General features: G+C 35.0%; 15 protein-coding genes across 21 annotated transcripts; 7 read left to right on the plus strand and 8 right to left on the minus strand.

The window, feature by feature from the left end:
- Positions 1–9,385: 9,385 nt before the first annotated feature.
- LOC115714239 (meiosis-specific protein ASY3) lies at positions 9,386–15,532 on the minus strand. Its single transcript, XM_030642903.2, has 11 exons — positions 15,371–15,532; positions 14,647–14,734; positions 12,770–14,497; positions 12,510–12,660; positions 11,904–12,047; positions 11,732–11,792; positions 11,472–11,621; positions 11,341–11,399; positions 10,431–10,565; positions 9,726–9,817; positions 9,386–9,618 (listed from the first exon to the last, which is right to left on the minus strand). Exons 2-11 carry the CDS (start codon positions 14,680–14,682, stop codon positions 9,550–9,552), a joined length of 2,625 nt encoding a protein of 874 aa, XP_030498763.2. The 5' UTR covers positions 14,683–14,734; positions 15,371–15,532; the 3' UTR covers positions 9,386–9,549.
- Positions 15,533–29,735: 14,203 nt separating this feature from the next.
- On the plus strand, positions 29,736–33,234 carry LOC133033287 (protoporphyrinogen oxidase 1, chloroplastic-like). The gene is made up of 9 exons (XM_061107993.1): positions 29,736–30,300; positions 30,389–30,574; positions 30,685–30,769; positions 31,020–31,167; positions 31,266–31,346; positions 31,512–31,683; positions 31,916–32,075; positions 32,158–32,261; positions 32,657–33,234. Exons 1-9 carry the CDS (start codon positions 29,911–29,913, stop codon positions 32,954–32,956), a joined length of 1,626 nt encoding a protein of 541 aa, XP_060963976.1. The 5' UTR covers positions 29,736–29,910; the 3' UTR covers positions 32,957–33,234.
- A 1,966-nt stretch (positions 33,235–35,200) lies between these two features.
- LOC133033289 (auxin-responsive protein IAA30-like) lies at positions 35,201–36,844 on the plus strand. Its single transcript, XM_061107995.1, has 4 exons — positions 35,201–35,813; positions 35,921–36,192; positions 36,296–36,401; positions 36,502–36,844. Exons 1-4 carry the CDS (start codon positions 35,617–35,619, stop codon positions 36,554–36,556), a joined length of 630 nt encoding a protein of 209 aa, XP_060963978.1. The 5' UTR covers positions 35,201–35,616; the 3' UTR covers positions 36,557–36,844.
- An 82-nt stretch (positions 36,845–36,926) lies between these two features.
- LOC133033288 (chitinase 10-like) lies at positions 36,927–38,213 on the minus strand. The gene has a single exon (XM_061107994.1). The coding sequence runs from the start codon at positions 37,881–37,883 to the stop codon at positions 37,023–37,025; it is 861 nt and encodes a 286-aa protein (XP_060963977.1). The 5' UTR covers positions 37,884–38,213; the 3' UTR covers positions 36,927–37,022.
- A 3,427-nt stretch (positions 38,214–41,640) lies between these two features.
- Positions 41,641–45,212, minus strand: LOC115714002 (probable polygalacturonase). Its single transcript, XM_030642542.2, has 6 exons — positions 44,264–45,212; positions 43,580–43,939; positions 43,224–43,344; positions 42,974–43,148; positions 42,818–42,888; positions 41,641–42,717 (listed from the first exon to the last, which is right to left on the minus strand). The coding sequence occupies exons 1-6, from the start codon at positions 44,279–44,281 to the stop codon at positions 41,966–41,968; spliced, it is 1,497 nt and encodes a 498-aa protein (XP_030498402.2). The 5' UTR covers positions 44,282–45,212; the 3' UTR covers positions 41,641–41,965.
- Positions 45,213–59,248: 14,036 nt separating this feature from the next.
- On the plus strand, positions 59,249–65,559 carry LOC133028960 (uncharacterized). 5 transcript variants are annotated; one of them, XM_061107997.1, is made up of 9 exons: positions 59,249–59,466; positions 60,227–60,282; positions 60,382–60,442; positions 60,680–60,808; positions 60,922–60,990; positions 61,070–61,124; positions 61,213–61,302; positions 61,385–61,552; positions 61,670–61,916. In XM_061107997.1, exons 1-9 carry the CDS (start codon positions 59,321–59,323, stop codon positions 61,760–61,762), a joined length of 867 nt encoding a protein of 288 aa, XP_060963980.1. In that variant the 5' UTR covers positions 59,249–59,320; the 3' UTR covers positions 61,763–61,916. The 5 variants fall into 5 exon arrangements, with proteins under 5 accessions (XP_060963980.1, XP_060963983.1, XP_060963979.1 ...); XM_061108000.1 differs by lacking the exon at positions 61,670–61,916 and adding an exon at positions 65,253–65,559 and having other exon boundaries at positions 59,251–59,466; positions 60,919–60,990; XM_061107996.1 differs by having other exon boundaries at positions 59,253–59,466; positions 60,919–60,990.
- A 2,249-nt stretch (positions 65,560–67,808) lies between these two features.
- On the minus strand, positions 67,809–74,963 carry LOC115713739 (protein translocase subunit SECA1, chloroplastic). Its single transcript, XM_030642235.2, has 20 exons — positions 74,218–74,963; positions 74,061–74,133; positions 73,195–73,401; positions 72,612–72,715; positions 72,317–72,496; positions 71,917–72,135; positions 71,571–71,684; positions 71,375–71,488; positions 71,003–71,170; positions 70,653–70,828; positions 70,172–70,235; positions 69,913–70,059; positions 69,684–69,779; positions 69,543–69,611; positions 69,326–69,427; positions 69,006–69,257; positions 68,820–68,887; positions 68,546–68,663; positions 68,210–68,449; positions 67,809–68,127 (listed from the first exon to the last, which is right to left on the minus strand). Exons 1-20 carry the CDS (start codon positions 74,632–74,634, stop codon positions 67,975–67,977), a joined length of 3,081 nt encoding a protein of 1,026 aa, XP_030498095.2. The 5' UTR covers positions 74,635–74,963; the 3' UTR covers positions 67,809–67,974.
- A 212-nt stretch (positions 74,964–75,175) lies between these two features.
- On the minus strand, positions 75,176–85,515 carry LOC115713633 (protein transport protein SEC23 A). The gene is made up of 8 exons (XM_061108001.1): positions 85,482–85,515; positions 79,254–79,439; positions 79,096–79,172; positions 78,402–78,931; positions 76,460–78,280; positions 75,949–76,065; positions 75,783–75,854; positions 75,176–75,665 (listed from the first exon to the last, which is right to left on the minus strand). Exons 4-8 carry the CDS (start codon positions 78,864–78,866, stop codon positions 75,528–75,530), a joined length of 2,613 nt encoding a protein of 870 aa, XP_060963984.1. The 5' UTR covers positions 78,867–78,931; positions 79,096–79,172; positions 79,254–79,439; positions 85,482–85,515; the 3' UTR covers positions 75,176–75,527.
- Positions 79,427–82,893, plus strand: LOC133033263 (uncharacterized). The gene is made up of 6 exons (XM_061107957.1): positions 79,427–80,025; positions 80,133–80,201; positions 80,870–80,932; positions 81,039–81,270; positions 81,397–81,893; positions 82,001–82,893. The coding sequence occupies exons 1-6, from the start codon at positions 79,789–79,791 to the stop codon at positions 82,346–82,348; spliced, it is 1,446 nt and encodes a 481-aa protein (XP_060963940.1). The 5' UTR covers positions 79,427–79,788; the 3' UTR covers positions 82,349–82,893.
- A 652-nt stretch (positions 85,516–86,167) lies between the features above and the next one.
- On the plus strand, positions 86,168–88,564 carry LOC115713573 (L-cysteine desulfhydrase). Its single transcript, XM_030642084.2, has 2 exons — positions 86,168–87,569; positions 88,148–88,564. The coding sequence occupies exon 1, from the start codon at positions 86,250–86,252 to the stop codon at positions 87,543–87,545; it is 1,296 nt and encodes a 431-aa protein (XP_030497944.1). The 5' UTR covers positions 86,168–86,249; the 3' UTR covers positions 87,546–87,569; positions 88,148–88,564.
- Positions 88,565–94,401: 5,837 nt separating this feature from the next.
- Positions 94,402–96,738, plus strand: LOC115713524 (uncharacterized). The gene is made up of 7 exons (XM_030642021.2): positions 94,402–94,740; positions 94,829–94,903; positions 95,004–95,061; positions 95,165–95,220; positions 95,415–95,477; positions 96,102–96,170; positions 96,416–96,738. The coding sequence occupies exons 1-7, from the start codon at positions 94,684–94,686 to the stop codon at positions 96,671–96,673; spliced, it is 636 nt and encodes a 211-aa protein (XP_030497881.1). The 5' UTR covers positions 94,402–94,683; the 3' UTR covers positions 96,674–96,738.
- A 1,434-nt stretch (positions 96,739–98,172) lies between these two features.
- On the minus strand, positions 98,173–104,343 carry LOC133033148 (ABC transporter B family member 11-like). The gene is made up of 13 exons (XM_061107760.1): positions 104,173–104,343; positions 103,245–103,614; positions 103,102–103,156; positions 102,808–102,983; positions 102,491–102,712; positions 102,167–102,405; positions 101,554–102,079; positions 101,006–101,279; positions 100,051–100,922; positions 99,691–99,957; positions 99,308–99,571; positions 98,920–99,213; positions 98,173–98,820 (listed from the first exon to the last, which is right to left on the minus strand). Exons 2-13 carry the CDS (start codon positions 103,581–103,583, stop codon positions 98,464–98,466), a joined length of 3,885 nt encoding a protein of 1,294 aa, XP_060963743.1. The 5' UTR covers positions 103,584–103,614; positions 104,173–104,343; the 3' UTR covers positions 98,173–98,463.
- Positions 104,344–112,278: 7,935 nt separating this feature from the next.
- Positions 112,279–114,260, minus strand: LOC115703610 (acyl transferase 4). The gene is made up of 2 exons (XM_030630849.2): positions 113,663–114,260; positions 112,279–113,392 (listed from the first exon to the last, which is right to left on the minus strand). Exons 1-2 carry the CDS (start codon positions 114,107–114,109, stop codon positions 112,475–112,477), a joined length of 1,365 nt encoding a protein of 454 aa, XP_030486709.1. The 5' UTR covers positions 114,110–114,260; the 3' UTR covers positions 112,279–112,474.
- An 8,246-nt stretch (positions 114,261–122,506) lies between these two features.
- On the plus strand, positions 122,507–124,926 carry LOC115713415 (two-pore potassium channel 5). Its single transcript, XM_030641914.2, has 2 exons — positions 122,507–123,695; positions 124,249–124,926. Exons 1-2 carry the CDS (start codon positions 122,674–122,676, stop codon positions 124,394–124,396), a joined length of 1,170 nt encoding a protein of 389 aa, XP_030497774.1. The 5' UTR covers positions 122,507–122,673; the 3' UTR covers positions 124,397–124,926.
- Positions 124,927–129,510: 4,584 nt separating this feature from the next.
- On the minus strand, positions 129,511–133,919 carry LOC115713239 (protein S-acyltransferase 18). 3 transcript variants are annotated; one of them, XM_030641745.2, is made up of 11 exons: positions 133,652–133,919; positions 132,882–133,034; positions 131,994–132,199; positions 131,780–131,893; positions 131,345–131,683; positions 131,187–131,255; positions 131,010–131,081; positions 130,761–130,889; positions 130,592–130,672; positions 130,273–130,446; positions 129,511–130,191 (listed from the first exon to the last, which is right to left on the minus strand). In XM_030641745.2, exons 3-11 carry the CDS (start codon positions 132,042–132,044, stop codon positions 129,682–129,684), a joined length of 1,539 nt encoding a protein of 512 aa, XP_030497605.1. In that variant the 5' UTR covers positions 132,045–132,199; positions 132,882–133,034; positions 133,652–133,919; the 3' UTR covers positions 129,511–129,681. The 3 variants fall into 3 exon arrangements, with proteins under 3 accessions (XP_030497605.1, XP_030497641.1, XP_060963843.1); XM_030641781.2 differs by lacking the exon at positions 132,882–133,034; XM_061107860.1 differs by lacking the exon at positions 133,652–133,919 and having other exon boundaries at positions 132,882–133,592.
- Between the last annotated feature and the right edge of the window lie 7,268 nt (positions 133,920–141,187).

Raw genomic sequence — 141,187 nt, forward strand, 5'->3', positions numbered from 1 at the left:
TTAGGAACTAAATCATAAACAAATCTAACCTTAGCAGCCCCAAATTCACAAATTTGCATATTCAAACCAAAACCAAAGCTTCAATAACACAAGGATTAGAGTTCTAAGGTTACCTTTTGTTAGGCTATTTTTAGCCTACGTTTTGGGTCACTTTTTATAGTTGTTTTCCTTCCTTATTATTATATTTAGAATATAATTATGCTTGTTTTCTTTGGTTTCAGGTTTCACACTTGGAATATATCAATTGATCAAAATTCGAAAAACAACAATCTATAGAATAGAGGAAATTCTGCAAGAAAACAAAACTGAAACTTCAAGCCTTAATTTGACTATGTTCTGGTCATATTTTGGAAAAAATCAAAACATAAAAGTTTTAGATTTCTTTTTCTTCTTTCCAACGCATCTTGAATCAACTCATTTGGAGTTTGTATATGAAAGTTATGTACATTTTACTGAAAGATGCTAAAGCTGTCAAATTTTGCTTCAGTAGTCGCGACCACCACTTTCCATGGTCGCGACCCTTTTTCATAGTCGCGACTAGGAGGCCAGACAGCAAGGTTTTTTTTATATATATTTTTCCTATGGTCGCGACTAGGCTTTATGTGCTCGCGACTAGGGGTGAAACACGGGATTTTTGGTCAGTTTTTTACTTTTTCAGAGGTAGCAACTCTAATTTTCATTTAAGGGGCTCGTATTTTAGAAGGAAAGGAGGCAGAAATTGGACCCAAAAGTGAAAGAAGGAGGCAGAAGAAGCAATGGTGGCGATCCGAAATGCAATCACCAACTAGTTCTTTCTTAAACTCTTAATTTCTATGTTAATTTCTGTTTTAGTTTTGATTATGGATGTTATTATGGATTTTATGAACTAAACTCCTATTTAGGGAGATGATGAATTAGTTAATGATAATTGCTATTTCTCCTTTCTTGATTGTGAATTTATCCAAATTTGTGTTTAATTCCATGTTTAAGATTGATCACCTTGTACATGCTTTATGATCCCAATTCAAAATTTGAAAAGTGAGAATTGAAAATGCTAAAATTGGATAAACTAGGTTTTGATGTGAAACGAAAGTATTTGCATAGCCTTTGTGACATTTAGATTATTGCTTAATGTTGATTATATGTTAATCTATCTCAGAGATGATTAGATAACATGTGATTTATGACCTAAAAGATCTGAAAAGAGTTAGCTTTATTTTTATAATCTGTCATTCACATTGAGAAAAAGAATAGTAATTAGCATTAACAGCTGGGTAATTAAATCAACATGATTCTTTTCCCTAATTTCTCATCCTTGATTAAACACTTTTATTGCATTCTTTAATTTTCTTGTTTTTCTTTATTTCAAAATCTATCAAAATTATTTATCTACCAAATAGAATCATAAGTCTAATTTAGTGGTATTCAGTTCAATTACCTGTGGTTCGACCTCACTCGTGTGAGTTTACTACTTGATTACATGCACTTGTGTATTGTTTATAAATTTCGTAACAAGATTTTGGCGCTGTTGCCGAGGATCGAACCCGGGTCACCTGCGTGACAGGCAGGAATACTTACCACTTGAATTCAGCTAGCACTTCTTCAATTAACACCAGAAAAATCCCAAGTATTGGCTGGTTCTTGTGGTGATCGAGCAAGGAAGAAAGAGAAACAAAAATTCTTGATTTTTTTCTTTATGTTTTCTAAAACGAATAAAGTTTAACTCAATATTCATCAAAAGAATAACATGGGTAGCAGTCAAGCTCCAAAACAACAACCTATACCCATATTCCAAATAACCAAAATACCTTTGATGCTTAAACTTAAGCTAATACAAGCTTAGGGGTAAAATGGTCAAAAATCATAACACCGCTCAAACTCAGTATTCTACTCATCTCCAATGTTTATCCGACTAAGAAAAAGATTCTAGACTTACCCAAATGACTCAAATGGCCATCCATCGCATTTTCCGTCGTCGCCGAGCAAAAATCATAAAAAAATTACATAATTTACATACAACACAAATATTACCTTTAGAGTTTAATAAAATCTCCAAAATTGAGAAGTTATAACTCTAATGCCCACTTTTAATAATGGAACCCACAATTAAATAAATTCATGAATAACTATAAAAATATTAATGATTAACCCTAATTACATTTACTAAATCATATTCTAAAAATGCGGTCATTACATCATCAAACATACTTTTAATAATTCGAAAATCAAAAAAAAAAAGAATGCATTTCAATTTCTATGTACGATAATTTAAAATAAAAATTATATAAAACACAAACTAAAACTCTATATTTTATAATAGTGTACGATAGTCTTCCACGAGTTTCGGAGCTGCGAAACAGATTGGAAGTTCAGTCCTTTCATGGGAAAGGTCCAGTCGACGAACTCCGGCGACATTTTTCTTGATTTTGCTTCGAATTCTCTGGTTTTCTCTGGATTGGGTTGCGATTTCCTGGCTTGGTGGGGTGTTATCCTGCGATTTTCTGGGTTCTTCAACCAGGTTCTTTACAGTTTTTTCTGGGTTTTTACTGGGCAGTTCTTGCGGGTAAGGGTGCAGTCGATCGACATTGTTGTGTTCTCCCAGTTTTCTGGTGTTATCATCTTTTTTTCCCTGGGTATTGCTGCGATTTTCTGGCTGTTTTGCAGTGTGTTGATTTTGTTCTCATTGTGTTTTCTCTGTTTGTCGCAATGGATTTGGAATTGGTTAATAGGCTTGCTGAAGTCTTGGTATTAGATGAAGGTGATGGTCCTGTCCTTGCTTTGAATCAGGCCGGTGTGGAAGAGGGGAAAAAGAGAATGGATTTGTGTCTTGTTGGTAAAGTGATCGGGCCTAAACCTGTCAACAAGGAGGGTATTGAGAGAGCCATGAAGGGGATTTGGAGAATTAACAATCGGTTCCAGGTGGAAGAGCTGAGTTCGAAAAATGTTTTCCGTTTTTTCTTTGGGAGTCGTGAGGATAGGCAGCGGGTGTATGGAGGAGGGCCATGGACGATTGATAAACAGCTCATTTGTTTTGTGAAGCCGATGGGTTTAGGCGAAATATCGAAGATGAATTTTGATTTTACGTCATTTTAGATATCGATCAACAATGTCCCTCTAGCTTGTATGACTGAATTATTTGCAAGGGAATGGGGAGAGAGGATTGGGAAGCTTGAAGACATAAAGCTTGTCAATGGCACAATGAAGGTACGGGTGCGTATTAACATCACTGAGCCACTTAAACGGGGCTTAAGAGTGGCGGTGGATGATCAAGGTACTGAGGTTTCTCTAATCTTTCAATATGAACACTTACCTGATTTTTGTTTTGATTGTGGGATAATTGGGCATAAAGCCATGGATTGTCCTTTAAGAGATTTTGCGGGAGATAATCCACACTTTGACCGAGGGAGATTCGGTTCGTGGATGTGTGCTCCTAGTTCCCCACTTCGTGATCGATTTCGGGTTCAACGTAACCGTGAGAACTCTCCTTCGAATAGACCGATTATGACTATGGGTGAAGCTTCATGGATTGTTTCTACGGTTGAAAAGAATTGTGCTCGTTACTCAGGACCTACTCCGGAGGAGCTTGCACCTACCTCGGTCTTAGAGGCTCGGGAAAGAGAGGAGGAGTTGGCCTCCCATGACTCTGATGTTCTTAATATTGCCGTGGCACCTATGGGTAATGTGCCGAGTGGGGTTAATTTGGTGGGGTTACAACAGAATAATAGTTTGGGCCGAGAGAAGAGTCTGAATAGTACATCTTCGGATATGGATAGTGTGACTGAAATGGTGACACCCGTAGATTGTGGGAAGAAAGTGACTGTGGGTGAGGGTGATAATGGCAAAGTTAATGCTTCTACTAGTGCTACTGTGGACTTGGTTAATGCGGTGGAATTTGGTGAAGGAAGTAATCAAAAGTTGACTAAAGAACAAAAGGGTAAGGGTGTTTTGGCACATTCCTCTCATGATGAGATCTCTTTTAGCCACGCGCTACAACATACTTTTGAGCCACTTATCAAAGCACAAAAAGCCAAAACTTGGAAGAGAATCACTTCTTCTAGCCGTGGGTCTAAAGGTGTGTCCAAGCTCTCTTCTTTTCCCATTAGTCCTAAATTATCACATGTTATGGTTGCTAATGCTAAATACAAGTTGAGTCTGAAGGTCAATGGTGGTGGGAAGCGCAAAATGGATGTAGAGGGTGCTACCGAAAGTGTGAAAAAAGGAAGATTGGGTGAGCAAGTGGACATGGGTCCGGAAGATATGAATATGTTATTGGCGAAGCCTGCGGAGCAGGCTCGCCAAGAGCCATGAGTCTGCTATGTTGGAACGCCCGGGGATTGGGGAATCCCGGTGCGTTGACTGCCTTGCGAACGATTGTTCGTAAGTTTTCCCCAAGTTTAGTTTTTTTATCTGAAACTAAACTTTATGGTGGTTGGGCGGAAGGTATAAGGCGACATGTTAACTTTCAGAATAGTTTTCATGTTGATTGTGTGGGGAAGAGTGGTGGTTTGTTACTATTGTGGAATGAGGACTGGGAGGTGTCTGTAAAGTCGTTTTCGGTGGGCCATATTGATGCTTTGGTGCAATGTCCGGGTAGAAGGTTATGGAGGTTTACAGGGTTTTATGGGAATCCTAAAGCTAGTGACAGATCTGATTCGTGGAGATTGTTGGGGCGCCTTAAGGATCTTTTTGATCTTCCTTGGATTTGTGGGGGTGACTTTAATGAAATCCTCTCCATCAATGAGAAGAAGGGCGGTGCTGATCGTAGTTTTTCTGCTATGAATGATTTCCAACAGACTCTAGATAGTTGTTCATTGGTTGATATGGGGTTCGAGGGGCAATGTTTTACATGGCTTAATAAAAGGCAAGGTGTTGCGCATGTGCAGGAACGGCTTGATCGGTTTTGTTGTAACCAGGATTGGCATAATTTATTTCCATCGGTTCGAATTATTAATGGGGATTTCCTACATTCTGATCATAGACCGGTGGTGGCTACTTTGGAAAATGTGGTTCGAGTTCAGAAGAATGATAAAAAGAGGTGCTTCAGGTTTGAAACTCATTGGCTGAAAGATGATGAATGTCATGACATTGTTAATCAGACGTGGTTGGAGCCTGATGTTCCTCTGGATAGTCAAGACAGTATTATGGATATTTTTGGGAGATGTGTCGAGAGGTTGGGGGAGTGGAATAAGGATAAGTTTGGTTCGATTCCGAGGAGGGTGAGGGAAACTCAGAAACAGTTGGATGATCTCCTTAGTGTAGCCGCTCCGTTGGTTCGAATGGATGAGGTAAAAAGGCTTGAGACTACTCTTAATGATCTTTTGTCTCGGGAGGAGTGTTATTGGAAACTGCGGTCGAGGGCGGATTGGTTGGCTATGGGGGATAGGAATACTAAATATTTTCACAATAAGGCGACGGGTAGAAAGAAAAAGAATGCTATTGTGGAAATGATGACTGAGGATGGCCGAAAGTTAACTCTTGAGGGGGATATTGTCAGTGAGATTGAACGGTATTTTGGTACAATTTTCTCTTCGGCTTCTCCTTCTGTGCAACAAGTGGAGAATGGGAGCACTAGTATTGAAGCCAGAGTAACTTCAGAGGAATGCGACATGCTTCTAGCTCCTTTCACGAATGATGATGTGCTGGCTGTGGTTCGGGCTATAGGTGCTACAAAGGCCCCGGGGCCAGATGGGTTTCATGCTATATTCTTCCACAAATTCTGGAATATTATTGGTCCGAGGGTCTCAGCTGTTTGTCTTGCTATTTTGAATGGACACCAATCAGTTAGGAAGTTTAACAAATCGAATGTGGTGTTGATTCCGAAAGTCACAAAACCTTCTTTCGTTAAGGAGTATCGGCCTATTAGCCTCTGTGATGTCATGTATAAGATTGTTGCGAAGGTTGTGTCTTTGAGGCTGAAGGGTACGTTATCACCGTTAATCTCATCATTTCAAAGTGTGTTTGTTCCGGGTAGAGCTATTCATGATAATGTTATGGTGGGGTTTGAGCTACTACATTCTCTCTTTAAGAAGAATAATGGAGTCAGGGGTTTATGGCGTTGAAGTTGGACATGAGTAAGGCGTATGATAGAGTGGAGTGGTGCTTCTTACGCGCTATTATGATGAAGTTTGGGTTTCCTGGCCGTTGGGTGGAGCTTGTTATGGATTGTGTTACTACGCCGGAATATTGTTTTTTAGTGAATGGTAAGCCTAAGGGGTGTGTGGTGCCTTCTAGGGGGTTGCGGCAAGGGTGCCCACTTTCGCCTTATCTATTTCTTTTTTGTGCTGAAGCGTTGTCATCCATGATTCGGCAAGCTGAGGTTAGTGGTGAGTTGATGGGTTTTCGATGCTCCCGGTATGGGCCTCGTGTGTCTCATCTTTTCTTTGCGGATGATAGTTTAATTTTTGGGAGAGCCAATGGAAGAGAGGCGGAGTCTATCCGTCGGATTCTTCAGTGTTATGAGCATGCTTCTGGTCAACAAGTCAACTTTGATAAATCTGCTATCACATTCAGTCCAAATGTGTTACCTGCAGATCGCACGAGTGTATTGGATGTATTAGGCTTGGGTTCAGTGGCCACTCATGATAAATATTTGGGTTTGCCAACAGTTATTGGGAGGAATAAGAAGCGCACGTTTGCAAGCATTTGTGATAAGGTTCAGAAACGGGTTCGAGGGTGGAAACGGAGCTTCTTCTCTGCGGGGGGTCGAGAGATTCTAATTAAGGCTGTTCTACAGGCGGTTCCTAACTATTTGATGAGTATATTCCAGCTTACCGTGGCAACATGTGATCAACTTCGGTCAATTATTTTACAGTTTTGGTGGGGTACGAAGAATGATAAGCGGAAGATTGCTTGGGTGAAATGGGAGAATGTGTGCCAGCCTAAGTCGAAGGGGGGATTAGGCTTCAAGGATCTTAGGCTTTTTTAATCAAGCTATGATTGCTAAACAAGTTTGGCGTTTACTTCAATCTCCGAGTTCTTTGGCTGGCCGTGTGTTAAAGTATAAATACTTTCCCACCACCTCAATTTTGGACGCAAAGGATCGGCCAGGTTCGTCTCATTTGTGGTCCAGTTTGGTGTGGGGATTGGAATTATTGCAGTTCGGGATGAGGAAAGTTGTGGGGGACGGGCAAAGTGTTGATGCGTTTCGGGATCCTTGGCTTCCCCGGCCTAGGACGTTTCGCCCTATCTCGCCTGCTCCTAATGCCAGTGTGATGGTTAGTGAGTTGATGGGCGTGGACGGTTCTTGGGATGTTCGTTCTTTGTCTCAATATTTCCTGTAAATTGATCTTGATGTCATTCTTGGTATACCGTTGCGGAGTGGGCCTTCTGCGGATCGCTGGTGCTGGCATTATACTTCAAATGGTTGCTACACGGTGAAAAGTGGCTATGCAGTTGCTCTTGATATGGTCAGTGGATTGAATGGTAACTCGTCTATGGATCTAGCTCATTGGTGGAATGGGATGTGGAATTTGCGGGTGCCACAGAAGATCAAAATTTTTGTATGGCGTATGTATTTCCGGGCTCTCCCTACTAATTCACAGCTTATCAAACGTAAGATCCCTCTTCAGCCACTGTGTCACAGATGTGGTGATGAGACGGAGACTCCTGAGCATGCACTAATTTTCTGCTCTTCCTTACGTCCGTTGTGGTCGAAGCTTCAGCTTTGGAAGGTACTAGACCGTGGCAGAGCCGCCTCTTTGGCGGAGCTGCTTGTTTATCTCTTTGAGGTTCTTGACACGAATCAGTTTGCTCTGTTAGCTATGATATGGTGGTGGGTGTGGTATGATCGAAACTCGGTTCTGTTTGGGAAAAAACAATCTCGATTAGACGTGATTGATGTGTTGGCTAAGGAAGCTTTGATGGAGTTTCATGGTATTGGGGCTAGTTGTGGTGGTCGGGTGTTGGGCGCGGTGGTCCCTGGGGAGGTTGGGTTGGGTGTGGGGGGTGGTGGTGTTGGTCAGGGGCGGTTGGGGAGGGGAGGGGCAAGGACGGGTGGGGGGCGGTGGTGTTCACCTGGGGTGGGTGAATTTGTGTTGAATGTGGACGCGGCGGTCACTCCGGGTCGGGGCTTTGCGGGTTTTGGGGGTGTGATCCGTGGTGGTGATGGGGTGGTTTGGGCGTCTTGGGCGGTGGGCGCTGTGGGGGATTACCAAGTGGCGGTGGCCGAGCTCCTTGCTATCCGGGTGGGTCTGTCCTGGGCTAATAGACTGGGATTTTCTGTGGTGCGTGTGGAGTCGGATTCTTCTGTGGTTTGTTCTTGGGTTAATTCTCCAGATTCTATTCTTATGTTTAAACCAGTTGTTGAGGAGATTATTTCTCTGTTAGCTGCTGTTGGTGGTGGTTCTTGCTGTGCCATTTCGCGTGATGCGAATGGTGTGGCCCACGCACTAGCTAAGTCTGTTACTAGTTCTGTAGGGGTTAATGTTTGGACTGATGCTTGTCCTAGATTTCTTAGTCCCCGTAATACCGATTTGATTTGAATTGAATAACAGCCTTTCTTTCAAAAAAAAAAAAAAACTCTATATTTTATTTTCGGCATTGTATTGTTTAGAAGTTTTTAAAAAATTATAAATAGTATACATACAAAATTATGAAAAGAAATGAAGAAGATTAAGAATTAGATGCCAAGGAAATAAAAGGTATATAAAAATAACGATTTGGGGAGGTGTATTATAAATTTTTACGTAATTTAAAAGTGTTGCTCTACTCTTATATTTAGGTAGAAAAGTGTAGTATCTTTCTTAATTAAATAAAATTAATTTTGAATGCAAATTAGAAAATTGTGGGACATGTGGAGGCCCCACATATCAAATAGCAGTCCCAATCGTGGGAAGAGACCCAAAACCCAAGGACCAAGAAAAAATAGCTCTCCTTCACGTGTCTCTCCCGTGTCATTCAGGTGATCTTGCATTTTTCTGTCCCTTTAACCCTACTCTTCCTCTACTTCAGTTCAACTAACAGACAATAAGTTGACAACGACCCAAGCTTTTAGAAAGAAAAAAATTTACATTTATTCTATACTAACAACAGTAAATAAGTCATTATTATTATTATTATTATTATTAGCTGCTAGATATAGAGAATGTGTTCTTTCCTTTCAATTTCACAACCTAAGATTGGATAAGTAGGGGACCAATCAATGCCATCCATCCCTATGTTGACAGTCCAACACTACAACACTCGTGAGGTAATAGGTATGGACTAAACAATCAAAGAAAGGGTCTTTTTACTCTAACTAAGCTACTACGTATGCACTAAATATACCACTGTTTAATATGAGGTCGAGATGAACAAACAAGTCCTATAATGGAATGAAGCAATCTTATCCATCTGCCTGCCTGCCTGCCTGACCTGCAATTGTAACTCTCCTCGTTCCAGACAAATAAGTGCATATCAACACCATAAAGAACAATAAGATTCCAATTTTACTTTGTGGGCCATGTCCAGCAAACGATCAAGTTTTTTACATTCACTATAATCACAAACAAACAAGAGATGAAGAGAGTTTCGTTGTCCCATCTTCTTCGTTACCACTTATCTGTACAGATAGACGATATTTATGCCCACCTACTAAAGGATCCCCTCTTGCAAACACAAAGCTACAATCTGTTTCAACTGAAGCATCTTTTCCCGCCCAAACTGCATTTAATTGGAATTATAACATGTTATGAGATTGCAAATATCTAATTACTTGACTTCTTCACAGAGCAAGGTGTACTAAATTTAAAGGGAAAAAAAAAACTTGCCTCGTGGGTGGCCGTGATTTTCCTTTCAGCATCATTTAATAGGGTCTGGATTGCCTCTTCTACTTGCAACATAAGCTTTCGATGTGATATTTCTGTAAATAGAAAAACAGTACCAGAATTCAGTATAAAATTAGTTTACAATACGGTATTACAAGCAATGAAATGCAGACTATACTATAGTGTTCCAGTGACAGACTTAAATGAAAGTCAAAAACGTCATGGATGGGATGGCTTCAAAATTCTTTATAGGAAAAGGAAAGGCGAACATTTCCTCTGTGCTTAGATGGGAAAGATTTTATCTTAATCAGTAAAAGCTCACATTAACGTAGGTGAGTAGACATACTAAATTATAATTTGTCATCTTGGAGAGTACTATTTCCTAGAGGAAATTTAGGTACCCCTTACTGCATAAAGCACAAAGAAGTGATATCATGTCTACTTGCATATGAGCTTTTAGCAAATGTACCATTACCATTCTTATACGCCACCTCAAAATAGTACAACCCTATAAAAAATGGATGCTAAAGTATTCAACAAGACTAAATTTTGTACATCCATCTCAAACTATCATACATACACTACATAATTGATACCATGCTAGCTGCACTTCTAACCAGAAATTCATTGAATCATCCGCTCGAGCTTATAGACACAAATTTGGCTATGAGTAAATATGCAAGCATAAAGAAATGAAAGTTGACATACTTCGCTTCTCCATGGTTTCTTTCAACTGTAGATGATCTGTTTCCAGCCCATCAAATGAGCTTTTGCAGTCCTGCAGATGTTGATTGATCTGTTCCTTGAACCTTTCATAAATCAATTGCAATTTTTCTTGTTGCTCTGCAAAATAGAAGTTAAGAACCTTGTTATGTGTTTCAACAAGGGGGAAAATCTCATCTATTAAGTCACACAAAACTGATTCTCTAATTGCACTGACAAGTGACAACGAAATTTAAATAATTAATACAGCATATACAAGGGATTCTGAGATCACTTTTGTAAGGGGGCACCTTAAAACCGTGGTCCTCTACCAACTAAAGTGAAGGTATCTCAACTTTTTTCTTTCTTTTTTAAGGGGAAAAGAAATCTCCAGTTAATTTCCAAATTCACCTCACTAGCTCAAAAGGCATAAAGTTTTATTTTATTCATTTAATTTCTTTTAAGGGTGAAAAATAAAAAGCACAAAATTTTAACATTCTACTTTTATAGTGTATGAATCCGGCCTATAATACGAAATCTTTTTAGGTGTGGTGGGACGTGGGAAACAGTAAGAATGAACTATGATGCTACATGGATGGGTCATTTACATATTCAAATATTCTCTGAAGCCGACATGAATCCCCCAACTATACATGTTAATTTCTAAGTAACTTTTAATTAGTTGAAAAGGTCTGTAGGGAACATCACCACACCACTATACCAAGTGACATTTACCACTTTTCTTAAAATTGCAGTCAACCCTGCAGAACTTTGTCCTTCGCCTATATATCAGAAACATTATTTTCAACCCAAGAGAGAGCTTCTAAAACTGATACTGGATCATTAAATAGTGCGGCAACCAAATCAAAACCATACTTGCTAGAAGATGATGAAAGACTAGATCAAGTTAGTTTACCTTCAAATTTTGTATCCATCCGTTTTCTTTTTAACGTACTAACGCTTTTCAGCTTCCCCCTGAAAAATCATTAAGAGCATACTTAAGAAATCATCGTCTTTCGCTATGAAGATGCACTTGAAAGTACTTACATATCTGTTTGAATCTGAGACTCCACATTGTGCAAACGCAAATGGATATCTTCTACAACAGACATCAGAATTTCGGATGATTTCTTGCTAGTTACTGATTTGATTTTGCTTTTAAGTTTTTGTAACTCCAATGCAAACGATTCAAGAGCCCTGAAATATTGTAAAAAGAAACAACAAAAGCAAATATATATTTTTAATATATGTATATGTATAAATCTTATTAGATATCTCTTATCAAGTTGGCAGAAAGAAAATAAAACCTAGCTAGTCCGTCCTCTTGGTCGTGCTGTCGTTCCGGTGTCCAACTAGTTTCTCCCCTCCCTGTCAATTTGTGCCAACATGGGATGAATTGTTGCCATTTGTATGTGGTAACAGGTAACCAGCAAAAAATAAAAATGGGGAAACCGAATATACAAATACATAAAAATTGACCTTTAATAGAGGGTGATCTAGTAATGACATCATCTAATTGAACATTAGTTTCAACGCTACGAAGCTTTTCAGCTGAACGAAACAAGAACTTCATTCTTTTAGCAGTACTTTTTTCTGGAAGCAATGAGTTTCTTTCTCTGCAACCTGCACAAGATAATTACTAATGTATTAAGTACTCATTGGGCAGTTATACAAGGCTTGAGCTCAAATTGAACTGAACTCCGTTCAACTCTTTCATAAGTGAACCTGATCACACACAAACTTCAGAGTCGATCTTTGAAGACCCTTGAGTCTCAAGCTTCACATGTAAACAACAATGACGAGATGCAGATACTATAACAGAGGTTTACAAGATGAAAAGGCATTGCAAAAGACTGCAGTGTTTGGGATAACTCCTATGATAAACCCAACTTTTTTATGTTTTAACAAAACATCAAAGTTCTCATACGTTCTCTTCTTCGCATGTTAGCACCAGGGAGGTGAATTAAAGAACATGACAAGCTAATTTATTTTGATAAAATGTATAAGATTCAAAGTACACAAATACATATTTAATTGTAGCGTTCATTGTGATACAATTAAAACAAGCATCTGCAAGAAACATACGGTCAAATTTATCATTAATCGGTGAACCTTCTTCAGAGCTCGGCGGGCGTGTATCATCAGATGATTCAGAGAGAGGAGTTTCTACATACTTCTCTTTCGCTTTAGTTGATGCTCTTCTGGTGGGAAAACCCTTAAGCTTCTCTGCACTAACCTGAAGTTCAATAAGGAAATACAGAAAGCCAGAAAACGAAGCCTCAAACTAAAAACAGGAACCCTTAAGCATCATATCTTAGTAGGAACATTACATTAATCAAGGATACTGAAGGTTCTATCTGTGCATCGTCAGAACAGTTAAATAGTTTATTTTGCAAAACCCTGAAGCTACGAACTTCTCCCATTTTCTCTGAATTGGGCATTGAGCTGAGGGAAGAACTTGATAGAGGTGTATTAATTCCAAATGTTGGACTTCGAAACCCATCTTTTAGGTTGTTTACAACATTCCTTACAGCTGGGCTACCACTGTTTTCTTGGCGCTTCATGGAGGGCGTACCAATGTCTTTGTTTACAACATTCCTTACAGCTGGGCTACCACTGTTTTCTTGGCGCTTCATGGAGGGCGTACCAATTTCTTTGTGTTGATCTCTGTTATCTGGATTCTCGAAATTCCCATACTGATTGTCTCTGTTATCTCTTAGAGGAAAATTGTTTGAGATATTCTTCTTCACTCGAAGATAGTCTTCTTCTTTCTCAGGTTCAAAACCATTGTAATCTCTGAATTTACCAAGTGAAGATGTTTTTAAAGCAGGTGGTGATGTTTCACTCCTATGTGATACTTCTTGAATCTTATCTGCTATATTCTTTTCGTGAAATAAAGTACGTGGCTCAACTCTGAAACTCTTCTGATCACTTTTCTTTTGTGCAAACATGGAGGAACTACCTCCAGCATTACTTAATCTTCTGGGAATTTTATCTTCACAATAGGAAATGTTCTTTTCTTGTTGTTTCAGTTTGCAACCAGAAAGCTGACCACTCTTTTTAGTTCTAGTTTGCGCCTTGGCTGGAGCCCTCTTCCTTGTGGAAGAACGAGTCACAGGTCTCTTGACCCTATAATCAGAGTCAGAATCAGTTTCTATTGTATCCGAATTCTGTCTAGGCTTGGATAGTGCATCACCTATCTTATCATATGCATGTTCTTTGCTTTCACGACTCTTTCTCGGCTTGGATACGGTATCACATATCTTATCAGATGTCTGTGCTCTATTTTCACGATTCTGTCTAAACTTGGATGTATCACCCGCCTTATCAGATGTCTGTTCTCTGTTTTCACGACTCTGTCCAGGCTTGGACAGTGTACCACCTATCTTATCAAATGTCGGTTCTCTTTTCTCAGGACTCTGTACATGGTTATCAACTGGATCACCCATTTCATCTAATGCTTGCTCTTGATTTATACGATTGACACCTAAATCGGGAGTTGGAGACTTGGGAGACTGCTCATTAGGGGTTGAAACAGCTCCCAGTATCTCCTGGAGCTTCAGTCGTAGATTTTCAGTTTTTCCATTTGCATTCGCTTTGTTCTCGATCACCTCTTTATCTGATTTCGAAACATCTGCCATAGTTGCAAAGGTAAACTCCGGCTCTCTCTCTCTGGATCCGTCCCTCCTTCCCTTCCTTTCATATGTGACCCCATTGAACTTTTTACTGGCTGGTGAATTAGATATTCGTTCTGAGCAAAGAATAGTCGCAGAATTGGTTGTTGCTTTTGGGAAGAAGTTTCTTGTGTTAATCCATGGGGATTTTGGGGGCTCTATTGCTTCAGTCTGTTTAGTTTTCTGGGGAGTTGTAGTTTCCTCGATCTTGCTTTTTCCTTTTGCAGACTTCCTTGCATCAGAAGCATACTTAACCCTTTCAGCATTCGGCTTTGCAATATCTCCATCCTTTGAAGCACTATTCTGTAATGAATCTACCAAAATCCCAATTGATATCTTTCTGGACTGGCTCGATGGATGATTATTACTTCCTAAACTCCAGTAATGGTTCATTTGTTCCTGCAATTTCTTAAACATAGTCAAATTTGATTTGAATTGCAATGAATCCAGCATAGTCAGCAAGCACGTATGAAAGTACTAAAATGAGTAAAGAAGCCCTTGGCGGCGAATCAAATAATACTAATAAACCATTGTTTGCTCCTACTTACATCTCGCAACTGTTGTGAGTCAAACTCAACCCCCATCCTTGCAATTCAGCTGGGGAGGTGAAACCAAGATTCACGATGGGGCTCTAACCTGAAGAGTAGGATCAAAATTCAGTAAAATGAAAAAGGAGCTAGCTAGTTCCGAAACCCGATATTGTCTCTGAAGAACAAAGGGGCTAAAAACAAAAGCATTCTGTGATCTCATTTTCCCTTGAATTAGGATAGTTTTCCGTTCTTACATAAAATATGAAAACCCCTTCCAAAAGAATAGAACACGAAGCATAAATATGCAGACATATACTCAAAAATATTTATCAGCTGCAACCCACATTTACTTAATTCTAACGAATATCACGAAAAGAATAGTGGTAATTTTTACGATACCAATCGGTTGTTCATAGAAATATCTCACAACATTCATGATTTTCTTAATTAGAACTTCATCAACAATGATCAAAATTAGATATCATAAATCGAATTCAGATGAAACCCTGATCATGACTATGATTTTATACAAACATAGAATGGTAAATTGAAATTTACTTCTCTAGCTGGAAACGAAACCGATACACAGAGAATAGAGAATCAGTGTTACAAACGAGATCCGAGAGTGATGTTGTACAAAACCAAATAAAGGAAAGTAGATTACAGTAGCTGAAAATCAATGAAAAGCCAAAACAAAAGAAAAGTGATGAGAAATACTGAGTGGTAAAGAACAATGGCTTACAGGCGGTGATCATGGATGAGCTCGTCGTTGCAGTTCTTGAGAGAGAGAGAGAGAGAGAGAGAGAGAGAGAGAGAGAGAGAGAGTTTGTGTGGGTTTGAAATGGAGGTTGAGCTGAGAATAGCAAATGATTAAAAGGCGGGAAATAAGAAGCTGCAATAAATTTGTGTTGCTACTTACTACCTTTCTTCACGCAATCGTAAAATACCCTTGTTGCCCCTGCGCACTTTTTTTTATTTCTTTTTTTATTATTATTTTGTGTTGTTGGTGGAAAAATGTTATTTGGTTAAGTGATAATTTTTAAAGGTTTTTTCAGTTTTAACTAAAAAAAATAATAATATTACAAAAAGAAAAATTAACCGGCTAAATAAATAAATATTCAGACTAAATAAAAAAAAAATTACATAAGTATCTACTACACACACTTTCAACTTACGATCCACACCTCCTGAGATTGAAACTTTCGTGTGATGCAACTTTCGATCAACCAACCCAAAAATCCAATACAACCGAAATGAAATCCAACCAAAAAGAGAACCACCATTAATTTCGGCAACTTCACATGAGAATACGACTTGAATCAATCAAAACAGGAGTTGTTTTGAATTCATGAAAAAAAGTGCAAAAAAACTACTACGAAACTAAAATTCAACTAGAAATTCAGTTTAATTCGTATAAAATTAATGTCCTGACTTCAATTTTTAGATCCATGAAATGAAAATCTCAAAAAGGTGAAATGGAGTTCTCAAACAATTTGCCTCAAGTATAATCCAAAAAAGAAATACATAGATACTATAGTCAAATGTTTATCCTAGTGTATTTTCGTTGTTTTCCAAATTTTTAATGGTGAATTTATTCATATTAAATCACGAAGAGACATGTAGATAGAGTTACGTACGTGGAAACACTGTTTTAATTTTTAATGTTTCATAACAATTGTATTATAATTGTAACATTTTGCTAACAGTTATTTCTCCACATATTACTATTAAGGTACAAGTAATTATCGATCAGTGACACACAAAAATACTCACAAATAGTTTCTAACAAATACACATTCACATTTAACATTTGCTATCCCATTTTTTGCACTATGATGTGGCAATATGTACTAGTGACATGTGTCGGTTAATCTTTACACTTTGCTGGAGAAATGTTCCGAACAAACTTCAAGCAACACATCTACACGCCCAAACTCTGCTTGACCCACCAGGGCAAAGGGCGAATGATCCGAGCAAAGAGTGAAGTTACCTCTCTGAGTCGTGTATCAAGACTTAACTACTTCAGAGCTGATATCGTGAAGCTCAAGCACAAAAGCAATCCCTACAATCATGGGATCGTGCCAAAGAGATACGCAAGCTATCTCAATCCCCCATTTCATGTATTCTAAATAGGTAATATATGTTCTTACCAATTATAGATATTATAAGCAAAAAGGAAACATTTTCTCATGCATTTAGCCCTATAAATAGTTATCTAACTTCACTGTAAAAGGGGTCGAAAGAATTGCTTTAGATAGAGATTTGTTACGAAAATTATGAACAATACGCAAGTGCACGTAATCAAGTAGTAAACTCACGCAGGTGAGCTCGAACCACAGGGAATTGAACTGAATACCACTAAATTAGACTTATGATTCTATTTGGTAGATAAATAATTTTAATAGATTTTGAAATAAAGAAAAACAAGAAAATTAAATAAAGAAATAAAGGTGTTTAATCAAGGATGATAAATTAGGGAAAAGAATCTTGTTGATTTAATTACCCAATTGCTAATGCTAATTACTATTTTCTTTCTCAATGTGAATGACAGATTATAAAAATTAACCTAACTCTTTTCAGATCTTTTAGGTCCTAAATCACATGTTATCTAATCATCTCTGAGATAGATTAACATATAATCAGCATTAAGTAGGGGTTAGGGGTGTTCATTGGATCACATCCAATATTTTTAGGCCTATCCAGATCTGATCCAATCATATATTGGATGTTAGATTTTACCATCCGATCTGATCCAATTAATTTTGTCATCCAATCGATCCAACATGGATGTTGGATTGGATCGGTTCTATCCATTGGATGTATTTCATATTTATTTATTTATTTAATTTCAATTTATCTAATATTTTAGACCTAGTATTTTTTGGATCGGATCGGATCCATCCAATATTTTAGATCCTGTATGTATTGGATTGGACTGGATCCATCCAATCCAAGAAAAAAAAAAGTAAAACTTTAATGTTAATTTTCATATATACATATAGATTTGACGTATAACAATATAAAATCTAATTACTCATCCAAACTAAATGAAAATACTAATTAGTTCGATTGGATGTTGGATGTATTGGATTTTTAGACACCTCATCCACCATCCGATCTGATCCAATTGGATATTTAAAATTAACATCCAATCCGATCCGATCACAATTGGATATCCAATGTTTGGCAGTCGGTTGTAATTGGATCGGTCGGTTCTCATTGGATTGGATCGATTTATGCACACCCCTACTTAAGCAATAATCTAAATGTCACAAAGGCTATGCAAATACTTTCGTTTCATAGCAAAACCTAGTTTATCCAATTTTAGCATTCCCAATTCTCACTTTTCAGATTTTTAATTGGGATCATAAAGCATGTACAAGGTGATCAATCTTAAACATGTAATTAAACACAAATATGAATAAATTCACAATTAAGAAAAGAGGAATAGAAATTATCATTAACCAAAAGTAATTTCAATCAACATTCATTATCTCCCTAAATAGGAGTTTAGTTCATAGAATCCATAATAACATCCATAATCAAAACTAAAACAGAAATTAACATAGAAATTAAGAGTTTAAGAAAGAACTAGTTGGTGATTGCATTCCGGATCGCCACCATTGCTTCCTCTTCCTCCTTCTTTCACTTTTGGGTCCAATATCTGCCTCCCTTCCTTCTAAAACACGAGCCCCTTAAATGGAAATTAGGGTTGCTACCTCTGAAAAAGACAAAAACTGGCCAAAATCCTGTGTTTTGCCCCTGGTCGCGACTACATAAAGCCTAGTCACGACCATAGACAAAATACGAAAATAAACTTGTTGTCTAGCCTCCTAGTCGTGTTAGGCTAAAATTAGTCTAAGTTTCGGGTCATATTTTCGGTTAGTTTTCACTCTTTGTTTCTAGTTTTAGGGCTATATTATGCTTGATTCTTTGGTTTCAGGTCCTCGGGCATTTAAAGAAAGTATGTACAAGAATTGAGAAAAAATGGTGAAAGAATCGAGAAGAAAAACCAAGATTGGTGTCGCTGCCTGTTCCAGTCGCGACGGGGAATTTGCCAGTCGCGACGGGAACTGGCAGAAAGTTTTCAAGAAGTCGAAGTTGAACTCCCGTCGCGACGGGGGCTTTGCCAGTCGCGACGGGGACCCCAATGACGGGATTTTTGGACAGTTTCGTAATTTCACGAATTTTAAAGATGAGAATTGGTTTAAATAGAGAGAGCTCGTGAAAATTAGGGATTATTCAGATTTGGAGCCCTAGAAACAAAGGAGGAGGCTAGAAAAGCGGCTTGCGGCGACCTGGATCAATTGCTTCAACTAGTTCTTTCTCTTCTCTTTAATTTTTCTATGTTCTTTTCTATTTCAATGTTAATTATGGATTTGATTATGGATGTTGTGAACTAAACTCCTATTTAGGGAGAATGATGAATGTTGTTTAAGTTTTTCCTAGTTAATGAATAATTGTCATTCCTCCATCTTGATTGTGAACACTATTCATATTTGTGTTTAATTTCCATGTGCAAGATTGATCACCTTTTACATGTTTTATGATCTCAATTCGAAATCTGAAAAGTGAGAATTGAGAATGCTAAAATTGGATAGTCTAGGTTTTGATGTGAAACGAGAGTATTTACATAGCCTTTGTGACCAATAGATTATTGCTTAATGCTGATTTCATGTTAGTTTAATTAAGAGATTAATTAAAGAGCATGTGATTTAGAACCTAAAAGATCTGAAAAGAGTTAGGTTAATTTATAATCTGTCATTCACTTCAAGAGAAGGATAGCAATTAGACATTAACATTGGTAACTTATCAACAGGATTCGTCTCCCTATTTTCTTATCTTGATTAATCTTCCTTTGTTATTTTTAATTTTCTGAGTTGTTTTATTTAATTCATAAAAAGTATTCTTTTACCAAATAGAATCATAAGTATAATTTAGTAGTAATTAGTCCAATTCCCTGTGGTTCGACCTCACCTGTGTGAGTTTACTACTTGATTGCGTATACTTGCGTAGTGATCATAATTTTCGTAACAAGTCGCGACCATGAAAAAGGGTCGCGACTACTGAAGCAAAATTTGACAGCTTCAGCATCTTTCAATAAAATATGCATAACTTTCACATAAAAACTCCAAATGAGTTGATTCAAGATGTGTTGGAAAGAAGAAAAAGAAATCTAAAACTTTTATGTTTCGACTTTTTCCAAAACCTGATCAGAACATAGTCAAATTTAAGCTTGAAGTTTCAACTTTATTTTCTTGCAGAATTTTCTGTATTCTATAGATTGTTGTTTTCCGAAATTTGATCAATTTATACATTCCAAGTGTGAAACCTGAAACTAAAGAAAACAAGTGTAATTCTATTCCAAATATAATAATAAAAAAGGAAAACAACTATAAAAAGTGACCTAAAAAGTAGGCTAAAAATAGCCTAACAAGATCTATGAGAAAATACTTAGAGATTTCATTGTGAGAGCTTTGAGAGAGAAAACACTGTGTTCTTTGTTCTCAAGTCAATACAATCTAAGGAGAGTAGGCTATTACCGAACTAAAGTGTAAAGCCCGCTTAGTTTAATTTGGAAATTAGCAGTTAATTATGATTAATTATGAAATTATTTATAGCCATTTAAATAATTTATTATACTGTTATTTATTGAATTCAGTGATGCATTTTATGTCATTCAGTAGTTTTCATATTTTGCATTTCCGGTGCCCGGTATTTTGGAACCAGGCGTTTGGCTCAGTAGAAATCACAACTTAGTATGTTAGTTGTTTGGGACGGGTTATTAGACATTGGGAATGTCGGGAATGGCCGGGAATTTAGAATTTCCCAAAAATACCCCTTTAGTGTGATTTATGTGGTTTTAGTGTGGAGGGGCAAAATGGTCCTTTTGCCCCATTAGTATTTTGTCTTTTAGTGATTTTTATTAAATGAAAAATAAATGTTATTTATGTTTTATTTGGCTGAAAAGAATCCTTTTTACTTAATTTTACTCTTCATAGCCTCATTTCAACACTTAGAAAAAAATAAAGAAAATTTTCAAGGAAACACTCTCTTTTTCTTCTCTCTTTTTCGGCTGGGTGCATGGAATTCTAGGGCTGGTTTTCATCAATTTTCAAAGCTAGATTCAACCTATAATTGTGAAATCTTGATTGTGGTATGTGATTTCTAACTTTCTCCCTTTATTTTCTTGAATAAAATGGTGAAAATGATGAGTAAATGCATGATGAGTTTGAGTTGTTGCTGCTGTAGTTTAGGTTATTTTTCTATATTTTTCTATGCTTGAATTGAAGGAATTTAAGTAGGTTTCATGCATGCTAGTTGCTTGGTTTAAGTTTGTGAAATTTTGTATAAAACTATGATTTTTGAAGAAATATGTGAATCTGTAATTTGTTTACTGTAGTGGGTAGATTTCATTTTCAGAGGGTTATTTATGCTTGATTAAGTGGTTCTAAGCTAGTTTGATTGCTTGTTGTTTAGATTTGCTCAAGTTTGAGTTTAGAACTCAAAGCTTGAGCTTCAATGGTGTTTTTCATTTCTGTGCATTCTGGGTAGATTTGATGCCTTAGAAATGTTCTAGGGGAGGTATAGAACAGGTCTGGAAGGTTTCATGTGATTTGGGGTTGAATTGTGCAAGTTATGAATTTTTATGTTTGCTACCTGCGAGGAACCGGAATTCCGGTTGTGCATCCGGAATTCCGGATGAGGGTTCTGAATTTTCCCAGAACCGGAATTCCGGTTGGGCAACCGGTCTACCGGTTGGGGAAAATTCAGGGACCCTAGTTTTCCTCGTTTTTATGTTTTAGGGGGTATTGCCATGCTTTTTATCGATAGGGAAACTTTTAGATTTTTATGGTTTAGGAGCCTGTAATCCGCCGCTCAGCTAAAGTTCCAGTCAGGTTGATCGGCACACCTGAATTCGGAATCCAGGTAAGATTAGTATAACAGTATGCATATGTAGATTACATGTTTAGCGTGCATGTAGGAAGCCTGTTAGATTACATTAGTTATGTATGTTGGCTTCGAACCATCCAACCCTGTCACGTCGGTACAGGCTGGAGTATGACCAGCAGCCGGAGTATGACCGGTTCGACCGATCAGGCTGACACTTGGTTGGTGGTTCCGTACTATTGACGTATCCCGTCGGTACAGGCTGGAGTATGACCAGCAGCCGGAGTATGACCGGTTCGACCGATCAGGTGGGTATAGTAACACGTCGGTACAGGCTGGAGTATGACCAGCAGCCGGAGTATGACCGGTTCGACCGATCAGGCTGTTACGTGTCAATAGTACCGTCCCTATGAACGTTCAGAAGTCAGTACCATGTTGGACATGGCAGTAGTGGCTCAGTACCGTGTTGGACACGGCGATGGCGGGACTCAGTATCGTGTTGGACACGGCAGTTAGGGTTGTGATCAGGGGTATGGGCGTCTGATCATGACCGGCATTTATGTATGAGTATTATTATGCTTTTCTTACTGAGTCTGTCGACTCACAGTTCTACGTTTATGTGTAGGTAAAGGCAAGGCTAAAGCTGATGGACCGTGAGCGAGCTTATGAAGGTTGTACATGTCGGGGCGGTTAGGCCTGGAGAGTACGATCATCGGGACAGCGAGGCTGATTTTGTAACTAGTCGCTAGGCGACATTATTTTGTATAAACAGTTAAATCTTTTTGTAAATGATTTTGTAATCGGGATCCCGAGTCTTTTGTAATATTATTTTATAAGTTTAATTAAAAAGCAAAAATTTTAATTAATCACGTTTTCCATAAACCTCGTTGATTAGCAACGAGCTGCACAGCATGTTTAAAAATCACGTAATACGCCTATGTTAGTTAGGGTGTTACATAAAGGGGTCGAATTTCTTTAAAATCTTGTGTTCTTTATTGTTTACTGATTTTTGCTCTGTCTTAATTACATTTATAATCGCTTATTAATTGACTCACTGTCGTTAGCTAAAAGCGAGATCAACAATATTTTTAGTTGTAATTAAGTTGCACGTTAGTTGAATAATAGTTTTGCTACTACAATATCATAGTATTATAAAAACAGGGCTCAAAATTGTCAATACGCAACATGAACATATAAAATACGATTGTTGTAATATTTGTTTGTATTAAATATGTAGAATTATTAGTTATTTTGTGGTTTTATGTTAGTTGGCTCGCAACAAATATAATTGTTGCATTACAGCTCCATCATAGTTGCCTTGAAGTTGACTTCTTCTTTCTATTATGGTCCTCAAAGTTGAAATTTTTTTCAGGCGAAGACACCTTCGACTTCTTCTTCACTAGACGACAACCACCTTTAGCCACAGGAGAGCAAAATTGGAGTCATCATCGTTAATGACTGCGCATTTTTCTTTAGCCTTGTTAACAACTGATTTATGACCCTTTTTTGAAGCTTTTTTTGACAATGGAGATGGAGAAAGCAGAAGATGATATATATATATAAAAAAAAATAGATAAAGGAGGCAGTTGGAAGAAGAATGGTGAAGGTTATGGCTGGAAGGTGATTTTCGTTGGTTTTGAATGTGGGTTTCAAAAGGGTAATGGCTGGAAGTTGATTTGGGCTGACATGAATGGATATGTGTAAGTGGCATTTTGGTAAATAAAAACTCACTAATGTTTAAAATGAGAAATAAAATGGTGAATTACCTTATTGTAGTCTTCCACAGTTTCCCCATCTTCATTAATGAACGAGACAATCATGTTCTCATGTCTCCTTTTCTAGATCCAAGCATGAAAATAAGCCTTATTATCATCACCTTTGGACAGCCAAGTTATCTTACTTCTCTGAACCAGAAAACTCTGATACATGGCAGCCTGTTGTTGAAACATAGCACCAGCATTTCTCTCCTGTAACTGCGCAAAATCATCTGTTGGAGCAACTTGTGCATTGGTTAAGGCACACTAGTAATCAGCTTTAGCTTGGTGATAACTCTGTTCCACATCTCCAATTTCCTCCTTGTTAAAACTTTTGAGGACATGTTTAAGCCTCAAAAGCTTCCTAAGCACACGATGAAGCCCAGAACCAGCCATAGGCTTATTCCAATTGGAAGTCACCACCTCATGAAACTTACTATGAGAAGTCTAGAGATTAAGGAACCGGAATAGCTTGATCCCTAAAATCCCTTGTTGCTGGGTTTTAACCACACAATAACACTGATCAGAGTACGTTTCCCATTGAAAAACAGCCAAAGAGCTGGGCATAAAATCTATCCAATCCTCATTAATGAAAGTATGATCAATCTTCGAATAAACTCTGTCCTTCCCATTAGGGTTGTTCATTGGATCACATCCAATGGATTTGGACCCATCCAATCCAATCTAATTATTTATTGGATATTGGATTTTTCCATCCGATCCAATCCAATTGAATTGAGTCATCCGATCCGATCCGATCTAATGGATGTATTGGATTGGATCGGCTCCATTGTTAGGCTATTTTTAGCCTAAGTTTTGGATCACATTTTATAGTTATTTTTCTTCTTTATTATTATATTTGGAATAGAATTACGCTTGTTTTCTTTGGTTTCAGGTTTCTACACTTGGAATGTAGAAATTGGACAAATTTCGGAAAACAGTGATCTACAAAATAAAGAAAATTTTGAAAGAGAATAAAGCTGAAACTTAAAGCCTAAAATAGACTATATTATGGTCATATTTTGGAAAAAGTCAAAACATAAAAGTTTTAGATCTCTTTTTTATGTTTCCAACGCATCTTGAATCATCTCATTTGGAGTTTGGATGAGAAAGTTATGCTCATTTTACTAAAACAGATCGAAGCAGAAAATTCCATCTCGCCGCAGCGAGATTTTCTGGCCGCGGCTAGAAAGTCTGGGCAGAAACGTGGTTTTTTGATGCACTTTTGGCTGCGGCGAGCGTCCGTACGGTCAGGGGTATTTTTGTCTGACGAACCCTAAAAATTAGATATAAATAGAAAACTGCGATTGGAAGTCAAGAGAAGCGATTGGGAACCCTAAAACACAGCAGAGAGCGGCAGGAAGAGCAGAGTGAATCAAAGTGAAGATCCAGAATTCATCCACCAACAGTTTCTTTCTTTATTCCTCTTTAATTTCTTTATGTTGAATATTGCTATAGGAATGATTATGGATTTATTTCTGAACTAAATTTCCCATTTAGGGAGGATGATGATTGTTGTTTAATGTTTTGCCTAGTTAATGTTTAATTGCCATTCCGTCATTCTTGTTTGTGAAATTATCTTAATTTGTTCTTAATTTCATGTTTAAGATTGATCACCTTGTGCATGCTTTATGATCTCAATTCGAAATCTGAAAAGTGAGAATTGAGAATGCTAAAATTTGGATAATCGATGTTCTATGTGAAACGAGAGTATTTACATGACTTATGTGACAAGTAGATTATTACCTAATGTTGATTTCATGTTAGTTTAATTAAGGAATTAATTATATAACATGTGATTTAGAACCTAGAAGATCTGAAAAGAGCTAGGTTACTTTATAATCTGTCATTCACTTCAAGAATAAGATAGCAATTAGGCATTAACGATTTGGGTAAACAAAACAACAACAGGATTCTCCTCCCTATTATCTCATCTTGCTCAACTTTTAATTGTGTTATTTAAGTTTTCTGAATTACTTTCATCCTTTTTCAATCATAAATACTTTTGATCTGCCAAATAGAATTATAAGTATAGTTTAGTAGTAATTAATCCAATTTCCTGTGGTTCGACCTCACTTGCGTGAGTATACTACTTGATTGCGTGCACTTGCGTAGTAATTAATAAATTTCAGCAACATCCATCCATTGGATGCTTTAACTGATTTTTTATTAGATTGGATTGAATCCATCCAATGGATCCCATGGATGAATCCAATCCATTTTAACCACTATTTAGTCTAATTTCATTAAAATATATATATATGAAAAAACATAATTTAAAACCTAATAATCTAACATAGATAATAAAATAATATATAAAATATTAAATAAAATAATTAAATATATAAAATTATAAATATTAAATATGATTAGATGGACATTGGATGATATTGGATTGGATTGGATCGGTTATCCATTGGATCGGATGTCTCATCCAACATCCGACCCGATCCAATTGGATTTTTAAAATTTGCATCCGATCCGATCCAATTATGATTGGATATCCGATTCTATTGGATCGGTTGAGATTGGATCGGTCGGTTGGAATTGGATTGGATGACTTTCTGCACACCCCTACTTCCCATCTTGCTTATTTGAGCAAGTGAACTTCGAACCAGAGATTTTAAGAGCTTCTAATTTTGACTGAGCAATCCAAGCCGTAGCATCCACTAACTCACTAGGAGTAACTACTCTACAGCCAGTCGATCATCATAACAAAAAACTACATTGAAATCTCTAATTATCAGCCAAGGAATCCCCTGACAGTTAATTGTAGAGAGCTCCTTCCACAAATCTACTCTCTCATCTATGGTGTTGAGACCATACACAAAAGTAATAAACATTTCAAGTTGAGAACCAACAACTAGACAGTGAACTAGTTACTTATGATCCTTCATCACTTTTACCTGAACAAACGACTTGAGCCAAACAACTAAAATTCTTCTTTCACATTGATCACCCCGATGATAATCCCACCCATGAAGCATCTTTACCATCATCTTATCCACTTTATTGTTCTTCAATTTATTCTCAACAAGAGCACCTAGCCCTACTTTATTAAGCTACATAAGACTAATGATATCACCTTGTTTATCCCTTTTATTAATACCCTGAACATTCCAACTAAGTATGTTGGTGCAATTCATCTCCACCCTCGAAAGATAAGTTACACTTTTCAACATCCTTTCCTTGTTCCTGCAAAATCTTGAAAGTGTTTTGAACCGAAGCATGCTCAATCACTCCAAGAGATCTTTTCACCTTTGAATTGCTTACTTTTTTGGGGTCTTCCACCCTTCAATACATTCTCGATCTGGAGTAGTAATTCTAGAATCTGCACAAATTATCTCTTCCTTAGAATCAGCCTTCTTCATAATTCTAATCGGGTCATTAGCTTCAACAGAAACCAATTTATTATTGGAAATTATTTTACCAGGATCTAGATTTACTAACAAGTATGTTGGATTAACAACCTAATATGAATTCTAAAACAATGAAAATAAACACATATAAAGTTAGAAGACCTTACAGTGGGTGCAGCGGAATAATATGACTCCTTCCGTTCAGATCTCTAGCCCTTGATTCCTTTCTGTAGCAGAGCATCACCAAGATCTGAACCTGGATCTTCTTTTCTCCTTCTTTGATGCAGAATTTCCATAGTCTTACATACTATGATTGAGGTACCACTTGATGTGTGTGGGCACTACTCATCTCACAAGGATTTCGAAATTTTCTCTCTTGAATTCGTGTGATCTGAAGCATGAAGAGAAGAGAACAAGGGCTGCTATATATAGGGAAAAGGGAGAGCACAACTTTCCAAATAAGCAGTTTCCTCTTTTACTGTGTAATTGATTAACTGCCTTATTTAGTGTGATCCACCACTTTCCTATTATTTCTAGGCTTTGATTAGCAATTACATGGCAATTAAAATTGAAAATAATAATTGGGAAACACACAAAGAGGTGGCCGGCCATAGGGTGAAATGCGCCTCACTTGGATTTTACAGTTTCCTCAATTTTATTTCTATTTCTCTAAAAATGCCATTTTTCCAATTCTAATCATTTAAATGCCAAAACTAATTATTTAATAACTAAAATAGATTATTAAATAATATTGTCATTTAAAATAATTATTAATTAGACATAAAAAGTCTCTTAATTAATAATTAAACCTAAAAACCCTTTTATTTACGATTTCATCCTTACTAAGTGAGAATTCATAAAGTAGACATAGTCTAACTTTTAGAATTATAATTGATTAATTAAAATCAATTAACTGAGTCTTACAAGCAGTATGGTCTCAACTAGTATGGGAACCATGGGTCTATATAACCGAGCTTCCAATAAGTTGAACCGAATTTACCAAGTAAATTCCCTAACTTATTAATTCCTCATTGAATCCACACTTAGAACTTGGAATTGCACTCTCAGTCATATAGAACGCTCTATATGTTCCATGATATAGACACGTCATTAGTTATCCATTGTTATAACCCTAATGTGATCAATGGCCCTCTATATAGATGATTTACACTGAAAAGGCACTACTGTTACCGCTACACCTTCAATGTATTTTATCCTTAAAACACTTAACCCTGTATAAATGATATTTCAGCTAAGTGAAATGAGATCTCTACCATTTATCTTCGTTTGGTTAAGCTCGAAGGAAATCATCCTTTACTTTCTATTTGCCAAATAGAAGCTATAGATTCCATATTTATGTTAGCGCTCCCACTCAATTGCACTACCGTGTTCCCAAAATGTACGTATCACCCTGACCCAAAAGTAGGCTTAACTAACAAATCAAAGAACACGGATAACACTCTTGAGATTGAACCTAACCATAACAGGATTAAGATCATTTGATCTAGGATCAATAGGTGATATTGAATTAAATAGATATTACGGTAAGTTTCAATATATCTAATCAAAGTTCAATATCGGTCCCTTCCGATGTATACTCCATACATCCGATACTGGTAAACTTTGCCAATGTCCTGGAAAGGACATAACACTTTTCCAAGGTGTAAGAATACCTATCGCTGATTATACCATGTCAGTCTAAATCCAGTGTTCTGACAAATCAGGGAATAAACTTTTGAACATATAATTAAGATTATATTCCACTGTGCTGACAACACTATAATCTTTAACAAACTCATATGTTCTGGACTTAAAAAAAATTCATACATTATATACATATAATCATGAAATAAATCATGTGAACCATGCAACATAAAATGTTAATTTTGATCTTTATTAATAAATAAATCTGATTATATGAAATGAGTTTTATTTAGGGCATAAAACCCAACAAATTTATCCCCCCTAAATTTTCCACACTAGTAGGCTGATCTTTGTCTTTCAATTTCTTCTCATGTTACTGGTTTTTCTTGGCCCAAACCTTCGGACCAGTATTCCTACATTTCGCCATGTTATGGCCATATCCTTTACAGTTATTACACTCAATAGAGAGCCATTCGTACTCAACAAATTGCTCTTGAATTTGACCTTTTTCATTTTCAAAATGTAGAATAAATGGGGGGTCATCAGTTATATCCATTTCAACCAGCACCCCAACAAATTTAATCATAGATTTCTTCCTTATTACTTTATCAACCATAATCGATTTCCAAATCGTGTAAACTAGAGCACTCAAACAGTTTATGTCCCAATATTGCAATCCTAAGTTAGGTAATCTAATCCAGAGGGGAACAGATCAAACTAACCTTAGAGTATCGAGATCCTGTGTCCAAGGTTTGACTATCATCGACTTCTTGTCAAATTGCACAACCCCTAATTCGAGCACCACGTTTCTAGTGGCCTCATCTTTGAATTTAACAATTATAAGTCCCTGGTTCATTCTGACCATTCGTTCAATGCCCAGGTATCCCCAAATCTGCTTCACAAATCCTTCAAACACAACAAATGGAGGATTGGCCCCCATTACCATACCCACAACCGCGCGCTGAGTTCCACTCTAAAGCCTGTTTAGCAACCTTTGTTAGATCTAGTTTTGCAACTTTGAACCCAGCTTGAACAACTGGTTCATCATAATGAAGTTTTGTTGCAACATTCAATTCTGCCCTTCCCTAAGCTTGGCCCAGTGTTGCTGAGCAGAAAATTGGAAATCGACTTCCTCTGCACCGTTCGCCAATTCATCCCTGCCTGAATCTTCACCTTCCGCAGTTGTTGAAGACTCATTCAACTCCAGATTCTTCTCGACGATGAGTGAGTTCAAATCGCCCAGATCCTTGAATAACTCCTCTCCACCCATCTTTGGTACCTGCTCATCTTCCTAACGTTCCTGAATCGTTGGAATTTCCTCAATCCGAGCCCTTGTAACTTTCGAGTGACCTTCTTCTTCATGGAGAGAGAACGGTTCCTATTTTTAACTAAATTTTTTTAAATATTAAATTATACTTACATTTTCATACAAATAAAATTTCCTTTTTCTTGAAGATATTTCCTTTTTTAAACATAAAAACTCAAAGATAATTTTGTCCAAAAAGAAAATAATCACAGAATCTACCCTTCCCAATAGGAAATAGAGAAATTAGAAAAGAAAGGATAAGAATTATTACATCAAATCAAATATTGTTTATTTTGGGTCCTGAGGAACATTTACAAACAAACAAACAATGTCAATGGCCAGTTCCTCCACCTCCAGTTCAGTCACCCTCACCTACCTTCCGAATTGCCATTTACGCCGCTCTTTCCTTCCCAATTCCAATTCCAAATCCAAACCCACTCGCATTAGATGCGAATCCACCATTTCTCCCGCCAGGCTCTCTACGCAATCCAACCTAGACGGTGCCCTCGCCGACGCCGTAGTCGTCGGGGGTGGCATCAGCGGCCTCTGTATCGCCCAGGCTCTCGCCACCAAGCACCCCAACGCTGCTCCTAACCTCATCCTCACTGAGGCCACCGATCGTGTTGGAGGTAACATCACCACCATCGAAAGGGACGGGTATCTCTGGGAGGAGGGCCCCAACAGTTTCCAGCCCTCGGATCCTATGCTCACTATGGCTGTAATTTAATCATTTCTTCTTCTATCACTACTCATTGTTATATTGCTTCTTTCATGGATTGGATTGAATTCATTTGTTTCTTTCGCAGGTAGATAGTGGGTTGAAGGAGGAGCTGGTTCTGGGGGATCCTACCGCACCTCGATTTGTATTGTGGAATGGGAAGCTGAGGCCGGTGCCCTCGAGCCCAAAGGATCTTCCTTTCTTTGACTTGATGAGCATTCCGGGAAAGCTCAGGGCTGGGTTTGGAGCCCTTGGCATTCGTCCTCCTCCTCCAGTGTGTTCTCTTTGTCTTTGTCTTTTTTTTTTTTAAACTAGTTCTTATGCTATTTCTTGAATTGAATTGGGGTGAATTTCTCATTTCTGAAATCTTGACAAAGGTGACAGGGACATGAGGAATCTGTTGAAGAGTTTGTACGCCGTAATCTGGGCGATGAAGTTTTTGAACGCTTGATAGAGCCCTTTTGTTCAGGTAATATTACCTTTACTTGTACCCCTTATCACACTGTAATCTGTATTTAGTTTACTACTTGTTACGTTCTATTTCAAAGTAATTTAACATTAACAATTCCTTTAACAACACTAGTATGGACTATGAACTATGAAGTATCAGTCTGATGATTTTCTGAAACTAGTGCCACTTTGTTTAACTTCAAAGTTCAAACCATGAGTTGTCAAATTCACTGTGAGATTTCGTAATCAATCATTTCTGTCACGTTTAGGTGTTTATGCTGGTGATCCTTCCAAATTAAGCATGAAGGCAGCATTTGGCAAAGTTTGGAAGCTCGAGCAAATTGGAGGTAGTATCATAGGTGGAACTTTTAAAGCAATCCAAGAAAGAAATCAAGCTCCTAAGACACCCCGAGACCCGTAAATGTTTAGTTTGCATTTACATTGAAGCAAAATCTTCTTTCTTATTTAGATTACAGATATTTATTGCCAGTGATCTAATTTTACTTGTTTTGTAGGCGTCTACCTAAACCCAAGGGCCAAACAGTTGGATCTTTCAGGAAGGGACTTGCAATGTTGCCAAATGCAATTTCTTCAAGGTCTGCTCTTTTTTTTTGTCCTTAGCAAGTATTAATATTGATTTAGACTATCAACTTTGTCATTTGCTGTTTCACTGCTGTTTAGTTATTCTTTATTTTATTCCTGTTGAGCTTCTATTCTTTTGTGGCCCCATAACTTTCAACAATGTGTGATTTATTTGGCAGGTTGGGTAGCAAAGTGAAATTATCTTGGAAGCTTTCTAGTATCAGTAAGTTGGATAATGGAGGCTACTCTTTGACATATGAAACACCAGAAGGATTGGTTACTTTGCAGACCAAAAGTGTTATCTTTACTGTTCCTTCCCATGTCGCAAGCAGTTTGTTGCGCCCTCTATCTGTAATGTTTAGTCCTGGATTTCTTTATCATTATGGTTTTCATTTGTCTTTTGCTATTCTTTTTTATTTTTCCACTTTGCTCTTTTGCCTTCAATTGTCTATTGTCCTCAATTCGAGTAGTTCCTGCTCTAGAATTCAGAAGAAAGAGAGTGGCTGTAGTTTCAATGTTATTGTCATGGTACTCACTGCTCAGTCGTTTTTCCCTAGCCTCTTATTATTTTTATTATTTTCAGGATGTTGCTGCAGATTCACTGGCAAAGTTTTATTATCCTCCAGTTGCAGCTGTATCGATTTCATATCCAAAGGATGCTATTCGACCTGAATGCTTAATAGATGGTGAACTCAAGGGATTCGGTCAATTGATTCCCCGCAGCCAAGGGGTTGAAACTTTAGGTAGATGTCCCATTGCTTTAGAAAATGTAGTTGTGGACTGGTGGGAACTTATAGCTAACACATGAACTTTTGGTTTTTGCAGGAACTATTTACAGCTCATCTCTCTTTCCTAATAGGGCACCAAGTGGAAGGATACTGCTTCTAAACTACATTGGAGGTGCCACTAATACTGGAATTTTATCCAAGGTGAGGACAGTTTGAGTAAGCTCTTAGACTATTTCGCAAGATGCAGGGGAAGGAGGGTAGGCCGAGTGAGATATATTTTATAAAAGAAGAAAAAGGAAGGAAAAAGAAAGAAAGGAACTTAGTGACAGTTTTTTTTTTTAATATATATTTATACATAATGTCAACGAATACAGCCAAAAATAACAAAATAAAATAAAAAGGTTGCAGCAATTTTTTCTCTGGGTAAGGTTACAGCAATTAACCTGACAATTTGATTTAGCTTTGAAGATTACTGTGATTAGTTGATATACAGCTGTAATTATTCCATCGCGGAGGGTGCAGAGGTATTTTTTTAAAGACAGTTTCAGTTAGTTGCCTTGTACATATTTTTATAATGTGCTTCTATGCTTTGACAGACGGAGGGTGAACTCGTGGAAGCAGTTGATAGGGATTTGAGGAAGATCCTAATCAGACCGAATGCCCCGAATCCACTTACTCTTGGAGTGAGAGTGTGGCCACAAGCCATTCCACAATTCTTAGTTGGTCATTTGGATATTCTTGACTCTGCCAAAGGTGCTCTAAGGAATGATGGGTTGCAGGGGCTGTTTCTTGCAGGCAACTACGTATCTGGGGTAGCCTTGGGTCGGTGCGTTGAGGGTGCATATGATGTTGCTGCTGAGGTCGCAAGTTTCCTCTCACAGTACTCGTACAAGTAGTTTTAGTTCCCATATGTGTCCATTGTCAGTCATTTTTTTTTAAAGATCATTCTTATTTGTGATTAGTGGGGTTGTGATGTTAATGTGAATTATGGCCGTAATCCCAATTTTGAGAATACTAATTAATACGAGGATTTAGCATGACAAGAAAGATACGAGACAGTAGACTAGATTCAGTGGCTGTCTTTTGTACGATAATGAAAGGAATAAAGAATGTGAATGTAGACTGGCCAGTTATGGTTATGAGCTTATGATGATAAAGTAGTTTGTTTTACTCAGCCTTGTTGTGGTTGTGAGTTGTCAGTATGGGGTGAGTGAGAGACAGTGAGTAGGGGGGCGCCGAAAGAGGATTCAACTTTGTTTCCAGTTTTTGTAAGCTTTAATTGAATTGAACACAATAACAGCAAAGCAAATCAAAACAAAGAGAGAGTTGTAAAGAGGCGGCTGAAGTTGAGAGTGATGTATTTGTAAAGACTCAAGAGTTGTGCGGGAGTTATGAAGATGTCCAGTTCAGTTGTCGAGAGTGGAGACAGAAGGAGTAAGAGGCATCGATGGAAGTGCCCACTGCTAGGAAGGCTCTTTGTTTGGGTTTTTCGATACAATATATTTATTGAATAGGGTGAATATATAGGATGATTGGAAAAGAAACTTCCAATCCAACAGCCGTATCTAATTTCGTCACAAAGCTATGGAGACATGCTTTTTCATTTATGCTAACAATTGCTTCGGGGTTTGCTCTCCTAAAAGCATTCTCTCTCGGTTGTTGACCAACCCAAACCCAATTCCTCGCTTTCTATTACCAATTACTACTACAATTTTCCTAGTTGAAAACAAAGTTGAAGGAATAACAAGTATTCAAAGAAAAAGCAGGGAGAAAATTGAAATGAAATGGGTAGGAAGGGAAAGAAGGAAACAATAAATTTGGAAGGTTTTGGAGGAATAGAGATAGGGATGGGTAAGGGAATTGAATGGAAAACAACATGTGATGATGGTAGGGATGGTAGGGAACATCATCTACTTTTTCTTTTTTTCCACCTTTTGTAAATTCTGCTCTCTTGCTCTATACTCGCCGTTTCTTTAGGTCTAAGCGAACAAGATCTTGAAGATGTTCCCTTCTTTTTTTCTTTCAAACAAAATAAAATGATGATAACAACAACATGATGATGGCCATCAAAATAATATCGTATACACGTGTGGGGGAGCAAGTCGTCCAATAGATTGGCAATTAAGATATTCTGAATACACTTTTTGTTTTTGGTGTCTCTTTTTTCTTTTTCTTGTGTTTCATTCCAATTCCAATATTATTAATTGCATTGCATTTGCATGTCTTCTTATTTTACATCATCTCTTATTCTTCCTTTTACTAATAAATTTTGCTTTGTTTCTAATCTCTCTTCTCTTTTTAGTCATTCATTCATTGTAGGCCACAACAAAATCCGACACCTATATAAAAGTTAGAGACCAACAATTCTATACTTATTGAAAACAACAAAATATATGATACGGAAACTATGTTTTAATTAATTACTATTTCAAATCACTCATAAAATGTGTTGTATGTGTCAAATTCAAAGTTTCTTTCACTTCTTCTTCACAAATGTATATTATAATTCACAAGAATTTGGTGTTGGATTTATTATTATAATTATTATAATAGGATGATGCATGCGTAACACGAGATAATTATTAATATGCATTGAACATTGATTTGACCTTAAAATAAAAATTTTGATGTTGGGTATTTCCACTACTTCCTATGTAAAGAAATAAAATTAAAAATTAAAAACCACATTAATGTTGAGTATTCCAAGCACCAATGCTTTTGTTTTGGTAATTTGTACCTAAAACAAAACAAGCAGTGGTGTGTGTGGCGTTCGTCCACATTCATTTCCTCGACCACCACTCACTCACTCATCACATCACAATCTCTTACGACCCTTTTTAACCAATTTTACCACATACACTAATAAATACCATTCTAATTAATTATGTCTTTTTTTTTTTTGTATGGTTCTAATTATAGTCTTAACACACAATACATATATGAAATGTAGCTGTACTAAATAGTGTAAGTACAATTCAAACAAAGTTACTTCTTTTCTGCTTTTCTGGCTGGCGGTTGCAAAACACAATCTCTAAGACGAAGAGAAAAATCATTACCACTATAGCCTCTACTAGGGTAGCTAGGCTAGGGTACCATCGTTGGAGAGGAACTAAATAGCTTATTAGGTGGTATAGTATATAGCTTAGACTTTAGAATGAAAACAACGACTAAAGTAAATGAAAAAGAGAAATAAATTGTATTTTTATTTTTTTTTTCTTTAATCAACAACATAGAATAGACAAATTAAAAGGACTTCGTCGTCTAAACACGTGTCTTTGTCGGCTACTTCAATCGACAGCATTTCAAAAGGACCAGTTATGTGAACAAACCTGCCTCCTCAACCCCAAACACTCTCACCTTTTTTTTTGTCTTTTTTGTCTCATTCCATCTTCATCTCTACCCATCCCCTCCCTTAATTCCCTTATGTCATTCCTTTGTATTTATATATAGATTTCACTTCAAACTCCATATCCCATTCATCTCGACTTAATTGGCGGCTTTCTTCTTCTTATTTTATTTGTTTATTTATTTATTTTTTTTTTTTAAGAAAAACCAAATGGGGAGATCTTCAGCTACTTCCTCTTCCTCTTCATCTTCCAACATTGCTGAAACCACCAACTATCAACCTCCTTTTTTCCCTTATGACTATCAATATCAGTATCAGTATCACCAACCTCAGTTTACTCACACAAGAGATCTCAGCACGGACCTTAAGCTTGGTCTTAGTCTTTCTCCATCTCAAACTACTCCAAGGTTGTTCTTTCTTTATGTATATATTATATATGTGTGTATATATTCTTGTATATATACATATATCTAATACACATATATGTGTGTGTGTGTGTGTGTGCATTTTATAGGGATGATCAATCATCAGAATGGCCTTCCACCAGCGTAAATGGTCATCAACAACCAGAACTAGAAGCTCATCCGGTAATGGAAGAAGAAGAAGAAGATGAAGAAGGAAGCGATGAGTACTGCGTTAATGGAAATAATAATGGGAATGGAAGCTTGTATGTTAAGGTTTACATGGAAGGACACCCCATTGGCCGAAAGCTCAATGTGCTGGCTCACCATGATTACCATGACTTGATTTCCACTCTTGATCATATGTTCAACACCAACATTCTCTGTAAGACTTTAATTTTTGTTTTGTCATATATATTCAGATCATGTATAATTAATGTGATTACTAACAATGCTATAAATATACATATGATCATGACGATGATCAGGGGGTGCCGAGGTGGATCATGAAGAGAATAATTACGAGGATTTTCATGTGCTGACTTATGAAGATGAGGAAGGAGATTGGCTCATGGTTGGTGATGTTCCTTGGGAGTAAGTAAATACATGTTATACATCAATTGCATTGTTTCCATATAAATATATTATATATTAGTTGAACAATTTGCTAAGCTTGGAAAGGGATTGGGTGCAGGATGTTCTTGACTGCAGTTAAAAGATTGAAGATCACAAGGGCATGCCCCTGCTGACACTGACAACTACGATATATATATGTCATAACACTAAGATGATGATCTCAATTTTAAATGTTTTTTGTGCTGTAGTAGTACTGGTGGACTTCTCAACTGCTTATCATAAATTGAGACTACAAGACAAATTTAATCATCATGTGATGTGTAATTAAATCCATATGCAGAGTAAACAACCGCAGTTATAGGCCGACATAGCTAGCTAGCTAGAGCTTAATTTCTCTACTGTAATTAAAGACCAACTTTTTCCAATCATCATTTTTTGTTTTGTTTTGTTTTTGTTTCTAATTTTTTTTGTTTTAGTTCCCTTTTAATATTGGTGCCATGTTGTTAATGAATTGGGTTGATAATCTAGTAAAGTCCACATACATTAGCAAACACAATGGAAACCATGTCGACCCCTTTTCATTTCAACTTGATAAAACAAAAAGGAACAAAACTTATTTGTTGTTAACATACTAAGTAATTAAGCAAAAGGCTTTTGATGTTCACAATCTAGATTAGGCCCGGTATCAACTTTCAAAATCTCAGCATATCTTTTAAAATAACCAATCCTATCATTAACCCGCCCATCGTTCACAATCCCACACTCCAGTCCTCCATTAATAATATTAGTCACCAGCCCAAACCCAGCCGTACGATTAGCCGCTACGTCATCATGTGATGCCACGTATTTCCCGACCATAACATCGTGACAAGAGGGCTTGGGGCTCTGTGGGGTAGTCCAGAACCAAAGGGCAGTCTTAAAAGCAATGAGGGAGTTATTAGCAACAACTTCCGGGTTCTTCAAACCATCGAAGCCCAAGGCCTTACCAGCCGGGCCATAGTTGTAGTTCCAAGAGAGTTGAATGGGCCCACGACCCTTGTAACTCTTGCCAGGGGAGCAGGGCCATTGGGTGTTGTCTGGGTCACAGTAGTCGCTGCCTGGGCTGACCTCTTCCTTGAAACACAAACCCCACGAGTATGGGCCGTCAGGGGCTGTTGCCCACCCACCGGTTGTCTCGTGCGAGATTTGGGCAAGAAAGGCTGCGATTTCGCGCTTGCGGGTGGGTAATGGTCCGGTTGAGCCGAAAGAAGGGAAAGTCTTGGCGGCTTTAAGGAAAGTGTCGTAGGTGTAGAAGTTTTTAGCTGGACATGCAGTGTCGTCCTTGTGAAGGAATATGCTGTCGAAGACTTGGTTTGAGATCAAAGAGGATATGCAGTTAGAACGTGGCGCAACTCTTCTTGGTGTTGATGGTCGAGTTGCGTCGACACCAACACCATTGGCTGTTGCTGCTATTACTATAACAAGGAGAAGAGAATTAAGGAAGGAATTGTTGAAGGCCATTGTTGTCGAGTTTGTGAATAATAGTGGGTGGTTTATGTTACTATATATATAAATAAATAAATATATAATATACCCGTGGACCGTGGTGGTGTTGACCACTAAACTTAGAAAAGTTTAGTAATGTTATAATTAAAAAAAAAAAGTCAGAGGTTTTCGAAAAAAAAAAAGTCAGAGGTCAAAATTGCTGACTTGGCTTGGTCTTAAGCACAAAGAGGGAAGCACACCACCTATGAACTAGCTTTTTCTCATGGTTATGGATTATGTATCTCCTTCTACTCCGCGATTTGTTTGTCTTCTCTTTGATTTGTCTTATTATTTATATTAGATATGTGTATATATCAACCAAAGAAAAGAATTGCATATATATCATGCCCAAGCAGAAAAAATGAAACGTGTTACATGCGTGTTTTCTTTTCCAATTATTTCAACTTCAGGTATATGTATACCATCGAAAATAATTGAGGTCTCGTTGGACCTTTTTGTACCATATATTTGTTCAGAAAAAAAATACATTCGAACGAAATAACAATTACAAATTATTCATGCATACATATATTCTTTAGCATTTGCTCCGTTAAGATTCAAATTATTGTATGAAATTAAACATGTGTAGTGGTGATATATAATAGTACAATAGATTTTGATGAGGCGTGTTGTTTAGTAATAACTAATGGATTATGAAGTGGAGCAGCATTGCATTTGCATATTTAACAAATAGACCATTCAAGGAATATGTAATGACCACTCATTCTCACCCTAAGTGCATCCTTACTATAAAAACCACTGCCTGCCTCATTATCAAACACATTGTCCATTACTTTGAATTGACTTTGTTTTTCTTCCATTAACAACTAGAGGTGTGAAAAAAACAAAACGAAAAATACCTAGGTGTGGAATCATTAATTTAGCGATACAGGCACCGAGATTTGGACCCATCAAAACTGAGGTGTAAGTGTAGCCCATATAAATAAGGGATTTTTTTAAGAATATACTAAATTAAGTAACTTTTTACAAAAATTACGTTTTTTTTAAAATGAAAACAAAATGACGTGTGTGTTTTAAAAAATTGGGCCGAAAAAACCGGGATTACAAGCCTAATATACAAATCGTTAAAAATAGAAAATTACCATAAAAACGTCAACTACATATACGGAAACTTAACATAACAAAAATAACGTCATTTTTGAAAATAATTGCCAAAATAAGGTGGGCCATGAAAATTTCTCTTAACTCATTAGATGGACCCAAAATATAGCCCATTGGGCCTATTTGGCTTGGAAATGAATAATGGGCTGCTGTGATATATAACTGAGAAAATTACAATTGTATACCTACTCTTTATTTTATATGTTTTAATTTTTACCTTTATTTTTATATTTTTTGAGATATGCCTACTTTTATAGATGATGTTCCTATTATACTCCTTAAGTTAATAAAAATTATGTGCTAGACTTAAGTGAAGGATAAGAGTATATTGGGTAACTCACTCACAAAAGTGGGTACATTTTAATGAAATATAATATAAATGTATTTTGATTAATAGATACAAAAAAGAGGTATTCGTCAACTTATCCCTATATAACCCAGAGATTATTCTGACATCTCTTCAAACGGCCTCTAATTTTATTTATTTAATCATTAGAATCACTTATAAATTTATGAAGCAGATATTCATGAACTATTAAAATAAACGAGCAAAATATGAGATAAAACTTGTATTAAAATTTAGACAATAAAACTATAACATCCTCAAACAACATACTAGAAGAACTAAAAATTTAGCTTGTAAATTGTAACACTGAAAAACTACCTAGAAAGATCTCAAAACAATAACTAAAAAATAAATTATATTAAAATGTCTATTTACAAAGAAAAGAAAGACAAATATATTAATAAAAACTAAATTTTTAAGCTTTACCACTTGATTTAATTAAGTAAAACATAATCTAATAAAAAAACTTAAAAATAACCAGCCAAAGGTATTATCCTTAGCTATTAGCAATAAGCCTATTAACTGATAGAATTAGAATATAACACAAAGTAAATTTTTAAATAAAATGTTAATTTTTATTTTACAATTTGAAAAACTTTAATTCTTAAAAATAAAATATTTAATCATTATACCCTAAATAATTATGACAAACCATAAAAATAGGTCCTCCATATACTCCATATACTGTTTCTGCCCTTTTGGCATCACCACAGCACAAGTACAAAAGCAATTTTCCACCTGAAATGGACAAATGTGTCCATAAAGCACGAGACCTACATTTAGGCAGGTTTTATGTTCTGCTATAAAAGATGATGGAAGCCAGCCATCCCCAAGACAAGGATATTAAATTTTAATGGTATGTGAAAAACCGTATTTTTGCAAATGTCAACTGTATATAAGAAAATATAAAAACTGTAAGCGTTTGCAGCAGCAGAAAGTAATTCTGCTACAGCAAAACAGAACAGGCAGAATATAAAATATTTTGCAGAAAAATAAATAACTTGACACAAGAGATTTATACGTGGTATCAGTGTTCTCACGAACACTCCTAGTCCACGGGGCCACGCCCAGAGAATGAAATCAATTAATAAAGTATCAAAATTACAAAGACAATTGACTTAAACAAGTTTAGACTCCCTCTAAAGTATTGCCGCAATCCTTTGTAATCCACTTTATGAATCTGACTTCTTGAAACACCTTCAAGCCCGAACTCCCTTCTTCTTTGAAGTGTGAGTGCTTACTTCCTCCCGAAGTAAGGCTTCAACAGTCTTCTCCCGAAGACCAAGTGCTTACTTCCTCCCGAAGTAAGGCTTTATCAAGTCTTCTCCTGAAGACCAATCTCTTGTTCAGTCAAGTAGCTCTTCACAACCTCTAGGACAGAGTAAGAACAGAAATAAACAACTAGAACCTAGATGAACAACTAGGCTCTCACAAAACAAAGAAACACTCTCTTCTCTCAAAAGATAAATGCAAAAAATGAATAATGGAAGAGGTAATTCGAATGGTTGCTCTCTAGGCTCTATTTATAGAACATAGAAACCAAAGAGGCAACCACAAGTTCGAATCTACAGCTGAACAAAAACTTTCCAAAAGAAACACGATCTGCTACATCAGATTCGGATGCTGACGCAGCAGATCTGACCAGAAACGGGAAACTTGCTAAAATTGGGTCCGATCCTCTATCAATACTTGATTCCTGCCAAAAACAGATTATATATTCTGATTGTATCAAGATACAATCGAAATCAATAAGAAAAAGACAATAAACAAATTTTCCCTAAAAAAAATAACTTTTCAAAAGAGAATTCCTTCTCTTTTCAGAAGTTTTCAACAAAGGAAAGTTCAGCTGAAAGTACAACTTTCCAAACAAGGAAAAGAGCAACTACAATCCGAATTTATAAGGTAAGAAATCGAATATGAATGCTCCACAATCTTACCATAAATGGAAAAATTATTTTGTCAACTAACTTGCCAAAAAAAGACTTTACAGTATGGATTCTCAGCCTAAGAGAAATAGTCCCTTGTATCGTTGTGTGAATACTTTCTTTATATCTTAACGAGTCAAAACATGCATGTAACATTTCCATGCTGTATTACATATATGTTGTTGCTTTTTAAGATTGATAAATGCGTACTTTACAAACTAGAATGAGTAAATTCATTGTTTTGTTCCTCAAACCTTCTACGGTCATAAAGTGAAGAACAAAATAAAAATGCTATTCTCATGATTGAAGCATTTTAGATGTACAAATAGTGTTCATGATATGCAGGAAATCGATGTACAAATAGCATTAATGATTGAAGAAGAAAGACTGTTTTTTACATTACAATTGAAAGACAAACCACCAAAATCTTTCTATAGCTTAAAAAAATCAAGAAAGAGAAGCCTAAACTCATTTCTATTTCCAAAATTTTGATATATCACTCAAATTATCTGTCACTGCACACAAAGTTACAAGAAACAATCATATCTCAGTACTATAACTAGCAACAAAAACTCACAACTCCACTCAACTTTATGTCGGCCTACTGTACTTCAGCTAGGCCATGTTTGCTTGTGTTAAGAGATCACAAGAATCAAAATTTCAACTTAAACTGGAAAATGCACAGAAGATGGCATATTCTCTGTCATCAATTTATCAATGGAGAAACTGAGCAACCCTTTTCGACGAATTGGACTCCACAAGTGATTTGATAGACGATAACAATCTAAGTGATGCTCAGGGTAGATTCTCTCCTGGAGCGGCTCACAAATTTTTGGAGATACTAAGTTGGAATATCCTTGAATGTTAGAGCAGTTCCAGGAAGATGTTTCTGAGGTGGTGGTTATACTAAGATGAATGTTGGATAAGCAGATGTTGGCAAAAGTGTCTCCTTGTAAACCTTCAAGGATTCCAGCATATTTTATGTTCACTCCCACTACTTCCTTGATAGTAATCCTTTCTATTAAAGGAAGAGCCTTTGGGTCATAAGATTCTTTTGGGTGCTCTCCGAACTGACTGTTGAACCTTATAGCTGTCTCAACATCAACCAAGTTCAGATTTGATACATATATATCTCTTACATATCCCCCTCTTCCAGGTGATGTCTTTAGTCCAATGCCTGTTCCAGAATTGAAAATTTGGATGTTCTCTGCATGAACTTGTGATACACCTCCAGACATCTCACTTCCAATCCCAATGCCTGAGCCTCTACCGCTTTCTCCAATGAGCCTGTGGATGAAAATGTTTGTACTCGGACGCCCATACGAAATACCATACTCGTCCCATCCACTTTTGATGGCCACCAGGTCATCACCAGTGCTAATATAGCAGTCTTCAATGCAAACATTGTCAGAAGAGTCTGGAAGCATTAAAAAGGATCAGTTAAAGTAACAATTCAGCCGCGAAACTTTGTCAATCATAGCTGGGAAATTTTCAAAATGGTAGAGATAAAAACAAACCTGGATCAATCCCATCTGTGTTAGGCGATTCCCGAGGAGCAAGGATTGTCACATTTTGGATAGTAACTTGGCTGTTCATCCAAGAAAAACTCTTTGAATTCCAGCACACAAGGAAGAGAAGCTCAATTCAGCCTTATTTTGATAGAAAATAGTTACCTGCAGTATACTGGATGTATGGTCCAAAATGGGGAATTTATGAATGTCAAATTTGAGATGACTATGCCTGTTGAGTTCATCAACTCAACCAAATGCGGTCGAGTATAATTCAAGGTCTTGTTTTCAAACCAGTCCCACCAGATGCTTCCTTGACCATCAACAGTCCCATTATCACCTACACACAAGATCAATGGCTTCAAACACACAAAAAATTGAGCATGGAACACAGCGGTTCGACCATCTTACCAACCTGTAATAATAATATCTGTCAAATTGCGACCATAGATGAGGCTTCTATGTCTTCTACCAGGCAACTCCCTACCTCGGCCATAGGAGGGCAGGGGTTCAGTGAGTGGCCAGTCATCAGACCTCTGGAAAAAGAAAAAAAAATCATAAGACTGCTAATGAAATACCACAATGATTAATACCATATAAGACTTGATTAACTCATCCTCTTTTGTTTACTAAGTGAAATAGCAATGTCAGTGGAAATATTAGTCATATGCATTAGGCATAGACTCATAGATTGTAAAAGGAAAAGAGAAAACAAGGTACTTGGCAACCATAATTATTAATTTGAATTGTTTGGATATGTTTATACATTACCTGTGAACCAAGAATTACAGCATCCTTATCTAACCAGACGGTAAGATGGCTGATGAGATCGAAGCTTCCTGTCAACCAGCGTCCGGCAGGGACAAAAAGCTTGGCCCCACCCTTGTCAGCAAATGAATTGAGGTAGAAGATGGCATTTTGAAAGGCTTTTGTGTTGAGAGTGACCCCATCTCCAACAGCCCCAAATTCTGTGATGGTAACACTGTGAGGTCTTATTTCCCCAGACCCAGAGTAATTTCCTCTTTTGCAGTAGCATGACTGTAAACTCTGTGGACTTCCATTGACAGCCCATGTAGCATCATCTCTCAAACCCAACAATGTATTAATAAGAAGAAGAAGCACTTCCACTATCTACACATTTTATTTGATTCAAGAAGAAAGAGTCATCAGATCAAACCACATTTTTTATTTTCCCAAGAAAAATGTCTGAAACAAATATAAAATCAACAAAAGTATTTAAAAAGAAAAACAATTTGGGAGTCAGCCAGATCCTAAAATTTCTGCCAACAAGATGAATCAAGTTTTCATGATCTCTCTCTTTCACTCTCTATAGATCTTTGAGTGTGTCAGTTCAAAGCTCAAAGCTCACAGCTCAGAGAATTAAGAATAGAAATAACAACTTTTGAATGTAAAAAGCAAAAGAAAAAAGTAATATAAGAGAGAGAGAGGACTCACATAAAAAGATCTCTTCATATGAGTGAGATCTGTTATTTCCAGTTGCGCAAAAACACCCCAAGAAGGAAGAAGAGTGTTGGGTTTTCTTTATTATTTGATATTTGATATGAACAAAATATGAGCATCAGCAGCAGTAAGCTCCAAGCTCCAAGCTCCAAACTACACACACCCACATAAAAATAATGGATGATGGTGACCAACCGACCGTTGCTGCCCGCCAAAATATGAGCAGTAGTAGTAGGAGTAGGACCCTATTTCCACCTTTGCTTTTGCTTTGCCTTTGTATGTAATAATTTGTAGTATGTATATTCTATGTATATGTATCAAATCTATCTTCTCATATTTCAATTTCCTTTTCCAGAACTCACACACTCTGCAGCCTTCTTCCTATTCCTATATAGAGAACAAATAGTAGCTTCACCCAGATTAATCATTATATATATACATATATGGGATCTCTCTGTCTCATCATGGCATGTCACATTCAAACATTTCATAAGTTTCTCAAAAAAAAGTTTCTTTTTTTCCTTGTTATATTCCTATGCTGTAAAAAGAAAAATTACAGAGGCTAGGCCAATAATTCTCAGAGACTAAAACCAAAACCAAAAATATCCAATCTTTTTTTCTTTTACTTCTTCTTCTTAGTTTAATAATTATGTTTTTTCTTGTTGTTGCTGTTGTGAGTAATAATAATAAATAATGATAGGATATTAGGATCAAGTGTTAACCAAACATTTTGGAGTGGAGATGGGGCTAAACTAAACTATATATGTTTGTAAAGAGAAAACGGTAAAGCATTAGATTTGGACATTCAAATGGGATGGTGGGGACTCCCCATTCACATGATCCAACTCTACTTCCTCATTTGTCCCTCTCCTCTAGTACTACTTTTTATTAATTTTCCATTATTACTTGTACTACTACCACTACTTTTTTCTATTAGGGTTCCCTATTCCTTAACTTTAAAACTCATCTAATTAACTCTCTAAACAACAACAACAACGTCCCTCTTTGAGCTGTTTATTCCTTCTATCTTTTCACAATTCTGTGTACTAAATATTATTCTACATTAGACTACTTGTTTATTTTAATAAAGAAGTAGTTTTAGTTTTAGCTGTGAAGCATAATATATGCATGGTTTAAAGAGTTGTTTGAATGAAGAAGACAAAATTAGAAGAATGGGAGAGAGAGATGGGAGTGGGGGGACAAGGGACAAGGTCCGAGGTCGATCGGACAAGAGAAGAGAGGTAAGAGAGAAAGTGCGGTCATAATCTTTATGCATAGCATAATTGAAAAACACTAGTTATACCAGTCATCTCTCTACATGTAGTATTATTGATATTCTAAACCTCTCCAAACTCACCAACTACTATACATATAAGGGTATCCAATGTTAATCCCTCACTTTTCACAAAATATATTATTTTATTCAGCATTGTTATTAGATACTAGTGGTGCCTAACACGTGTCGCCTTGCAATTGGTTAGCGATACTCCCTAAAAGCTATTATATTAAACTATAGAGGACCCGATACTAAATTAGACTAATAATGATATTGACACGTAAGAAGATGTTTAACACCACTAATACTTTTTAGTATTTCTTTATTTTATTTATTTATTTTTTTTTTGAATAAAAAGTTTCATTAAAATCAGGCCTCAGCCTGGACAATGTCACACAAGAAAGAAGGAGCATTCAGCTCATTAAACATTCGATTTGACGATAAATAAGAGGCCCTAGCAACACAATGGGCAGCCTTATTTGCAGAACGATTAACAAAAGAGACAAAGACATTATTTAAAGAAGATAAAATAGTACGACAGTCCTCAACTAACAACTCAAATTGAGATGGCATATGAACTGAACTATTAATTAAATTGGAATTACATTCCTTAATTAAGACACTATGTAATATGTTATAAATGAAGCTGCTGCATACAATATATGACAAGCAAGCAAAACAAGCAATCGTTCATTATGAAGTTAAGCACTATTATTATTATTATTATTATTATTATTATTATTATTATTATTATTATTATTATTATTATTATTATTATTATTATTATTATTATTATTATTATTATTATTATTATTATTATATGTTTTAAGGTTAGGTGACATAATAAACACTAATAGTACACACCAAAAAAGATTATGGCATGGGAGACATGAAAGCTACAAAACTAACAACTTAAGAGAGAGGATGATTATTAAGTAGAAGTAGTTGTACTGGTAGAATTTTTTATTTTTTCAGAATATTGTGCTGGTAGATCTAAAACTAAAAAAAGTGTGAGAGCAATCCAAACATCACATACACCATATAAGTATATAATAGGAGAATCACCAAACTTGAACAATATCTTACACTTTTGTTCAAAAACTTATTTCCCCTACCACAAGAACTTAGGTGGCGTTTGGCTGGAGGTAATGAAATGAAATGGAATGGAAAGGAAATAATTTTCATTCCATTCCTTTGTTTGGTTGCATTTTAAAGTATTGGAATGGCATTCCCTTTCCACCATTTTGGTGGAATGACTATTCCATTTCGAAATGGAAGGAAAGACTATTCCAATGTAACATGAAAAAAAAATTTAATGATTTTTTTTTTATCAATTTCTTTTATGCATTTTAAAATTTATTCCATTCCATTCCTATTCCTATTCCCATTCTCATTCCTATGTTTTTATTCATCCCAACCAAACGGCACATGGAAAAGAACAGAATGGAAATAACTTTCTGAATTTATCAAGCCTAAAATGTTTCTAGCAATATTCTCTCTTGATAGAAACTTATTTATTTATTTTATGTTTTTGTAATTTTATTATTTATTTTTATTTTTTTTAATTATTTTAAAATAATGTGGACCACTTAAATTCTACCACATGTACATTTGGGTACGCATCAACAATACACGTTAGCATTTTGTAACGTCCACGCTTCAAGCTTCCATTAGCCATTCCCAGTAGGTCACCTATACTGAAATTACCACAGGTCAAGCACGCTTAACTGTAAAGTTCTTTTGTAATGGGCTACTAGAAAAGAAGATGCATCTTGTCGATATAGCTAGTACCAATCAATTCATTTAAGTCATCTTCAACTGTGTAGTGCTATACCTACACAGTCTCAGAATCATCACACTTAACATTTCCCAAGCAATGTGATATTGCACAGCTCCCAGTCTTTCACCATGCAAGTCACAAGACTCTGACTGTCACACATTTAACAACATAATTTTAACAGAAGTGTAAATTGCATAATAAAAGTGCGGTTCAGAGGGTTTTACCACCAAAAAATCAGTTTGTGGGGTTAAGTATCACTAATCATAGAGCTTAGATAATTTTTCCGTCAATATCCCAAAATAAAAATAAATAATTACAGTAAAGAGGAAGATAAGTTATGTTCTAAAAAATTTGTCAATATGCTAAGCTCCATGATAAAGAAACTCAGCTACATAACTAGGGATTTACAGTGGGTACAAAATTAGTGGGGAGTGCTCCTCCAGTCCCTATCCCCTCTTATTCCTCATCGGGGATGGAGCAAAAAATAGCCTAATAAAAAATAAAGTTTATAATAAAATTTTAAATATATAAAAATATTAAAATACATAAAAATTAAAATATTACACATTAATTATTATCCAAAACACAACTTAAAATTCATAAAAATAATACTAATATACTAAAAAATACAAACATAAATTATAAAATGTAAAATATTATTCCAAATATAAAATAAAATATTAAACGGGTCCCTCACTACTACAAAAAGGGCTTTTTGCTTCGGTTTTTAAGTGACATATAAAGTATTTGCTTCGGTTGGTGTAACCGACGCTATAACCGTAGATGCAAATACTGATTTTTTTACATTGATTATGAACCGACGCTAATTAGTTTTTTGCTTCGGTTATGAACCGAAGCAAAAAAAAGGTTATTGCTTCAGTTCATAGTCGAAGCAAAAAATCCGTGCACCGATGCTAATTGTTTTTTGCTTCGGTTATGAAATGAAACAAAATTGTTTTAAAAAAATTAAAAAAAAAACTGAAACCAAACAATCCTGACAAAAAATAAATACAATATCAGATAAACAATATGAACATTTGTTTAAGGGCTTTTTTCATAAATGTACAACAAAAACAAAATAATTACAAAAAATGTGCAAACAAAAATTATTTGAAAAACTTATACATTTTGAAAATTTATTACAGAAAACCATACATTTTAATCATTAAATAATATAAATCATTAATAATTAAACTAATTACCATAAATAGAAAACTGTAATTAATGTTTCTAATATTATTTTGTAATATTTTATCCTTATATTTATTATATTAATCTTTTAAAAATTATTAATAATAAAACATGTTTATTAAAATTGAAAACAAAGAATTCTGTAAAATTAATTAAATAAATAATAAACAGTATTATAAAAATAAACAAATTAAATATTTTTTTTATTAAAGAAAAAATGTTTATTATCTATTTTAGTATGAATTATTATAATTTAATAAGTTTTTTTTCAATAAAATACAATATCAAAATTATAAACATTAATGTATATAAATATAAATCAATGCTTAAAATTATTAAAAATAAACATGACACACATAGTGATATAATAAACATATGTGAATATTATTATTTTGTTTATTAAATTAGTAGGTTTAATAAATAGAAAACAAAATAAACATATATACACAAAGTATTTTATATTATTAGTATGTTTATTATAATTGTAAATATAAAAATAAACATAGCTAATTTATACTATACTAAAATAAATATATTTTCTTTTTATTGTTTCTATATATTCATTATTTTCTAATGAGTAAGTAAACGAATTAAATACAATTCTTACATCAAAAAATAAATAAACAAATATAACTTTATAAACTCCAAATATTATTTAATTAAAAAAAATAAACAGAATACAATAAACAAAAACAAAAGAAAAAGATAAACAATTTTTTTTTTTTATATATATATATTTATATTATTTATTTTATAAAAAATTACTAAAAAATAAACATGACACACATAGAGTAATATAATAAACATATGTGAATATTATTATTTTGTTTATTAAATTAGTATGTTTAACTAATAGAAAATAAAATAAACACATATATACATACAAAATATTTTACATTATTGATATGTTCATTATAATTGTAAACATAAAAATAAACTTATCTAATATTTATACTATACTAAAATAAATATATTTTTTTTCTATTGTTTTTATATGTTGATTATTTTCTAATGAGTCAGTGAACGAATTTATCTATTGAAAAATAATTCTTACATTAAAAAATAAATAAACAAACATAACTTTATAAATTTTAAATATTATTTAATTTGAAAAAATAAAATATAAATTGTAGATAAGTGAAAATTAAGATTTTTAAAAATCAGCTCATAATGATATTGGGCATAGTTAATCAAAAAAATTATGATTATATATGTTTTGAATTTTAAAAATATATCATTTATGTTGTTGACGTGATTTGTATGATAAATACAAATTTTATTGTTTATTATTAGTATTTTATTATGTTTTGTAATTATTAATTTACAATTTTATGTAATTAGTAGGCTTACTCATTAATACTATATAAATTAGTCATAAAAATAGTTATACAAATCTAAATATAGTAAGTTGACTCATTAATATATCTATTATAATTTAATTAAGAATTTGTATGAATTTTTGTAAATATGTTTTCAAATGTGTATATTTTTAAAATTGTGTTTCTTTGCACATTTTTTGTAATTATTTAAGAAAATGTATACATTTATGTAAAATGCCCTTTGTTTAAACACCAAAACATAAAAATCTAGATTTGAAATTTTAAATCCAAATCTCAAATAATAAAAACATATCTCAAATTATACAAACAAATATACATCAAAAGTATGAGTGAGATCTCCCAATACCAGGAAAAAAAAAATACATAAACAAACTTAAATTAAGAATAAATCTAATGAAAACAAATTAATTTAAAAATAAACCTGAGAATTAACTTTAAAACTCAAAGTTTATACCTTTGACTAACCCCAAAAACAAATAAATACTTTTAAGTAAATAATAAATGTAGTTTTCAAAGATAATTAAATGAAAAAGATTAGGAGAGGGCATATTGTCCTGATTAAACAGGTCAATGATCTGTGTTCTTCCATTGTCATGGTTGAAAAATATGAAGAGACTCCAGTGCATTAACAAAACTCTACTTTGCACCTAATTCATAGGTGAACTGAAATTCTGCAATAACAAAAACAACCAAGACATGTGATATTTCACTAAACATATGATATTTCACTTCTATTTCTAAAATATTGCCTTGATTTCTCGAATATATCTTTCAACCCCAATTCTTTAATATGTCTTAGAGTCCTAATTCCTCAAAATTTGCTCACCAAGTCTGCAAAGTAAAAAAATAAAATTGTCATCTTCTCAATAAATAATTATGGTAAGTGGCAAAAATATTAATCTAACTAATAAAAGAAATATAGAAAAAAAAAAAAAACTCAACTAATAGAAAACAAGGACAAGCAAGAGAAATTAAAACCTGCAAAATATCATTGAAACATAGAAAAACCAAATTTGACCAACACTAACACTAAACAGTAAAAGCTATTTTAGTTTTTTGTTGTTAACTTACTGCAATAGTACCACATTGTGAAAAGTTAAACCTTATAAAAACATGTACAATAGAAAAGTAATGTCTTTGCATTTTGATTAAAAATATTAAACTTGTCATTGCCACGTGGGCAAAATTAGGACTTAACGAGGCTTGACAGACGACACCTTAAAAATGTAAACGGAACAATACTTTGGAGGGTTTTCCTACAAAAATATGAGGTTGGATGGTTTTTTGCAAGTAAATTGATAGTTAGGGGGGTTTTGTCGCAAATTACTCATTAATGTAATAGAAACAACCACCTTTGTGATCCCACACCTACAAATGGGTTGGGGAATACGAAGACCCGATGGGGTCCGATGCTTGTGTTGGATTTTCTCATTGGGTCTGATGGCACCCGATGCTGGGTCCAATGGAGCTTGATGGTGTTAAGTAATTTTTCAAAAAAAAAAATTTGTATTGGGTTCGATGATTCTGATGGTGGGTCCGATGGGGTCCGATGCCTATGTGTTGTTCTCTTTTTTTTTTTTTTTTTGGTGTATTGGGTCTGATGGGCCCGATGGTGGGGGCGGTCGGCTGCGCGGACGGTGGGGACGGTTGGGTGTGGGCGGCTTGCGTGGACGGGTGTGGGCGGTCTCCGTCTGTGTCCGGTGTGCGTGCAGTTGATGGTATGCGAGACAGAGAGAGAAAGAGAGAGGAGAGTCAGATTTGAATGAGGGGGTAATGTGAGAATTAAGTAAATGCTATTCTATTTTACTAATATAGGGTATTTTAGATTTAAGGGAAAATTTTTCCCTAAATATAAGGATAAAAAATCAAATTTTCCAAAGATTATGGCATGAAAGGTACAAAGCTAACAAGTGAAGAGAGAAAGAGAGTGGATGATTATTATGTATACGTAGTTGACTTAGGACTGCACTTTTAAACAGTTGGGCCGACTAACCCAATTTGGAAATGGAAAATTTACACAAATTATTTAAAGAGAAGTTTATAAAAATATTGGAATTTGAGTTAACTTTTACAAAAATACTATCACACGGAAATATTTTTAAAAATAATGTGCTTTTATAAAACACCAGTTGTGGAAATTGATCCACAAAACCAACTTATTATCCAACTCATTTAAACCAACTAACTTAACTAACATTCGGTTATGTTAGTTAGTTAGTTGGTGCTATCCTTGTTTGAGTTAGGACTATATATAAGTCTAGTCTTTTCACTTCTAAAAAAAAATAGAGAATATAAGGAAGACAGAGAGAGAATAAGAGAGAGGATTAGAGAGAATTGCTTAGGGTTCTAAGCTGAGAGTTCTGTTCTTGAAGAGGGTCAAGAACAAGGGGTGTACTCGGGTTGATAGAGAGAAAAGCATGTGGATCGTTTTCTGCGAATTGTGTATCGAGTACCATCCGAGCCGTGATTGCTCGGTTATTGTAATTGTACCGTTGCTCTCTTATTCACATATTAATGAAGATTGGTGATGTTTCTCACCGGAGTATGGCCAGGGGATCGATTGATCTCTGGGGACCAGGAACCGGGGATAAAATCGTGTGTTGTTCTTTGTTTGATTTCGGATTTGATTCATTGTGGAGATTAATTGGTTTATGTTCATTTTACTGTCAAAGTTGTGAGTTCATTGCAGATTTTATGATTGAATCCTCAAGGTTATTTCCGCTGAAATTACAACAAAATCAGAGCTTAGGTTCAAGATCCATTTGAGGAATTCAAGAATCAAGATTCAATCAAGACTCATCTGCAACCAGTTATGACAGGATCAGCAAGATTTGAACTTGAGAAGTTCAATGGGACAGGAGACTTTGGCCTATGGAGAGAAAGTTTGAAGGGAATTCTTGTTCATCAAAAAGTTGCCAAGGCTTTGAAACCCAAGGAAGAACTCACTGACAAGTTGCAGAAGGAAGAACTTGAAGATATGGAGGAATTGGCATATTACACTATCATAATGTACTTGTCCAATACAGTGAGAAGAAAGGTTCAGAATATGAAGACAGCTCGAGAACTATGGAGCAAGCTTGAAGAGATTTACATGAAACCCTCTCTAACTAACAAGATTAATTTGTTAGAATCTTTATATGGTTTTAAAATGTCTTCTCATTTGTCTTTGGATGATAACCTTGATGTATTTAACCAAATCATTATAGGGTTGGCTAACTTGAAGCACACTGTTGATGAAGAAAGCCAAGCTGTCATTCTTCTTAGATCTTTGCCACCTGCATACCAAGAATTAAAGGCTGTGATCAAGTATGGAAGAGATACTCTCACCCTTGATGATGTTCTTGGAGCCTTGAAGTCCAAAGAACAAGAAATGTCCAAGGAGAAAGACAATGTCAAAGATGAAGCTTACTTGGCCAGAGGAAGAGACAACAATAGGGGCAGAGATCACTACAGAAAGGATCATTTCAAAGGCCAACATAGATCCCAATCAAGATCGAAATCAAGAGGAAAATACCATAAGGACAGAAAATGTTATTTCTGTGGGAAAGTAGGTCACATCAAGAGGTTTTGCATTGAGTTCAAGAACAAACTCAAAGAAGACAGAGAAAATAAGCATGATTCTGCTTCTAATGTTGAAGAATCAGATCGTTGCTCATCTGATGGTGACTTGTATATGGTTTCAGATCAAAGAATCACAAATGAATGGATTCTTGATTCTGGATGCACATACCATATGTGTCCTATTCTTGAAAATTTTATTGACTATAGGAAAGTAAATTCTGGTACTGTACTAATGGGAAATGACAATTCTTGCAGGGTAATTGGCATTGGAAAGGTTGCTATTAGGCACTTTGATGGTACTATTCGAATGCTACATGAAGTAAGGCATATACCAGAACTTAGAAGGAACTTGATATCACTTGGTACTCTTGAGGATGAAGGCTTCAGTTACAAGTCTAACAATGGTCATATGAGAATTGCAAACGGGTCTCTTACTATCATGAAAGGTGAAAAGAAGAATGGTTTGTACATTCTGCAAGGAGAAACAGTAATGGCTTGTGAAGCTAGTGTTGTGCAACACCAAGAAACTGAGATGGAACTGTGGCATAAAAGGATGGGTCACATGAGTGAGCAAGGGATTAAAGAACTGACCAAGCAAGGGCTCTTAGGCAATTTCAAACCGAACTCATTACCTTTTTGTGAAGCATGTGTGTTGGGAAAGCATCACAGATTGAAATTCATGGCTGGCCACCATTGTTCTAAAAGACCACTAGAATATGTTCATGCTGATTTGTGGGGTTCTCACAAGGTTGGAACTCACTCAGGTAAACACTATTTCTTGTCCATTGTAGATGATTTCAGTAGGCATGTATGGGTTTATTTACTTAAAACCAAAAATGAATGTCTTGAGAAATTCAGAGAATGGAAAATTGAAGTGGAAAATCAGTATGAAAGGAAATTGAAAGTGCTTAGGACAGATAATGGTTTAGAGTTCATTAATACTGAATTTGGCTTGTTATGTTCTGAATTTGGAATTGTTAGGCATGGAACTGTTAAGCACACCCCTCAGCAAAATGGTGTTGCTGAGAGGATGAATAGAACCTTGTTGAATAAGGTTAGGTGCTTGTTGATTAGTTCTGGCTTAGGTAAAATCTACTGGGGAGAGGCTTTGATCACTGCATGTTATTTGATTAATAGGAGTCCCAGTAGAGTAATTGATTTAAAAACCCCCTATGAAAAATTGCATGGCACTGCACCTAAACTGAATCACTTGAAAATATTTGGCTGCACTGCATATGCACACCAGAAACTTGACAAATTGGAACCTAGGGCAATTAAGTGTTTCTTTCTTGGATATCCTAAGGGTGTTAAAGGATATAGACTATGTCATGTTGAAAATGGAAAACCTAAGATTATCATATCTAGGGATGTAGTCTTTAATGAGCATGATTTCATGCACTTGATAGCCAAGGAAGGCAAAGGTTCTGATGTTGCAGGTACTAACAGGGATGACCTTGCTGAGTTGGAGATCAACACTTACAAGATTGAAGTCTCCATTGACTTACCCCACACACCAGAAGCAAGGACATCTCTTGAGGTGGAAACACAGGGTGCAGACACAACTGAGGCTGGTATAGATACAGCTGAGGTGGAAACCAGTCAAGATGATCAACCAGATTTGACCAACTATCAATTGGCTAGAGACAGGTCAAGGAGAGATATTAGACCTCCCAGTAGGTATGCTGAAGCTGATTTGATAGCCTATGCCCTGGCTGTGATACAATCTGAGAGTGAACCTGAACCAACTACCTATGAAGAAGCAATTGCATGCAAATCAAAGAAGAAATGGCTTGCTGCAATGGGAGAAGAGATGCATTCCTTGAAGAAGAATAGAACTTGGATTCTGGTGCCAAGACCAAAAGACAAGAAAGTTGTCTCCTGCAGATGGTTGTTCAAAGAGAAAGAAGGAATGTCAGAGGGTGAACCACCTAGATATAAAGCTAGATTGGTAGCTAAGGGATTCACACAGGTTGAGGGAGTTGATTACACAGATATCTTCTCACCAGTTGTGAAGTACAAGACCATTAGAATGATGTTAGCCATTGCTGCACACAATGACTTGGAAGTTGAGCAGTTGGATGTCAAAACTGCCTTCTTAAATGGTTTTCTGGATGAAGAGATATTCATGGAGCAACCACCTGGTTTTCAGGTGGAAAATGGAAAACCGATCCGGTTTGCACTCGCTTAAAAGGTCATTGTATGGGTTGAAACAGTCACCTAGACAATGGAATCAAAGGTTTAACCAATTTGTTCAGAGTATTGGTTTTTCAAGGTCAAAATTTGACTCTTGTCTTTACTACAAGGAACTAGGAACACCTAAGGCTGTGTACCTATTACTATATGTTGATGATATGATGATCATCAGCAAAGACAAGGCTGAAATACAAGTCATTAAGAACAAACTCAACTCTGAATTTGAAATGAAGGACTTGGGAGCAGTCAAGAAAATTTTGGGGATTGAGGTCATGAGGAATAAGCAAGAAGGAAAGATGGTGCTAACTCAAAGAAGCTACATTGAGAAGGTGATCAAGAAGTTTAACTTAGATTCATCTAAGGCCACTGCAGTTCCACTTGCAGGGCACTTCAAGTTGTCTAATGAGTACTGCCCTAAAACTGAAACTGAAAGGGAAAATATGAGAGGTGTACCATATGCTATGGCTGTTGGATGTCTAATGTATATCATGGTCAGTACTAGACCTGATATAGCACATGCTCTAAGTGTTTTGAGTAGGTTTATGGCAAACCCTGGGTTAGAGCATTGGAATGCTGTAAAATGGCTGATTAGATACTTGAAGGGGACAATCAAGTATGGTCTGATCTATCAGAAAGACACATCTGATGTGAGGTTAGAAGGCTATGTTGATGCAGATTATGCATCAAATAGAGACAATAGGAGGAGCACCACTGCCTATGTATTCATGGTTAACAAAAGCTGCATATGTTGGAAATCACAACAACAACCAGTGGTGGCACTGTCAACTACTGAATCAGAATTCATGGCCACCACTGAAGCTTTCAAGGAAGCTATATGGTTACAAGGAATACTGCAAGAGCTGCTACTGCTCAAAGACAAAGGGACAGTCTATTCGGATAGTCTGTCATCTATTCACTTGTGCAAGAATCCCGTATACCATGAGAAAAGCAAGCACATTGACATTAGATTGTATTGGATTCGAGAGAAGATTGAGGATAGGGTTCTGGAATTGGAAAAGGTGCACACAAGTGACAACCCTGCTGACATGGGAACAAAGGTTCTTACTTTCAGTAAACTGATGCATTGTCTCAGTTTGCTGAACATTGGTTCTTGCTGAACATTTCGAGATATCACATCATCAAGGCTTCAGTGAAAAGACTCTGATAAATTGCTTTAGAGAATCAAGGTGGAAATTTGTGGAAATTGATCCTCTAAACCAACTTATTATCCAACTCATTTAAACCAACTAACTTAACTAACATTCGGTTATGTTAGTTAGTTAGTTGGTGCTATCCTTGTTTGAGTTAGGACTATATATAAGTCTAGTCTTTTCACTTCTAAAAAAAAATAGAGAATATAAGGAAGACAGAGAGAGAATAAGAGAGAGGATTAGAGAGAATTGCTTAGGGTTCTAAGCTGAGAGTTCTGTTCTTGAAGAGGTTCAAGAACAAGGGGTGTACTCGGGTTGATAGAGAGAAAACTGTGATTGTTTTCTCTGGTGTGTATCGAGTACCATCTGAGCTGTGATTGCTCTAGTTATTGTAATTGTACTGTTGCTCTCTTATTCACATATTAATGAAGATTGGTGATGTTTCTCAGCTGGAGTATGGCCAGGGATCAGATTGATCTCTAGGACCGGAACCAGGATAAAATCGTGTGTTGTTCTTTGTTTGATTTCGGATTTGATTCATTGTGGAGATTAATTGGTTTATGTTCATTTTACTGTCAAAGTTGTGAGTTCATTGCAGATTTTATGATTGAATCCTCAAGGTTATTTCCGCTGAAATTACAACACCAGTAAAACACAAAACAGGACAACTCAAAACAATAGTAGAACACTAGTAAAACACCAATAAACACTTAACACAGTATACTGCAGTATGAAATTTATAAAAAAAATACAGTAAAAAAGTAAAAAATACCGTCTGACAGTATTTTTGTAAAAAAAATAACAAAAGTTAGTATACCATGTAAATTTCCCTTATTTAAAATTAACTTTTTTTTTTTTGGTATGTTTTACGATTTTTTTTTTTATATATGTTCATAGAAGAAAAAGAATATTATTTTCATATTGCTATAATATTATATTATATTTTTACATTGTGAAAACAATAATTTTTTTGGGACAACATTAAAATGACTGTGTTAAACAAATATCCGTAAAAAGTGAAAAAATAAATAAATAAAATAAAACAAAACAAACCAAAACAAAAAAATTATTCCTAAAAAAACGTAAATTTTTTGTTATTTTAAAACATTTCAGAAAAAATAGAAGAGGCCGATCAATCACTACAAAAAAAATTACTACTTTTAGTGACAACTTTTTATTCACAATATATATTTTTTGTGACTAAATATGACTTTTAGTCACAACAAAAAGTTACTTGTGACTAAAACATAGTATTTAGTTACAAGTTGTCACTATATAGTTTTAGTCACACAAATATTGTGACTAAAAACACATTTAGTCACAACAAATTGTAATTTTTGTGACTAATACTTTTAGCCGCGGATCTTTTAGTCATAACACAATAATGATAATTTATAATTAGTCACAACTTTTTTATTTTTAGTCACAAATTTTTGTTGTGACTAAAAGTAAATTTTTTTGTAGTGAACCCCAAAATTCGTATTGTATATATGGGTTGGAAAAAAGATGAAAAAAATTACATTATATATCCATTTTACTTTATTTGTTTTAATTTGTATCTTTATTTTTATATTATTTAAGATATATCCACTTTTATAGGTGATGTCTTTATTAAACCCCTTAAGTTAATGTAAATTAGTGCTAGACTTAAGTGAAGGATGATGGTGGATATATCTTAATAAATGTCAATTAGGATTTTTGTCCCCTGAACTTTGATATGTACCAAATCATGCCCTTGAACTTTTAAGGTCGTTAAAAATGCCCCCTGAACTATTGAGATTGTTGGATTTAAGGACTTTTGTCTAATTTCATTCAATTTTACTATTTCAGTGATTGTTTATATACTAAAACATGCTTCTTAGACTTTTATATCTAGCAAATCATGCCCCTCGAACCTTGACATGTACTAAATTACGACCCCTGGACTTTCATCCATGTTAGATTTTTTTTATTAAAATTAAAAAAAAAAAGTCATTAAATCTAACAATTTCAATAGTTTAGAGAGCATTTTTAACGATCTTAAAAGTTCAGGGGGCAAGATTTCATACATGTCAAAGTTCAGAGGACAAAAATCTTTATTAGCCTTTAATAAAATATACTATAAAAATATTTTTAATTAATAAATAAAAAAAAATATTTCTCAATTTATCCCATTTCTAGGTTATTTCTAGCCCAATCAACCCAACTCGGCCCGTTACTTAATAATAATAATTACAGGAAAACTTACAAAAATACTGGAATTTGGGTTAACTTTTACAAAAATACTATCACACGGAAATCTTTTCAAAAATACTGTGTTTTTATAAAACATCATTAGAACACAAAATAGAACAACTAAAAATAACAGTAGAACAACTAAGAAATAACAGTAGAACAACAGTTAAAACTTAACGCAGTACACAGTATAAAATATATACATTATTTTTTAAAAAAAAATTGCTGTACAGTATAAAAATAAAAAAATTAAAAATTTGAGGTGGTGTAATTATCAATAAACATCTTACCCCTAACCCAACATATCTGAACTGCCTCCATCTCTCACTCTCTTTAGCAATTTTTATGCACTCCACACTCTCCCAGCCAATAACTCACGCACACAGTGTTTTTTTTTTCTTTTATTCTTTGGTCTGGTCTTTGCTTGAAAAACTCAGAGGATCTTGCCTCACTCTCATTTCAAACCGTCGGCAAAGTTTCACACATCTCAGGTGACAGGTTCGAATTCGACCTTTTTTTTTTTTCCCAATGATAGCTCAGTTATTATCATAAATTGAATGGCTGAGTAAACTACTTGTGGAAATCGATTTTTATAATTTTTTGTCATATTTTGGATAATATACTCTGCACTTTGATCTGAAAAGGGCTTGGATTTTACTTTACTATCAGCCACTCAGTTTGCTGGAAATATTTACACTATGAGCTTTTTGATAGTTTCACATGCAAAGTTTAAGGCATCATAACTTGGTCTATGTGTGCGCCTATAAACAATTATAGCCATATATTGCACCTTCCCAATACTAACAGAAGTGGCAATAAACTGTTTACGGCAATATTTTTACAATCTTATTCATATATTGTATTCTAATTTTACAATCTTATTCATATCGTATTCTGTTTTTACAATCTTATTCATAATAGGAAAGTATAGGTTTTTCAAATGTAAAAGCTATTGCAACTGGTTAGAAATATAATATTGTCGCCAAATTCTAGTTTATATAATGTGGAATTTGAAATTTGTTATCTTATTCTGATTTTTATTGTTGTAACATATCTATTCTTATTTTTGCTAGTTGCTACCGTATAATCTGAAATTTTAGTGATAAAAATTGATAACATTGTGATTTTCTTTGACTAATAAAATGATACTTTTATTTGAAAGCAAGTAATACTTTTATCTGAAAAAGGAGGAATAAAATAGTACTTTGGCAATGTATATCTGATCTTATTTTTTCACTCAATTATGTGAAGTGCAAGATCCAAACATTACCCCAAACACCACCTCAAGCTTGAGTTTGTTGAAGAAGGTAAAAAAATATTTGATGAATATTGAATATAGTTCTTTCTTTTATCATTTATCATGTTTATTAATTTATAATTATTTGAGTTTTCTTTTTTAATTGTAGACAATAAATTTGATGTAAGGGATCATCACCAAAAGAGAAGGAAGATAAGACTATTGAAAGTGTGAGATTTGCTAGTAATTTTTTTTTTTTTTTGAAATGGACCAAGCTCAGTAATTTAGTCATCGTCAGTTCACATATTTTGATGGGAAAAAAAAATAAAACGAATACAAATGGAGACGAATTTTTAGCTGAACGGGATATGAGTTAGACCTGGGCTTGGGCCATAATCATAGCATAGGCACATGCCACATTGACTTACAATAAAACGAAATTCACTTTCTGCTATGTGATCCTTTAGGCTTACTATTTACGAATCAATGGAATTGCCACTCACCATATCGAAAGTAGGAGCAGAAGGAGCCTCTGTTGATTCTTCCAGAAAGGAAGATTCTTTTGTCGTCCTCGGCCATAGCTCTAGCCAGAAAAAGTAGGACACAAGCATGATTTGTCTTTTTATTTTTCATAAATTGGTTTGAGTTGATATTTTTTTAAGGAAGATTAAAACTTATTTTAACTTAACATTATTAAAAACCGCAGCAGAAGCAGTAGTGCTAATACTTGTTACTACGAAGGAGAACGTCTTACTTGGCTTCTCCAATCCATTCAAAGGTTTTATTTCTCTCTATTTTTTTCTTTCTCTTTTGAGTTTTTCTCAACAACGTTATGTGTGTACGGATTAACTCTGCAGAAAGATAGAGTTGGTCAGAGCTGATGCTTCTTTACCTGAGAAGATATGGTTCAAGGTTAGCTTCATTCATTCGTCTCTCTCTGTGGTTCTATCGCTCTCTTGTTATGTTTGTCTTTGAGTTTCTTATCAATTTGGTTTGGCAGCAACAATTCTCAATTGGGGTCAATGAAGTTACTCGTGTCCTTGAACGCATGGCCATGCCTCACAACTCTACCACAAAGATTCAGCTTCAGGTTCATTGTCTCTTTCTTTAGTTTAGTTTTGTTTACCAGTCAATTCTAGCGAGTAATAACACACTAATAAATTAGAATATAGGCATTGCTTGTTGCTTCTGACTCCAACCCCAGATGGCTTACCAAGCATCTCCCTAGCCTGGCCTTGTCAAGGAAGGTACCACTATTCATTCTCAAAGACAACAAACAAGCTTCCTTGAGATTAGGTCAACTCGTCCACCTTAAGACTGCTATTGTTATTGGAGTTAAGGTAATAACAACAAATTACATAAAATCCTACTTTCATACCTTTCTTCCTTTCTTTCTGTTTTTAAAACTCATAAGATTTCTCAGGACAAACACAATTCTATCAACCAACTCTTTGCAGAAATTCTTGCCAATGATTTCACAAATGCAGAAACTCAATAAGCTGTCAAGGACACAACACAAATGCCATACTCATGTTTTTGAGATTTTGTAATATAATTTTGTAGATTATTGCCAAGAACAAAAGGGGAAGCAACTTTACATATAATTCTGTAGATTATTGCTCAAGTATTAACTTTTTGTTTCCAATCTATTACTTTATGTTCGGCTTGCTCTATTATATAGACAAATTTGCCTGGTTTACAGAAGTTGCAAGAATACATGATGAATGATCATTTTGTAGAATATGACATAGAAGGAATAGATCATAAAATTTATAGTGAAGGAATGGGTTTCTGCATTTGTGAAAGTGTGAAACCACTGGCAAGAATTAGTAGAGTTTAACATAAAAAAATTTAAATTGCCAACCTGAATAATCCACCCAAATTAAACCAAAAGAATTCGACCAAAATATAACTTGCCAATAAACCTAAACTAACCCAACTAACTTGATTAAAAGTTTTTTTTTAATATTTTTATTATATGTTATAATTTATAATTTCTATACATATTTTGGAAAAAGAAATATAAAATTCAAATTATATTTATATTTATCTCATAGCAGTCAATCCAACTAAATTTGCCTTATTACTTCAATTAATTGAAAAAAAAAAAAACTGTGGTGGTTAACTGTTTTAACTAAAATTAAATTAAACTTTGGATTCAAACTGTTTTAACTAAATTAAATTAAACTTGCTTTTGATTCGTAAATAGAAGCCTAAATGTTAGATAATAGTCCTCTTCGAGACAGGACAAATCTCCGAAATGCACTCTTCGAGTCAGTGCCAAACTCCCAATTGAACCAAAGTTCTATTTACTCAATCCATATCCCACAATAGTTATACAATTACATATTTATAGTGATTCACACCCTTTGCAAATTACTAATAAATCCCTACACTATTTCATAGTGTTACACTTTTCCACCCTTCAAAATCACCTTGTCCTCAAGGTGGTAAAATTAAAAATCAAATACAAAAAGTAAGCACAAAATATAAGAGATAAAAAACTAATTTCAGCCCAAAATGTTTTTAGCCCAATAGATAATAGCTCTCTTAACCCATTTGTGTGCTAGGCCCAAATCAATAGTAAAGCCTAAGGTACTTGATATGTCGTCTTCAACCTTGCAACCACCTTTTTTTTTTTTTTTTGAAGCCATGAACAGCCAGTGAGATCTCCCTCAGTTCTTCTTCCATAATCTTCAATCTTTGACCACGATTCTTCTTAGCAGTAACTAGGTTGATATATATATGTATGTATATATTTCAAAAAACCAGTAAACATATAGACGTCGTCGACTCTCTTCCAACTTATTTTCCGCGATCCGGCATGCCCACGCGTCCCTTCGCCCGGCAGTGACCACACTCCTCCGATGAACTTCTGCTATCCGGCGCGACCACGATTCCCATCTCCCATCTATGCTCTGATCTAGAACACGCCCAATTTCCTCCACCAATCGAAGGTGTCGTGGTCGGTGTACCCCTGTTGCAGCGGTATTCAGTGCCATCTCCGTCTTCCTCGGCGTTGGAGTTCTTCGAGCTGCCTTCGTTGATATAGATCGAGAATCCACAACATCCGATGAAGCCACGCCGATCTCCTCCTTCGGTGTTCTTCGAGCTGCCATCTTCGTCATAGATCGAGTCGACATTAATTGCGATCTACTTAGATCGGATCCAGCTGAAATGTCCCTGCCGACAAGATCGAGAGCCTTCTCCGATGGTGCCTGAGCCGAGGGAGCCATAGATGTCTCTGTTGATGAGCAATATTGCTCAACTCTAACATCTAATTCCTCCATGAGATGCACTTTAAATGCCTTCAATTAAGCATCGAAGAATCGATCAATACGAAGATCCAACTCCATCAACATCTTCGCAAGCTCTGTTTTCTTCATGGCTGAGAGTTCTTACAGTGAATCTTTCATTGTAATTGCTCTCAATGAAAGCACCAATTGTTAGATAATAGTCCTCTTCGAGACAGGAGAAATCTCTTAAATGCACTCTTCGTCAGTGCCAAACTCCCAATTGAACCAAAGTTCTATTTACTCAATTCATATCCCATAATAGCTATACAATTACATATTTATAGTAATTCACACCATTTGCAAATTATTAATAAACCCCTACACTATTCACTAAAGGGTCACATGACAGAAATAGACTTTTGTTTTAGGAAAATTCACACCTATATACATTATGTTAAAAACTAAGGATTTTTTTCATTTTTACACTTTAAAACAGTTTTTTTATATATATATTGTTGTCCTCAAAAGTGAGTGTTTTAATATTTATACTCGCAAGTGCACGAATCGTTTCGGAATATAATGTTCATGTAAGTGCAAGGTCGAACCCATGGGAGTTGACTAACATCAAAAGAAACTATTTCAAACAAAATAAGAATATTCTAACCTAGCTCCAAATATTTGATGGGATTGCAAAATAAAATAAAAGACAAGTAACTAAAATACTTAAGATTAAAGATGAGTGAGTATGAAAATGATTTTCAAATAAGATGTGTAAAATAAGATTATTAAGATATTAGAATCCACAAAATGCAAGTTCAATAATATTTATAAGTATATTGATTCCCAAGTTTTAGATATAGTTAAAATAAATCTCACCATATTTTCCAAAATAAAATTTTCATTTAAGTACAAGTTATTTTCAAAAATGTAGGATTTTTCTTCACTTATAAAATGTATAATTTCTAAGCATTAAATGTGTTACAATTTAATGAAACTACACAAAATTAAAGAAACTATGTTTAGGCAAAATATAACACTTATATTCTAAGAATTAGATGTAAACAATTTAATGAAAGACATTTTATCAAAGAGTATTATATTTTTGCATAATGAAGAACTAAGTAGAAATATGCTTTAACAATAAAAAATACATGATATTGAAGATGAAAAAGACATATTTTTGATAGAAAAATCCATGAACTTTATAGCACAAATGGGAAATCAACATACAAACATAAACACTATCTAGTTACATTTTGCTTCATCATCATCTTAATAATCTTTAAAAAAAGATTAGAAGCTCATAACTAGATAAAAATTACAAAAGATAAACATACTTGACATGCTCTTCAAAATGTAAAAATGGTAGAAAGAAAATGGTAAAAATGAAGAGTGTGGAATGGAGAAGTGTTTTGGGTTGAAGAGGTGTTTAGGGGGTGAAGAGATGTGATTTGAAATGGTCTTCCAACACCATATTTATAGGCAAAATTAGAGAATTAAATTAATCAAAATAAAATAAATAAAATGATTAATTTAATTAGTGTTGGGAAGAGAATGGATAAATAGAGTATGTGTAAGAGTATTGGAAAAAATAAATATTTGTTTGGATGGAAAAATAGTGAAAAGATAGGGTAAAAATAAATTATGAATGTTTATTTAGGTGAAATAAATTGGGAAGAGTAAATAAGTATTTATGTGTAATGTGTGGGAGAAAATGTTGGTATTTTGTATTTTCTAAATTTTTTTGGGCGGAGAGAAAAGCAAATAACAAGTCAATTTTTTTCTTCTTCTTTTTCTTCTGGAGGTACACTTGGCGAGGGCTGGTTGGCTGCTGCAGCTGACTGGTGCATGCGTGGCGAGCTGAGATTCGTTGGGCGCTGACAGCTGGGGACCACGCATGAGGAAGGCTGGCAGGCAGGTCTGGCGCACCACTTGCGCCTGTCTGGAGTGTGGCTCACGCACGCATGGGAGCCCTTCGATCAGTCAACGAAGGGTGCGGATGGGCTGTTGACTGTGACTGAGAGTGGGCTTCATAAAGGCTGATCTGATTTCCTTTTCTAAAATTATGCTTTTGACCCATTTCTTTAAGTTTTTCTTCATTTTAATCCCAATCTTTTTCTACTAAATACACCTAAAGATACATAAAATTAATTAGAAAACTAAAATAAAATTAAAAATAAATACCACATAACATATTATAATCAAATAATTATAAAAACACATAAAAACATATAAAATTACAATAAAGCTAATAAATTCAAAATTAATTAAAAACTTACTAAATTAATTAAAAACTTAAGAACTAAACCAATTTTTAGTTAAAAAAAAATGTGAAAAATAACTCTAATTTCTAGAGTTATCATATATATATATTTACGGAAATTTATATAAAAATTTACGGAACAACTTATATCGCAATTAAAATCCACATAGTGCCCTACATAGAAATTACCTCGAGCAATTCAAACCGTAAATCAAAAAAATAAAATAAAAAATAGTATACGAAATAATTCCTTTAAAAATTATTACTAATTTGTTAGATATATCCACATTCTATATTAATTAAATAAATTACAAAACATTCAAATTTAATTATCATTCTATTATGCATATATCTATTCTATATAAAATGTGGTTATATAACAGAATTTTCGGTTTATGAGAAATTATTGGGTGACTTTATTTTTTAAATAAAAAAATTAGTTAAACCTAAATATAATTAATCCACCTAAAGTGTTGCAATTAATAATAAATTTGTTTGTATTGTTTACTTTTTTATTAAAAATTATTTTCAAATTTTGATATTTAGAATTAGTTAAATTTTAAATATTATTTTAAATTAAATTTGAATGTTTTGATAGTTTAACCAGATTAGCATTTTCATTAATTGCAAAGATAAATTTAGGACGAATAATAATTTTTTTTTAATTACTATTACAAAGTATAATAGTAATTTTTGACACTAAGTATAATAGTAACTTTTGTTTTTATTTAAATCACTATTATGCTTTCAAATTTCAATTATTATCACTACATTGAATATTATAAATTTTAAAATGGCTAATTAGTAATTTTCCCCCATGAACTTTGACATGTACTAAATCGTGCCCCTGAACTTTTTTGGTCATTAAAAATTCTCCCCGAACTATTGAGATTGTTAAATTTAAGGATTTTTGTCTAATTTCATTCAATTTTACTGTTTCAATGATTGTTTATGTACTAAACCATGCTCCCCAGACTTTAAATCTACCAAATCATGCCCTTCAAACTTTGATATGAACTAAATCATGCCCCTTGAACTTTCATCCATGTTAGAATTTTTTTACTAAAATTAGACAAAAATCCTTAAATTTAACAATCTCAATAGTTCGGGAGGAATTTTTAACGGCCAAAAAAGTTCAAGGGGCACGATTTAGTACATGTCAAAGTTCGGGGGAAAAAATTACTAATTAGCCTTTTAAAATTATGATATTAAAAAACTAAAAACTAAAATAAAATTAACATACATGACTTGACACGTAACATCTATCCAGTTATTAATAAATGTGTATATATGTGCAACTTATCATATTAACTAAATTAATATATTTTTAAATATTTCTCTCACAAAAACAAAGATCAATTTATGACTAATGATTTTCACATAGAAAAATGGAAAAAGAAAACAATACTAAATTTGATACTATAGTTAGTATTTTTTTTCTATTGTTTTTAACAATATACCAACGCTAGTATTTTTTTTTATTAAGTGTTGTACAACTTATCATATTAACTAAATTAATATATTTTCAAATATTCCACCTCACCAAGCATTTTCTAAAATTTTACCATTGGAGATGCTCTAAGAGTCACCTAGATTTGTGTGCATGGTTGATGATTCACTTTATTTTTTACAAAAAAAAATTATTTAATAAAATAAATATTGACTTCTCTATATAAGTCATATCAAAACAACGGAATAATACATATTTTCAAACACAACAGAAAAAATTTCTCTTCTTCCTTACGATCTTTCTCAGAGCATTTGTTGGAGTATAATATAGCGATATCATTCAGAGCAAAATGATTCGTACAGAGACTGTTTTATCCTAAAAACGTCGTGGTTGCTAGACTACTGTGCACACTTTAAGCAGAGCCACAAAACGTCTTAAAAAGAGCGACATAGTCCGCGACTCAACCAGAATCTTTATTCGGTAATTCGTTCCAATTTTACTTTTTTAATTCAGAATAACAATTCTTGCAAGTGATTTAACAAATGCAGAAACCCAATGAGCTAACAAGGGCACAACACTAACAAGGGCACAACACTAGTGTTATGCTCATCTGTTTGAGATTTGTAATATAATTCTATAGAGTATTGCCAAGAGTAAAAAAGGGGAGCAACTTTACATATAATTCTGTAGATTGTTGCCAAAATATGTTTTGCTCTGTTAATAGTCAAATTTGCAGAAGTTGCAAGATTAAATAATGAATGATTATTTTGTCTCTATACAACAATATGACAGTAAAGGAATGTATCGTAAAATTTAAACACTGGCTTGGGGGCTAGCAGTTGCAGACGACGACCCAACATTTTCATTAGCCCTACCATTGGTCACCACTTTGCCTGACTTCTTGTTCTTTGGTCTTTGATCATCATCTTTGTCACCTTCATTCTTTTTTACCATCATTGGTTGAAACTGCCACATTAAAACATATCAACATCAGAAAACACTACCCTAAACCTATGATACATATAAATCATAGAATTATCATACAAACCTGATAAATGGAGTAGATAACATTTCTTCTCAATTGACCCATCATTTCTAAGAAGAGGTTGTAGCCTTCAAGCTTGTATTCAATAAGTGGATCCCTCTGTGCATATCCGCGCAAACTTACAGCTTGTTGTACAAACTTAAGCGCTTGTAGGTGTTCTTTCCACAAGCGATCAATATTGCTTAAGACCAAGAATCTTTCAGCTTCCTTCATCAAACCCGGTGCTTGATTGTCCACTATTTCCTGATACATCATCAGGAGATATACATTAGACACATGAAACAACAGGGATGCTATGATTGAGGTTCGAGTTTGTAGCTATGTCTCTCTCTCTCTCACCTTTTTCCTCAAATATGCTTCACGACCGCGAAGACGAAGGTAATCCTGCAACTCCTCATAGCTTGAACCATTACTCTTGAGCAAATCTGGTGTCAAATCATCCAAAAGATAGCAATACCTGAGAAGAGGATAAAGTAAAATTAGAGGCAATTCTGTTCAGAAACTAAAACTTTGCAGCCACATCTTGGACTAGAGATGGATGGTATGTTTTCATTTATCAAGCAGAACATTGCATTACTCTAAACTAAGCATAGACAACAGAAATGCAGCTTACTGCTGAAGTTTGGCAATGAGCTTCTCAAGATCCCAGCTTTCCTTTGGAGTATCCGGACCAATATTTGCCTATTCATTAACATGACCAGGTTTAGAGAAATCTAGTTTTTATTTATTATAAAAAAGTTTTGAAGAATGTAAAATGTATAAACATCATAGCACTGCCACTGCTTTTCCAAGCATTTACCTCTATGATGTCATCCATTGTCAATTCAGCATATTCCATGATAAGAGATTGGAGATCATCAGATTCAAGGGCTCTCCTTCTTTCAGTATATAAGCGGTCTCTTTGGCTATTCAATACTTCATCAAATTCAAATAATTGCTTTCGAATATCAAAAAAGTAATTTTCTACTTTTCGCTGAGCTTCATCGAGTGATTTGGTTAGCATTTTGGACTCAATTGGCAGATCTTCAACTCTGAAGGCTCTCATTAAACCCTGCGAGTAACAGTACAATAGATAAGTTCTAACTATCCCTTAGCACTTTTAAATTTCAAAATTTGTACCTGAATTCGATCTCCACCAAACACACGAAAGAGGTTGTCTTCAAGACTCAAGAAGAAGCGAGAACTTCCTGGATCTCCTTGCCGGCCACTTCGACCCCGCAACTGGATAATACAAGTTAAGAGTCAAAACTATAGCATTCATTACAAAATATTCCTCATATTTAAACACATGTTAAGAGTGATAGAGCAAATGTTTTCAAACACATTCAAGCAGTACCTGATTGTCAATACGGCGAGATTCATGGCGTTCTGTGCCTACTACATGAAGTCCACCAGCTGAAACAACCTGCAGTAAAAAGAAAACTATGAAAGAACTGCCCAAACTGTGGGAACTTCGACTTGGGGGAAATAAACTTACCTTGTTCCTTTCTTCCTCGGTGTATATCTTATATTCTTTAACAATTTCCTTAAATGCATCCCTCAGCTTGGCTATGACTTCATCCTGAGCAGGACCCTACAATTGCAAATAAAGATGGCTTAAAACCGATATGGTACAAGTGTATTCTATGCAGTTTGATTTCGGTCTGACACAATAAAGTGCAAAAGGAAAACTAGTATTTTCTGTAAAATTATTTTATTAATTTGACCTTTTCGCAAGAATAAGATAGACGCTCCTCTGCTTCAAGTTCAGTCAACAATCTTTTGCCCCATGTTTGGGCAGCTAATTTTACAGCTTCCTCGGCCAACTTCAAATTCTCCTTGGATAGATTGCATGGAAATAGCTTTTCGTCAACCTGAAAGATAAATCATTCTAAGTTATAGACACACCAAAAGTGTTGCACAGTATAATTTCGTGATATGAGAAGAGAAAGTAAAAAACTTAATCAAGAGAAACAAAAAACATACCTTCCATGTCTTCTTAGGAGGAAGTTTCTTTATTGATACAACACCCTCAATTGGTTTAACAATACTGAAATATAAATGTAAACAAGTTAATGCCCGAAAACTCTGTAGTTACTGGTATATGATTTCCATTGCGCCATGTGCAAAGAATAGCTTATGAAAAGCAGAGCTGCTCCTTCACTTTGCTATTGATTATGCATATTCACCTAAACAAGTTGAATAGTCTATCATGCATGCAAAGAGTTTGGTTGTTTCTAGTGACAGTCAGTTATTCTATTATACAAGCGATTCATCAATTTCAACAAGATTATCATACAATAGAAAATGCTTGCCATGAAAGCAAGATTTGTGGTGGATCATGCCAATGGAGTAATAGTTCAGTTTGAAGATTGAACCAATTTGCATCAGTACTAATAGGATATGATAGCCATTCTCCAATATGTATGTTGAAAAAGAAATCAATTATAATAAAACTTTGTTGGACCTTGGCATTAGCATCTCCCGTAGCTTCAACCTTGCCATAAATTCTGCATTACCACCTAGGATTATGTCCGTTCCACGACCTGCCATATTGGTAGCAATTGTCACTGCTCCTAGTCGACCACTCTGTGCAACAATCTCTGCTTCTCTTTCCACATTTTCTGGTTTTGCATTTAGAACCTATATACAATAACAATCTATCAAAAATAAGAGTATACTACAACCACAATTGTCTCAAGAGTATAACATGTAACCTACAATACCCCGTGGATATTGCTTTTATCAAATTACTTATTTTTTTTCCCGTATAAAATAGGTAACAAGATTTGTGCCATAAAGACCAAAAGATCACACCTCGTGCGGAATTCCAGATTCTTTCAACTGCTCAGACAATGAGTCACTCTGCTCAACACTTGTCGTGCCAACAAGCACAGGGCGACCTGTCTTGTACATTCTAGAAATCTCTACCACAACCGCTCTCCATTTTCCTGATGTTGCTCTGAAAACTACATCAGATTCATCCTGTGGTGGCGAAAAAGAAAAAGAGAGTGGAAAGATAGTTAGAATGGTCAAAAGGCATTGAATGTTCAGTACCATGAACTCAAAAGCAAACATATGTGCCATTGTTTCATCAGTTTTCTTAACTTATAATAAAACGTAACTTTATATCCACATTTTTGGCATTAATTCTCCATTACAAGATGAAAGGAGTAAATTAGAACAAACCTTTCTCATCATAGGTTTATTTGTAGGAACTACTGTAACTTTTAGCTTGTATATGCTTTCGAATTCTGTGCTTTCAGTTGCTGCAGTGCCAGTCATTCCACAAAGTTTTGGGAACTGGAGTGGCAATACATAATTATGTGAGAGTTAATTTCCACAAATGCACCATTTGATACGTCTAGAAAAAGAATGCCCCAACCTGGAGAAAGAAGTTCTGGTAACTAATTGAAGCCAGCGTAATGGTTTCATTCTGGATGGGCAAACCTTCTTTTGCTTCGACTGCCTGGTGAAGCCCATCACTCCACCGCCTTCCCTAAAAGAAAAGGACAAGTGACTAGCCAGTGTGATTATGTTCCTCCATGAACTAAGAACTATATATTAGCATTAGCTATTACATGAAAATTAAACAAACCCTTAGCAGTATTAACTGACAGTATAATCGATTATAGAAGTTCCATCGTCTTCAAAATAAAAATAAATAAGAAAAACAATTAAAGTAAAGAGGAAGAAAATTTGTCAATAGGCTCCATGACAAAGAAACTCACTTGCATAACTCGGCCAGTAAATTCATCTACAATAAGAACTTCTTTCCCACGGATGATATAGTTTATGTCTCTAAGAAATATTTCCTTGGCTTTAATTGCATTCAGAACATATGATGCCCATTGTTCTCGGGGATCATATAAATCTTTGACATCCAGAATCTCTTCAGCATCTTCATAACCCTGCTCTGTAAGTAGAACTGTTTTTTGCTTTTCGTCGACCTACAGCAAGAAGGGCCAGTCATTTAGTAACACAGATTGTTTTCCTTTAGCTCACAACTACACACTAATTTTCTGTCTCCTGATAAAAGTCTGGACCTTGTTTCTTTCATACTTTTACGGTTGAAAAATTGTTCAATATCATGTTTACTTAATTGCTACGATGTTTGTCTTATATTCTTACAGTGTAATGTACATCTCGCTCAAAGGCTGTAGCTATCTTTGCAGCTTTATAATAACGATCACTAGGTTTTTCCGCTGGTCCAGATATGATGAGAGGTGTTCTTGCCTCATCAATAAGGATAGAATCAACCTCATCAATTATACAGTAATTAAAATCCCTCAACACAAGCTCATCGACACTCTGCATATGCAAGAAAATACAGTCAGAATGCATACAAGAAGTAAAGCAATTCTTGATCATAAAAGCTAACCACAGCAGAATGAAAAAGACAGCAGATAAAGCAAGAATTACTTTCCGTGGCAAGATTGTCCCTCAAGTAATCAAAACCCAGCTCACTATTGGTGACATAGGTGATGTCACACAAGTAATTTTCTTTTCTTTGCTCACTGGTCATGTTCTCTGCCAACAATGGAGTGAAAATATCAAGTGAATCAATTTTGAGCAGCAAAGTTTCATCATTAGAAGATAAATTTGAAGCTTTGACTATGTTATAAAGAAAATATATACCAAAGAAAGTTCATAGAAGTAACGGAAGTAGATTGATACAGGAATCGAATCTACCTCTGTTAGGAAAAAAAATAAACTAAAACAGAAGAGACAAACAAGATATTCAAAACTGTATGGGGCTGGGAAGGAAGCACTAGAGTAACATTAGAGTTTGAAGTGTCACTTTACAAGTATAGGAGAGAATGTGTGTGACTCAAACGAGAGATAGCAAAAAACTATTTATACTAGTCATTTCTAGTAAGGTAGAGAGATGACATCTCCAAATGGCTAGGATCCTTTCATAACCTATCCAATTACAACTTACAAGTAATAGTAACAAGAACAAAGGTACAAAAAGCGGAGTATAAGATGTGCATTAGAATGAGACATACGTTGAATTAGGCCAACCTTCAATCCAAGAAAGCGAGGAACCTGACCAACCCACTCGCAATCTCTTCGAGCCAGATAATCATTGACAGTGACAACATGAACACCTTTTCCAGTTAATGCATTCAAATAAGCTGGTAAAATAGCTACCAGGGTCTTTCCTTCACCAGTTTTCATTTCAGCTATTTCTCCCTTGTGAAGAACCATACCACCTAACGAATAAAAAAAAAAAACAAAGAAAAATAGGACTGTAATAAGCCCATCGAATATAGACATGCAGATCTTTGATATAAGCAAAAATACTGTGATTAAAGATAGAGATGTAGAACTCCAACAAAGACAGGATAAAGGTCATTGCTAGATATGAAGTGTGTATTTTTAAGAATATCCACAGTGAAACTAATGTGAAATTTAATACTGAAGACTTATTGGGTGATCTGATTTATAGCAAGATGACTCTGTGACAAAGTACTAATAATACTTTCTTGATAAAGCCAGTGTGTTTCTTTCCCCACAAATTTAACATATATGACTCATTAAGTGGTCTGAAATTCAGCAAGATGACTCCACAACCACAAGTTGAATTGAACACAGTGGATTTTCCTTAGTGATAACACATTATGAGTTGTAAAGAAAGATTGATTTGACCCTTCAGAGATGACCCAAAACAGATGACATAAAACACCTATTTCAGCTTACTCATGAGGGAAACTGGAAGCGAACTAGGAATATGGGGGCCAGTTTCAGGGGTGCTCAACGTAGTAATGATCAGTTAATAACCAAGTTACTTAAATGGAATATGATCAATCAACAATCAAACGAAAACATATTCTTATAAATATACTATCGCATGGGTATTACTTATTAGTACCTATTAGTTGGACATCAAAGGGACGAAGGCCTAAAACTCGTTTGGAAGCCTCTCTTACAACAGCAAATGCTTCCTGCAATTCAACTCAAATTATAAAATAAAAGCATATTACCATGAGATTTGTAGTCATATCACTATTGAAAAAGGCTACGCTTACAGGCAAAAGAGAATCCAAAGATTCGCCCCGCTGAGCTCGCTCTTTGAACGCCGAAGTCTTCTCCCTCAGCTCCGAATCAGACAGAGCAGACACCTCAGTTTCGAACCTGTTAGTTGCAGTGACAATAGAAGCGTACTGCTGCCTGGTGGATTCCCCAGTGTCAGTCCCTTTGAAAATCCCACCTAAGAGTCCTCCCAACGAAGCAAAAGCTCGCATTTGATGATGCCTTTTACCACTCCCGAGTTTCGACGTTTTGGGAGGAAAGAGGAAAACTTGACTAAATTTCGGAGCGAAAATGGACTGACCCATTTGAGGTTTACGACAGAAGTCGTTGAGAATATGAGAACAGTCGGTGCAGAGAGGTGAAACAGACGGGTACTGATTGGCCAGAGGCGGCTTATACAAGGGTGTCACCATTGTTGAGCTAAAAATAGAAGAGAAGAAGAATGAATTGTACAGCAGAAGTTTGAATGAGAAAGAAGTAAGGGGCGAAAGGTAGCGTTGTACTATGTGTTGTTTCTGGGTTTTGTGAAGAAAGCGAAGAACAGAGCAGTGTGTGTGGGGGAGATAAGGTGTGTGCGTGTAAGCCAATATGTGACTGACTCTGACTCTTTCTCTAGTTGAAACTTTAAAGTTAAAAACTTTCCAAGCTGGAAAAGATAAACAAAAACGGCTTCGAATGTAATCCAAACTTGAGTTTCTTTCCGATTTTCAAGGACCTTAAATAGAAAGCACTTTTAATTTTATAAAAGTATTATTATTTGGATAATTTATAAATTTATAAACATTAAGCCTCTGATCCGACGGTCACCATTGCATGTTTGCAACTTTTAATAATTCAATAGCAGCCATTTATTTACTTGTTATGCTCATGTTTTAATAATATCAAATTATCAATAGCTAACTTTGAAAGAGAAAAAATGAAACTGGAGTAAGCAAATTTCAAATGAATCCACTCTGTTCAAAAATGAAATTTGTAATTATCAATAAATATTAAGATTACCATTAACCAACACTCCTCGAGTCTAGAAAAAGAAAAAGAAAAAAAATGTGGTCAAGTCACTATTCTCGGTTCCCTACTTCCCAATATTGTGTATAACTTGGCTACTCTTTCACTTAACATGACCAACTGGGGAACAGTTTCCCCCTTTTATATATAAAGGGAAAAAAAATAAAAAGCATTGGAAACACAAAGAAGGGTCTTAAGACTCCAGCAGTGATTGTAAGAAGCAACTGTGGAGACTCCCTCCTCATCAACTATCAAGCTCTGTTGTATCAAAAAAAGACCATCTTTTGAGGCATCTTGCTAGCTAGCTAGGCTCTGGCGGCACTACCTTCAGGCTGCGCAACCACTCGCACAAGCTGGGATCATCAAAATGAATAAAGCTGCTTTTCAGCTTTGTCCGCTGCTCTATTGTTAAGGAGCGTAACTGCGGGAATCTTGCCTCCTGCAATGTATAACAACACTCATTTCAGTTGAATGTGTTAAAGGGAAAACCGTGCACTTTATTTAGGGGATCAAGGCATAAGAATTAACACTATTTCCTTTCTCTCACTCTTCTCACCTGTTCATATGGAGGATCCCTGTGTGCCGGTATGAGACGAGAAACAAAGTATCTGGCCTGAGAGCTTCCCTCCTGTACAACGTCCATAAAGAAGAGCTTGTCTTAATTTCCATACACTAGTCTAAACCAATAACTAACAAACACTTTTAAGGTTTAGAAGAAAAACCTTGAATGCAAGGATGCGAGGGGCAGGAAACCGCTGTTCAGTTAGTTCTTCGGCTAATGTCCTGCAAGCTGCCAAAGCAGCTGCACTTTTCCCTTCATCAGCTGCAAGTTCAGCACCCTGAATTTCACAAAAAAATGTGGAAAAGGAGTTATAAGGGGCCAAATGCAATGGAAAAATTAGTAAATAACAGTACTCTCTCCAATTGGTTATAATAAAAACAATTAACAAATAAGTGATATGGCATATGCCATCTAGTAGTCTCTCTTGTTTTTCCTTATCCCTAGATTTCTTATCACACTTTAAACAAGGGAAATGGGGGCAGTCAAACCTAAACAATAAATACTTAAGACTGCAAATAAATTTTGTTCAATCACTACTTAATTTATTATATTTTTTTTTTCTTTCCATAACTCAGATCTTGTAAGTCCTAACAAACATAAGAAGAAAAAAGAGACAGGCAAGATAAATAGATCCATCACAGACAAGAAAAAACATGAGCCAAGGTACATACCAACCAAATAAAGACATCTGTACCATGGTCAAGAACTACTGCTGCATCAGACTGCATAGCAAGGTCATAAGCTGGTAGTTCCTCAAAAGTTCCTCCTTCTCGGTGCACTAGACATCGAGGTGCAATCATACGAAGTGAAAGATCAAAGGATGCATTCAAAAATAAGTTGCGTAATACAGACCTCTCATCTTCGTGCCCAACAATGCTTCCTAAAAGGGGTCCTCGTCTAAGATGAAATAGGAGCTCTGGTAATAAAGAGATCTCCTTGGAGAAACGATAGAGTTTTGATTTTGGTACTTGAGACCCAAATTTCAGGGCAATGTCTTTAATTCTTTCATCTATTGTTTTTCGCATGTCAATTGCATCAGAATAGTTTTTTGCTCTGAGAAGGGTCCTCTTGGCAATAAGGACTGCCGCTACTTCATCTTGAACACTCTGGAGATATGCGGAAACACTTGTAACAACTGGCAATCTAACAGTAATTACTCTTGATATGTCAGCTTGATACACATTTGAATACTGAATTGCAAACTGAAAAAACACATAATCACTCTTAATATCTCCTTTGGTTTCCATAGAGAGTGAAAAGCTCTGTGTTTCTTCAACACTAAGCATTTGTATACAAAGAGAAGTATCATTCTTGAAAGTTTCATGAGTGTCAACATGTGCCTCTTCACCAGGACCCACAACCTGAGTTATAAGAATATCATCAGAACAGCGAATTTCCAGCAAACCATGAGAACCTGCAGCCCTGGTAGCCGCTCTTTGCAAATTAACACCAAAGGCCTCTCCAAAGTCATCATGAAGAACCAAAACACCTCCAGACGCTTTTGCTAGCGGCTGTAAAACAGGAATCCTAACAGGACACGTACCAGCACATAGAATGTCCACAACTGTATTGTGCCTATGAGCCTCTTGACCTAAATTTTCCATCCATTTCAAAGCCAACTTCTCCATATGAGGATAATTTGGGTGACTGAAGGAATGAGGAACAGATCCAGGGCCATATGTATTAGGTCCACCAGCACAGACAATAATCCTACTATTACCTCCAGACCTTTTTATTACCCCCCGAGATATTTCTGCAGACGGTCCCTGAATTATAGCAAGAGCAACCTCCACAGCTGTTCCCAGACAACGGTCTCTAGAGGCCTCAGCAACGTTCAGTTTATAAGGCCTAAGTGATGAGAATATAGCATGTGCAACAGGCAGCGAAGCATGCATTGGTGATAAATAAATTCCTGTGCCATAAATCAATCCCTTCAATGATTCCTGGCTTGGTGATTTTTCACCAGGAAGCACATCAGCAGATGCAACTAATTCTTCTGAAAAGTCATAAACTGATACTGTTCGACCATACAACACTATCCCTATTCTTGTTGTTGGGGGAAGTGAATCAACAAACGCATGCAAAGAACTCTGTAGATGTTGTAGGTGTGGTTCATCTAAGCATTCATCTATGACAAGAACAATAGGTGCTGAGGTTCTTGAATCAGAAACCGGAACAAAACCAGGTCTTTTGTTCCCAGTTTGAACATAATCAACCATAGTAGAAGCCAATTCAGGAAAATTAAGTAGATCTTCTTTGCTAGGAGCTATGTATTCACCCTCACTTCCATTCAGTTTCCTGCATATTATACACTGCCACTGGCCTGAACCAAGTAGTACACTGCAATAGATATTTGCATAAGCTCCACAACTCTGGCAGCGATGTGGATCACGTTGTATTATTTGAGGACCAGGTGAAATCTCCTTTCCAGGAGATATCAATGCCCCAAAACCCAAACTTGGAACATTTGCTTGTTTCTTTTGTTTCAATACCTAAATAACAGATCAGCGGGAAAGGAATTTAACTAATTATAATTAATAAAGGGAAAGAAACATGTATAATTTCACATATAGATCATAGTCTTGGTTTTGCATCAAAGAAAGAAGTAAGTACCTTATGTGCTGAGAATAAGACAAATGGGGCTTCCCCAACATGAGCTGAGTCTTCTGGAACACCTTGGTGCGGGAAATCAACCAATCCATTTGAGAACTGGGGAGGAGAGGATGTTGGGATAGATGATCCGGAAGAGAAAGCAAGCGGCTGAGGAGTTACCGGCGATGCCCGAAAAGGCACAGCAGCAGGGCGTACAGGTGAAGTAAAAACAGGAGGTCCAGGAGGAGTGCTCAGGTGAGAAATTGGGCTGCCGGATTTCACCCCATTGGAAGAGGATAGTACATTTGGTGGTGATCTAATTGAAGGTGAAATAGCAGTTTGATCTTGTTGGAATGTAGGCGGAGGAAACTTGGGAGAAATTAAAGGAGGAGGAATGGGGGTTTTCTCAGACAGAGACGTCGATGACTCGGAGGAGTAAGAGGGGTTGTTAGAGTATCCAACATTAGGCTGTGGTGGATTAGCCATGGGAATTCGAATATTCGCTATTGGAACAAAGAATTCTTCAAGAACCCAGAACCAAAAGTATCAAACTTTACAGAAAACAAAAGCAAATCTATATCAGATGAGTTTGAATTGGCAGGCAAAATCATTGAATTGTTGCACAGAACACATAGAAAAGTAAATTAACAAAATGAAAGAGAGAAAAAATAAAAAACAATGAAAACCCAGTTCAAGATAGGCAGAAAGATTGTACCTTGGAACTAAAATTCGAATGATGGAGGAAACCCAATGAGTTGTGTGGCCGCCATAAGTGAATCAGATTGAAGAAATCTACAATTAATTAGCAAAGGTTAGGATGACATGAAATTGAGTTTAAATGGATCAGATCGTGTAAGAAGAAAATTGAGAAACCTGATAGAAGGATATGATGATTCAGAAGATGGAATCAAAATGAAGAATTGACTCATTTCGTTCTCATTTCTTTCTCTTCAATTCAACACCGTTTCTTCTCCTTCTTCTTCTCTTGGTAACTTACCCAATATTCTTGTATTATATTCTGCGGCCCCAAAAACCAAAAAATGAATGAGATTTTTACACCTCATGTCAAAATTGACACTTTTTTTACATTTTTATCCTTACACGGTTTTTTAAACTTTTTTAACTTTTACATTTTTCAATTTTACTTTTCAAAGAGTTTAATAATTACAATTTTACCTTTTCCCTTCTTCCTTACACACGTACACGCACGCCACCTCATAAATCCTTTCTTTTTTTTTTTTTTGAATTTTTCATTTACCTGATTCTTCCACTCTTCAAACCGAGCTTCCCACGATCACCATAATCAAGCCCTAACCAATTTCTTCTTCCCACGATCACCTTCTCCAAGCCCTCACCCACGTTTTCCTCAACCTACATTGTCATCCTCCTCTATATTTTCTCTATATAAATGGCAACCACTAGAAGTGGTTCGAAATCACCATCTCCGGCGAAGAAAGTTTCTAAAAAATCGAAGAAGGCTCCAACTGTTACTTCCAAAGTCGAACCTAAGATGGGGTTAAAAAAAATTGCTAAAAATTTAGTGGCTGATGTTCCAGAGACATCGGGCACTAAGAAAAGAGCCCCTCCTGTTAAAGTAGATGCTCCTAAGACTAAGAGAGCAAAAATTTCCAAGTCTGCACGCGATGTAAGTTTCTCTTTGTTGTTTTTAAATTTTTCTTTAGTTTTTTTCTGGTTGTTTTATTTCTGGTGTTACATTTGATGATTTAAAGTTTTCCCCATTTTTTGTTCTAGGTTTCCTCAGATTCTGATTTTGAGGATGAAGTGCATGGTGAGGACCAAAAGCCCAAAGTTGAATCAAAGGTAATTTAAATTAGCTTGGTTTCATTTTATTGTGTTAATTTTTACATGAGCTTTTTAGGTCACTGGTTTAGGTGTTTATTAGGATGTTTTTATGTTTTTTTGGTGTTCTTTATGTATTTCTGTCATGTATTGTGGTTGATGTTGTTTTGTTGTTTTTATTCAGTTGTTGTTTGGTTGTTGAAAAAAAACCCAGTTCAATTCGTATTTTGTCACAGTTTTGAATTGCTTTTCCCCATTGGTTGGTTATATGTTTATTGTGAATTTGTTTTCGGTTGTTTTACACACTATTGGTATTGAGAAGCATTTTACTAATTTCAATTGCAACAAGATCTTTCAGTGTTGTTTATTCTTTAGTTTTGTATATGTTTATTGTCAGTTTTTTCTCGGTTGTTTGTCACACTACTATTATCGACTACCATTTTCGAAATTTCATAACAACGAGTTTGTACAGTGTTGTTAATATTTTAGTTGTTTTTTTTTTAAGTTGTGACAGTGTTATTACTGTATTTTTTTGAAAGTTGTTTATCTCTTACATTTATCATACTGTAAGGGTTTCATAAACGTTGTTTTTAGGTTTTTTATTGGCTGTAATTTGGTTACTACATTTTTATATATTCATTGTTATTGTATCTAAGATTTGTTGCTTTTGTTTTTCTTTTTTGTTGCAGGTCCATGCTAGGACCTCAGTGAAGGTTGAAGGATTTGACCTACCAAAGAAAAATCCCCCTAAGGTGTCTTTTTTTAAAAAAAAAATATTATTTTTATTATTTGTTTTCTATTTTTTTTTTAGTTTTTTTTTTGTTTTTGTCCTGATTTATTTTGTTTATATTGATACAGGAATGGGATTATATTTATGACCAGAAGAATCTATTCATTGCTAAAGCCTTTTCCACTGCTACTTTCCAGGTGATAGAGAACATTAAGTCTTGTCTTTCAGATGTACAGCTTGAAATGTTTTCAAAAACCTGTTTTGGTCATTTCCTTAACCTTCCCGATTTTAAAGTTCAACCCCAAGTGTTTCATGGGTTGTTGCTCGGGAGGTTCGGCAACCTAATGATGCCGAGTTCAGGTAATGATACGCGGTGTTAGGCTTAGGTTTAGCATTGAGGAATTTGCATTGATTACCCGGGTTAGACCGTGAAGGTGATCGTAGTGTCTTAGATTTTAAGCAAGAGGTTAATAGTCTTTGTGAAAGATATTGGCCAACTTCGTCCTCTATCACTAAGGAATCATAGGGAATGTTTTACCACCAAGAGTTGGGGTGATTCTGATGAGGATGCTGTGAAGTTGGCAGTTTTGTATTTCGTGGAGTGGTTCTTGCTTAGTGGCACTAAGCATAAAAATGTACCCAAGTCTATTTTAGATGTTGTAGATAGTGGGAGGTACAATGAATTTGCTTGGGGCCGGAGTTCTTTTGAATTGACTATTTCCTCATTGAAGGGTAAGCTTGATAGTTGGGTTGAGGGGGTTAGGAAGGCAAGGAGTTCGGGAAAGAGGCCGAGTGTTTTTTACACTTTGATTGGTTGTCCTCATGTTCTTCAAGTTTGGTTCTACGAGTGTTGTAAGTACATGAAAGGTAAGTACTGCCAAAAGGAAAGCTCTCGTATTCCAAGGATCACTCAGTGGACATGCAATAGTCAACCTACTTTCAAAGTTTTGAAGACTACTATCTTTGATGTTTCCAAAGATAAGGTATATCTGTTTGTTGTAATTTGGTTTTTCAGTAGTTGTTTTTGTGTTGTTTTTCATTATTATTAATCTTCATAATTGAAATTTTAATTTTGGTGTTTTTTGATCAGCTGCAACTTTCAAATATGAGGCCCACGGCTGGTGAGTTCAAAGCTTTGAAACTGAGCAGTTTCAAGTTCGACACCGACTACAACTCTTACAAGAGTCTTCCTGTTCCCGAAGAGCCAACTGTTGCTCAGAGTGACATTTCTGTCAAGCTTGATGCCTTTTCTGAGAAATTTCATGGGTTGGAGGTCAAGATCGATTCGTTGCATACTTCCCAACAGAAGATTTCATCTGATTTGGTTGAGTTGAAAGAGTTTGTGTCTGCACAGTTTGTTTCTTTTGGTGCTCAGATGGCTTCAATGCAGACACAGTTTTCTACTGTTTTTTCCGATTCCTATGCCAAGGTATTTTAGTGCCTCCTTTCTATTATTGTATGTCCACTCTTGCATTTGTGCCCTCAAGCACTCCATTAATGTTGTCACTGGTGTTTCCCTTGCTGCTAATTTGCTGAGTTCAGTGCCTCAGCTATGTTTGATGTCATGGTAGAGTACCTACAATTTGGACAGTTTCTGTCATAGTTCTACTTTTGGAAAAAAACTCAAACGCAACGCAAAAACAACGCAAATACAACGCTATAAATAGGCTATAAATAGGTGAACATATCATTAATTTTATCCTTCTTATTAGTTTTCACCTGTTGTTTTCTGAATGATACCTTGACCATTTTTCATGGCCAATTTTCTCCAGGTACGGTCTTATGCGCTTATCCAAGTTGTCTAGCTCCCTCATATGGAATTCAAACTCCATTTCTGTGTAAGCTTTTGCGATTCTCGCAAAGAATGGCACTCTGAAATGCTTTGCATTTTTCTTGAATTTTGTTTTGAGGTTCGACAAGAGGTGGAAGATGCAGTAGCCATGTGTTATTTCAGGGAACACTTTCCTAGTTGCTTTGATGATGCTTTCATGTACGTCGATATTAGGCATTGACATTCTCGAACCCCGAATGCTTCTCTTATTTTTTTTAAGAACCACTCCCACGATTTATCGTTCTCAGAATCAACTATGCAGTATGCTAGTGGAAAAATTTTAGATTCTGCATCTTGTGTGTTGGCAGTGAGCAACGTGCCTCCATACGCGGCCTTTAGGAATGTACCGTCTACCACGATGATTGGTTTGCAGTTTGGCCAACCTTTTATAGCAGCATTCAATGCAACAAATGCATATTTGAAACTGTCATCATCATCTTTCTCTATGTCTATTAATGTTCCTGAATTTTAATCAAACAGGATTTTTTCAAACAACATGTACTCAACGAAATAACAACTCAAAAACAACTGTTTTTTCACAAATATTTTCAAAGTAAAATTTTTAAATTTTTTTTTACCTGGATTTGTTTTTACGTAGCATGTACGGAGTATCTTGGCAAGAGATTGTACGACTCTTTAGCATTTCCATGTAGGTTGGGTTTGTGCTCGCTCTTTTACTACGCCATGCTTTCATGTAATTCATCTTTATTCCGTATTTGTCTTTCATTTCGTCTTTATGTCTGTAGGGCCGCACTTTGTTTTCGAGTTCAAGAATTTTGGTTTTACAAAGTCCGCTATCAACTTTGATGTAGCTTGTCGTTGATCTCCAAATCTTATTATGCTTTGCACATGTGTGTTCTTCTTCGTAGCTCCTTATTATGAATGTTTCGTGTTTCCATTTTTTGTAGCCTTTAAACTCCATTTGCAGTTTGTGTCCAAACACACTATGTTGTATTCTTTTGTGCAAGATTTCACTACTTTGTATTGAAATGTCTTCTTGATTGCAAAGTAGCATAGTGTACTTATCAATGTTTCTTTGTCCTTGTAAATTTGCCCCTTCTCTATTGTTTCATGTCGTTTGTCATTGATGATCATCATTTCTGTGTTGTCCACTTCCTCTTCTTCTTCCCCTGGTTGTTTTCTAGTTGCCGTACCATTTCTCAGCCCACAAGCTTTGCATAGTCGGTGAAGTCGAAATCTTCATCTACTGCCGTAGTTTTTCTCTGTTGTTGTCTGGTTGTTGTATGGTTGATTCGATGACATTATTCTTGTTTCTAGGAAAAATGCATCAACTTCACCGGATCCCATCGTCTGCTTGAGATAGTTGTTGCTTGGAAGTTGTTGCCGTGTTGTTTCCGAGGTTGCGCAAGTCTTCCCGTGTTGCGTTGTTCTCATACGATTCCATGATCATATTGTTCCACACCATTGTTTGGTTAGGTGGTGCCGTGTTCTTTGGTTTTGTTCACACACAATGGGTACCTTGTGAAATCAACCTCCTTCGTTAATAGCTTTATGTAGAACAACGGACTTTTGTCATCCTTGATTTGTAGTGGTTGGCCTCCTTCCTTCGGTTGATATTTCGGTTGTAGTTGTGTTGATTCATGGTTGCATTGGAGTTCTTCCATCATTATTCTCATTAGTTCCTCAAAAGTGCACTTGGTCGAAATTAATTCTCCACTTGATTCATAATCAACATAGTTTCGTTGTCATCCCAATGCCCATTCGTCTTTTGCACCAATATTTGTAATGGTTCTGTTTCCTGAAATAATGTAAATTATTTACTTGGTTCAGTTTTTGTAGTTGCAAACAACTATTTTAATCTGTCAAAACAACCAATAAACAACTCTTTCCAACAATAACTTATGCATCTAACACTTTCATCTGACCGACTATTTATATAGGTTAAATCAACTATCAAACAACTATTTCAAAACTGATCACTAATTAATAACAGTAGATTCATATTTTCCAGTTTGTAGATCCCAAACAACTATTATTGCACTGTAAAACAACTTGTAAACAACAGTTTCAGAATAAAACACTGTAGCAACTATTTATATGCCTTAATGTTTATTTTCATGCAAACCGTTGTTGTTTTTTTCTCAGATTCATCAATATTTCATTATTATTTCAATTTAATCCGGTTTTCATCAATTAATATCAAATTTCTATTCATCTACACTAAAATTTTTTTTCACGTTCATTAAAAAATTTGTTTACCTTCAATTCTCCTTCTGATTCAATCATGGGTGAGTTTCTTTGATTTCCAGCTCTCCTTCTACTCGGTTCTTCTCCTCTGATCGCGATTTCTTTGTTCAATGATTGTTGTTTTTGAGTTTTTTTTGTACATCAATGGAGGTTTCCTGGTTTTTTTTTTTCCTTTTCGTTTTTGATTTTGGATTTTCGGGATTCAGCTGGTTTCCTAGGAGTTCTACATTTTGAATTGAATTTGATTTTGCTGGTTTTTGGAAGAAAAATGGTTGAGATTGGGTTGTTGGAGTTGGACGGCTGGGTCACGAAGAAGGATCGGCTGGTCACGAAGAAGATGGAGTTTCCCTTTCCGTTTTCTCAGCCGGCATTTTTGTAATTAACAACTTTTTAATTTCCATTTTTGTTTATTTCCTTTTTTGGGGTCATAAATGTAAATTTCATCTATTTTTAGTCTATAATAGAAAAAATCTCAAAATGAATCTTGTAACTTACCCAATATTTTTTCTTGCAAAAAAATAAATAAATAAACTTACCCAATATTTTCTTTTCTTTTTTTTTTTACAAATGTAACTTACCCAATATTAATTCAGCAAATAAAAAAAAAGTATTTTTTATTTTTGTGTTCATCAAATCGCTCAAACCGTCCGCACCACACCGCACCACAAAAAGAAAATGCGCTTTAAAATTCTTTGCGGTGCGGTTGCGATTTGAATTTTTCATAAATCGCGCAGTGCGGTGCAGTTTGCAGTTTTGAATTGTTAGTATGCGGTTCAAACCGCACCGCACTGCACATTATAAAAATATAAATTTTTATATTTATTTAGGTTCAATATGTGAATATCCAACAAAAACCTATTAATTATTGTATTGTCCGTACCACACTATTTTTTGCGGTGCGGTTTTTGCTATTTTTTAGTTTTGCAGGGTGCGGTTTGAAAAATTGGAAAAATCACATGTGCATGTGCAGGTTGGTTTGAAAAAATAGTTAAAAACTGCACCACCCGAGCACCCCTAATTTTTACACTTTTAAATATTTTTTTTTTGTATTTTTACGAAATTTTATATAAAAAGGTGCTGCAACCTAAATTACAACAAAAATTATATAGAAATTGTTATTGTAATTAGTACTTGCAACTATTTAAAAAAAACTAAAACCGTAATTTTTTTTTTTAAAAAAAACACAATATATAAACTAATTCCACTTAAAAAAAATAAAAAATTAATTATGCCTAAGAAACATCAAGCATCCCTCCCCCCAAAATCAATAAACGGAAACCAGTAACCAACCACCGTTACCATGACCAATATGGATAAAGCTATGGACGAAGGAGAGGAAGACCATGACTATCTCAATGGCAATGGCCACTCCCATCATCACAACTCCAACACCGCTTCCCAAATCCAACAACACTTCTCCCACCATCTCCAAGGCATCGCCCGCATCAACAACGGCAGCTTTGGTTGTTGCCCTCACTCCGTCTTGGCTGCCCACCACGAATGGCATCTTCGCTTCCTCCGCCAACCCGACAAGTTCTACTCCGACGTCCTCCCCGACGCCCTCCTCCACTCCCGCTCCCTCCTCAAGTCCCTCATCAACGCTGACTACCTCCATCAGGTCTCCCTCATCGACAACGCCACCACTGCTGCCGCTATCGTCCTCCGCCACATCTCCACCTCCCTCTCCCGCAATGACACCGTCGTCATGTTCAACTGCGCCTTCCAGGCTGTCAAGAAATCCATCCAAGCCTACGTCGCCACCGCCGGCGCCTCCGTCGTTGAGATCCCGCTTCCCTTTCCTGTTCGTTCCCCCCAAGAAATCGTTGCCCGGTTCAGGAAGGGTTTACAGAGAGGAAAAGCCAACGGTAGCAAGATTAGGTTAGCCATAATTGATCATATTACTTCCATGCCCTCTGTCCTTATTCCCGTTGGGGAATTAGTTCGCATATGCAGGGAGGAGGGTGTCGACCAGGTCTTTGTCGATGCAGCTCACGCCTTGGGTACTGTCCCCGTCGATGTAAAAGAGATTGGGGCCGATTTCTATGTGACAAACTTGCATAAATGGTTCTTTTGTCCACCTTCTGTTGCCGTGTTTTATAGCCGGAATGAGTTGCCCATTGAGACTTCTTGGATTGGGACTCGGGACTATAGCTCACAGCTCCTTGTGCCTTCGGTTATGGAGTTTGTGAGCACCTTCGAAGGTGGGTTAGAGGGGATTATGAAGAGGAACCATGAGAGGGTTGTTCAAATGGGACAGATGTTGATAGAGTCATGGGGCACCATTCTTGGCTCGCCGCCTCATATGTGTGCCAGTATGATTATGGTTGGCTTGCCTTCCCAATTGGGTATTTCCAGTGAGGACAATGCGTCGAAGTTGAGGTCGCATTTGCGGACCTGTTATGGTGTAGAAGTTCCTATTCATTACCAGGCTCCAGAAGATGATGCTGCAACTGAAACTAGGGATAATAAGAATGGGCTAATCAGTGGTTATGCTCGGATATCTCACCAAGTTTATAACACGGTTGAGGATTATCACAAGTTCAGAGACGCCATCAATCAACTTGTTCAGGACGGAAAAGTTTGCAAAATGCTATGATGGAAATGGAATAGAAAAGAAAAGGTATGGTTGTTAGCCTTTCGTTCAACTTTGGAATTGCTTGTAGTTTGTGTTGCTAAGCTTAAGTAGTACAACGAGTAGCATATCCGTATGTGTTAGTAATGTAGTTGCCAAATTACCGTATGTGTTAGTAATGTGTTAGTAATGTAGTTGCCAAATTACCAATTGAATGTTTTATCTATTTTTGGAAGTTGTGAAGGGTACACATGAATTGACTATGGAACTCTTAAGGCGGCCTTCTAATTTGATATGAGATACTAACATGGCTTTAACTGGTGAGGGAGAGTAGAACCAGTAGTCTAATAAGAATTTAATGGTTGAAAAGATTGTACTATGGCTCAAATATGAAGACTAACTTAGAAGAAGGGAAGCTTCTTTTTAAGGTTTTGATTTCACAATCAAGTGAACCACTTGAGGCTAGCTCAAGTGAAAAGAAAATCACAATCAAGTGTCCTTTTGGGGCAGCATGCTAAGTTTGGTGTTCGTTTTGACACTCTTAGGCTAATCAAGAGCTCTGAGCTCGCTCTGACTAAAGTAGAAACTCACTCTTAACTTCTTTTTTGTTTTTCTTTTCTTTACAGGCACAACCATTTGACAGAGTAGTTAAATGAAGGAAATCTACTTTGATTATGGTCATACTCTGCTGAAACGCTAAAGAAACCGATTTGTTTTTAAATTAGTTAACATCTGGAGAGAGAAACAAGTCAAATCGAGACCTTGATGTGTTCTGCTGTAGTTGGTTATTTATACAATTTGTGTGAAGAGAATGAGTAGCTTATTACCATGGTCTCTAGTGGGAAATCCTTATGGGAAAAGAACGTGTCAACAAAAGTAGAGTAGGAGAGTAGGATAGGATGGTAGTAAGTTGATGTAATTGAAAGGCTTGATGGGCTGATAGTTGCTAGAAAAGCGTTGTTAAGTATAAATTTATGTGTATATAATTCACATTCTGTAAATGTAATCAAGTGCTCCAATGCCAGCTTACTTTTAGCAGCTTAGTCACTTAGCACAAACTAAACTTCATTTTTGATACATGAGATTTGGAGAGTTACTACACGCATATTCTCATATTTTTATGTAATGTTCTTTTAAAAAGGCAATACTTTATGAGCAAACGCGGTAGTTTGCTACTACAAAATATGATATTCGAATTCAAGTCTCCTTGGTAAGTTTCAGACAAAGAGCAATGTAATATGGATAATTGGACATATTAGAGTAGTATCAATATTTTTTTGATTCAAGCGTTTATATATTACTCAATACATAACCTGCGACTCGAACCCAGGACTTCTAACACATCCTCCTATGGCCGCTTGAGGCTAGGAGTATCAATATTTATATATGTTAAAAAATAATTTATATAATTAACAATTAATAAATAAAAATTAAATTGTATAATTTGTTTTATAAAACAAAACTAAAATTAATAAATTAAAACATTAATGTTTGTTTTAAAAGAAATTAAGCTGAAAGCTTATATATTATAAATAAAATTATTTTTTTATAAAGAAATATATACAATTTAGAAAAAAAAAAAAAAAGAAATTAATGTCTAATTTTATTAAAAAAAAAAACATTAATACTAAAGGGTGACTACTGAATGGTTACAATTTTATTGTAACTATCATGTTTATATTTTTTTCTTACCTGTAATAGCAGGTTACTAATAAGTAAAATTTCATTTTTTAAAATCAATTAATTATAATTAATTTTTTTTAAAAAAAATAATTAATTGAATATTTTGCAAGACCTCTTTTTTTTTTTTTTTGTTTGACGTGGTGAACTGAGTCACACATGATTAACCACAATCGGCGGTGCAACTTCCTCGAACCAGGATAGCTTATTGTCTAACCGAAGGGCATGTTTTGTCAAACCATGAACTGCAAAAATCTTATCGCAAGCTACATGTGACAAAACTGCCCCGGAAATTTAGACAATAAAGCTATAACGTCTTCAAATAGCATCCAATCTCATTGAAAAACACCACCCATTAATAATAGTTGTCACCAGAGCTAGCGAAACTGAAAAAATATTACAACACCAAACCAAAAAATATAATTATATTAGAATAACAATTTATAAAATAACAATTAAAATACAAACTTAAAATTTGACCCACAACCCATAACACTAACTCAAAATTACTAAAAACTAACAAAAATTTTAAAGTATAACTAGCCAAAGGTATTATCCTTTGGCTAGTAACAACCTACTAGCACCCTATTTGAGACTACTAAAAATAAAAAACAATTAGATTAAATTTAAACTTAAACTTATCGGTAAATTTTATGTAATTGTAGGCCCTCCACAAAACAACCTACAAAATAATAAAAAATAATACTCCATTACAACACAATATAATGAAAAATATAAAGTGAAAAGTGATGGTAAATCAATCAATATTAAAGAAAAAGACTTAAAAAGATTTGAAATACTTATCTGTTAAAAGTGAAAAGAATCGTCGAAGTAGAAATTATGAGCACAAAATAGATTAATTCTCTTACTCATTGACCATACCATAAAATACCCTAAACAAATAGGGACAAGTCATAATAAATGACACAAAAACCATAAAAGGCACAAAAACCGTAAAAAGCATCAAAACTATCAAAAAATTATATAAATATGATAATGATAAGTAGATGATTATTATTGATAATACATATTCATTATGTAATATTTATTAATATTTAAAAGTCAATGATCTAAATTTATAAATATATTTAATTAAATTTATTATAAATGAATATAAAAATAAAAATATTAAAAGAATGACATAAAATTAATTATGAATAAATAAATTACTTAATAAATGGATTAGTCAATAAATTTAATAATGGTTAATCACTAATCATTAAAATATAAAAGTAAAACAAAATAAAATAATCGTTAATTTAGATCTTAATATCCAAAAAAACCGTTAATTTAGATTTACTAGCTAATAATAAGGGAAAAAGAAAATATCAAATAAATGCTAATTAAAGAATATAAAAATTTAATATAAAATTACCAAAGATTTAATGCATATATAAACATTTAATAAAATTAAAATAGTTAAAAATTGTCATAAAATATATAAAAATTAATGTGATTTAAAAAATTTAAATGTATGAAATAAATACCAAAATTAAATACAGAGATTTTACTCAACATAAATATGGCTAAATTACTTGACCATACACCGATGCAACTCTCAGCCGCCATCTTCGGTGCTACCACCATTTCTCAATCGGAAAACAAGCTCAGACAATTTTAAAAGTTACCAATCCGACACAAATCTCATCTCAAACGATTAAAGAGTGGTGGGATGCTATAGTTTCTCTTAGTTTGATCACCATTGATGTGATTAATATTTGGACTCCATATATAAACAGAAAAAAGAGAAAAGAAGCCTCAATAATCTCAATATATGAATAAACTATAAGCAGTATATATAAAGTCAAAAATATTAGAGAATGTTACGAAGCCTTATGCAATAATATTACATATATAATACATTATATATATGAATGCGTTGAAAATATAGATTGATCACATGAAAATATACTAAAGATGATCATAAGCATAATCGGGTTAAAGGCACAGAAAACATACCTAGCTCTCACTAGAAAGAAAGAAGGCGGTAATTACCCAAAAGAAGGTCGGAGTAGCGATCTCTGCAAAGGGACCATTGGGCAGTGACCTCGGAGTCACTAATGGGCCAAGGCCACAAACCGGAGTCATCGGAGAAGAAGTTTGCGGAATAGGAGGAGGAAGCCTTAAGGAAGGACCAGAGAAATCGAGAGGAATACTTGCAAGACCTCTTTTAGCAATTAATAATTATAAATAATTTTTTATATAAATCCTTACTATAATTATTATAACAGTTAAATCATTTAATTATAATATTTACAATGAAACTTTATTTATTTATTTTTTTACAAAAATTAGACTTCTTTTTACACAAATTAAAATTCTCTTCTTGTATAATAAATTTTTAAATAATTTATTATTTTTAAATAATATTAAATTATTTTTTTTATAACTAGAAGAACTAAGTATGAGTTTTTCTATTTGAGTTTGAGGTTGCTTCTTTTTTCTAGGGGAGCTTGACTTTATTTCTTTACTCTGGTTTGATTTTTTGAGTAAATGACTCCTTATAAAAAAGATAGAGGAGTTTAGCCATTTTTTTAGAAAATACATTCAACCTATTTCACTTTTTTAATTTTTAAATGTTTAAATAAAAAAAACTAAATAATTAAGTGTAATAATTTTAAATTAAAATTATAATGGTGGAGAGAATTTCGGGTCAATCTGGTAGAGAGATAGCGAGATCAAAGGAAGCTAATGGGATTCCTATTTCTATGGAGGAAAAAATGCTAACATATAAAAATCAAGATCTATTAAATAATAATATCAATGAGGAGGCTTGTTTGTTGGTGGTTTATTCGAAAAGAAGAAGGACTGATTTGGAAGGTGATGATGGGCTCCACATTAGGGATGATGTAACAATGGGTCAAAAAATTTGGATTTGGTGAGTACCGATATCCAGGCCCACCGTTCATTATGAAAATTTTATCTTGGAATTGCCACGGGCTTGAGAACCCATGGGCTTTACAATTCCTTAAGGATCTTGTGATCCAAAAGATACAGAGTATTGTGTTTCTCTGTGAGACTCTTTCTAGTCGTTCGCAGATGGAGAGAGTGCGGGTTATGTTGGGCTTTGAGGGAATGATGGCTGTGGATGTGGATGGTAGAAGTGGAGGTATTACTTTGTTATGGAAAGCTAAAGAAGAGGTGTATTTGCTTGGTTTTTCGAATGCCTATATTGATGTGCGAGTTTCTATTGAAGGGATGAATGAGTAGCGGTTTTTGGTATGTATGGCGAACCGAACAAAAGTTTCTGTTCTTCTACTTGGAATCTCTTGCGTACCCTGGCTGCTAACTCTACTTTGCCATGGTGTGTGATGGGTGATCTAAATAATGTTCTCTCACATGATGATAAAAAAGGGGGTAATAGATATCATGAATTTTTAATTCAAGGTTTTCAGCAAGCTTTGGCAGATAGTGGTCTTCAAGATATGGAGTTATGTGGCTATCCTTTTACCTGGGAGCGAGGAAGGGGTATCATTCATTGGATTGAAGTCCGATTGGATAGGGGGTTAGCTAATCCAGCTTGGTTGAATATGTTCTCATCTGCTAAACTTCACAATCTTGAAATATCTACTTCGGATCATGCCCTGATTCTTATGGAGCTGGTTCCTATTGTTGGCTACCATTTTTCTAAACGGTATCGGTTTGAGAATGCGTGGTTAAGGGAGCCTCTTTGCTTTCAACTTATTAAGGACAGTTGGGAGCTTTGTGGGAATGATGAGGTTACGAATAAAGTGAGTTTTTGTGGACAATAGTTACGTGTGTGGGGAAAGGAGTTCACGAGCAACTTCAAAGATAGAATTAAAAAGTGTCGAGATGAGGTGCAAAGATGGAAGTTGGGTCGAGATGATGTCTCAGTTGCAAATTATAAACAAGCGAAGAAGAACTTATCCGAAGCTTATATTCAACGGGAGGTATTTTGGCGTCGAAGATCAAAGCAATTATGGTTGCAAGAAGGGGACAATAATAGCAAGTTTTTTCATGCTTCAACTACTAATAGAAGACGAAATAATTTTGTTACAAAGCTTAAGGATCAATCTGGTGTTTGGCTGGATTGGAATAGTGGCCTAGATTTGCTTATGGTTAATTATTTCAATGACCTTTTTTATTTTTCTCAAACCGATTGGAGAGAGGTTACTAGCAGTGTGCAAAACCGTGTTTCTTTTGAACAAAATGCTGATCTGCTGCTGCCAATTTTAGAGGAGGAAGTTCGCAAAGCATTGTTTCAAATGCATTTGGACAAATCTCCAAGACTCGATGGAATGACCCCAGGATTTTTTTAGAAGAGTTGGCCGATTGTTAAAGGTGATATTATCCATATGGTAAGGCAGTTTTTTCACCATGGGTTATTTCCTTCAGATCTAAATAAAACTATTTTGGTTTTAATCCCTAAGAAGAAGCATCCTATAGATATGGGGGATTTGATACCCATTGCTTTATGCAATGTTATATAAGATTGTGTCCAAGGTGGTGGCTAATAGACTTAAGAACGTTATGCCAACTATCATATCCAACACTCAAAGTGTGTTCTTATAAGGTCGTTTAATTTCAGATAATATTATGATTGCTTATGAGATTATGCATCATTCGAAAAGAAAACGAAAATGGGGGATGGTTATATGGCTCTCAAGCTTAACATTAGCAAAGCCTATGATAAACTTGAGTGGGGTTATCTCCATGCTATGATGGACAGGATGGGCTTTGATGGGCGATGGATAAACTTGGTTATGCAATGTCTTTGTTCAGTCTCGTATACTATCTTGCATGGAGGGAATGAGTTGGGACCTATTGCTACTCAACGAGGTTTGCGTCAAGGTGATCCGTTATTGCCTTACCTTTTTATTTTATGTACTGAAGGCTTCTCTAGTTTGCTGCGAAGTTATGAGTAAAGTGGTTTGCTCACGGGTTGTAAGATTGCTCGAGGTGCGCCAGTCATTTTTCATATGCTTTTTGCGGATGATAGTTATATATATTATAAGGCTACTGAGGAAGAAGCGTACAATGTAAAGGAGTTGTTGCACACTTATGAGGCGACTACAGGTCAAAGAATTAATTTTGCTAAGTCTTTTGTGTTTTTTAGCAACAATACAAATTGTGCTCTACATGATGCTATTTGTGCTTCGTTGGAAATCTATGAAGCTGATGAAAATGGGTACTATCTAGGCCTTCTATGTCCAGTTGGGAAGAATAAGTATACTATTCTCGGATTTGTTAAGGACAAGCTTCGTAAGAGGATACAAATAAAAAAAAAACCCATTTTAAAACTCCACATACGAAAAGAAAGTTGAAAATGTCATGTTTTTTTTTTTTTGTAAATAGCCTTAAACTCCACATATAATTTGAAAACGGGTCGACCCGAAAAAGAAAGAGAAAAGATCGTAAAAGGGTCAGCTCAGGATTTAATGCCCCAGTTTAGTTACAGGTTCAGAGTGTTGGAGAAAAGGAGAACAGCCGGAGGACTAAGGAGTTAGTGTTAAAGTTCAAAATGGCGGACGAATCTACTCCCCCCATTAGGCTTATGAATTTCATATCGGAGGACCAGGTTTGCTAATTTAAACAGTTACTACTGATAGTTTCTTAAATTTCAAACCCTAAATCAAATTCTGGGATTGGGACGATGATTTCAACAGTTGGATGAAACCAAGAAAGCTAGGGGCGAACGCGTGGAGGATGGCACTGCCCAGAGGGATAGACCCCTTTACGAGGTAAGCTTTTAACTATTGCATTTCTTTTGTTTGTAATTATATATGTATGCATATGAAAATGAAAATATATCCTATATCTAAGTCATTCGTGATGCTACAGATTTTAAAGGAAAATAAAGACAAAAAGGATGCTGAATTCAACGAACGCTTTAAGCACAGTGAGTACTTTTATTTTTCTTTTAGTTTTGTGACAATTGATTTACCAAAGATTGTTACTTGGGCATTTTTGTGTCACCCAAATCCTTGCTTTTTGCATTGCAGGACCTCCTAAAGCTTTGGATGATGATGAGACCGAGTTCCTTGATAAATTAGAGCTGGTAAAAGCTTTAAATGTGTTTTTACTGATTATTAGTGCGTGCTCTCTAGTTAAGATAGCTCATAACTTCAAATGTCATACTTTAGCATGTCCTCATTTGATCAGTCAACTGCTTTATCAAAGTCATAATACTTGTTTCTTGAATTATATTTTCTTCTTACACTACTTCTATGACATCTTGTTTTGCTTTTTCAGTCTAAGAGGGAATATGAACAGCAAGTGGCCAATGAAGAAGCCCAACAACTCCGGAATTTCCAGGTACATTTAGTAATTCTTAATTTTTTTAGAATTTTATTTCCAAATTTTGTAGCTGTAGTGTACACTTGGCGTACTCTTACCCTGTGCATAATAATAATAATAACAAGAAAAATCCCTTTTAAAGATATAGAAAGTGATGTTGATAAGAATAAAGATCTCAGCCAGGGAATTTAGTGAAATTTAGTGATCAATAATAACATCACAAAGTTTTTTATAGGAAAAAAAAGGCTGTAACTTTGTATTTTTTGAATTTCCTTGTAGTGAACTGAATTGTGTTACTGCTAAATATTTGTTGGTTTTGATTGAAACCTAGATAGGCAATACTTACATACATTATTTAGGCTGATGAATGTGAAGCTTGGCATTAGTATCTTCAGATTAGAGATGTTGGTCATGCTAGTTGAGAATCATAGAGTTTGTCATAATTACTCTTGTGTAGGCATGCTTTTATGGGTTATTCATGCTTCAGAAATATGCGATGAAGTTTTGTCAGTCTGTTGGCGGTTGTCTTTCTTAGCTATTTGTTGTCTAGTACATTGTTCCAAACAACATAGTAAATGGGCACTATTGATTGGAAATCAAATTAAAGCTTCAACTTTATTAGTGCTGTGCTTTTTGGTACAGGCAGCAGTGGCAGCCCAATCTATGATCGTCCAAGATTTTGAGGAAACACCACCTGTTCCTGTAGTCCAGGTTACTTTCTTGATCATATATACATATTCTTTTATCTCTGTGATTCAGCATCAGCATTTGGTTTAGGAATTTATGGTTACAGAGCTATTTGTATGTGTATATAGTTTGTAATTAAGAAATTTTGCCAGAAAGAGAAGAAGTAACTGTCTGTTTTAATGTGTTAGAAACTTAGAAGAGAGCTATTTTCCACTTGGTCACAGTGTCTGTAATGGTTTATGTTGAATGAAGATACATCTGTTCTGCAGGAACAGAAGGCAGCGAGAAAGAAAAACCCTCATCCGCGTCCATTAGGTGTGATAATAAAAGTGAAACCTCAAGCAAAAAAAGCTAAGTTGGATCAGGGAGATGTTATAGAGCTGCCCTCAAATGAAACAAACATTTGTGATGTTGATACAGAAAAAAGATCTCAGCCAGCAAATTTACCTAGTCGTGATAATGATAAAACTAATGCTGTTGTGAGAACTTCTTTAGTTTCATATAGTGATGAAAGTGAAGATGATTAGGCAGTTTCATGATTGATATCTTTGAGGAAACAGATTTAGCTATTTCAATGAATCCCTTTTCGTCCCTTTAGTCTTAACATTAATGGGCAAGAAGAAATCAGGTATCGGATTTGTGTTAACATGATTTTCATTTGGAAGATTGAACCAAAGAAAACTTGTGGAAACTGGAAATGGAGATGAAAAAAAAAAAGGGATAATTGCGGCAAAAGTCCCCAAAAAATTAAGGTTGATGGAGATTAGTCCCTAACCTCAAAAATTGGCGGTAATAGTCCCCAAATCACATTTTTTGTGAGTCCGTTGGTCCCTCTTTTTAATTGCTCCGTTAAACCCAAAGAAATGACACATATCAATTTTTTATTGGTCTAAATAATAATTTTAATTAAAAAAATTTAAAATAATATAAAAAACAAAAAAAAAATATTTTAAATTCATAAAATAACTGTTGCTTTTTCTTTTTCCTCTTCGTCTTCTTCACACACCCCAACCATGACCCTCACCACACCCCATCCCCAGCCAAGTCGACCCTCACCAGCGCCATTCCCAGCTACGGTCGTCGACGTCAAAGACAAGCGAGAAAACAAAACACCAACACTGTATCAAAACCCTAAATTATTTAAAACTATTTAAAATTTTTAAAACTATATATATATGAAATAAATTATGTATTTTATTTGATGATAGCTAAATAATAAAATTGAATCAAATTTTAACATTATTAATTTTTCAAATAACTTTTTTTTGAAAATATGAGAAGTTAGATATAAAATAGGCCAATTTGAGCTAATGATTAAAATCTAGGTCTTATATGTCTAATATTTAAGATAATAACGAGTACGTCGTGTTCATGCCTCCTAGACTCATGTCGTGTCAAAAAATTCAATTCATATTTTATGTAAAAATAAAAATACAAATAATAAAATTGGGCGACTTTATAAATTTTTAGAATGCAAATAATACTCCATTTTATTTACTTGTTTTTCTTATTTTTACAGCACTAGCACCATATAATTTTCTTATATTTTATGTAAAAATATAAATATAAATAATAAAATAGAGCGACTATATAAATTTTTAGGATGAAAATAATACTCCATTTTTTTCAAACTAAGCATGCATTTTTTCACTAAGTCACAACATTACTAAGTTTGCCGCTAGTACCAATCTTGTTCTTCACACTCTAGGTAGATACCTCAAAAAATAACAAAATAAAAATAAAGATCTAAATCAGTGTAGTTCTACATGCCTAAATGAGCAAGCAACTCGTGTTGTGTGTTGCCTTATCAAAGAGAAAAAAAGAAACTCGTGTTGTGTTTGGTAGGGCAGCATGGTGCACTATGGCAGCGCAATCTAGGCACAAGCAAGGTAAGATTCCAATACACACCAAGCTTTGACTTTTGCTATCTTCAATTTCATTCATTCATTGCATGTGCCTGCCTTTAAAAATCACATTATGAAAAGCACAATCAATCTACTTAAGACTTTGGACACACTTGATCGTCATTGCTGACGTTGAATTTTCATTTAATTTAAAATTAGTAATCAATATATTACCATTCTTGAAAAAAAAAATACTATTCTCTTACACTATGAAAGGAGATGACAATAGTGACTTGTGTTGTGATCCAAAATATAACACCACCTTCTTAAATTGATCAAACAATAAGATTACATTTATAAACAACCCAACTACTTGTGAAGATTTCACTTTTTCTTTTGGTACTATATATCGTTGAAAATTAATTTGTATTTATATGAAATATATTAAACACGAAAAAAAGAAACGAATGATTTTAAACAGTCTTGGCGCTCATATGAAGTGCAACTAAGGAAGCATAAACACCATCATGGATGTTAATGAGAGTGTCATGCTTCCCTTTTTCCACTATCACTCCGTTCTTGACGACAGCAATAACATCGGCGTTTTTGATGGTGGATAGCCTATGAGCCACCACCACCGTCGTTCTGTTAACCATCACTCTATCAAGCGCGTCTTGCACCACCTTCTCTGACTCTGCATCGAGCGCGCTTGTTGCCTCATCCAATAGCAATATCTTTGGACTCTTTGCTATTGCTCTTGCTATTGCCACCCTTTGTTTTTGTCCTCCAGACAGTTGCACTCCTCTTTCTCCCACAATTGTATCATAACCCTGTTCATCGAATTTCATTTAATCAACTGTAAATAACTAACTAATATTATGTAAAACATAAACATACAATGGTACAAGCACAATGTCTCAGACTCTCACCTGATGTAAGCTACTAATGAACTTGTGGGCATTTGCCAGTTCTGAGGCTGCTAAAATCTCAGCTTCACTCGCTTCGCCTTCCTTCCCATAAGCTATGTTAGCGCGAATGGTGTCATTGAACAAAACAGGCTCTTGGCTCACTAATCCCATCTGTTGCCTCAACCATTTCAGTTTTAATTTCTGAAGTTCAACTCCATCCAATGTTATGTGTCCCGAGTCAGGATCATAAAACCTCTGCAACAAAGCTATAACTGTTGATTTCCCGCTCCCGCTTTCTCCAACCAAGGCGACCGTCTGAACCAAATAAAACCAAACATATTAGTTAACTAGAAACAGCTCAACTTCTACTAGTAGTAATGTCAAATGAGAAATGATTATTGTTTATTACCTTGCCAGAATGAATAGTTAAACTGAGGTCCTTGAAGATTTGAATATCTGGTCTTAATGGATACTTGAAGCTCACATGACGCAGATGAATTTCTCCCTTCACATCATTTAAGGTCTCCCCAGACTCATCACTTGGGTCTATCTGTGATTTGCGGTCTATTATGGAGAATATAGAAGCTGCAGCAACCTTAGCTTTACTTGAATCAGGAGCAAAGGAACTTGATTGAGATATTCCCACTGCAGCCATTGTCAAAGCAAAGAAAACCTGCCAAAAATCACCAATACCTTACTATTAATTCTTCTCTTTCTCTCACTATTTATATAAATATAAATTTGTGTGTGCGAGTATTAACAATGGTTTATATTGTCAAGTCTGATTATTACCTTGAAAACGTCTGAAAATGTAATTTGTCCAGACTCAACAAGTCTGGCTCCGGCATAGAAACTCGTTGCATAGACACAAAAGAGTAGAAGAAAGGACACCCCAAATCCTAAACCACTGATCACACCTTGCCTTATCCCTGTCATCATAGGTCCCTCACATTTCTTTTTGTACAAATCCATTACTTTCTCTTCGGCGCAGAAAGAAGCAACAGTTCTTATGCTCCCCACTGCATCATTAGCTACTTGACTTGCTTCTTCATACATCACCTGCAACCATATAAATATTCTTCTATTATTTAAAAATTTAAGCAATATTATGATCAGTTCCAACATGACTAATTTCTATTTAGCAACTAATACCTTTGCATCAGCACTGAATCCTTTCATGAACTTTGCTTGAATGTATCCATTAACTCCTATTAATGGAAGTAGGACTAGAATTATAAGTGCCAACTCCCAACTTGCCAGAAAAGCAATTAGCAAACCAGCAACAGCAGATGCAAGGTTCTGAACCAGTAGCCCGAGTGCATCCCCAACTAAGGCACGCACCATTGATGCATCAGCAGACAGCCTAGCCCCAACTGCACCACTTGAGTGCTCTGGCTCATCGAACCATCCTACTTCCATGTTAACCACTTTCTCAAAACACATCACTCTTATGCGTTGAATTAACTTGCTCCCTGCTACAGCAAAGAAGTAACCACGTGCTGGAATTGCGACTAACGATACGATACCAAGAACCAAAAACATCAGTGCCCAAAACTCAGAATCCTTCTTCTGCTTGTGAGATTTTTCATAGAATACCTTTATCATACTAGAAATAAGCACCCCAAAAAGTGGAAGCAAAACACCATTAATGATGGCAGCTATAGCTCCTATGAGAATAACGGGTATCTCTGGCTTGTTAAGAGCAGCAAGGCGGATGAGTGAGACACTTGGAGGTGATTCTGATACTTGTTCAGGGGACTCTGTATCTTTCATTGTAGTGTCATGGATTCCAGTAGGTAAACCAAATGAGACTGAAAATGAATGGCGACTGCTATTTCCTATTGATGATCCTCGGCTCAGAGATCGAATGATTGACCCTCTTTGACTTGACTGTCTAAACGATTCTGTACTAATTTCAGTTTTGTTTTGATCACCTGTTTGTTCTGATTCCTTGTTCACTTCTTGTAAGCGTATAAGTTGACTATAAGCTCCTTCCGGGTCTTTGACTAACTCATCATGTGAGCCTGAGTATCATCAGTTTCCAAAATGTTAAGTGACATAAATATCTTTACATTAGCTAAATTAATCATAATAAAAGTTCAAGTACCTTTCTCAACCATCTTTCCTCTATGAATGACAGCAATGGAATCAGCGTTCCTCACGGTGCTCAAACGATGAGCAACCACCACAGTGGTTCGATTAACCATAATTCTGTCCAATGCTTCTTGCACTACCCTTTCAGATTCTGCATCAAGTGCACTTGTTGCTTCATCCAAAAGTAGAATTCGAGGGTCTTTCAATATGGCCCTCGCAATTGCAACCCTTTGTTTTTGACCACCGGAGAGTTGAGTCCCATGTTCACCAACCATCGTGTCAAGGCCCTGAAAATAGTTTTACATTCCTATCCCATGTAAGACTTACAATGTTTTAAGAGGGGTTTCACAAAATAGACCTTTTCTTATTGCCACTCTGAAAAATAACTCTGTGATAATTCTTTGCAAAGTAACCTTGCTGACATATTAACATCCTATCAAATATATTTGATCTCTTGTAGGGAAAGTTACTTAGCAAAAAATTGTCCAAAAGTTTACATTCACCAATTACTCCATGTTTTAATGAATAAGTGTTTGTAAATTTGAGGAAAATAGAACGAACCTGAGGCAACTTATCAATGAACTTAGCTGCATTTGCAAGTTCAGTCGCAGCTTTTATGTCTTCAGTAGTTGCATCTTCCTTTCCATAGGCAATATTTTCCCTGATGCTAGCAGCAAATAGAACAGGTTCTTGACTGACAAGACCAATCTTTTGACGAATCCATTTAAGCTGAAACTCCTTCAAGTTGGTGCCATCAATCAAAACTTCACCCGAGTGAGGATCATAGAATCTCTCAATAAGACTTATCACAGTGGATTTCCCACTTCCACTTTGGCCGACCAAAGCTGTTGTGGTGCCACTAGGAATCTCAAGTGAGAAACCATTGAAGATTTGCTCATCTGGTCTAGCTGGATAGCTAAAGTAAACGTCTCTCAACTCTATGTCTCCGCGAACATCATCCAAAACTTTTCCGTTTGTGTCATATGAATCAATCTCTGGCTTCCTACTAATAGTCTCAAACATCTTAAACGCTGCAGCTTGCCCAGCTGCAAATGCACTCATGCAAGGAGATGCCTGCCCGAGAGACCTGAGGATAAAACACGCTCTTATCTATCCATCTTTCTATCTGTGAGTAGTATATGGATATGTAAAATGAAAAAAAATCACAACTCACATGGATCCAGTCAAAACAGCAATGATGACATTCAAAACATCACCACCATTGTATCCTTTTTCCCTTATCATCTTCACTCCAAACCATACTGCTAGAGCATAGCTTCCAAAGATGACAAACATGACCAAACCAAGGCCAAGTCCAGCGGCTGTGCCTTCAAAAACACTTGATTTATAAGCACTGACGAGAAACTTGTTGTAGTTTATTATTGCTTGTTTCTCTCCAGTGAATGATGCAACCTAGACAAACAACAAAACCAATAAACGTGCTAACATGGTAACTGAAAAACACTGTTGAGTTTAGTACTTGATAATGATGACTTACAGTTCTAATAGAGCCAATGGTCTGTTCAACTACATTAGCTGCTTTTGCATAGGCAGTTTGTCCCTTAGACGCCATCTTGCTTATAATCAAAGCCATAGCTGCACCGGCCATAACCATAAGAGGAATAGAGGTCATCATAACAAGGGTGAGAAGCCAGCCTTTGAAGAAAGCTATTACGAAGCCTCCAATGAATGTGGATATCAGTTGAATAAATTTTCCAACCTACAAAATAAATAAGATTCTTCATCAAAACATGAAGACTACTACATATAGTCTTTCTTTCCTTCTTTCTATTTGTATTACGAGATATATGGTACCTTCTCTCCCATGGCGTCTTGTATGACAACAGTGTCACCAGACATTCTGCCAACCACTTCCCCTGTGTTAGTTTCTTTATCAAAGAAAGCAACATCTTGTCTAAGTATGGTTTTCAAATACAAATTTCTAATTCTTGCAGCTTGTCTTTCTCCTGTGACCATCCAGCATGCCACCTCTGCCAGACCAAATCAAACAAACATGAGAGAGAGAGAGAGAGAGAGAGAGAGAGAGAGAGAGAGAGAGAGAGAGAGAGAGAGAGAGAGAGAGAGTACTACTACTACTTTACTACTTACGGAGAAATGCTGCCACAAGAGTCGCCACACCCAAGTACACAAATTTTAGACAGACCTGATATTTTGGGCAGAACCAAGGTGTTATAAACAGACATACAAAGATGAATGAAAGTGAATACATGAATCAAAATCATTTTTCTTACCTTAGAAACAATATCAACAACATCTTTGCTGGTTTGGTTGTTCCCAAAAGAATTGATCATCTCTCCGAATAGAATGGTCATAACTGGCAGACCCAATCCATTACCAATGGCACCCAAAGTACCAGCAATCATCAAAAAGATATCAGTGGTATCTGCAAAGGAGAAGAGCTTGTGAAAGGGAATTTTCTCATCTGGTACTTTGCTCTTCTCTGACTCTTGTTCCTTTTCTTCATTATTATTATTATTTTTATTACTCTTGGTAGAGTTCAAAGCTGTGTCTTCTTCTATCTGGGTTTTGGAGGAGCTGGCCTCACCCTCTTGGCCATTCTCTACTGCCATGGCTCAAAACACTCTTAGCCCCAATATCCAACTGCACAAACAAGTAGCAAAGGAGAACACAGATTATTAATGACCAAAAAGTCTTTTGATTGAGCACGAATGGAAATGGGGTGTGTTTATATTTCAAATCAAATGGTTAAAGAATCCGACATCATAATATAATCTAGAAGCAGGCCTGTAAGTACTAAAGTTAAAAGGTAAAAAACACAGAGCCAAATTTTTTCTTTTTTTTTTTTTTTGCTGAAAAGAGAAAAAAAAAAGGTTGACTTGGTTTTGCAGGCATATGTATATCTTTAGGCTCAACACAACACCCTTGTTTTGTTTTAATATCTCATTTCAGACAAGACAACACATGCGTTCAAGTACAATAAGGCTAAGCATAGTTATTGAACAAGTAGTTCCACAGCCAAAAATACAAAACATCTGAGCTTTAAGCCAAGATACACACAGAAAGTACAAAAGAATGAAACTTTGTTTGTATTTGGTAAGAATTGAAAGAATCAGTACACTAAAATTCAAAAGAAGAAAGAAAAAGAAAAAGATTTCTTTTATTTTTGAAGTTTGAAGATGTAAAAGGCCAAAAGGGTACCCAGCAACTGTGGAAGTGGCTCACAACTGCGGCTGGCGACTCCTTCAACTTTTTTGCACAGAGAGAGAGAGAGAGGTGATATGTCATATATCAAATATGGTAATATAGAAAATATATATTTATATATAAGTTGAGAGAGAGAGAGAGAGTAAATGATTCGTTGTTGCTTAATGGGCAAGCATCTTCATATATAAAGTATTCGATATAATAATACAAAGGAGGGAATAGCTGTTCCCATCTAAACCTTGTTGTTATTATTATTTGGTCAAAACTGCGAAGTTTCGCTTCACAAAATTCTACATTATATATATTATACTTGTATTAAATCATATATTATATATTATCACATCATTCATTTCTATTGAATAAAAGTTGTTGGTTTAACAATTTTATTATTTTTCTATTCACTTAAAATTAATTATTAATTAGTTAAAAAATACTGTCAAATTAATTAATTAATTAATTAATTGTTATTTTAAAAATTTTATTATTATTTTACTTAAATATTTAAATTTAATTATTTAAAAATACCAATTAAATAAAATATATATTTTTATATAAATTTAAATTTGAATTAAAGGTTAAATTAATTAATTATTTTTTTTTATAAATCTATTAATTATTTTACTTAAAATATTTAAATTTAATTCTTTATTTTATTATTTATTAAAATACAACATAATTATTTAAAAATATTAATAAAATTATAGGTAAATATTTTTGTATATAAGTTTAATTTTAAATTTGAATTAAATTTTATATATTTAAAAAATATTATAAAATTGAAGTAAATCTATTTTTAATATTATTATTTAAATTAATAATTAGATAATAATAAGATATACAGAAGCTAGAAAAGAAACATATAAAGAGTCAGAGATATACTTATTAGTTCTTCCATTAATTCCATGCACGCTGTCTGCACAACTTTCTTTATATTCCATTTTTGTAACTATATATTTATATAATGGATCGTATCTTATTTTATTTATTGCTATTATTTTCTTGAAACAAATGACAAGCCAAAAGTGATAGTTTAGAGAAAATGTATTTAGAATCTCTACTTCCTAACTATAAGCAAGTAGCAACATAATTAAGTTCTTTCTTTTTGTAAACAATTTTGGCAGTTTGCAATGACAAAGTCAAGGACCTTTATATATATATAAAATAAATAAAATAAAAACCAAAGAATACTAATTTAGCTTATGAATTGAATATGTTTCTCAAATTCTAGATGAAGTTTGATATTTTATTAGTGTTTATTATTATTTTATTCAATAATAAATTGTTAAATATAAAATAGTGGGACAGCTAGGTGAGATATTATATGAGTTGGACTGTTTACTTAAATGTACGTGACGACCAAGTACTAATATAGGAATATGATATTATTATTAGCCTATTAGGATATCTGTAGACATTTGAATATGTATATATAGTAAATAATAATAATTCTCAATCTCATAAAATTTCAGAAACAGATATTGGTATGTTCAAACATTTATTACATAATCAGATTTGTTTCTTTTAAGTATGAGTTATGGCATGACCAGTTGTGGGTTGGGATGTGGGAGCTTTTTGTGAAGATTAGGTTAGGTGTGGCTTTGCTTAATGAGCAACAAAAGAGCTATAAGTGTGTGTCTAAGTCAGTACCAAAATCATTATGTATTCATTAATTTGATGATGAATTAATGAATGAGTGAGTAAAAATAGACAAGTTTGAGTATTATCTTATCGAAATCTATATATGTATCCAGATATAAGTATATGATAAATTCAAAAGGGGGTGCTTAAAGTCATCAATGAAATAATTTAATAATATTAATAGTAATAATAATGAAAAAGGCATATAATTGAATACTGATTATAATATGTATTTATATACTTGTGTGTATCTACCTAACCTGGTGGGTTCAGCATTGCACAATCATTCTAAGGTTGAGATGAAAACCTGAAATCTTTGGATATTTGACAGGTGGTGGTGGTGGGTGAGTTGAATTTACTTTATATGTATCTCAACATGTATAGAAAATAGTAAATTTTATATGTTTTGATATTAAAAAAAAAAATTAATCTTTTTTTCTTATGATAATAGCATATGTTATAATTATTTTAAATAATTTATTAATTTTTTAGAAATTTTTTAATAATTTATAGTAAGTAAAGTCCTTAGTTAATATATTTGGTAAAAATAATAAAATTAATTATGTGTAATATTTTTAAAATAAAACTGAGACATTTGTTTTGGTGTATTTTTTTTTTAAATTAGTTAATTCTTTTATGATAATAAATAAATTAATTTTTCTATAGAAGTATATATAATATCTTGATATTATATTTATAGAAATTTTATTTATTTAGTTTGAATTTTTTGGTCTCATTTTTTTTTTCAAAAACTTTGTATATCATTTGCATATACTCCAAGAGATTGACAAGCTATTTGAATAGGTTAGGACTTTACTTTTTAAAAATATTTTTCATTTATGCCTTGATTGTTTCCTTGCTTGTAAAACACGAACCCAGAGATTTATTATTTTAGTATATGTTCTTACTCAGGTTGTGGTTTTATATGGAAAGAATAAAATGATTTATTATAAAATAAATACTATATATCTTTATATAGTATTTCATTGTAATTAGTATATTTTATTTCTTTTATGATCTGCATTAATCTCACCAACTGAGATTCGTGATGTCCAATGAGAATTCGCGGGATGTATTTGGCTTTAATGGAGTATAGATTGACAATGCTGACTAGGTAAATCAGGATTATGTTTGCATAGATCTGAGTTTCGGTTGTATATTTTTCATATCTGTTCAAACAGAATTTTGTCATTTTAATGAATTTTTGTAAGGAAACTAATCAATGATTCTCGATGTATTTAGACCTTTGAGCTTGGTTTCTCTATGTATTTAGACCTTTGAGCTTGGTTTTGGGTGTCATTTATCCCTATAAATATCACCTAAACTAGTAGTAAAAGGCCAAACTCTTCTACTCCTTAATTTCTTATATATGTAGAAGAAAATGTTTCTTTTGTAAAGAATAGTTGTTCTGTTATTTCTTGGTGAGTTTGTGTGTCTTTGTGATTACTTTTATGTGAAGTATGTTATCTCAAATTTTGTCTACTTAACCTGGCATGTCCACACAGTCAAGATTGAGGACACGTGTGATACAACTTATTAATAACAGGACAAAGTCTCCTTACACAACATGTTTGCCATCAAGGTTCTAAAGCAATCAAGCAATAAGAGAAAGGAGTTAAGCAGACCGTCAAGACCTTGAACAACCATGTCTGGTCGGCTAAGGGAAGTGTGTGAGCTGACCAAAGAAAGCTTATAGGTCGGCCAGAGTTTGAGCACAAGCTGGCCAGCCCAAAATGTGTCTGACTGACCGAGAAAGGCCTTTTTCACTAAGGAGGTCTGACCTTTGCAAGGAAAGCTGTAAAAAGAAGATAGGAAGGCTGGCAGGCACATACAAAGGCTGGCAGGCACATACCAAGGCTAGCAGGCACATACCAAGACTTTCACGCACATAGAACGGCTGACAAACACATAGAAAGCTGGCAGGCACATACCGAGGCTATTGGAACAATACCTGGTTAGCCATGGGAGAGCATAGGCCGGCGAGGCCCTACAAAATAAGTTTGGCCGACCAAATTTTGTAGACGATTCTGAATAGCTAAGAAAAATTGTGAGACAGGCCCAACAACCCACGAAAATAAGGGTTTTCTCTCGAGATATTTGTCCGATTTTCTAGGAATTTAGTTATCCTTTTTTTGTAACTTAATTAATAGATAAAATATGTTAATATCCCTATTTTAAGTGGAGATCTTTACCTATTTGAATTAGGATCTTTTGTAAGCCCTACCTATATAAAGGGTATTAGTTCACTCTCAAAACCTAAGCCATTCGACAAGCAATAAAGGGTCTCTACAAGTCCTCCCTTATGCTCCCTAAAGCTTCCTACACGTGAAGCTCTCTCTCTCTCTCTCTCTCTCTCTCTCTCTCTCTCTCTCTCTCTCTCTCAAACCTCATATTCCATCTACGCCTCCTAGACACTAAGTCAAGTTCTCTCTATAAGTCCTTCATAAGAACTTATTAGTTCTTGGTTTGTAACACATTATTCTCACAATTGTAATACTGAAGAGAGACATAGCTAGAAATCACAAGGTTCTAACCTGTGATCTACATGGTATTATCTCAAGAGTGAATACAACTAAAAGGGGAGTAGGTCATTACCAGCTAAACAAGGGGGCCAAATATTGGGTTGGTCCATTTGACATGACATGTCCACATAGTCAAGACTGAGGACACGTGAGATACAACTTGTCAATAACAGGATATAGTCTCCTTACACAACATGTCATCCGTCAAGGGTTCTAAAGCAATCAAGCAAAACTATTAAGCAATAAGCAAAAGGAGTTAAGCATGCCATCAAGACCTTGACCAACAATGTCTTGCCAACCAAGGGAAGTGTGTAGGCTGGCCAAAAAAATCTTGTAGGCAGCCAAGTTTTAAGCACAAGTTGGCCGGCACAAGAAGTGACTAATAGATCGAGAAAGGCCTCTTTGACCAAAGAGGCCTGACCTTTGCAAGGAAAGTTTTACAAAAAAGCTAGGAAGGCTAGCAGGCACATAGAAAGGCTGGCAGGCACATAGAAAGGCTGGCAGACACATAGAAAGCTGGCAGGCACAAATTGAGGTTGCAGGAACAATACCTGACCCGCAATAGGAGAGCATAGGTCAGCCAGGCCCTATAAAATAAGATGGGCTGGCCCTGTAGACGATTCCAAATAGATGAGAAAAATTGCAAGATAGGCCTATCAACCTAATTGGGCGTGCTCTGGCGAGAGGGGCTTTACTTCTACCGTGACTATTTCTAGCCCACCTTGAAGAATCTTCTTAGGAATCGTGTTTCGTGTGAACACCATAGTAGTGGAAGTGGTTTACACCTTTCTTTACCTCTCAATAAAAGTACAAAAAAGTTTACCAAGATTTTTGAAAACTAAATATTTAAGAGCTAAAGAAATAAAGTCTTACAAAAATAAAGAGATGAAGATTTTTTACGTGGTTCAGGTGTTAATAAATCTTAGTCCATGAGTCAGATTATTAGCCTCTTAGGGCGAGTTTGATGTGTATACAATATTTTAGCAGGAAATCCCAACTCTATACCCTAAGTGTCTCTTAAAGAAGAAGAAGACCTAGAGTAATATTGGTAGAGTTTTAGCTACATAAATTGTGATCCTCCTTTCATATGAGAATTGAGGGGTATTGATAGACTAAGTGGCAGGTATGAATAGGCCCATGACACGCCTAAGGTTTCTGCCAAAATTTCATTGTTGGGGTAATTTACATGCGATATTAGAGCTGATTGAATGATCCTATGGAAAACTTTAAGCCCGTGCGTAAAATAGTTAGATAATAGGAACATTTTGTACCATATGGACACGTGGCATGCAAAGGTTCAACTTTTAAAAGTAGAGGCTACATGTCACCTAAAGCTTGCTCCTTTATGAGTAAAGGTCTATAATACCCATTTGGGAAAAATGTGGTAGGAATACGCGCACTACCATGCTTGGGCATAGGAGACAAGATCTGATCTTCGTCAGAAAAAACATAACCATCACATTGATGACTTAGCATGCATAAAAGTTCAACATCCATGACATTCCATAATGGTCGATGTCTGCGTTAGACCCTTCAAATACCTTTCTGGGTATCGTCTGTGTGAGCTTCCCTTTTTAGACCCCTCCAACTCTGGGAGAAGAAATTCGCCTTCTGCATCCGCGAAGCTAAGTCAAGCTTAAGTAGGCTTCTGTGTGTTCTTCCATCTCGAGTTGTTCTCGGCTTCAGGAGGCTTCTCTGTGATAGAATTGTATCAAAGGGCTTTGATTAGGGAAGGATTAAATTAATCTTCCTCATAAAATGCCACTTGTCATGCTTTGCAGAAACGCAGATAACAATTTGAAATAAATAAAACAATAACATTATTAAGTGATAAAATAGAACAAAATATCATGAAAATAGATACACAAAACAACTAAGTATTACAAATTCAACACAAAAAAATCCACTACAAATATAATTAATACATATATATATAATTTTTTAATATTTTTGATTGTTAGGTTGTTTTTAGTATTATTTTTAAGTTAATTTTTAGTGTGTTTTTAATTTAATTCTACTATTGTTTGGAGCAATTTTATGCTTTTTATCTTTTATTTTTTGCAGATTTAAAATAGAATAAGATTAGAAAATATCAAAAGAATAAGATGGAAAAAAAGATAAAAGATCTTTCAAAAAGATGAACTACAAAATAGAGAAAATTGTGCAAAAAAAAAAAATAATAAAGCTGAAACTTCAAGTTTCAATTCAACTATGATCTGATCAGATTTCAGAGAAAGTCAAAACATAAAAGTTTTAGATCTCTCTTTATCTTTTCAGAACATCTTGAATCGTCCTATTCCGAGTAATATCGAGAGAGTAATGGCCAAAATACTATTAGTCGATGCAGCAGAAAAATTACCGTCCCTTCTAATCCTAAGCAGAATAGGATTTCCAGCGTTTCTTATTTTTTTTAATCATTTTTTTTGTTATAAAAGAAGTGGCCTTCAATAGTTTTGAAGAGGCAGTTCAGTAGGAAATCAAAGCAGTCAACTGGGTATGAATTTCGAAGATCGAAGCCAATACTGGAGGCATTTTTTGAGGGTTTTTAGCATTTTCTTCTCTGTTTTCTTCTCTTTTCTAAGATTAATGTGCGAATTTGCTACAATGAACATGAGTAGCTAAACAATTAATTAGGGTCTAGATGGAGATTGTTTGACATTGATTTATGGTTCTAATATGATTTAATTTTCTCTCAATTTCTATGTATTTATTTTATTCGTACTTAATTACTTTTAATTGCCTGACCATCAATTGAAGATTTTATGATTTCGATGTGAGATCTGAGAAGTGAGTGTAGATTATGCTATAGAGAAATAGAACTGAATTTCGATATAGGATGAGAGTACCCATATATGGTTTAGATAGCTTATAGGGTTCTTGTATTTAATGCCTGTTTCATATTTAATTTATCATGAGAGTAGAAAATTTGCATGTAATTGAGATTTATATATCTAAGAAGACTATAAATTACCTTAGTAAACCTCCTATTGCATAGAAATTAGTAATAGGTAGATAATCATATTAGGCCGTAGTCAATAGGTACAATTGAAATCGAAAGCCTTAACTTTTATTCATTGTTAATTTACCTATTAATTTACTTGCTTCCTGAGTTTTATTATTCTTATTGTTTTCTTCATTGTCAGAGGGCCACCACGCCATCTTGTATACTTGGTCTCTGGGGTGACTCTTCGAATGCTATTCTGGTTGTATCACATATGCTCATTCAGATGGTCTCAGTAGTTGACTCTTATTCGGGTAGGATGCCCTTCCGGATCCAGAGAGTTCCAGTCACAAAAATAAACGTCTTGGCACTACAAGAAATGTCACTTTTACCAGCACGGTTGCTATCATGCCGGTAAAATTAAGTAACTTTTACTAGCGCATTTTGCAAACTGTGCTGGCAAAAAGGTCAAAGTTTTACTAGTGCACATTTGCAGTGGCTAGAATCTAACTTTTACCAGCGCATTTACGCGCTGGGAAAATTTATTTTTGCCAGCGCTTTTCATTTTGTGCTGGCACAAGTTCTAATACGAACGTTGATTTGCCAATTCCTTTTGCCAACACATCAGAAGTAAATTCTATTTTACCAGCGCAATACCAAACTTTTGTCAGCATAAAAATATGCTGGTAAAAGTGACATTTCTTGTAGTGTGGACCTTGGATAAGTGCGAGGCTCATCCTTACTTATAGGTTGGGCCTAGTATCTTGTTAGAGCTTTTGATAGGTCTTCTATAATTAGTTTTGAATTGGGAATGCCAAGTGTCTCTCTTCTCAAAATATAGATAACAAGATGCATGTTAAGGGATTTATATAGTAATGCTTGCTTAGTAGCTTTCATTATTTTTTCTATTTTAGTTCTTTGTTATTTTTCAAACTATACAACATTTTAAACATTTGAATGTAATTTTTCCAAATTCCAAATAAGTGGTTTTTCAAAAAATAAAAAATAAAAATTCCAATCAAATGGTATTAAATAATCACGTATCATATTCATACCCGTATGATGATATTATGATCGATCACATGGATAGATAATACACTTAACCTTTGCATGAGAATATATATAGAGAGAGGAAGGGAGAGAGACAAGTGAGCTATATATAGTGGGACTAGAGTGGTAGTGGGTGGTAGTACTATTAAATTGTAAAGAGCCTCATGATGTGAGAAAGGAAGAGGTGGCGATGGGGCTCCTCCACGCACCAACTCATCAATCGGATACCCCTTTTAGGAGCAGGCTGCCACCCCACGATCCCAGCCGGTATGATTGCGGACCCTTGAATGGGCACTATGTGCAGCGGTTGTCCCCACCCCATGTCCACTTGGTTGAATCCTAGTCTTCCCCACTCTGATACAAACAACGTGTTGTAACTCAAAGGCTGCATAAACGGGTCCTCCCTCTCCTCTTCCATTCCATCATTTTCATTCCTACTCTTTCTGTAATTGTCAAACTCTTCACCTAATTTAGCCTTCCCTTGTTGGATCATTTTCACCACCTCAACAACCGAAGCATTAGCCACAAATTTCTTGGAAGCTTTTATAGTCACAGGAAAGAAGCAATTTCCGTAGAACCCTTCTGGCAACGGAGGCTGCATGAGTTGACGACAGTTGGCGAAGAACACAAGCCTAACCATTTCCTCCTCAACATCATCATTACTATTGCTATTTGTTATTGTTATTGCTTTGGTTCGACAGCTCCAAAAACTGGCTGCAACTATCTCGAAGGTGGAGCATTTGTGAGCCCCGCCTGTTGATTGTTGGAAATGTTGCTTCAGCTTTTCGATCTGTTCCATGGAAATGTCTACATGGGCTTCCTTCAGTTTGTAGTTTACGAATGGCATGATGGTGGGCAACGGTGATGGTGGTGGTGGTGTAGAGGTGGTGGTATTATTAGTGAGAAAGAAGTCTCTGCACCAGACGGGGTCAACGGTGAGGCGGTCAAATCCTCGGGCGAACTCTCCCACGGCGTTGAGAAACTGCGCAGCGCCTAAGCCGTCGCATATGATGTGACTGAATACGAGCCCCATCACGAATCCATCGCATGCGAACCGTGTTACCTTGTAACAATGGTAGTATTATTAGACTCATTAATTTCCAAAATTTTATTTAACAGCATTGCTATTGGGTACCCGTAGTGTCTAGCACCCTTAATACGTGTCGCTTTACGATTGACTAACAATACTCTCTAAAAGCTATTATATTAAACTATATGAAACTGATACTTAATTAAACCAATAGCGATATTAAAACCTAAGAGACGACTAGTAACTTTTAGTATTTCTCTTTATTTAAATAATATTGATGTTATATATATACATTTGACTTACCTGTATTTGCACTAGTGGTTGATCACCTAAAAGACTTCCATGGATGTGGTTGGGTAGAAGATGATCGTGTGATGATGAGACGGCGGAGTAGTTAGAAGCATCAATAAGGTCATCGAAATAATTGAAATGTTCAAGCTTGGAGTCAGAAGATGCGTCCACAAACCAGACCCCTTCTCCACAGCAATCGACTTGGAGACCTATGTTGGGATTTGTTGAGTACTCCTTAAGGCGTCCAGCAAGAGGGTAGTAGGGAACAAGTGCTCTTGAAAGTGCTTCTCTAATGGCGGAGGCAGCACCCTTGCCACCCTTTTTGTAAACGTGGAGTGTGCGAGCGTTGCATCTTAGGACTGGGACTTTGTCCATGGCTGATAACTCCAGTGTGGTGCATGGAGTCTTTTCCCGTGGTTTTACCAGGCTCTCACTTGATCTTACTACGGACAAACTCATGATGATGATGATCAAGATTTACTTTTAATATACTTACCGATTGATGATATATTTTTTCTTCTTGAGCAGAAGATTATTATGGTGTATTATATATATATAGAAGGAAAGTGAATGCCAATGCCATACATATATTATTCATGGATAAGCTTTGCTTGAAAGTCTGAACTGTGTTTTGTTTATATATATATATATATATATATATATATATGCGCAAATACATTAATATATAGAAATGATAACTTATTGCTCACTATAAATGGCCCCCAACGCTTATATATATTAATATATCAATCTTTTATATCTGCAAGTGCAATTATATATATATATATATATATATATATAACTTGGTGTGCAGGGATATATATTTATAAAATATACATATGTAGGGTGTGATCATGCTTTGTGAAACAGATAAATGTTGCTTTCAATTTACTCCCATTTTCTGATAGGGAAATAAATCTACTACACTATACACAATCAGGAAACTAGAAAAAAGAAACATTTTCTCATTCCTTAGTGGTGATCTTTATATATTATAAAGCTTAAAGGTAGCGGTTATATAATATATAGGGTAGCGGTTATATAATATATAGGGATATGATTTTGTCCCGTAATGTATTTTTACGGAATGTATTTCGTGGTAAATTAGATGGATCTCAGGGTACATTAAATGAGTGTCAGGGTACGATTCTACTTTTTAATTACCCCTAGATCAATCTCAGCCGTCAGATCAAATAACTTCCTTATCTGATGCTGCCGTACATCACGGATTACAATCCGTGAAAGTACAATAACGGGACAAAATCATATCCTAATATATATATGTAATGTATATTATAATTTACTTTTTTTTTGGAGTATTTCCAAGATAATAAAACGTTTATGCTAGATCATCTCATTTGTTCAAAATAGATTATACCATGTGGTCAGAGTTTGAATTGAAGTATAGAAAAAATCAATGCAAGAAGTGTTATAGTGAGTGGAAAGTAAAACTCAGCTAAATTTAGTATGAGTTCCTTTTCAACACCAAGCACTATTGCAACATTGAACTTTAGAGGTCATTTTTTCAGCTGAATAATAAAAAAAAAGGCAGCTAAAGTATGTTTTACTAGTTTTGGATTCCGAAAATTTTGGTAAGGCAGTTATTTTATAAAAATCGTAGCTATAAAATACCCCAATTTCTATGGCGTTTATTTTTTTTGTTGGGCTTTAATTTAAAATTACTGGTAGAGCATTTATGCGGTCAGTTATTTATTAATAACTGACGTCATAAGGTCACACGATAAATGACACGTATCTCTTATAGCGTCAGTTATTACCAAATAACCAATAATATAGGCATTTAAAATTATGAAAACCACTACTACAAAAATAGATTTTCTCGACGTTTTTAAATAGTCGTTTAAAGTATTCCCGTCGGTTTCTATAACCGTCGCCTATACGACCGTCGTAAAATAGGCATAATAGACGACGGTTCAAAACCGTCGTCTATAACAGGGTATAGGCGACTGTTTATCACCATGCCCTATACTATAGGCGACGGTTTAAATACAAATTCTTCTGCTATTAATGGCAGAAAAATCTATATTTTCCCCCATTTTTTTTTCCTCCATTAGCTTTATAATTTTACCTAAATTAAAATAAAACAACTAATCAATTTTGTTACAATAACAACTAACTTTAAAGCACATTAAATTTATACAATAAAAAAATAAATATATATGATAAATAAAAAAGTATATAAATAAATAAATGTATTTATACCGAGCTTGGAGAGAGAGAGAGAGAAAGAGAGAGAGGGAGACGGACGGGAGGTGTTGGTGGTCCGACGTATGAGACGAAGATGAGAGGGATACCGACGGGAGGTGGTGGTGGTCCGACGTATGCGACGAAGAGTAGAGGGAGACCGACGGGAGGAGGGGTGCGTGGAGATCGATGGACGAGAGAGACAAGAAGAAATGGAGATCGAGAGAGGGAGGAAGACGGCGAGAGAGGAGGGCGATGGTGCGGAGGCGTGGGTAGGGTTTTAGAGAGTTAAGATTTTCGAGTTAGGGTGTGGGAAATGGAGAAGAAATAGGTGAGAAGATATAGGTGGGTATGTGGGAAATAAAAAAAAAAAGTAGGTGGGCACGTGGGAAATGTGGTAAGAAGTAGGTGATGACTTTTCAATTGACCCTTATAGGCGACGGTTTTAAACAGTCGCCTATAGTATAGGTGACGGTTTAAAACCGTCGCCTATAAAGGTCCATTAAAAAATTGTATTTTATTGAAAAACTTCGCCTATTTTGTTTACTACAATTTTAAACCGTCGGGAATACTAAATTTTTCCCAATGGTTTTAAATAATTACTTAACTTTTTTAGCGACGGTTCCCGAAAAAATTATTTTTAAGACCGTCGCGAATTCTGATATTTGTAGTAGTGAACCCTCAATCGATCAGCACTTTCATCTTCCTCATTTTTTCATCACAAAGAGCAAAACCACAAAAATGCTTGCTGTTTAACACCTTAACAATCCCATTTCCTCATTTTCCCACCATTTTTACTTATTTTCTTTTTAAAATCTTTCATTTTTCATACCTAAAAACAAATTTCGGGTATTTGATCGTACTTTTTTTTTAGTGTAAATCGAGTTTAGAGGTAGTGGTTGTAGCTCTAGTCGTCAATTTCGGTGTAGAAATCATCGAATCTCAACGTCCATCAAGGTATAAATATAATCTCTAATAATTTTATTAAGGTACATTGCTTTATTTTTCATTTTTCAAAATTTTAGGATTTTTTAGCGTGTTAAGATTTTGTTCTTGGAGTTGTGCAGTGGTGGCTATGAAATTTTCTTGTCTTTCATGAATGATAAGGAGGGAAAAAATTAAGTCAAAAGAAAATGCCATTTTGGAGTTTTATCAACAATTTACCTGTGTATGCGAATATATGGTATTTTTTGAATCCTTAATAAAGTAAAAATCTAAATTTAATAGTTTTGTTATATTTTTTTTATAGGAATAATTTGTTACAATTATAATTCAATTATTATATATATATTTAAATTATATTTATTTTATTCTTTATTATATATGTGTATAAATAAACGTATCTCTCCAATTATAAATGTACTAGTGGGAGACACACGTGCTCCGCACGTGTATCAAATTAAATGTAAATTTATATATAAATTTTAATAATTTTAAAGATTTATAAGTCTGGTTTTTTTTATATAATAAATAAAAGACACTTGTATAAGCAAATGTGTATTTTTTTAGAGTAAATACCATTTTAAACCCTATGTTTTGTAAAAGTTATTAATTACTCTCTGTTTTGTTAAATGATAAAACAGACCCTGTATTTTCTAAAATTGTACAAATAAGATCATGAACTGATTTTTTATCAAAATAAATCTTAATATTAATCTGATCTATAGATGTTATGAAAAAACTGGTTACATTTTTTGTATCCATTCGTGTTAGAAATTGTCTTAAAGTTAGTTATATTAAAAAATGAAATTGTTAAAAATTGAGCTTAGGGTCCTATTTTTATCATTTTGGAAAATATAGAGTCCATTTTGTCATTTAACAAAATAAAGGGTCCAATAGTTAATTTTTGTAAAATACGAGGTCCAAAATAGTATTTACCCGTTTTTTTTTATTGTCTTTTTATTAAATAAAATAATAAATAAATTATTTCTAGGATTGAAGTAAATTTTTATTAAAAAAAAAAGTATTTTAAAAATATAATTTAAGTTACAAAGAAAAATTATTATAGAAGATTATAAAAAAAAATGAAAGGATTAATAAAAACTGTTAATAGGAGGGAAAGATTAAGATTCACTTAAATAATTGTGTATATTTGGTTGTTATTAGGAAAATTATTTATTTATTTATTTTGTGGTTATTAAAATAATGAATTTTTTTTCTTGTAATTTAATATCTAGTAAAGGCTAATTGAGTAATTTACTTAGTGGAAAGCCCAAAATTATTCTCATTTTTATAGAGGTTATAGATATATGCTAAGACGTATATGGATTATGATAGCATTATCATATAAATTAAATTAAACTTGTATTATATTGGTATATTTTGATTATGTGATCATAAAAGTTAAGTTGGACTAATATTATTATATATATTTGTGATTTTTGTGTTTTATCACTATGAAAAATAAGTTTTAAATTGAGCTTATTTTATCATTTTCTTTTCAATGAATTTAACCTAAATAGTAGATTAAAAAAATTGAATAAATTCGATCCAATTCAATAGATAACTAGTCAATGCATCTAATGGTTTGAACTGATATTCGAATCAGTTGAGTCAATTTGATTAGATTGGATTAGTTAAAAAATCTAACATCTAATAAATAATTGGATTGAATCAGTTGACAAAATTTAATATATAAATAATTAGATTGGATCGATTGGATTGGGTTGGGTCCAAATTCATTAAATGTGATCTAATTAACTCAAAACTTAGAACTATTCTTATGAGCAACATAAAGTGCTATGGTGGAGCATTCTTTCCAATACGCTTCCAATTCGATCCATCCTTAGAGAACAGATGCACATTGAAGACTCTTCTTGCCCAATTTGTGGGAGAGAGGAAGAAACTATGGTACACCTTTTTTTTCATTGTAACATGGCTTCTCATGTGTGGAAAGTTTCTCCTTGGGGTCTCATTCCTGTTTAGGAATCAGGGACTAGATTATAGGATTGAGTCAAATTTATTTGGAGTTTGAAGTTGAGAAACGTGAATGTTAACGATGTGTTTTTATATACATTTATCGTAATTGACACTATCTTGAGATCGAGAAATGACAAGGTACATAATAACTATCTATATAATATATATTATTATATTGATTCTATTGCTTTTATTATATAGAGTAAGGTCACTCTCTTGTCTGTTTCACAACCTTCTCCTACTGTCTTTAAGTAGACTCCTCCGCTCGTGGACTGGATTAAACTTAATTGCGATGTGGCCGTTAGAGAAGGGGCAATGATGTTAACAGTGGTGGCTTGATAAATATGATCTAGGGAAGGTGCTCTGGGTCGGTAATTGTGTTTTCTATTGCTCCTAGTGGGGAGGTTGCATCTTGTCTATTGGAGTTAGAACTTGCTGCGAAGAAAAACTTGCAATCATGTGGAGAGTAATTTCGACATAATTATTAAAGTTGTCAAGAAGATGGAAAATTGAAAATTATATTGCTCATTGTAAGAGCCTTGTGCACTCTTTTATGGGGTGTAATTTTTCTTATTTGCAAATTGCAATGGCCTTATGGCCTGACTTGCTTCATCTATAATATATTAATTTCCTTCTTTAAGGAAAAAAAAAAAAAAGGCTATTAGTAGCCTAGGAAGGGCCCCCATTAGAATAGATCAAAGTTTGATGATGTTTATTTTGGACCAACCCAAACCATCCAATCAAATTATTTATGATACTAGCATTTCAGATTATGAAGCCCAACCCATTTTTGTAAGTCCAATATTGGAATACAATGATACATTATCATGTGTATAATATAAGTAATGGAAAAGGGTTATCGTATCATATACTATAATAATAAGCTACTGCTGCATATTATAATATGTAGAAATTATAGCATTTGCATTTAAGATGAGAAAATAATGGGAGGCTCGAAGTTATAATTGAAGTTGCATATAAAGTGGGAAAGCAATATGCCCATCTTTTTATTTACGTCAACTCAAAGAATATGATTGATGCAATCAAACTAGATCCCAAAATCCAATTATTAAGAAAGCAAAATAAAATAAGAAAGACCTTAATTATTCCACCTTAGTACTATAATTATTATTAATAATGAATAAGAAGAGAGAGTGATGACGTCTCATACCATGCTTTTTCCTTTGTTTTTCTGATTACATACAGTAAGTACACAGTGTCAGTAGCAGTGGTGGTGGACATATATAAATATATAATACAATAATTAACTGCTTCATTATTAGTATTTGATTATTAGACTTTAGGACCTCTTCTCCCTTCTTCAAATTTTATTTTCAAATCCAAAGAAAAGTAAGCTGTCATGTTTCGCCACAAACATAACAAATGTTTGCCCTTTTCGTTATACTATGTTTGGTAGGGAGCAAAAATAAATTGTTAGAAGACATTATGATTTTATTATTGTGTACTATTCTGATTTAATTTTTTTTTTTAACGAAAATTTATCCTTATATAAATAGAAAAAGTTAGACCTCACGGTCATTGTAATATAAGTTGTCTGGGATAGAAGATAACAGAATAAAACCAAATCTCCTGTGGGTAAACGCTCACTTAACCACATTGTGTGTAGCAAAATTATAAAATCTACTAATACTAGAGAAAATGCAACTAACAAACAAGAAAGAGGATTTATTACAAAATGAGATGTAGTTCTCAATTGCCCAATGAGACTCCTTCCCATTGAACGCATTGATAACTACCCTCGAGTCACTCTCCACAATAATAAACTTAGACCCGACTTCATTCGCAGACGTTAGAGTCGAGCAGCAGATCGCCGCTTCCCCACACAAAGCATCAGAGAAGTCTAACAGGGAAGTATGATCCCAAACCACCCTGGTTCCTAGCTACCACTGCAGTACACATGCTATCCATCCCCCCCCCCCCCCCCTTTACATCACAATTAAGTTTGAGCCAATCCTGGGGAGGAGGGTGCCAGTTATCCACCAAGCTCGAAGCAGGACACAGGAAAAAAGAAGCATGATAATCTGCAAAAGACGTACGAATAGAGTCAATACACTTGGTTACATCAACTGGACTATTATTGTGTACCTTGTCATTGCGGATCCGCCAGATGGATCAACAACAATTGACGCATAGAGAAAAGCATCCTCAGCAAGGATGCCTTTATGTTTGAGGTCCCAAATAAACTTAACCCAATCCCTTATGCGAATGTCAGTGCCACAAACAGGACAAATGCCTTAAGGAGAAGACCTCCACAAATGAAAGCCAAACTGCATGACAGAAAAAGGTGTTCCATAGATTCCTCCTCAGTAACACACAAAGGACAACTCAGATCCTCAATATGAAATCTTTTCCTGATCACAGAACGAACAAGGAGTGCACTGGACATGATACACCACCAAAGAACCTTATGACGCTCCAAGATTTTACTATTCCACAGCTTGTTCCAGAGCGAAGGAGCTACCTCACACTGAGGAGCCCTATCCAAAGCATGGGCAAGGTAGGCTGATTTGCACGAGAACCGACCATTATTTTCAAGTGTCCAGACCCACCTATCTTTACCCTGGCCAAAGGGACTGCCCCCTTTTAAGATTGCAGAGACAGTCTCTTTATCAAACAGACTGTTAACTTGTGGATACCCCAATCACCACTATTTAACAGAAGAACGCTAACTTTTCTCAAACCAGTGTCAGTGGAATCAATAGGCTTCGGGAAGAAGTCTTTACAATGAGAGATCCAAGGGTCCCCCCAAATATTGGTATCCCTTCCATCAACCACCAGTGTAACGCCAAGTCCAACAGGGACGCCACGTGTGTGTGTGTGTTTTTATTAAATTCTTATTTATATACTATATAATTATACCAAAAGTGTGGGTAATTAAATTTTTGATAACTAAAATCAGACATATAAAAACTTCTTTATAATAAAAGATAAGTAATATTAACTATGGGGTCCCTTGTTTTCAAAATGGTTACAAACTAGTTTAATAGTGCTTTGCAACATAAACATGCATTCCCAAAATACAATCAAAATAGAGCATCCTGTTCATTGGGTCGTGACTGCGTCTAATATGTACATTGCTGCTACGACCACGAACTCATGGCTGCTCAACCTTTGCTTTCCCCTTACCTACACTATAAAGCACCCGTGAATCACAGAGACTCAATAAAAAAAGTGAATAGTAGCTGAGAGAAAAATCAAACGAAAATGAAGTTGAATTAACAAAATGTGTGATTGATTGAAGAAAATGCAATGGCTGTAAGAAGCAATGAGTACTAAGCTACTCCATGCAAAAAGTAAGCTATAGTAACTGTAGCTTCAAAAACTTTAAAAAATAAAATAAAATATGAGAATCGGGTCAAATATAATAAAATAGGGTTTTTATAAAACCCATAAAAGGGAAAATAAAACATAAATCTCATATACAAAATGTATTATTTAAAAATGCCATAAAAAAGTAAATAGTAAAAAAAATCTTTTTTACATTTAGTTTTATGACTTATTAAACAAAATTTTGTTTCCTAGTTACAAAATAAACTTTTTAATTTTGCATCTTTATTAAAGTTTAATCTTACGTCAACAAAAAAAAAATTAAATCTTTTCGTTTCTTAAAAAAAAGGGGGTGGGGGGGTTCAATCTTTTGATCGTACCAAACACGGTCTTAGTTATAGCAGAGCAGAAGAGAGCCTGTGAGGAGGACTAGTCATTGTGTGGGTCCCACTGTTCAGTCGTAGCCTATGATACCAAGTCCTTTCCCTCTAATTGGCCCCAACTCCAACTCCCAACATTAACCCAACTACCATTCCAACCATCTCTTCGCTTCGCTTCTCCTCTTTTCCCCCAAATTAACAACAAAACTCAATCTTTCTTGGCTTTCCTCAATGTCTATGGAGGATGATGATGCCCATCTCTCTCAGCCTTTGCTACACTCCCAAACAAACCCTCTTCACAATGATTTCCGAATACCAATCCAACAACTTGACCACCCTCAATCATCCTCTGCACCCAGACGAACCCACAGTCTCCACCGTTGTAAGACGGCTCCCGCTATGGCCGTGGTTCGTGACCTCAAACCCAAGACATCCGAGCTTCCCCATCCTCAATCCGACTCCAGCTCCATCGTCAGACAAGCCTTCTTCTTGCTACTTATCTATCTCTCTTTGGGTGTTCTCATCTACTCTTTCAACACCGATCACTTCTCCGGCGTCGAGACTCACCCAGTCGTGGACGCTCTCTATTTTTGTATAGTCACCATGTGTACTATTGGTTATGGGGACATAGCTCCTCTCACCCCCTTCACCAAGGTCTTTGCTTGCGTTTTTGTTTTGGTGGGTTTCGGATTCATTGACATTTTGCTTAGTGGGGTTGTTAATTATGTGCTCGACGTGCAAGAAAATATTATCTTGACTGGTATGCAGCAAATGGACCACGACGATCAAAACCGCCACCATAACAGCAACAACAGCAATCACAATCACAATCACAACCATAACCACCACCATGGCTTCTCTGCTAGAGATTATATCATAGATGTGGCAAAGGGGAGGATGAGGATTAGACTGAAGGTGGGTTTGGCTCTGGGAGTGGTGGTGTTGTGTATTAGCGTTGGGGTTATGTTTTTGCATTATGGGGAAGAGTTGGATTGGGTGGATTCCATTTACTTGTCTGTCATGTCTGTAACCACAGTTGGGTACGGTGACAGAGCCTTCAAGACACTTAAAGGTAGGCTCTTTGCGGCCATTTGGCTTCTCTTATCGACACTGGCTGTGGCAAGGGCGTTCCTGTATTTGGCTGAGGCAAGGATTGACAAGAGGCACAGGAGAATTGCTAAGTGGGTCTTGCAAAGGGAAATCACCGTTGAGGACTTACTTGCTGCAGACATAAACCATAATGGTTTCATAAGGTAAGCTAAAGGCTATCCTTTTCTTTCACATCTTTCCTAATTTTTAGTATTAAATATAATCAAAACATTTGGAACAGTTAGTTGTCTTGTCAGGTAGATTAGAAAAACTTCCATTGTTGATTGATTATTTGATAACCTTATTATTATTGGTGATAATACTGTTTAGGGAAGATTTGCACAAATAGGCAAGTAGTTGTTGTTGCTAATTGATCATCCTTGCAAGAAATTGGAAACATAAGATCAAAAAGTTATGATTATGATGAATGTTCTTATAGTATTCAAAAAATGTAAAGAATTTCACCCAAGAGGGATTCTCAAATTTCAAATGGTGAAGCATGCAAATAGGCAAGTAGTTGCTGTTATAAGTTACAACTTGATTATCCATGTATGGAAATGGTAACAAGCATATCAAAAAAGTCATGGCTATGCTTAATGGTCTTTTATAGTAGTCAAAGACATTAAGGTTACATTACATGTAATCATTGATCTAATCAATATTTAATCATTATTATTATTCCTTGTTGTTTTGTTTGCGGTATTCTTGTTTTTTCAGCAAGTCAGAATACGTAATATACAAGCTTAAAGAGATGGGGAAGATAGGAGAGAAAGACATAATGATAATATGCAATCAATTCAATAAGCTGGATCCCAACAATTCTGGAAAGATAACATTGCCTGATCTGTTTGAGAATCGCATGTGATGCAAAGAAATAGGTTGGAAAATTCTATTCTATTCTTTGAGTTCGAGTTGAAGCAAAGGGATTTGATTTCCTTTGATTTTATTTTTTTGAGCTAAAACTTCATGCAAGATTGAGAGGGATACTACTACGCTTCACTTCACACTAGTTTTTGCTCTTCATACAAACTGTGCATACATACTCTTGCACTCCTTGCCATGGATTGTGCATTTACAGAAAAATGTAGATATCGATAATTTTTTTCTTCTTCTTTCCATATACTATACTTAGTTATATATCAAATGAGAAAGTAAATTATGAAGAAAAAAAAAAACCGAGAAAATGTATAGATTGGATTCCTTTCTTGAACTTGAGAAAATTTATCTCATGTAATGTGGTATCAAAGTGTATAATGTAGGTGGATATGTAGAGCTTTTTTGACTTTGTAATGTAATGAGTCTAAAAGCAATTACTGCTCATTTTGTTGTTAAGAGTTAAGAATGTGTATCTCTCTACATGCTTATATTAAAGTAGAAAAGAATGTTCGTTCCTTAGTCTAGTCTCTAGTAAAATGATTGTGATGCATCTTGCGCAAAATAGAAGAAAAAGAAAAATTGTTTGTGATGCATAGGTGGTCCGATGTCTGTTCCTCTATATCATTAATTAATGGTTAATTATAATTTAATTAATCGGCTCATCTCTAGTGGTGACTAGTGAGAGTATTGACAAAAGAAAAGGGTTCACAATGGCACTCTCCTCTCCACTCCACATTGGAGGGAAATGAAGAATTAAGGTAAATACTATTTTGGATCCTATGTTTTGCAAAAGTTACCGATTGGACCCTCTATTTTGTTAAATGACAAAATAGACCCTGTATTTTTTAAAATGGTAAAATAGGACCTTGAACTGATTTTTTGTTAAAATAAAATTTAATAATAATCCGATCTAAAAGTGTTATGACAAAACTGTTTATATTTCTTGTATCTGTTCATATTTTCAAGTTGGTTATATTAAAAAAAAAAGTTGTCAAAAATTAAGCTCAAGTCCTATTTGTACTATTTTAGAAAATATAGAGTCAATTTTGTCATTTAACAAAACAGAGGGTCCAATTGATAACTTTTGTAAAACACAGAGTCCAAAATGGTATTTACCCGAAGAATTATGTGCAATGCACAATAGTTATGTACCTCTCTTTTTGAGTCCAAATCGGCTAATTTGGTGTTTGCTCAAGAATTGCGGGCGCATCTACTAATCTTTTTGGGTAAGCAGTCAGTCTCCATAAAACAACAATATTGCTCTCCAAGGGAGTGTCAACAGCTAAAGCAAGGGCTATATCTGAAATTATTTGGATGAAAAGTATGAAGAAAGATGCAATCTACTTGGATCTTTCGCTCCTTAGATCTATCAATAGGACTAAAGATCAACCATAACTAGTTGACCGGAACTGATTCGAGCCCAGAGTTGGAAGACAAAGTTGTTATCCAATGTCGGAAGAGCCTGACTTACTCAAGTCGTGGGTTTTTACATGGCCAATTATGTCGCTACCTCAGATGTGATCATTACTACATTTGCTAAGAAAGTGGACTGCTATTTCAAAGAATTCTGCTGGGGGATTCAAGCTCAAAGAGACATTCACGCAGTAGTTTAGCAAGCTATTTGCAAACCGAAAGCTTGTGGGGGATTGAGCTTTAGAACACTTAGAAACTTTGAATAATGATTTTCTTATTAAGTGGGCCTGGAAAGGTGTTAACAGACTTAGATAGCCTTTGGAGCAAGAGATGTAGACTTTCTTAAAACAGGGCTATGTAAACAAATTGGGAATGGACATTCTACTTCAATCTGGTTTGACCCATGGGTCCCTAAGGGGATCACAACCTTGATTCTCATTAAAGACTATAGAAGTTATCAATACAAGACTATCAAGAACACAACTAAATAAAATGAATTGAGTTACAAAGACTTGCAAAAGCTTAACTCGTCTTTGAGCTCAAGCCTTTATTTATAGAGAAGGTAATACATGATTGAGAGTTGTTACAACAACTATTCTGTAACTAACTTTCTAACTAAAACAAATAGAGGATGAAACAAACTGAAAAATAACATAATTGTTTATTCTGTATTATCTCCCCTCAAACGAAAGGGTGTAGAATACACGTTAAATTTGAAAAATCTATTTTGAATTGGCAAAATAGTAATTTATTTTTGAAATAAATAATTTTTTTTTTAAATTAATTAAATAGGGAAAAGATAAAAAGTGTTAAGACAAAATTTTTCAAGACAATATTTGTTTAGATAAAAGTTGATAGGACAAAAGACACCAACATTCGTTTGTCTTTTTGGGTTAATTAATTTAATTAGATAAATATTTAAATTTGAAAAGTAGTTATAGATATTTCAAAGTTGTTGAGATATTTTCTCAAGTAGTTGAGAGATTCTCTCATAAATATCAATAACCGAATATATTTTCTCGGAGCTTTTCTACTTCTACTTTTAATGCATGTGTGCACTCTTTGTCTAGCAGTTTTCTTTTCTGCTATACGGGACAAAAATTGGGATCAATGTTGAGGGCATGAGAAATTACGGTTATATCGATCCCGACCATGTCTTCGTGCGGTAAGGAAAAAATGTTAAGGTTTGCTTTAACAAATTTTATCAAAGCGGATTTTATTTCGAGAAACAAACCTTTCCCAATTTTGAGCTTCCTGGTCGGCATAGTAGGATCAATTTTAACTTTTTCTAATTCTTCTACAGACCCAATGTTTATACTTGGTTCCCTAAAGCGGGGATCCATGTCTTCATCCCCCTTGGGCAGATCCCTATATGGCAATTTATTTGCCTTTCCTTGAGCTTTGGCTGATTGTTTCTTCCTTTCTGGCCTTTATCAAAGTGAGGTTATATCATCCATGTGCATATTTTTGATTGCCTTTCAGATGCCCTACACCATTCCTAGTTAGAAACTTCATGCATAGGTTGTAAATTGAGGTAATTGATTTTTAAATCATATAGAGATAGTTGGCCTAACATGACATTGAATGCGAAAGGTACATCCATTAGTAGAAATTGTTCCATAATTGTGCTGGCTATTGGAGCTTTTCCTACCATGAGCGGAAGGTGAGTGTGTCTAAGAGGAGCTATATTTTGGTTGGAGAAATTGTACACTAGCTGTGTTTAGGGAACTAAGTCTTTGAGTTGGAGCCCCATCTTCTCATATGTTGTCTTAAAAAGAATGTTTGAAGATCCGTACACTAGCGAAAAGGTCCTAGTGACCCTAAAACAATGAACCATAAAGTTGAGGATGTCACGTGGACATCCCAGGGACTCAACTTGGGTCCAACATCAATGTTGGGTGCCCAGGTTGACATCATGTGCGCCTTCTCGCATCAATTTTAATTCATATCAACTACTTATGGGAAAATGCTTAGCCATTGTCCTAAGATACATGAAAGACATGCCCAAGTCAAGTTTCAGACTTAGGAGATAAGTCTACAAGAAACAACACCTGGGCACCATGAAGCCCTATTGGGCGCCCAGGTTATACATATAGTTGATTTGGACCCAGATGAAAAGTTGGGCGCCTAGGGTGACAACTCCCCAGTCACTAGATGCCCAGGTTTACATAACCACACTTCTGGTGGTTCCGCCAATCCGATTACAATTCTATCTTAGGAATTATTCTTGTTTAGCTCCCAAGACAAGATATGAGACTTGGAATCAGGAGAAAATAGTGTCCAAGTAGTGATTTAGTCCTTAGGTATCACCGAGCGTTAGCATGCAAGCACACTGGGCGCCCAGGTTGACATTGGGCTAAGGCTTAATGTTTTGTCCTTCAAACAACAGCTTTATTCTGGGTATCGGTCTTATTTTTCCCCAAAAAGATATGATTTGAAGGTTTCTGAAAGTCAATATCTCATGTACATGTGTCATGCACAAGTCCACCGACACCCATATGCACTAGTGATCAGCCGGATGTCACCTAGTCATCACTAGCGATTCACCGGGCATCACCCATGCATATCAAGTAAAATTGCCAAGAGAACTTTCCCAAGGTCAAAAAATAATCTAAGGATAGCTATCACATCAACCAAGTATCTAAAAATATGTCTAAAGCCCAAGAAACCAAGTTTTGGGTGCCTAGGTTGACATAAACTGGGCGCCCAAAGGTCAACCTGACCTTGCAGTCACTTTTCAGCAAATGACCATACCTCTCAATTTTTTATCCAAATGACGTGATTCAAGTGGCCAATGAAAGCTCTTTTCAAGACAGATCTAAGTGCGTCTCACACTCCTGCCATAATTCTGACGTTTCAAGTCTAAAAATTGACTCACAAGCTTGTGTAGAATTTCTAAGCGAATTTTCTGTTATTTTATTGTAATTTAATTGGACATCCTTCCCTATAAAAGGATTGCTCCCTTAACTCACTATTCACACTTTACACATTCCTCATCCCCTCTAGAAGGTTAGAGCTTCTCTCTCTTCACACTTTTTTTTTTCTAAAAATTGTGAAGTGAAGCTAGACTTATTCATTTTTTTTCCGAGTTCTCTTATAAAGAAATTAGTTTTTTGAGATAATAAAAATTCTAAGTAGACGTAGCTCCATTACTTTCGAGTCAAGAGGAGGGAACTACTATAATTGTTGTGTTCTCTTTTTACTTTATGTTCATACATTTGTTAGTTGCTATCGCTTATCAGACGGAGTTGATCACTTTTCAGCGTCAATGGCGGTATATCAACAAATTGTCAATGCAGGGGATATTCAGAAGGATAAATCTTATTTATTCTAAATAAAAATATATAAAATCATTAGTGATTCTTGCCATCTCTTGACAGGCAAACTTGGCCTAGCTGACAAAACAATAGGCGACATAAAGTTGTGGAGCTGTAAGTTTTGGTTGCTAGTCATAATACTGATATATGATTGTTTCTTGTAACTTAGCATGCAGTGACAAATAATTTGAGTGATATATCAAGCTTTTCTAAATAGAAAGGAGTTCATGCTTCTCTTATGCTTCTCTTTCTTGATCTTTTCAAGTTATTCAAAGATTATGTTTCTTCTTGCATCTTGAACACTATATGTACATTGAAAGGTTTGAGAATCGGAAACAATGAATTTACACATTCAAATTTGTAACAGTACACATATATCAATCTTAAAAAAAATCAACATATATGTATATAAATATAGCATCAAATCGAGAAATGTTACATCATGTTTTGACTGGTTAAGATATAAAAGAAAGTATACACACAACAATACAAGGGACTTTATTTCTCAAAGGCTGAGAATCCAAACCATCAAAATTTAAAATCCCTATCTTGGGGATGGCTGACTTCCATCCTCTTTTATAACTGAACATAAAACCTGCCTCGAAATGTAGGTCTCAAGCTCCTTCGACACATCTGTCAGTTTCAAGTCAAAATTGCTTCTGTACTTTTGCTGTGGTGATGCCAAAATGGAAGAAACTGTAGATGGGGGGCAAGAAAATCTCCTTCTTGGGCTTGAAAACCTTCCTGGTGATCCTCCAAGCCTACCATTAGAAACTAGAGGTGTTAAACCAGATGCTGAATCTGGAACATTTATCTGTTTATTCATCAGCGGACCACATTTTGTTTCTGATGGCAGTGGTTTCAATGGACCCTGTTCCATCATTGGCTTCTGTTTTACAATCCTTTCCCGTGCTCTTTCAGCTGCTCTTAAAGCTTTCTCTTTGCTCAGCTTTATAAGTTTCCAAGGGCTGATACCAACCCGGAAGCCTTGTTTGTTGGCTAAAAGAGATGTCTCAGGATCACCTTCTATTCTTATGGACAGATTTTTGTTACTCTGTAAATGAAAACGTATACCATTCAGTAGACAAACTACATTATATCTTAAGCTTCTGAAGGTGACTATTCTGATTAATACCTGGTTCAACCCTTGTCCGCTGCATATAAACCGAGATACAAAAGTTGGCTTTTCTGGTGAATAAAATTCAGCACTGTCATCTGAAGAGATGCCTGAATCATCGTCAAAAGAATCTAATTCTGCGAATTGGTTCTCCTCTTTCATTGCCAATATATAGTCGTATGTTCTTATTCCCTGTACCAACAATCCAAGGACACTACTTATATTAATCATCGTCGAGAGCAAGAGCTTTTCTAAAGCAAAAAGAAAGAGCAAGCAGATTCATTTGGTTCAAATCTATGTTGCCTAAACACAAGAAAAACAATGCAATTAGATTTACCTTCCTTATGAGAACCACATGAAAGAAAAAGAGTTGTCCTAATGCTGCTGAACCGTAAGCTGTCATCAATAGCAACAAAATCTGTAGCATTTCAATGGTTGAGTTAGGAAATTTGCATTCAAAATGACGATCATGAGAAGCTGACTGCATGCGGGTATCCGAACTTAACTGATATGGTGGCAAGAACCTCTCTTGGAAACTTCACATAGAGCTTCTGCTCTAGTTCCTTCTCCAGTCCATGTTTGTCTGTAAAACATCTAACAAATATGGCAACAGCAGTTCCTCCTTCCATGATTAGCTGTAGTTTTAGAAACAAGAGTATTTTAACAATCTAATAGTATGCATATTTCGTTGTGTAAAGTGGCCATTCATTTCCACTTTTCACTTAGAGAATTTGAGAGATTACAAAGCAACTGACCATTAACAAGACAAAAACCATTAGAAGAATAAATGTTGTATAATTCCTTTTGCCAACGCAGTTGTTTAACCACTGGAAGAGAAGAAAACAAAAGAAGTTTGGGATTGGTGATAAGTCATAAATTAAAAAAAAAAAACAAAGGCACGACAAAGAAAGTTTTTAAGGGATGCAACAGACCCTGCAATGGTGATCAAAGCCTTCCACACATCGGTTGCAGGTGCGGCAGTGCTTGCTACGTTTTTTGACCTGAAAAGACAAAGGTGAAATGAATTAGAAACCAGTGATCAATGGGAGCATAAGATATTAAGTTGGTATGAAACATACTATAACTATACCTCCATATCACAGAGCTGGCAAAAGGAGATGTCGTCTTGGTTTGGATTGGGAGTGTTGACAGCTGCATCATCCTTGAGGACAAGAGGAAAAGGAAGAAATGGGTCCAAATGATCAGAGCTGGTACTCCATGGATCCAGATACTTCCTCCTGATGAAGGACCTAAGGATCTTCTTCTCCACTCTCCTAAAAAATCTTAAAACAATCTGACCCAGAATGAAGCCATAGTTGAGCTTGATCTGGGACTTGACTTTTTTCTTGGTCCTCTTCCTCCTAACACCAGTTTTGTCAGTTGGGTCAATGGCAGTGCACCTTATGAAGAGTCCCATCACTGAAAGAGACTGCAGTGGAACAGGAATACAGTCTTTGTTTTAGTTTGCTTTGTTCTTGATGATGAATTGAGTGTTGCATAGATAAGATGATAAGAAAAGGTGTACCGCAATGGAGAAGATTGTGGTGACAGTAATTTCTGCAGTTCTGTTTCCAAGAAAAAGACCCAGGAAAGCATAGAATGCCACCACCAGGAAGCTGAAAATTGCCATTCCCACGATCTGAAATTCGTAGCACAATCTTATATATATATTTTTATATATAATTCAAGGAAAATAAATGCATTCATAATAGTACAATAAATTAAGAGTGAAGTGTAACCTGCAAAGAGTGGAGAGGACGTTGCCAGCCATGGCGCCTGGTAATAATCATTTGGTCACTCTCTTCTCCTATCTTCTTTGCCACTATCTTCTTGTTTCTTTTGCTAACTATGGCTTCTGTTGTAGTAGTTGACGCTCTTCTTCAGTCCACGCTTCCCCTCCAACGGTCGAATTTTGCTTTCAATTTGAAATTTGAATGGCGCAAATCTAGAATAATTACAATTATTCTATTATTGCCCCGAAATTCATTATTAAGAAGCTTAATGAAATTTAAAATAACAAAATAACTTTGAAATTTGAAGCTTAATGTCACCTTTTGAAATTTGTTTGGTGTGTGTGTCAAAAGAACTTTTAAAAATTTATGGGGGTTTTTATGAAAGTATGATAAAAGAACAAAACTGAAAGGGGTGTATATAAAAGCACCCCTTTTCTTTGCTATGAAAATAAATACATAGAAACAAAAAAAAAAAAAAAAACAAACTCCCATATTGGAAAGAAAGAAAGAAACAATAAAAATCTCACCAGCAAGAAGATTGGGAAGAAACACAAGATGATATTCACCATTGAAGATTTGTCAAAGTAATGACCAGTGTGCTGACCACTAATTAAATTAGGCTCTAAGATTTAATCATTCTAGTCTCTTTGACGAAATCTGATATAACACTAGTATTGTGTAAAGATAAACTTTGCCATTTTCTCACACCCATTTCAGCCTATTAAGCAAAGATAAAATAAAACCTGAATATTTTCAAGTTCCAATTATCATATAAGACAATGAAAACAGTTTTAGGGACTTGACATTGATTACAGTTGTATATATAACAGAAACAAATAGTGTCTGGCATTAAACTTTAATATGAAGATATAACAGAAACAAAAATATAAGCACCTTTAGTTTTCTTTGAAATAGAAGAAGCTTTCCTAGACTGAACATGCATAACAGAGTTTGCTTCTCTGCTACTACTAGAACATATAGTCAGACTCTAATGTCACTTTTAAGAGTCTCACTACTTCAACGATTATAACTATTTCAAAAGCTCTGCTGCAAAACACCAAAATCAAATGAAACTTGACCTGTATGAACTTGAATTTCATCACAAATTCACTTTCTTATGTCAGAATGGGAATGTTTTGGTGTAACCACAAACTCACCAATAATAAGCTGTTTAATCACCAATATTAGTGATTCCAAAAACCATTTCACAGTTACAACTTACTAGCATGTGTAATTAATCCTAAATAAAAATCCCATTCTTCACACAGCTATGCCAACCAATAATCATGGAAAGAATTATGATACATGTGTGTGAAAAAGAAAAAAAAAATATATCAAATGTGTTGTGCCAACCAGGAATCATGGAAACAACATATATATATATATATATATATATATATATATATATTAGAGAAACTGTATTGATGGGGTTTGTTCCAAAGAGAAATTCAAATCAATACACAGACAAAAAAACATCAGCACAAGCATGAAATCTTTGCAACCATAATGAGAAGAAAAAACAGAAGATAGAGCAGAGAAATGTATCTCGTAAATATATATCTTAATCATTCCCCGAAAGAAGCATATATAAGAGACTGTGTAGTATACTATCTCTCATATTGCCTATAAAATAAAAGAATATATAGTAAATTTTGAGTACATACCTGAGACGAAAAAAAACTCAAATCAATTTCATTTTGAGAATGGAGTTTTGAAGAAGAAGATTAGGAGGAGCTTTGGACATGAACAAAGTAGGAGAAGAGTTGTAAAGGGAAGAGAAGGCGGAATAGGCCAATAGGGTTTCTGAATTTGAATTTGAAAACACTTTGGAAAAAAGTTAACGTTCTTTTATGGGGCCCACAGTTTTCATTTTTTATTTTTTTCCTCATGATGCGCTTGTTTCCAATTGGACCACACAGAGATGTAATTTTTTATTTAACAGTGCTGTAATTTGTTGATAATAATATAATCAAAATCAAATTATATATTTTTATTCTATTCTCACTGACCAGAAAGCATAAAAGTACCATTGTATAATCAAACGAGAATGGCCCATTTCCATTGGTCAGAATCTGTGTTTGGTTTTAGCTGCTCCCATTCCAGCTCGACAAAAAATTACAAAAGAAAAAACACCATGGTGAGACAAATGAATGTTGTGTTCCTTTTGATTATTTATGTGGTAATGGGAAACTCGACGGTGGTGGGCTCGTACATAGTTATGCTTCAGTTTCCACTTCCGATTTCTTTTTGTCTTTTGGTTAGGAAGTTTGTAATGATTGGAAATGTTTATCTTGGCTGTGATTCTTTGTCCATTTCGTATTTTTGATGAAATTGTTTGGCTGCTGAGAGAAATCGTTTTATTATCTATGTGTGGTATTTTACCACAATACCAATATGGGTCTAACTTTACTATCTCAATTGTTTCAGCGTACTATTTTTGACATTGCTATCATGTTGTATTCGGAACTTTTCATTTTTGTTTTGACTTGTTTATGGTTATATGATTTAAGGTAAAGAAATTGACATTAATCAGAAGAGAAAAGCTTGATAAGAAAATGTGTTCAATTCCTTTCAGAAAATTATTTTCCTTGTGTTTTGGATTATTATAACTGATCCGTCTCACTTAGTTAATGGATAATTTTGTTTAAATGTGAGCTTAATATTCTGAGCGTGTGTAAAGAATGTTGGGATTTATCCAACACGATCTCGATCACTTGCACACACAAACAAACACAACAACACAGTGCAGAACAAGAACTCTAGAACTAACAGTGAAAACATAGTCAAAAGCAGAAAAGAAACAAAACACCATAATTATAGACTATAGAGGTTTTAACTTCCTCCAAATCAGAAAGTCTAATCCTCTTGTTCTGAACTCCAATCACAAATTCAGTGTTATGCGCTAAGATCAATCCAAGCTCGAGTTTACATCGACTAAGGCAGCCATGAACAAAGCTCCCTCAATCTCTCTCTTCTGAACAATTCTCAGAACTATCTCACTCTCCCAGTACAGAGTTTCTCTCTCAAGCTCACTCAACAGAATCTCTCTTTCTCTCTCTAATTCAGTCTAACTAACAATGAGCTTAGTAGAGCTGAATATATACTGAGAAGTAAACCAATGTAACAGAATTGGTTATTACAAGAAGCAAGAAAAGAAAGGTAACAGAAAAATAACTGAAATAACCCCCTTTAACCACTAGCTTAGGTGCGTTTGGTAACACTAGTGCTTGTGTATGTTGATGACATCTTAATAAGGAGTGATCCTACTGCTACGACAACATTGATTTCAGACCTTAGCAGACAGTTTTCTATTTAGCACTTCTTTCCTACTTTCTTGGTATTGAAGTCAACTACAGTAACAATGGAATCCAACTATGTCAAGCCAAGTATGCTCGAGACCTTCTTATCAAAGCTCAAATGCTAGGCTGCAAACCTTCTCCAACTCCTATGACCAGTGGACTTTGCTTATCAGCTCACCAAGGGGAACCACTTGCTGATGTTCAGATGCACCGATCTATTGTTGGTGCTCTACAGTAGCTAACAATTACCAGACCTGAGCTTTCTTTCAGTGTTAACAAGGTCTGTCAGTCATGGCCGGCCCAAACATTTTGGGGCCTTGTGCAAAATTTTAAAATTAGATTTTTTTTTTGAAAATAAAAAAAGAAAACTGTATACATTAAAACTACAATTCTATTACTAATATTTTTTTAAGATTCGTTAATAAATTTTCAATTATAAATTTTTTATTTATATATATAATAGGGAAAAAAAGAAAAAATAGGCCTTTTCTTTTAAAAAATAAAATAAAATTGGACCTTAAAAAAATGGGAGCCTTGTGCAATGGCCCAAGCTGCCCAATGTTTGGACTGACCCTACGGCCAGTTCATGCAAAAACCTCCGTCCACACATTGGCATGCTGTAAAACGCATACTAAGGTACATTAGTGGCACAATAAATTATGGTCTTCATCTTACGAAACCGATTTCTTGTGACCTTGTTGCCTTCTATGATGTTGATCGGGCATCAGATCTAGATGACAGGAATTCAAGTTCTGGCTTTGCAATCTTCCTTGGATCTAATCTAATAGCCTGGAAAAGTAAAAAGCAAAAAGCAACAGACCATCTCTCGATCTAGCACTGAAGCAGAGTATCGAAGCGTTGCAAATGATAGCGGAGCTTACTTGGCTGTATTATTTGTGTAATTTCTTTACCAAAATCTATATATCTATATATATTGAGGAGTGACATGAAACGGTAACACTTGATCCTCTAGAATTTCCTTTAAATAATAATATTTGTCTTTCCTTATTTTTCTTATATTTTTAATTTTTTATTAGATTCATTAATATTAATTATATAAATATATATATTTTTTTTTTTTTTAAAAAAAAAAAATATATAATTCCAAATCTATTTTCTTAATTTTTTTTGTACATCCTTTTTTTTAAGTTTTTTTTTTAAACCCAAATTTCTCATCTAATTTTTTTTTGTTTTTTTTTAAACTCAAATATCACCTCTAAATCACTTTTTTTTTAAAAAAAAAAAACACACATTTTTTTTATTAACTATTTTTTTTTTCAAAAATCACATAATTTTAAAAATCATAACTCACATATTTTTCCATCACTTACTTAACTTTATATATATATATGGAACACTTCTTAATGGGTACTACCCATGAATGGTTACTAAACAAATTTAATTATAAATATTAATTTTAAAAATATCAAACCATCGAATTTCGATCTAATAACGAATAATGAAATCACAAATTTGAATTTCTATGCTTAATTTAACTACTTAATTAAATATAAAAAAAAAATATCTCTTTTTACACTATATCAAAAATATGTTCATACAAAAATATTTAACTCAAACTCAACTTTTACTTTTCTTATTTTTCTTGCTAAAAACGTTTTTAAAAAAAAAAAAAAAATTGCCGATGGAACAATCTCAGCTCATATGATATAAAAATGAGAGATTTTTTTAATTAGATTGAAAAATTAAGCATAATAACTCAAAATTTTCTAATTTTACTCATTCATGGGTAATACCCATTAAGAGTGCACACATAGATTAAGGGTTGTATAAGTTTTAAACTTCTTAATAAAAAATAAAAATTAATAATATAAAATTAGATAGTATAATTTTACTGTTATCATATATTGGAATTATATTTTTTATTATCGTATTAAAAAAATAAAGGGATTTTTTTTTTTTTACACTTCAAAATAGTTTTTTTTTTTGGCATTTTTACGAAATTCTACATAGAAACTCCTATTGCAACTAGCGCTGTAACCTAAATTGCAACAAAAAATCGTACAGAAACCCCTATTGCAACTGCAACCACTTTAGAAACCCAAACCGTAAATTTGAAAAAAAAAAAGTTAAAAAAATAGTATATGGGGTAATTCCCTAAAAATAAATTAATTACGCGAAAAGCGACTATATTACCTAGTATGACATAAAAAAGTTTATAAAAATGTAAACATAACTAAAAGTCCAGGATCGGCCTTGAGCATAGGCGGGCTAGGCCTGTGCCTAGGACCCACCTAGCTCAGGGGCCCGAAAAAAATTTGTCCCTTTTTAAAATTACACATTTTTTTTATAAATTTTGAAAAATACCATATTTTTTTCTAAATGAGGGCCTAAAAATATTTTTTTTCCTATGACCCACTAAATTTCAGGGTCGGCCCTGTAAAAGTCCATACCCTATTAATTTTAGGGTAAATAGCGGCAAAACCTCCCAATACTTTGGTTTTCGTTTCGCTAAACCCCCCACAACCCAAATTCCTGCAGGTAAACCCCCAAAACTACTACTCTGTTAGCAATTTACCATTTCCGACCAAATTTAGCTGTTAAGTGCCAGGTTGGCTTGTCCACGTGGACACAATATACACGTGGCACAATTTTATTGGTCCACATAAATAATTATATTAAAAAAATTAAAAAAAATAAAATAAAATTAATTTAAAATTAAAAAAAAAATTATAAATATTATTATTTTTTCCTTTCTTTCTTTCTTTCTTTTTTTTCTTTTCTTTCTTTTTCTAATGCCCTTTCTCTTTCTCTCTCTTGCTCGCAGGTTACAACAAGCACCAGCCCAAACCCAGGTTCTCGATCCCCCTCTCTCTCGATCTCAGCCATCTCTCTCAATCCCCCCCTCTCTCTCTCTCTCAGCCATCTTCTCTTTTTCGATCCCGCTCTCTCTCTCAGCCATCTTCTCTTTCTCTCCCCAGGACCACCGAGTCGTCGCCGTCGTCGTCAAGGACCACGAACCCATACCGTCGCCGTCGTCGTCGAGGACAACGGACCCATGCCATCGCCGTCGTCGAGACCACCAAGCTAGGTAAAACCTGACCCTATCTCTCTCTCTCTCTCTCTCTCTCTATCTGCCCTCCTCTCTCTCTTTCTCTCTCTTTAGATCTAGGGATTCTTACAATTTTTTTTTTGCAATTATCAAGATCTGTGTATAGCTGCAAATATTTGGGTATTATTGTGTTCATTATTTTCAGATATGACAAAAGATAATTGTTGTGGGGAAAATAAAGTTAGGGTTTTCAGATTTGAGTTTTGGACTGAAATTTTGTGTATATATTTGTGTGTGTTTATTTGTTTGTTGGATTTGAATTTGTTTAAATTTAGTTTTAGTATTTAATTTTTTTCTGTGATATGGATTTGAAAAATAGGTTGTGGTGGTAGTTTCAGTAATGGTGGGTGGTGGTGTTTACGATGGTTATGGATGGTGGTGGTGTTTACGGTGGTTTCGGTTGTGTTGGTGGTGGTATTTACAGTGAAGGTTTGTTGGTGGTGGTGTTTACAGTGAAAGTGGTGGATTGATAGAGAGAGCTGAGATGAACAGATAGAAAAAGAAAGAAAAGAAAAGAAAAAAAAAAAAAGAAAAAAAAAATTATTTATAATTTTTTATTTATAATTATTTTTAATTTTAAATTTATTTTTTTTAATTTTTTTTAATATAATTATTTACGTGGACCAATAAAATTGTGCCACGTGTATATTGTGTCTACGTGGACAAGCCAACCTGGCACTTAATAGCTAAATTTGGACGGAAATGGTAAATTGCTAACAGAGTAGTGGTTTTGGGGGTTTACCCGCAGAAATTTGGGTTGTGGGGGTTTAGCGAAACCAAAACCAAAGTATTAGAGGTTTTGCCGCCATTTACCCTTAATTTTATTTTATTATGCCATAAGAAAATAAATATTAAAAAAAAAAATCATTTGTGTAATTTCTACTATAAATTTCTTACAATTACATTATATATTTTGATAGTTTGTTGATTTTTTTTTAATAACTGATACTACATATTTTCGTCCAGACCAAATAATCTAGAATTTGAGTCTTATATGTGTCCTGTATAAGATAATAACAGAGTCTTTACTGACGAAAATAAAGAAAAATTACAGTTTTACAAACATTGGGTACTTATGCCACTAAAAAAAATCATTGGGTTTATGCCGCTTACAAACTCAAAACTTTAAGTACTTATGCCACTATTTAGCCTTGTTTTATTTATTTTGTACAGGCATTAGCTAGTTAAGCAAGTAATTATTGCTTAAGAAAAAAAAAACCATTTGTCATATAACCCCAAATAACATTATCAAGGTGAACAATAATTTTATACTATTATCTTAATATTTTTCGAAGTACAGCTTCATATTCTTATTAAAAGCTCACATTAATTCTTGTACATGAAGTACATACATGACTAAATGTTGAATTATTTTACAAAGAGAAGAAGAAGAAGCCAAGGGAGGCAGGGTCCAGTCCAGAAGTGGTGAAGTGATGCAGTGCAGGTGGTCATTAATTGATAAAGAGAAGTCAGCCTTATCTGCTCTATTATTGCCATTCTTCTGTGTACCCTGCACTCACCTAACCTTATTCATTATTCTATTACTCCTCTTACCTAGTTTTCTTCTTTACCTTTACCCCTTAATTGGGCTTCTGGACAATCTACTCTATTTATTTTGGCCTAATTTTTCATAGGGGAGACTATTGAGTCATGACACACTAATTTTATTTTGAATAATTAACATTTTTATCAATTTAATTTTTTACATTATTAAATTGTGTCCTTATAATATATGGCTCGTTAATAATACTATTCGAAATATAATTTTTACAATAATGTTGTTCTTCTAACATATTTTATTCAGTTTTATCATAAAACGAGTGACGCGATAGATGTAGTTGATTTTTTTTTTTTTTTGAATGGAAAATAATTTTATTAACCAACGAAATCAGTTACCAAACAAGGTAACAAGTCGGTAGGAACAGACTCCATACCGAAACGACAACCAGGAAATAATATAGAAGCTCTTGCAAAGTTATGAGCTACCACATTAGCTGATCGCTTAATAAAAATAACAGACACATTTCTTAACTCTTGATAGAGTTGTTTACATTCAGTAATGATTTGGCCAAATAAAGATATCATGTTGATTGAACTTCGAATGGCTTGAACCACCGTCAAACAATCAGTTTCAACAATCGCCTTTTGCCAATTTTTCTGTTTTATCCAACTCAAGGCTTCCCGGACTCCAATTGCCTCTGCAATTTCTGGTGTAGTAGCCCCCATGAAAAAATCAGTTCGGCCTTCTAGTAAGAAACCATGGTGATCACGTGCAACCAATCCTATTCCATAACTGTTTCCACCTTCAAAAAGAGCCGCGTCAACATTGATCTTGATACTATTTTCATCAGGAGCGGACCATTGCTCAACACCATCACCCGTCTGAAGTCCAGACCATGATGTCTCAACACGAGAATTTTGAGCATTTGTCCATTGATCAAGATAACCTTTAGCTAACACAACAATTCCTTCAACCCCGACCACCTTCTTTTGCCAAACATAATCATTTCGGGCTTGCCATATAGCCCAACAAAAGCCTGAAATCAGACCCCTTTTGTTTGTATCCGCACCAGAAAAAATATGAACGCACCAGTCCAAAAAAGTACTGGTATTCGACCAGTTGTTTGTACCAATTCCTACCCGGTCCCATACCATTTTAATCTTGGAGCAGGTCACTAAAGCATGAAGAATTGTCTCTTCGTCAAGGTTACAAATAGGACAGAGAGAAGACACATTTACCTTCTTTGTTTGAAGTTGACAGAGAGTAGGAAGACAATTTTTTGCAGCCCTCCACATGACATTTTTGATCTTTGGGGGAATTTTGAGTTTCC

This window comes from Cannabis sativa, unplaced genomic scaffold, assembly GCF_029168945.1.
Source record: "Cannabis sativa cultivar Pink pepper isolate KNU-18-1 unplaced genomic scaffold, ASM2916894v1 Contig3, whole genome shotgun sequence".
NCBI lineage: Eukaryota > Viridiplantae > Streptophyta > Magnoliopsida > Rosales > Cannabaceae > Cannabis > Cannabis sativa.

Bases quoted from the DNA above. Each gene is read 5' to 3' on its own strand.
- LOC115714239 (XM_030642903.2), bottom strand. From the start codon at position 14,682: ATGGGGGTTGAGTTTGACTCACAACAGTTGCGAGAT. The intron at 14,498-14,646 runs GTAAGTAGGAGC...AAGAAATTGCAG, and splicing joins ACTCACAACAGTTGCGAGAT to GAACAAATGAACCATTACTG. The intron at 11,400-11,471 runs GTAAGTACTTTC...ATGATTTTTCAG, and splicing joins TCTCAGATTCAAACAGATAT to GGGGAAGCTGAAAAGCGTTA.
- LOC133033287 (XM_061107993.1), top strand. From the start codon at position 29,911: ATGTCAATGGCCAGTTCCTCCACCTCCAGTTCAGTCACCCTCACCTAC. The intron at 30,770-31,019 runs GTAATATTACCT...TGTCACGTTTAG, and splicing joins GATAGAGCCCTTTTGTTCAG to GTGTTTATGCTGGTGATCCT. The intron at 32,076-32,157 runs GTAGATGTCCCA...TGGTTTTTGCAG, and splicing joins CCAAGGGGTTGAAACTTTAG to GAACTATTTACAGCTCATCT.
- LOC133033289 (XM_061107995.1), top strand. From the start codon at position 35,617: ATGGGGAGATCTTCAGCTACTTCCTCTTCCTCTTCATCTTCCAACATT. The intron at 36,193-36,295 runs GTAAGACTTTAA...GACGATGATCAG, and splicing joins GTTCAACACCAACATTCTCT to GGGGTGCCGAGGTGGATCAT. The intron at 36,402-36,501 runs GTAAGTAAATAC...GATTGGGTGCAG, and splicing joins GTTGGTGATGTTCCTTGGGA to GATGTTCTTGACTGCAGTTA.
- LOC133033288 (XM_061107994.1), bottom strand. From the start codon at position 37,883: ATGGCCTTCAACAATTCCTTCCTTAATTCTCTTCTCCTTGTTATAGTA.
- LOC115714002 (XM_030642542.2), bottom strand. The intron at 43,149-43,223 runs GTTGGTAAGATG...TCTTGTGTGTAG, and splicing joins GACAGATATTATTATTACAG to GTGATAATGGGACTGTTGAT. The intron at 42,889-42,973 runs GTAACTATTTTC...TTGGATGAACAG, and splicing joins ATACATCCAGTATACTGCAG to CCAAGTTACTATCCAAAATG.
- LOC133028960 (XM_061107996.1), top strand. From the start codon at position 59,321: ATGCACTCCACACTCTCCCAGCCAATAACTCACGCACACAGTGTTTTT. The intron at 59,467-60,226 runs GTGACAGGTTCG...AATTATGTGAAG, and splicing joins CAAAGTTTCACACATCTCAG to TGCAAGATCCAAACATTACC. The intron at 61,553-61,669 runs GTAATAACAACA...AACTCTTTGCAG, and splicing joins CTATTGTTATTGGAGTTAAG to AAATTCTTGCCAATGATTTC.
- LOC115713739 (XM_030642235.2), bottom strand. From the start codon at position 74,634: ATGGTGACACCCTTGTATAAGCCGCCTCTGGCCAATCAGTACCCGTCT. The intron at 70,060-70,171 runs GTATGTTTTTTG...TTTATCTTTCAG, and splicing joins CTCCTAAGAAGACATGGAAG to GTTGACGAAAAGCTATTTCC. The intron at 68,450-68,545 runs GTGAGAGAGAGA...ATGATGTATCAG, and splicing joins AAGCATATTTGAGGAAAAAG to GAAATAGTGGACAATCAAGC.
- LOC115713633 (XM_061108001.1), bottom strand. From the start codon at position 78,866: ATGGCTAATCCACCACAGCCTAATGTTGGATACTCTAACAACCCCTCT. The intron at 76,066-76,459 runs GTATGTACCTTG...TGTGAAATTCAG, and splicing joins CAGATGTCTTTATTTGGTTG to GGTGCTGAACTTGCAGCTGA. The intron at 75,666-75,782 runs GTGAGAAGAGTG...TATACATTGCAG, and splicing joins GGGATCCTCCATATGAACAG to GAGGCAAGATTCCCGCAGTT.
- LOC133033263 (XM_061107957.1), top strand. From the start codon at position 79,789: ATGGCAACCACTAGAAGTGGTTCGAAATCACCATCTCCGGCGAAGAAA. The intron at 80,026-80,132 runs GTAAGTTTCTCT...TTTTTGTTCTAG, and splicing joins TTTCCAAGTCTGCACGCGAT to GTTTCCTCAGATTCTGATTT. The intron at 80,202-80,869 runs GTAATTTAAATT...TTTTTGTTGCAG, and splicing joins AGCCCAAAGTTGAATCAAAG to GTCCATGCTAGGACCTCAGT.
- LOC115713573 (XM_030642084.2), top strand. From the start codon at position 86,250: ATGACCAATATGGATAAAGCTATGGACGAAGGAGAGGAAGACCATGAC.
- LOC115713524 (XM_030642021.2), top strand. From the start codon at position 94,684: ATGGCGGACGAATCTACTCCCCCCATTAGGCTTATGAATTTCATATCG. The intron at 95,062-95,164 runs GTGAGTACTTTT...TTTGCATTGCAG, and splicing joins CAACGAACGCTTTAAGCACA to GACCTCCTAAAGCTTTGGAT. The intron at 96,171-96,415 runs GTTACTTTCTTG...TCTGTTCTGCAG, and splicing joins CACCTGTTCCTGTAGTCCAG to GAACAGAAGGCAGCGAGAAA.
- LOC133033148 (XM_061107760.1), bottom strand. From the start codon at position 103,583: ATGGCAGTAGAGAATGGCCAAGAGGGTGAGGCCAGCTCCTCCAAAACC. The intron at 102,984-103,101 runs GTAAGTAGTAAA...TTGGTCTGGCAG, and splicing joins TCTTGTGGCAGCATTTCTCC to AGGTGGCATGCTGGATGGTC. The intron at 101,280-101,553 runs GTTCGTTCTATT...AACTATTTTCAG, and splicing joins TCATTGATAAGTTGCCTCAG to GGCCTTGACACGATGGTTGG.
- LOC115703610 (XM_030630849.2), bottom strand. From the start codon at position 114,109: ATGAGTTTGTCCGTAGTAAGATCAAGTGAGAGCCTGGTAAAACCACGG. The intron at 113,393-113,662 runs GTAAGTCAAATG...CATTGTTACAAG, and splicing joins AACCACTAGTGCAAATACAG to GTAACACGGTTCGCATGCGA.
- LOC115713415 (XM_030641914.2), top strand. From the start codon at position 122,674: ATGTCTATGGAGGATGATGATGCCCATCTCTCTCAGCCTTTGCTACAC. The intron at 123,696-124,248 runs GTAAGCTAAAGG...TTGTTTTTTCAG, and splicing joins AACCATAATGGTTTCATAAG to CAAGTCAGAATACGTAATAT.
- LOC115713239 (XM_030641781.2), bottom strand. From the start codon at position 132,044: ATGATTATTACCAGGCGCCATGGCTGGCAACGTCCTCTCCACTCTTTG. The intron at 131,256-131,344 runs GTATAGTTATAG...TTGTCTTTTCAG, and splicing joins GCCAGCTCTGTGATATGGAG to GTCAAAAAACGTAGCAAGCA. The intron at 130,890-131,009 runs GTCAGTTGCTTT...CTAAAACTACAG, and splicing joins TGGTTTTTGTCTTGTTAATG to CTAATCATGGAAGGAGGAAC.